We start from the raw sequence: 121,896 nt of genomic DNA, 5'->3' as shown, positions 1-121,896 counted from the left end.
TTTATAAAAATTAACATTCTAGTACTTTAAAAAAATAACCAAATCCCTAGTCCCCAAAAGCCTAACCAAGACTTCATTATTTCCTCTCCCTTTCCAAAACACAGGCTAGAATTTTGCGACATGGCTAATGGCCACCACATGGTCACCAAATTAACACCTTATGCATTGTAAAGCATTTGGGGATTACTCAAGTATGAAAAGAATTTCATTAGTGATTAGACAGATGAGCAACAGCCTTAAGCCAGTGAAGTGAGTCTTACAATTCTACCTTAGTCCCAAGGAAGGGAAGGTTACCACTTAGCAATTCTCCAGTTGGCACAAATAATTTATCATCTCTGACAGGTAGAAGATATTATAAAAGAACATAATTTCTATGTCGACACTTTTTCCAAAATGATCTTCTAAATTCAACAAAGACTTTGAATTGCCATAGTTGTAATACAGTTAATCAAACTGCTTCGTCTCAACTGGGGGGAAAAAAAGCACAATAGAAAAACAAGCAGCATAACCTTTATTTGGAGATTACAACAGGTGAAGAGTGTCTCAAAGTTCTGAACTCTAAATTTTCCTCATGATAACGTTTTCTATCTAAGCAATTTATTGATATGTGCTTTAAAAATACACATTAGGAACCCTGCAATTGGTATGTTCTATTTAATATTAGAAATATTTTTCATGGTCATACATTATTTAACTTTCTATAAGTAGAGGGAAAAATCATAAAGAACATACTTTATTTTTTAGCCTGGCAGAATAAATGTACTATATATATATTTTCCCAAACCAGTGCACTTAGAAGTTTCTAATTTATGCACTCCATTGTTTCAACCAAAAAGCTGTACATGTTCCAGTATCCACACTATAAGACAGTCCTACTAAAAATGCACACTCTTTTAAACCCTTTACTTTCCCTTAAATTTGCTTTATTGGGGGAGGGGGGAGAGATTATAGAAGTTGCAGTGCAGAACTATATTTAGAACAAAACATTATACCCTACATTAAAAAAAATAATTTTATCAAAACCAAATTTCAATCACAGTTATGCATGATTTTCAGTTTAATGGTACATGTTGAAATTGCACTTTGCAGATATCTTGATAACGTCCTTTTATAGCGCTCCCCATTTCAGCCTATGTTTTTTTCAGTAGACACAGGTTCTTCCAGAGTTTTCTTTTGGCTTCCCTTCCGTGAATATTTGTATTTGTCTACATAGGCTTTAACCAGATTTGCCACTTTAGTAGAATTTACTTCTCCACTCTTACTATGACAAACCTAAGAAAAAAGGGGGGTAAAACTTTTTTCATGCTTAAAGGGATTAAAGCAAAATAGAAAGCTTTGTGAAAAACAACCCCAAAAAGACCACCAGACTTATTTTCATATTTCACACCTCAAACAAACTTACTTAAAGGGTAAAAAAGCAGGTAAGAATTAATAGAGGCTAGCTTTTATTATTTTAATTAAATCTAAGTATTCCTTTATTAAAACAGAAGAGGTACAAAACGATATGCATGTAACTCCACTAAAGATATAACTTACTTTATCTACTGCTTTCCGTACAATCTCTTTATATTCTTCCTTGGTGATATCTTTATTTTGGTAAAATGGCTTAATGGCCAATTTTACCTCCTGTGCTGCTTTTTCTTGAATTTGCAATTTCTGGTGAGAAGAAAATGTATATTATTTGCCAATCACATACTTAAAAAAAAATTCTTTAAAAATATAAAATTGAAAATACTGTACATTTATATTACAAGGAACTCTTCAAATACTGTGACAAATACAATTTACTCACATAAACATTTCTAAAAATAATTATAAAATATTATCAGTAATTAATTAAGCATCAACACATCTAGATAGAACTCTTCAAATAATATTAAAATTTAAGACTATCCATAATAAATTCTCTTTACCACTCATACAATAGAAAGCTGATATTTTTTCATCTTTATGATATACAGAATTATGTAGGTTGCTCTCAACCTTGAACTTGCCTTGTCTGTCTTCGAGCTATCTGCGCTGGCTTCCACTGTAACACTTACTTTGCTTTCTGCCAATTTAACAGCAGCATTAGAGGCTTTGCTGTGACTTGATGATGAAGTATTACCAGAACTTGGTCCCTGAACTGTTCCCATATTTCCCGGGGCTGCTGTCGGAGCAGGTAAGACTGGTGTACTCATGTTACTACTTACATGAGAAGCACTAGGAATACCCTGTTTTAAAGAGTTATCATCAGTTAATAAATTACTTGTACTCAACAGTAAGTTTTTTAGTCACCTATTAGAAATAACATTGAAAAAACAAAGTGAATTAATGTACTTAAGAGAAATGCATATTTCAGGTCATTATCTAAACGGCTGTTTAAGGAAAACTGAATAACATTCTTATAGAGTCTTATTTAAATATGTCTAGATGACTTTTAAATTATGTATGTATATTGTAATGTTCTAACAGCAACACTAAAAACGAGGAGAACAGTATTTAAACAACATATCTTTCCTGAAAGGCTCTTTAGGAATATTAACTAAGGTAAGTACCTCAACTTTAAAGACTGAAGAAAATAAGGTAGTGAAGTCAAATGGCTTGCAGTGAGTTGATAGCAGGAAAAAGATATAAGATCCCAAATTCTAAAATCCCATTCCCCTGCTCTTACAACTACATCTTACTGTCAGGATTCTAGAATTTCTGAAAGGCAGACATAAAAGTATAAGCAACATAAAGTTTGCAAATTATTCAATTTTGTGTGTCTCACAGAAGCACTTCTTTCTTTTTAGCATGGTAAATTCATGAAAATGAAACAAATGGTAATGAATAGTGAACAGCTTTATCCAGCGTCTGTCAGAACAAGACAAGACAAGCTTCATCACAGTACTTAATCACTAGTTCCCACCACCACCACTACCTTGCCGCAAAAGTCCAATAAAATAGGGTAAAAACTTAAAGTCCCTGCCATCTGATTCTAGTTTGGCTCATAATTTGGTCTTAATCTGACAAAAAACCTGTTTGCATATAAGTAATAACATATATGCAGCTTGGATGTGATAATATGTATTTAGTTAATGTTCTTATGTGGGGGTTGGGGGGTTTGGAGAAGGATGGTAAAAAGAAATTACAAAGGCTTATCATAAATACAATCAAACAATTGTTTTTGGATGCCAAGAAGCCCTTTTCTGAACCTCGCACCCTAATAGTTTACAATGGCTACGTTCATTAAACTTGAGTTGCTAAACACGTACCTGCAACTGCTTTCCATCTGGTTGTGAAGCAATGTAGTTGACTTGTTGGGATGGTGGGGGAGGGGGTGGTGGTGGTGGCAGTCCCTGAGATACACTGGTAGGAGCAGCGACCTGCATAAGAGGCACTCCTGTGTGGAGATGCAAGGGTAGCTGAGGATGAATGTTAAATGGATTGCGTTGGATGTTCATCAAAGAAGCATGAACACCCACTGGATATGGGAAGATATTCATAGGCTGGTGTTGTGCATTCATTTGTTGCTGCATTACATTCATCTGTGGTTGCATCATATTTATAGGTAGCTGAGAACCATCAACTTGTTGGTTTGTTGGGTCTTTTAGGTTAGAATCTATCAAAAGAAAAAAAGGTTTGTGAAAAAAATCATATTACAAATCTCTTTAGAAGCAAAGAACAACTGGTTATAGTAAAATTAAATAGCACTTAATAGACTCAGTACACCAAAACCAATCTCTATTTAGTTTAATCCTGTCATTTCTAAATAACATGTAACTGCTTTTCTAACTAAAAGACGACATTCAACTAAAATTACTTTTGAGAATATGTTCACATAATAACATACATCAACATTAGCAAAGAAGTGGTAGCTTAAGAAACTTAGTGACTAGTTAAAAAATAATCATATAAAATTCAGTTCTCAATTACGAGTAAGGTTAAACAATTTTTTAAAAAAATCTTCAACAGCTTTTTTTCTTGCAATGTTCTTAACAAGAAAAACCAAGGAAAGATAAATCTCTATTATTAGAAGAGTGACTTATTTGTACAAGAACGATGGCCAAAAAAATTCAAGTGCACACATCTGAAATAATGAAACAGAAGATAAATCCTGCATAGGACCATCCCAAACTCTTCTGTTACAGCAAATAGTACATAAAATATTTATCTTTGGCATGGTTTAGAGCAGGAATAGGGCTAAAAAAAAAAATAATACTGACTTACATATACATGTGTATATATATTTATACAATGCAAAGTGACTTGTAAACAACTGGGTTTCAGTTCAACATAAAATTACAAGTTAGGATCATTTCAACTCATACAAATAAGATACTAAATTTATAACCTCTTCAAATAAAAGAGCATCAATAAACAAAGAATAGGTTACCCTGTTCAGTTGTTTCCTCTTCTTGTCTCATCCATCCAGACTGGGGACCTGAAGAATTCCTCCCTCGTCGTGAATAATAGTTTTGCACATCTGCTGGCAGAGTCTTTCTCACAGCCCAACTAGATGCAGATGTCCACCCAGATCTATCTGCTGGTGTATCAAATGAGAACTCTTGCTCACTTTTCCGCTTATATGGTTGCTGTTCCACAAATTTGAAAGACTCATTCCCTGAACTATTTGAATTCCCTGAGAGGGGTTTTCGGTTTTGCCACCTGTTTTCATTCTGATCTGTATAGGCAAAACTACCTTTGTAAGTGCCTCTGCCACGATTACCTCTACCACGGTTAGACACCCAACCCGAACCAAAGTTTTTATTCCAAAAATTCCCTGAATTTTCATTTTTATTTTCTTCCCAGTGCGAATCTTTTACCTTTTCTGGATTTCTGGTCCTTGGATCAGGCCCAGAATTTATTTTTTCTGTTACCCAATTGGGACAGTCATTTCTATGTTTGTCAGAAGAATTTGGATCGTCAGCAACTGAACTGATATCACTTTTTTGTTTTCTTGTATTTTCATTCTGTTTCTCTGGGTCACTCTTTCTGTACCGATCATTTCCTCGTGGACATCTCCAACCATCACTTGTCCATCTTTCCTTCCACCGGGGAGAGTAACTATCTCTGTCATTTCTACCAAACGATGAACTCTTACTTTTTGTTCTAGATCTTGAGGGTGACCTAGAACGAGATCTAGACCTAGACCACCTTCTGGTTCTCCTTTCCCTATCTCTATCTCTCCTCTGCCCATCTCTATCACTTTCTCTTTCTCTGCTCCGGGACCTGGATTTTTCTCTTGGGGAGGAGTCTTTCAATCTTGACTGAGATCTTCTGTTCTCTCTAGAAGTATCTCTTCTCGGGGACAGTGATTCAGATCTTTTGCCGTCCCTAGTACTATCTCTTTTTGGAGACCGAGACTGAGATCGCCTCCTTTCCCTTGCAATATCTTTTTTTGGGGACTGAGAACGAGATTTTCTCCGTCCTCTGGCAGATTCCTTCTTAGGAGACGGTGATCGAGACCTCCTGCTTTCTTTTCCAGTTTCTCTTTTGGGAGATGGAGACTGAGATCGCTTCTTTTCTTGCACAGTGTCTTTGTTGGGAGACCATGTTGTAGATGGGGAATGAAATCTAGATCTTCGAGTACGAGGCTTTTTGGATTTATCTATTATATCTACTGGGCTTTCAGATGGTTGAGATATATTTTCAACCTTTTCATTTGCGGGATCAGAAGACAGCATATTATTTTCAGAACTGTGTGCCATAGAATTTTCATTCAATTGTTTAGAATCTGCACTTACAGATGCTTCAATTTCAGATTCATTTTGGTCACTGCAAAATGAATCACACTCCATAGGTATCATTTCATTATTGTCCTCACTAAAATGCTTCTGAATCTGTTCAATGTGTGTGTTAGGCAACTCTGTAGATCTGGGATCCAGAGATTCAGTCTTTCCTTCTAAAGATTTGTCCAACTTGGTGGTATGAGGACGATTATTTTTTAATAAATTATTTTCAGAGTCTTGAATACTACTGAAATTTTCATTCTCTGAAGTATCACACGCTGCAATTATTTCTGCATCTTCAGTTTCAACACGCCCAAACAATTGACTCTCTGAGCTCTCAATAGATATTTTGTCCATTGTTTGTATAATTTCACCCTTAGAAGATTCTACCTTGGGACTCTCTACATGCTCTTCTGTTTTTACTGTAGAATCTTTATGATCAGTAATTTCTACTCTGAGACTCTCTCTCATTTTTTCTTCATTAACCACTGACACTGCATTCTCAGGTAACTCACCAATGGGACTAGAAACAGGTTGGTGTACTTCCATTTCAGATGCTGAACATGTAAGAAAATCATTTGGAGGATGATCTGTACATATATCTGCCTTTACCTCTGATTCTGAAGGTCCAAGTATCTGGTCTTGATTTTCCAATGGATCACCTATTTTTTCAAAAATATTTCTAGAAATATCACATTCTAAACAGATAACTTTAGCCTCTATACTTGTATTCTCAAGTTTTTGAATTTCCTTCTCCTGTCCGACTAGCACAGGAGTATCTTGAGTACAAGACTCAGAATAAGAAAATTCTACTCTTTCCTCTATATCATGATTCTCAGTATGTTCCTCCCTTTCTTCTATTTGCTGATTGCCACTTTTTGAGCAATTAGCAGACTGGTTTTCTACATCTGTTTCCACAGTGCAAGTGTTACTACATGCTATATCTGATTGGTGCTCTTTCTCTAAAACAGGTGGTGTGTCAGATTCTGCTGTTTCTTCATCTACTGAATCACTGGAAGATGATTTTTCTGGGGGAGGGACAGAGCTCCGAAGTTTCTTTTTCAGTAAAGGTGGTTTTCTTCCTCTTCTTACAGACTTCCGTTTTGGAGGCTGTTTTGTTTGCTTTTGTGACTCAGCTGAAGAGGAAACACTCACTTTTGGATTATTGTTACCCGGGGCATCAAACCCAGAATTATTTGATACCAGGGATCTCTGGGACTGACTGACTGTTTCAGCTCTCGTGTTACGTGTAGATCTCCTTGTAGGAGTTGTTGCTGCAGGTTTTCGTCTTGATCCTCTAGTATTTGATGTACCAGAAGTTTGCTGCTTTTCTTCTCCTTCTTGGGTATGTGCTAATGCATATTCCTTGCAAGAAGTACCTAATAATGTTTTTTAAAAGGTAAAAAAAAAAAAAATGTGTTTCAAGAAATAATAGTATTTTGGCTTTAGCTAATTTTAGCATAGAGTTGGTAATAGAGTGAAACAAAATACTTATGAATCAAATTATAAATAAATGCATGGCTATTAATGTCTGAGTAATATGAGTGCTCATCAGCTTTTTAAAATGATACTGAAAATAAGTTATGAATGGATTTGGATCCATGTAGGTAATCTTACAGGGAAAAGAAGGAAAATATGTTTGGTCTGGTAACTGGTATGTGTTTCATGAACTGGTGTTATCTAGGCAAAAGAAAAGAAAAACTGTCAAGCTATCCACAAATAGATAAAGATTCAAACTATTTGTTCATAGTTAATTAACAGATTGTACTTAAGATCTATGGTTTGGACACTAAAGCCCTAAACTGAAAGGAGACTTCTAATCAGTTCCTCAAAGCCTTTACGTTATAATTTCTTGAACTTGTAAAATAAATTTTTTATACTTGGAATGATTTTTTAAATTTATTTTTTTAATTGACAGATAAAATTGTATTGACCATGTACAACATGGTATTTTTAAATATCTATATACATTGTGAATGACAAATCTAGCTAATTAACATATGCATTACCTCACATAGTTATTTTCAGAGAACACTATACATCCACTTTCTTAACATTTTTCAAGAATGTATCATTAAATATAGTCACCATGTTGTACAGTAGATCTCTTGAACTTATTCCTTCTATCTAACCAAAATTTTATATCCTTTAACCAACATCTCCCCAAACTTCCCCTTGCCCAGCCTCTGGTAACCCCCATTCTACTCTCTAGTTCTATGATACCAACTTTGGAAGATTCCACATGAGTGCAATCATGCAGTATTTGTCTTTCTGTGCCTAGCTTATTTCACTTAGCTTAATGTCCTCCAGGTTCATCCATGTTGTCACAAACGACAGGAGTTCCTTCTATTTTTGTGGCTGAATAGTATTCTGTTAGGTTTATGTACTCCAGTTGGAATGATTTTAAAGTCAAGTCACTGTCCAAACATTTACAGAAATATCTAGAAGTTACTATACCTTACTATACAGCTTTTCTAAGTCATCAACACTCATCTTTATGAAACTGGAAGAAGCTAATAATAATTTAAGAAAAGAGAAAAACATTTCACAAACTTTACCAAAATTTTCTAAAGATATGGTACTTGTTGGAAAAATAGTTCTCGGCAACACAGAAGAAATTAGAGGAAGAACTTCTGTTTCAATATTCCAGGGTATAAAACCAATTCTGAAAATTCAAAACAAAGACATTTTAGTTTAAATGATTTAAAAAATTATACCAGCAATTTGAAATTATTAATTCTCCAAATCAAGTCAGTAATATTAAAATACAATGCTTAATACAATACTTTCTTGGCCCAAATAACTAAAAATGTAAATTCAAAATTACTCATTGTCCAAAGACAACTAACTGCCTGCAAAGAAAAAACCCTTTAAAAGCATGTTTATCTGGTAAATTAATGGCAGAGACAGATGAACACAACTTAATACAAACAAATGTTTCTCTTTTAAATAATTTAACATAATATTGTCAAGAATTTCTTTTAGCTTTTATTCTTTTCTTCACTACTCTAAAAAAAGTCAACTTTGAGGTACAAGTCAATATATAAAAAAGCACAGATTTTAAATTTACAGTTTGCTGACTTTTAACCAATGTACCTATATCTGTGTAACCACCACCCCAATCAAGAAACAACATTTCCACCTCCCTAGAAAGCTCCCTCATGCTCCTTTGCACCCTTCTCCCTCCTTTCCAGGCAACCAGTCAACTGCTTCTATCACTATGTTATATTCTAAAATTCTTCTGAGGATGATGGCTCTTCAAAGTTCCCATTGTCCCTTGGACCTGTTAAGACCCCCCAAACTTTCTGCATTCAAACCCAATCCACTTCCCATCTTCATTCTCTTATTCATCTTTGTTCAATTTAGGTGCTCTACAAAAGATTATCTAATTCAGTATAAGATGAGATTCCGGAGAAAGAGAAGCTTAAAAAACAATGTACAACTTGTATGTGTACAAAAATATGTACTTTTAGGGAAGGATTTCATAGTATACATATCTGAACATTCTAATTTTACTTCTATTTATGTTCCATTGTCATTCCTAGAGGGTAAAAGCCCTATACGGAACTATACGAGTATTAGAGTGACATATAAAATAAAGTCACAATATTTTATAGGAATGCATATAAAACTCAGGCAGGAACCTTGATATTTATGTAGGAGCTTGATTTAAGTTTGTATTATGTAACTAGCACTACGTTAATAGCTTCATGACTTGTAAATTAAGAAAGAAAGGACTAGATTATAGAAAGCCGTTAATGCCAGGGTGGAGCAGACACCTGAAAAAGATACTTACAGGGGACATTTTTGAGAAGGGGAATATGATAAAAGCAGTTTTTCAGCAGACAGGAGGGAAGAGTAGAAAAAGAATGACATGTTTCAATGCTATTAATAATAATGAATCTTACCATTGAGGTGCTCTTCCTTTTAAATGAATCTAGCATACAAATATCTATACTTATTAAACAGATAAAGATTCTTTACTGTCCAACGGGTCCTTTAAATAGCAATCTTCATTATGCATTTGAACATCAACGTTTAATTTGCACAACACTTCCTTAGGAAGATAACTACTGAATAAGGGTACCCCTCTATTTAGGTATTAATGATATATTGTGCTCATGCTAGCATGTAAACAGTAGTAAAAAAAATTTTTTACCTTCCAATTCCAGGTAATGTATCAGGAAACCATGACAATTCCAATTCCTGTCTCTTCTGCCTAATCAATGCACTGATTTCATTGACTTCTATAAATTCTGTACTAAAAGATAAATTTTAGATCTTCAACAGAATCCAGAAAATTTAAGTTCAGAGTAACAACTGAGTTATATCAAGCATAACCATAGTTTTTGTACCTAGTATTATGAATCATACTTACAAGAATAAGAACTTTTTTCAATTTAAACACTTTCAAAATAAATTCATTCCTAAAATAAGTAAAATTTTCATTATTACAAATCAAAATTATATTTGAGTCCTAAAAATAATATCGAATTTCTATCCTAAGTGACAGAATTTTTAAAAAATAAGTCAATTTAGACTAATATCGTCATTATCGATAGAAAGAAATTCTAGGGACAAAAGAACTTCCTGTTTGAAACTAAGCACAAAAAGGAAGAAAATAAAGGAGGGTATGGCTACTGCAACCAAAAGTGGGTATACTTTGGCTTTTCAAAAGGCTACTCAGACGTTATTGTCTTCTTTGGTACTTTGCCAAGTTCTGAAATTAAATCACAATATTTTATTCTGTTGTTGGTTCAACTAATGCGATATGATTTTAAAACCCCAATTTAATCTTCAGATTTCACAAATATCTACATACTAGTCACTATGGATTCAAAGATGACTAGATCTGCTCTAAGTGTTCTGCTTTATTAGGTACTTCTCCCACAATTTAATAAGTAGCCTACTTCACTATCATATAAAAAGCTTTATAGGACAACTTAACTTACTCATGAAACAAAGCCCACTGGCATAAGCAGTCATTGTGTAATAGAAAAGCTCACAAAATAACTGGTTTTCTCTTTGCCAGACCTAGTTTATTTTCCAAAAGAAACAAAAACAAAAATCCAGGTGTGCCTTTCATAATTTTTTTGAGACCAGAGCTTAAGATTTCTACCAAGTTAATTATAATGATTAAAACATCAAGTATAAACAGTATAAATTAAAAGTAGAAAAGACTAACCAGTAAGCTCTATAGGTAAAAGAAGATTCTCCAGTGTGACTACTAGAAGAAAACATATTGGAGAAAAAACTTCTGAAGCACTGACTTGTACACTGATTTGATCTTTGAGGCTAGAAAAGTAAAAAGTAGTTAGTAAAACAGCCAACAAAAACACCTCTGTAACAGGTACATAATAGTTATATTAAAATATTTTTATATACTTGAAGCACTAGAGTTATGTACTAAATAACCCAAACAAATTATTATTTAAGAAGAAGATTTTTCTTTATTTCAACAGACCTTATTTATCTTTATTGCTGCATTTTTCTTTCCTCCCATTTCACCGTATGGAGAGTTTCCTGTAAAGACACAAAAAGACTTGTCTTAATTCTTATTTAAAAAGGCTGTAAATCAGTATTAATAACAGCATATCGAAAAGAGAAAGTTAAAATATGTAGAAAAGTTACATTTCAAATAATAGTACTTGCATTTATACAATTTTCCCAAATGCTAATTTCACTGTTAAGCCACAGATACAAGAAAAATACAAAAGGCCACAACAGAGCAAACTGGTAAAGTATGTAAAACTGCTGTGATGAGAGCATATGAGTATTAAAATTCTAGTCAATATTTTCTGCCACTCTATGCAAATGTAAACTATCTTGTAACAAAAGATATACATATAAGCAGTCAAGCTGTTTAATATCAATAATGCACTTAATATTTCTTTTCCAGCTATTATATAAAACAGGGAATGTTAACTCATCTCAAGTGGGAGTTGGTAACTGGGGTCATTAGCCCTTGTTAACTCTAAACTACCATGTAACCACTGGCACCCACTTCAAGTTAAGTACTCTCCTTCCTCAAACATCGGTAATTAGAGGGAACAGTAGAAGTGTTGACGGAAACAGCTCTCTGTTGTAGCAGTGCTGTTGGCTGCACTGCTTATGACTTGGTTTTTTTGGTTTTATCTAACCATTAATCTGGCTAACTCTACAAAAAAAAGTATCAATCTCCATCTGGAGATTAATTTCTATGAGTACTTCCAGATGAAATAAAATAAAGGATAGAAAGATAGGATAACCACAAAAATTGTGTGAACATCGTTATAGATTACTGCTCTTAGTTTTTCTTTACCATTAACCTTCTGGTATTAGTCATCTGTACCTATCTATACATTTATGGTCTGCAATAAACTGCTGCTGGTACTCTTCGGAACGCTAGAAAAATCTACAATGCAAATGACAACTATGTTTTATTCTTCAGCCTTGCTTGCCTCATAAAGGGCCTATTGACTTTGTTCAAAATAAATCACATTAACTGGAAAGCCTGTTTCCTGCTAAATAAGATCGTAAGTACTTTGGTTTTCTTCTGTTCGTCCAGTTGGTAGCAGCCTACTTTTGTGCTATTATCCATCCTTCACACACGTCCCACACAGAACTGTTATAACAAATTTAATTTTGATGTTGGGGGCAGAGGAGCTGGCTGAGTTTTGGGAAGTTACTGTCTTACTCTGTGATGTATATTTAAAAGATGATGCACTGATTTTAAAAATTGCTTAAGAAGCCAGGAGTAAAACTCTGTGGTAGGTACCCAGCTACATTCTTAGAAATAACCACCATTTTCCTTTCCTAGACAGAATTGCTGTGCTGTAGCTAGCTACACAGTGTCTTTTATGTCCTCAAAGTGCTGAGTTGTTTTGATTCAGGTTTCATTCACTCAATATTTAGTTAAGTATATGTACTGTTTACATAGCATTCTTTCACTTGGAAGCTTATCTCAGAAAGCTATTATTAGACAAAATGCTCTCTATGGAAAGAACTGAAAAATCTAGCCCAAAAGCTATTTCACATTTCTCAGTAATTCTCAGGTAATTGCTGAGAGGCTCCAATGACAATCTCTAAAGTATTCAATACTGGTGAATTTGTCACAATTGTGATTTTCTAGAGATCACTTCACAAATCCACCCTACTAACCTGCCTTTGGACAGCAGTTATATATCTTCTCATTTAATTTTTATCAGAGTAATGCATGTACATACCTTAAGAAGTCAAACAGCACTTCTAAGCTTATAAAGCAAACTACAGAAATACCCACTCCTGATTTCTGCTTCCCAAAAGTACTATCAAATCCTTTGGCTCTTTCTTCTAATACTTACCTCTTTATTTCTAAATAACATCCTCATATATTACTCTACCTTGATTTATTGGGTTTCAGATATTATCTTATTTTTTTTTTAAACTATGGAAGATATTTTCCTCTTTATACCATTGCCCTACCTATCCTCTTTGCTGCCTTCACTCTGTCTATATTGTTCTTTTTGCTATATCGACATTTGATATAGTAGTATTATATTACTCTAATTATATAAACATTAATCACAGCTGAACCACATATTGAGTTATGATTTGGTCCTTCTTTCTGAGACTTCTCAGCTTATCTTCCACTCCTGTTGAATTTTTAAATTTCTGCTGTAATACTTTTTAAAACTTTCCTTTTAAAAATTGTTTTTTCTCATATCATTGATGAAATATCCCTTCTTTGCCCTCTAAGGGAATTAATATTTTTAAAGTTGTTCCATATTTCCCAGCACTGGGTCCGTTTCATGGGGTTCCTTTGTCTTTGTTTTGATCTCTCTTATGATCTCCCTCAAATACCTGGTGACCCTTCTTTGTTTATGGGACACAAACACTGATAGAAAATGGTATGGATGGGTGGTCAGAGTCTTTCAGCTAATGGGTTTCATCATAAGGTGATCGAGTAGAGATCTGATATTTCACTGGGAGACTCCCAGATGTCATTATCTCCAAATCTTTTCTTTTGGGCAAGTCAGTATTTCAGAAGATCATTCTTATCTTCTGCTTTGGGGAATATAATAAGCCAGATTGCCAGTGCTTTGGGAAATGATCATGGGTAGAGGACTAGAGGCCTCACCATTTGACTTACTTTCACTCTCTTTACCCTGTTGTTTCCTCTACCTTCATTTGTGCTACAGTTTAATCTTGCTAGAGTTTAGCCCCCGCACTATGTAGAGAAAACCTCCAGTCTTTGAATGGCTAGTCCCCTTCCTCTACCCTGTTCAGCCACGAATCTTCACGATAAACTGGTCATCTAAAAATTTGTAACTAATTCTGTTTTTTTGGCACCACCCCATATCTCTGCCTTTAGAGATAATGGAGGCCTCCAAATTCGAGACTTTCTAAGGTTCTATAGTATATGAACTGACTTGATTCTTAACTCTACCCTCCCCATGAAAGGTTTAGCTTTCAGCTAAGACAGTTTTACATTCCCCTTGTATAATCAATCACTTTCTAGTTTCTATTTGTGCACACCTTATGTGAAGTTCCCTAGCCCCCTCCAGTTCTCCTGTTTTTGTGGCTTAAAATTTTTCTTTTCTTTTCATTCCTTTATTTTCATTCTAGTAGGGTCTTGGGAGGGATCAGAGAATTAAACCAGAGCTCAATATGCTATGCTTAACTGGAGGCTTGTCTTATTTGTCTTAATTCAGCATATCCCAAAACATGTTTCATGAAACACTAATCCCAAAAGACATTTCATGAAAACATTATATTGTATAATATAAACCAGTATATTAAAGGCTCTAAGCTTACAGCTCAGTACTTGGCAGGCACCCAACTGAAGTTTGATTAATTGATTCCAGAGTTAATAAAGACATAATTAAATGGATCTACAATGTACTTAAAGAAGCACTACATTAAGAGCTGCCTGAAACAAGAATACCTTTTGTAAACTACATCAATTATAAATTATTATCCCAAACCAAAGTTTAATGCTCATTTAAGAAACAAAGTATATAAAAAAGGTTAAAAATAAAAAAGTATGATAACTCAGTTATCCAGTATGACTAAAGGATGAAAGTAACATTTCTTTAACAAACATGTCAGTAGGTTTGCTGTCTAACCTTTCATAATACCTTCGGTGAGGCAAGAGCCTCTTCATTATATGAAGAAATTGAACAGTTTATGTAATTTTACTAGAGTTAAAGGTGTTTTAATGAAAAAACAAAAAACAAACAAAAAAACAATATAAAACCCAAGTGGCTTGATTTCTAATAAAATTGTCTATTAGGCCTGCTGGAGTTTTAGCTAATGTTATACTATACTTATAGACTATACTAATAATTTCTAATCCAGATATAAGAATTTCACAATTTCATAAGTTCTCTTTATTAGTTCTCTTTATTACAGTATGACCTAAATATAAATAACTTTAGGTAGGAAGTCACACACCTATGTTTAAAGAACAATCCCATCCCACTTTAAAAACAGATAAAGATGTACTCAGTTTACACAATCTCCCACTAACTCTCCTTTCACCTTAACTTTGTCTTTTAGTTCTTTGCTCAGAGTCATCAAATACCAACATTTAAGGGTCCAAGGTTGCTTCTCTGCTGCAATGATAGGTTCATTACTGCCCCCTAAACTTTGAGATAATTCCAAGTAACTTTTACAGATTCTCTTAGACTTCTAATGAGGCAGTTTGTTAATAATTACTATCTAAGAAACTTCTGAGAAACATGAAAATTAAAGGTTAAATCTCTTAAAGTTTCTGCTCTTATAGCTATGATTTATAAACTTTGACCTGGGGGGGAGGGGTGGGGAAGAGGAAAGAATGATGTCTATCACATTTCTGAAAGATAAGGCAAAATAATCATGGTTAACTGATCTATTAAGTAAGGAGCAGACATTATGCTATCAAAATAATAGCGAGCTGATTTTACATCAAGCATTATATTCTCAGCTCAAAAGTGCATCCAAACAAGAGCCATCAGAATAAAGCAATAATTTAAGTTATAAAGGTTGCAGACAAACATAAAGTGAGAGGTTTAAGGTAGGTAACATTAACAATATTATGCTTTAATATTATTCTGTAGTGGAAAGAGGCAATGGAGTCAGAACACTGGATCAAATTTTGGCTGCTCCAATTATTAGCAATGTGATCTTGGGTAAGGTACTTAGCCTTTTAAATTTGTTTTAAAGTTTGTAATTATGTACAATTTTGAACATTCCATAAAGTCCAAAAAATGTCACTGACAGAGCAGATTTAACTAATGTTAACATCTAGCTATTTTTGCTTTTACATCACTTACATTACACATACAACTAAAGCCCATTATCCTCTTCCCCTCCTTTATCTTCCAATTTCCTTCCTTCAATAGAGAAAACCACTTTCCTGAAATTGGTGGAATCATTTCCATACATGTTTTTCTTTTCTTTTTTTTTTAAGTTTTATTTATTTATTTATTTTAAATTTTATTTTGTCGATATACATTGTGGCTGATTATTGTTGCCCCTTACCAAAACCTCCCTCCCTCCTCCCTCCCCCCCCCCGCCACCAATGTCCCCTCTGTTTGCTTGTTGTATCAGCTTCAAGTAATTGTGGTTGTTATATCTTCTTCTCCCCCCAGCCCGGTTTTGTGTGTGTGTGTGTGTGAATTTATATATTAATTTTTAGCTCCCACCAATAAGTGAGAACATGTGGTATTTCTCTTTCTGTGCCTGACTTGTTTCACTTAATATAATTCTCTCAAGGTCCATCCATGTTGTTGCAAATGGCAGTATTTCATTCGTTTTTATGGCTGAGTAGTATTCCATTGTGTAGATGTACCACATTTTCCGTATCCACTCATCTGATGATGGACATTTGGGCTGGTTCCAACTCTTAGCTATTGTAAAGAGTGCTGCAATGAACATTGGGGAACAGCTATACCTTCGACTTGATGATTTCCATTCCCTGGGAATATATCCATACATGTTTTTCTAAATAACTTTAGCTTTCTCAGTTTTCTGTTTATTACATCTAGGTACAGATTAGTTAACCTATTATCAGGTAGCTGTGGCCAAGGACCACATTGTATGATACTCTCGAAAATGCTATATAGAAAATATAACCACTACCCCCAAGAAACTTAAAATCTTACCAGGAAAAAAAACCACAAAATTAAGATAGTATACTATATTTCACTAAAATTAACTATAAGACCTAGAATTATTTTATGTACCACTATGGGAGGAGGAAATGGCCAATTAAATTTTGGTTTTTTTCTTTTTTGTTTTTGGCAGCTGGCTGGTATGGGGATCAGGCCGATTAAATTTTCACAGTACTTTTTTAAATTATAGGAAATTTCAAACAAATACAAAGTAGAGAGGACATAAAAATAAAAACCCATATACCCATATCCCAACCTCCATAATTGTTAATTCACAACCAATTTTAATTTATCTATTACCTTCTCAAGATCATTTTGAAGCAAATCCTGGACATCATATCATGGATACATATTTCAATATATAACTCTAAAACATAAGTGCTCTTTGCGGAAAACGTATCCTTAATACCATTATCACAGGTAAAACAAAAGAAACCCAAACTGATTGAATGTTTCTTAGTCTCTTTTAATCTACAGGTTCTCCTCCCCTACTTTTTAAACTCTTTAGAATTTCTTGACTGAAGAAATTAGGTCATTTGCCTTGTGGTCTGAATTTTGCTGATTGCATTTCCTTGTCATTTAACATGCATTTCTATTTCTGCTCCTGTATATCCTGTAGATCACCAGTTAGCTCTCTCAATCAGGTGCAGGTTTGATTGAGGGATAGGGAACACACTACTGCATATCCGGTGTTATTTACTTCCAACAGGAAGTGTTTAATGTCTGGTTGTCTGTCTCTCCTTTTGTGATGCTAATAGTCATTGCAAATCACTGTCTAGATCCATTAATTCATTAGTTTACAAAATACCAATATTCAAATTCTTTAATTCCTTTTTTATTTGCTGAAATACATCCAAAAATATTCCCTTTATCACCTGTTCAATTATCCTATAGTTTACTTAGGAAAGGCAAGATAGATGCTTGGATATTTTTATTTACCCGTTTTCAAAATGAATCTTACCGGCTCCTCCAAAGGAGACCAATTAGTTTATTTTTATTTATTTATTTATAAAGTATCATGGTGAACCTACAGATTTAAATATATTTGACAGGTTTCAATAACTGTAGTTATTATTATCCTTCTTGATGCTCAAACTGCCCCACTTTTGGTTAGAAAGAGCTCAATTAAGCTTATTCCTGAGTTTTTTTGTAATAATCCTAGCAGTCTTTTATAGTTTCCTTGTTTTCTGTTAGAAAAAATGTTCTAGACATATCTTATTTAATTACTACCTCAAATCTGGAATCAGCCATTTTTTTCAAGGAATACTGGTTCTTTTATTGGGAAATAGTACAGGTTGAGCATCCTAAATCTGCAAATCCAAAATCCATTATGCTCCCAAATCCAACAAAACTTTTTGAGTGCTGGCATGACACTCAAGGGAAATGATCATTGGAGCATTCTGGATTTTAGGATGCTCAAACGGTTAAAGTAACTGCAAATGCTTCCAAATCCAAAAATATCTGAAATCCAAAATACTTCAGGCCCCAAATATTTCAGATAAGGGATACTCAACTTATATTGAGAGAACACAATCTGGACACCAGGGATAGGTCACAGTGGTTTCTATCACTTAGAAGGTTTATTTTATAATTGTTGTAAAAGCTATTTTAGACACTGTCGTGGGTTGAATAGTGTCCCCACTCCCCAAATTCATGAGCCTAGAACCTCAGAATATGGCCTAATTTGGAAATAAGGTTTTTACAAACTGATTAATATAAAGATCGATATGAGATCATACTGGATTAGAGTGGACCCTAAATCCAGTAAGTGTCCTTATTAAGAGACAGAAAACGATACACAACGAAACATAGAGAAGAAGGCCAAGTGAAGATTGAGACAGAGATCAGAGTGATGCAGCTACAAATCAAGAAATGCCAAGGATAGCCAGGTGTCACCAGAAGTTAGGAAGAAAACAGAACGGGCTCTTCCCTAAAGCCTTCAGAAGGAAGCATGGGCTTGCCAGCACCTTGCATTCAGACATCTAGCCCCCAGAACAGTGAGAGAATAAATTTCCATTGTTTCAAGCCACCACATTTGTGGTCATTTGTTATATCAGCTCTAGGAAATTAATAGAGACCTAGACATAGTTTATTTCCATTTTAAAATCAAATCATAAAGAGTATGATATATAATGGTTAAGGTATTCCTAAAACTTCTTTATGTGTAGAATCCAAGTATTTCAAATTAATTTTCAATTCCTGAGTTTATCAATGTTTTTTCACACAATATCATACTCTACACTATCATGAACTAAGTGTTTTCTTCAGAAAATCCATAAAAGAACTAACTATGGTGGTGGAATCACACCAGTTTTGCAATTAATTATGTAGAATTTGCCAACTTTTGACTCTCTGGGGAACATTTGCACACATCTGATTAACTTCTCCAAACACCTCCACTCTCAATTGCAGACCTAGGGGGTAAGAGAACACCAGAATTATCTAGGGATTTTCTTCCAAGCTTCTACTATCCATTCTCCAAATTTAATGACAGTACTTTGTATGTTCATACATTTGCAGGCAGTGACAACTATGCTACCGCTTGGTCAAGAGTGCTCATACAGGACAAATAAGACCAAATCTCATTTCAGAGATGTTCAAATGTAAAAAAATAGGATCCTCAGTACTGATCAAATAAGGAACATGTTAAATAAATCATAAAGACAAAAATGCAACATAACCTCAGAAATGAGTTAGCTTATTACCTCCACTTTTGAAAACTTTAGAAACTTTCTAACAGGTCATTTGGCTTCCCATCCTTTTGGAATACCTTTCTCAGGTTAATTTTCCTAAAATGGTTTTAGCCAAGAACAAATAAACATATATCAACAGAAACTCATCACCACTAAAATAACCTGAAGATGAACAAATCTTATTTGTATACAACATGCAAACATCCACATTTCTTCAGAGCATGTCTACTTGGTTGTAGATACTTTACATATCCAAAAAAGAATCCCCCCCATCTTTATTAAGATATAACTGACAAACAAAAATTACATACATTTAAGGCACACTACTTAATGTTTTGATATACATTACACACAGTGAAATAATCACCACAATCAAATCGAACTATATTAACCTTCTGGCAGAAACAGGTTTTTTTTTAAAGAATTAAAATTATAATTTTAAATTAGTCATCCATACTTAAATTGGCCTAGGATGTCCACAAAAACCTGTTTTTCACATTCTAAATAGTAAAACAAAATCTCAAATCAGAATGAATCACAGATTCTTATAAATGGGCTTCACTATAATGAAGCACTATGGATTTAAGATTTGCCTATGTTACACTCTCTAAAAATAAGCCCAGGTAGGAGATATATACTTAAAGAAAACTACTGTGGTCTTAAAACCACAATTAACATAGTGAGAGTGGGTCAAATTATCTAGAGAAAATCTGTAACATTACTTAATCTTACTCAATAGCAAATTTTATATCAGATTCTAGAGCTGTCAAGCAAAGGCTATCCATAAAAAAGAATGGTAATCTACAGCAATGACATAGGAAAACAAAGACTGTTTTCATATCTAAAGTTCTTTAACAAAAGAAAAACGTGGGGGAGAAAAGGGGGTGGGGGAGGAATGGGTAAAGTGCCATGAAAATTGATTATATTGTATAATGAAGAGTATACTAATTATCCTGATTTGAACATCACATATTGCACACAGGTATTGATATTCAATGTTATACCTTATAGATATATACAATCAACTATGTTCTAATAAAAAATAAGTAAATTAAAAAATAAAAAATGCTTTTTAAATCACTAAAGTCCAGAGAGCAAAACAAACAGCTTTGTTTTTTGTGTGTGGTATAAAAATATGTACTTCTTTATTAACACACTAAATAACAGTATCTAGTGGCAGGGCTAATAACTTCAGTAATTCTGAAGTAGAGCTGAGCAAAATCAATATTCCAGTTGTAATGAGATATGAAAAACCAGTGATTTTATTAGTTATAATGGGTAAGTGTAGTCAATAATGTGTGTTTTTTTTGGCCTCCAAGCATAATAGAAGAAAATGCTAAATTTCGATTAATGAAAATAAGTATATTCTTTCCCATCCAAGTTCACAGACCCCGTGAATTGTATCCACTGGTTCCTCGGGAGTCCATGAAGGCCAAGTTTAGATCCCCAGGATGGAGAAAGAGAACTTGGACTGTTAGATCTGTATACTGTGTAACAAATAACTTTAAAGGCAATTTTACTTTATTAGTAAATTTCAAAGGCAGAACATTTGTTGATCTGTAAATCTAACCTGAGAGATCACGTTAATTCCAGTCAATAAACAAAACAAACAAAAAACAACTGAATTCATAATGTATAAAAAATAGTTATTTAGTTTTAAAAACAATGAATTCATAAATTCTTTCATAACTCATTAATTCATTGGTACTATCTATAAATAAAAATTCACTGTAATCAAGGCTGAAAAATAAATACCCACTTCCTTGCTTAGAAACAGCTTATAATAAAGTGTTCTTTGGAACAATAAACTGCCTGGACCCCAAGGAGTAGTCACAAAGGATGGTGCCATTTTGTTTAGGCCCTGCTGCAAAGCCTTCCTGTGTCAAAGAATCACGCACCAAACAAGAAGAAAAGACAGAAATACTTAACTACTCACACAGATAAATATGTTAGAGGTGCTTTATTTCCAAAGTTTCAAATTAGAAAGTGTGGCTAGAGGCCAAACCAAAACTGCCTCTGGGAACTGTGAATTAGTTTCTTGCTGTCACGGAATTCCCTTGCTATTGCTTACACTTACTGGCCTACAAGATATTTTATCTCATCTCCCCTAAAGACTTCTGCACTAATGAGTAGAATAAGACCACAATGTAGGTTGCTAAACATCAAGTAACTGAGAAACACTTTTTTCTCCCAACACACACACACCCCTCCCTCCAAACTGAGCAATAAGAAAAGAAGGGCAGGGAATAATAGTATGACTACATGAAAGCAAAATTTATGTAGGACTTAACACAATGTACAGAGCTCCCAACTTAACTGTTTTCCAAACCAAAATGTTACTAATGAGAACTCTGGCACAACCATTAAATTAAAAAACAAATAAAGGTAGAATACACAAGCAAAAAGTCACTTACTGTGTATCATCTTCAAGTCATAAAATTTTGCACTTAATAGATCTTCTCTTATGATGACTTTTTTTCTGTGAAGAGGTAAAAAAGAATTGCCCATCAAAATGAAATCTATTAACTACCCCTGAAAGTCTAGTAAACGATTTAAGTAATATTCTCACAAACTCCTACAAGATATTACAATGTCAAGCTAGATTTTAATATATAATGAGTTGTATAATCTCAGTCTTTAAACCATAATCTTGTCTTCCTTCCTTCCTTTCTCACTACCCTTCTTTCCTTCTTCCTCCCTTCCTTCCTTTTTCTATTTATTATGAAAAACTTCAGATCTGGAGAAGAGGATGCAGAGCAGTGTGCTGAGCCCCCCCATCCCACCACCCAGCTTCAAACTTGTCACCTCATGGTCAGCATGGTTTTGTGCAGAGGCCTGGACCTCTAGCCTAGCAAAAATTTCAACCACAGTCATGTCAGTATGTATTTCCAAAGTGTCAGGATTCTTTCTCCTCTCCCCATAACATCTTATTTGGAACAATTCAACCCTACAGAGAAGTTGGGCTGGTTAGCTCAGCTGGTTAGAGCGCAGCCTTGTAACATCAAGATCACTGGTTCAGATCCCTGAATCAGCCACCCACCCCCAAAAAGTTGAAAGATTAGTGCAGTGAATGACATGAGCTGTTCACGTGGACTGCTGCAGTGGCAATCTCTCCCCCCACCCTCCCTCCCTTTGTCTCTCTCTGTCTCTATCTCTCTTTGTGTCTCTGACTCTGTCTTTCTGTGTCTTTCACTCTCTCATCTCTCTCCATATACATGCATCCATATGTGTATCTATTTAAATTTTTACTGAAATAAAGTCATGACACCCCTAAATACCTAAGCATGCAAATCCTAAGAATAAAGACATTTTCCTTTATTTAAAAAACAACAGCAGCAGCAAAAAACAATCTTATTGGCTGATCATAACTGGCTAGCTACTGGGCCATGTAGAAAACAGGTAAGCAGATAATACTTTTTTTTAAAAAGCTAACAGAAAATTCTAGCAAAGACAGCGTGACTAGTTGTCTGTCCTCACTCAGTTGCCATTCTCCACTCCAATGACTTAAATGGAGGTTCACTACCAAGAAACAAAATACCACTGATTGCGATCCCTTACTTGGAACTAGTAGAAAGTATAATAAAGAGGGATGTTGGGGTTTTACTGCTTTAGAAGGGAAAGGCAAAACTGAATGGATCTTGTCTGCATGATGGAAAGACCAGACATATGCAGTAAACAAAATATTGAATGATAGAAATGCTAAAAACATCCAAAAAACTTGAAAAAAGTATACCGTAAATATTTAACAGCTGACAGATTTTCCACCTTGGGAGAAATCATTAAGGGTATGACTTGGTGGGCAAAAGCTAATTATTATTTTGTACCTGTTATTTCCTTACACCACCCCGCTAGGACAAATCTCTGAGAAAAAGCAGTCAAACGTGGACTACCTTAGCTATGTTAGCCTCAAATAAAAACAAGCCTTACAGGCCATTCAACAATGACCACTGCACCCACAGCAAGAGTCAAGAGAATTGACTGATTTTGAAGGAGCATAAAAATACACATCCATGACATTGTCACAACCAATAACAGGGGTTGTATCAAGAATGAACCTACAAAAAGGCATTTTTTAAAAAACTGAATCATAATTGATTATACATATTTTGAGGATTCAATGTTGACATATGTTGATCAAATCAATATTACTAGTATGTATATTGTTACAAATTGTACTTATTCTTTATGCCCCTTGTCCAATATCTCCCTATCCCCCTGCCCCCCCACCACCACTGATAACCCTAGATTTCTTCTTTCCCTCTGAAAGAATAATGGTTATTCTGTTGATTTGTTGCCTTAGATGATCCGTCCAATGCTGAAAGGTGTGTTCAGGTCCCCCAGTATTATCGTAGAGCAGATGCTTCTTCTGTCACTCTGGAATGAGCTTTGTGGAGAGAGACATCCTATTCTTTTCTTTGGTCTCTGCTGGTGACTCTCCTTGTGTCAATGCACCCCAGTGGCTGGCAGACCATCTGCGTGGTGGTTGTGACATCTAGCCACTTTTGCGGCAGCCATGGTTACTGTGGTGGGCCACCCACACGGAGGTGATGTTTTTGGCATGCTCCTTGGTGCTGGCAGTGTACCTGGTTGTGGGCAGGGGGTCTGGTACCCGGATCCATGCCCCAGGCCCCATGCTCCAGGCCCCCAGGTGGGTCCCGGAGGTACTGGTGGTGTGCCTGGGCTGGAACTAATTTTTTATCCTTTGCTTACTTCTAAAACGAGAGAAATTCCAGTGGGAACTAGTACTTGAGCTCTGTGGCTGAGCTAAATTGCTGCTTTGCTGCTGTTTCTCTAGGGAAGACATTTTGTGCAGCTCACGATTTAATGGTTGACCTTATAGGTACTTCCAGCTCTCCAGAGATTTGGTACACCTGGGTTATGTAGAAACTCTGATCTGGTCCTGAGTCTTTTCATCAAACTGCACCCCATGCAATTCTGCATTCCCAACCAGTCTCCTCTGAGTGGTCCTGCACTGACTGCGCGGCGGACTGGCTGTCCTTGCTGTGTCCCAGTGTTCTCCTGGTGGGCCCGTCTCCCCCATCGCAGTGCTCCAGACACTTCCCATGGGACAGGCCCTGTACTGGTCCCTTGCGATGACTCACCAGCCTCTGAATGGCTCCTCTTTTTCAGCTGTTCTGGCTCCTCGCTCCTGCATGGGTCCACAGGAACCCTATTAGTGGTCTTGCTGTCCTGGGGGCCACCAAGGCCCTCTTCTCCTCTGCCACCTCCAAGCAACTCCATCCAAAGGGCACAGCTGCAGCTTCTGCCGTCTCCTGCTCCATGCTCTCAGCAGTTCTAGCCTTAAAGTGGCTGCAGAACAAAATTCTCCAAGCAGGTTTTTCTTTCATTGTGGCTTCTCCCCCTTCATTAACTCCATAGGTCTCTCCTCCTCCTCCCTTAAGCTCCAGCGGCCCCAGCTTGGCTATTGTTACATTTTTACAGTTGTAAATTGGTTGATTTGTGTGAGAGAGTGAAGCTAGGGACCATCTATTCCGCCATCTTGACTGGAACTCCAAAACTTATTTCTTAACTATGCCTGGGAAAAATGTGCTACTATCTACTATGCAAACATAAATACAAAAAACAAAGCTAATTCAGAAATAAGTTATAAAATTTGCTCTAATGCAGTTATTAACTCTGGGGCTTATAGGTAGGCTCTCGGAATGGATATCCCACGAGTACCTTAAAATCATATACAAAGTTTTGTATCTGTTAACATGTACTTTTCTGGCAGAAGGGACCTGTAGCCTTCTTTGCATTTTCTAAGTCTAAAACTACCCATAAGTTAAGATCTAAGGAGCATAGTGTTACGAATTAGTGAGAGGTTCAATAAATCTCAGTGACTATTGTCAACTGTTTTAGTAAGTAAATAAATTTACTCTCCTTTTTTTCTTTTTTTGGCAGCTGGTTGGTACAGGGATCTGAACTCTTGTTCTTGGTGTTACAACACTGCGCTCTAACCAACTGGGCTAACTGGCTAGCTGAACTTTACTCCCTTAGGAAATTAGTATTCTGATAAGATGTAAGGAATTATAGATTTAACTTCAAATTTGACAATATGCTGACAGAAAAATACAACTTTTGGACAGCTCTAAATACATTTCAGATCAAAACAGGCTTAAGTTTTAAATGTATTAGAACAAGTTATTTTAAGCATTAATTAAAAATTTAATTTCCACTATAGCACTCATATTCAATTTAGTTAAAGAAATATGTTAAATAGCTATTAAACTCAAGTACTAAGCACTGTATTTCTAGGCAGTTATGTTAAAATAGGACAATGGTTTTAACAAAGCAATTAAGAAAAAATTCAAGTATGTTTAAAAAAAATTTAAAACATAAACACTTGTTATAGTAAGTAGCACAAGGAAGCAAAATGTGAAAGGTAATAAGTAGTTTCAGTCTCATGAAGAACATTGTGCTATATCATTAGTTACTTTTTGTCCAGTACTATTAAAAGAGTGGTCTGAGCACTGGAACTTATCCATTAACTTTTACTGGTTTGTGACAAGTATAAAAATGAGAGTAAACACTCAGAAGTTTCAATAGAAATTTTATACCACTGCAACATTTTTATTTTACAAAAGTTTTAGTCTAAAACACATTAGAAAAAACATTAAAAACAGAAGAAACAAAAACAATGAAAAAACTAATTTTTCACCAAAGATAGAGCTTAAATTATATTCTCATATTTCAGCTGGTCCTTCCTTAAATTATCAAGTGTGTGCTTTCAAAGAAGTAATTAAATACATTTAAAACACCACTTCATTTTTTAAACAAAGAATACTCCTTGTACTAGTTAACTTCTGGTTCTACTCATTTAGATTCCACTTTTAAAGTTAATCACTAACCTTATACAGCTTTTAGAATTTTCATGACAGGAGAGCTGTTCCTTAAAAGAGCTTTCATGTTTCTTGTCTTTTATTTCTCTCAATTGTCTTTTTACTTGAACCTATGAGAAAAGCAAAATCATCTCTTTAGAGCAATAATCCAACATCACAAATTCTCCCCTGATGTGATAAAAAAAAAAAAAATTATAGAAGCAGAATTGTCTGAATAAGTATAGTCCAAATACATATATGCTTATTCATTCAAGTGTGCTAAACCATAAGCTTAGTAAGTGTGCTAAGCTCTTAGGAAACAAAATAGTGAGACAGGCATATAAATAGATTAAGTGCTCACAAAGAGATTGAGCACAGATTTGTGTACACACATATAACTGAGAAATTAACTGTATCAGAGGATGTCAGAGAAGACGTTAATAAGCAGACAGATAATTTGTAAATTGGTCTTGAAGAATGAGTGGAAATTTGTCAAAGGAAAAAATATTCTAGATGGCAGAAAGAACACAGAGTAATAAGAAACAGAGAGAAGCCAACGTAGATAGGAAAGAAAAGAATAACAAGACATGAAGTTGATGAAATGTGTTTGGACCAGATTGTAAACGTCCTTAAATAAGAAAATAACTCTATAGGTATCAGAGTGTAAGTGGGGTTTTTCATGCAAGTGAATGAGATAATCAAATTTGTGCTGTAGGAAGATAACTTTGTTTTTTTGTTTGTTTTTGTGGCTGGCCAGTACAGGCATCTGAACCCTTGACCCTGGTGTTATTTACCAAGGAAGATAATTTGACAGTGCTTTGAAGAATGAATCAGCTAAGAGGAGACTATAAAAACCGGGAAACCAGAACAAAAGCTCTTACAATAGTCTAGTAGTGTAGTGTAGAACTACACTGTCCAAGATGATAGTCACTAGCCAATGTGGCTACTGACTGCTTGGAATGTGGCTTGTCAGCACTGAGATGTGCTTTAAGCATAATATATACAGCATTTCAAAACAGTACAATTTTTTTAAAAAATGTAAAATCTCTAAGTAATAATTCTTTTAAATCATTACATGTTGAAATAATATTAGATATGTTTAATTAAATCAAATATTTAATATATATCTTTAAAAGAGTAAAAAGAAATAGGTGAAGTAGATTTTAATGTGCCTGCTAAAAATTTTAAATTATATAGTGGCTTATATCATACCATTGGACATCACTGGTCTAGATAATAGCATGAGTGCCTACAAAGAGGCAATAGTAGAGGAATGAAGAAGGAAAAATTTAAGACACTGAGCAGAATAAGCAAAAACGAGGAGAGAAAAATGGAAAACTCCCAAATGTTTCTGATCTAGATGGCTGGGGTTGTGATTCTATTAACAACTAGGGCTGGGAAAAGGGCAGGGAATGAGATGAATTTGGGATTTGCTAATATTTAGATTTCTTTGACATTCTAAATGGAGATGTGCAACAAATGGTTGGAAATAAGGTATGGTTCTCAGGAAAGAGATCTGGGCTAATGACCAAATTTCAGAAGCCATCCAAATATAAGTAGTGCTTAAAGCTAACAAAGTAACTGAGAAGACTTAGGGAGAAAGTATACCCGGAGAATTGAAGATCCCTTGAGCAGGCCCAATGATTAAGAAAAGGAAGGTAAAGAGATGACAAAGAAGACTGTAAAAGACAGGTAAAACAAATACACACATACATACATACATGTGAGTATACTTCAAAAAGTTTATGATTAGGATCCCCATACCTGTCAGCCACCAAAAAAAAAAGAAGTTCGTGGAAAACAGAATTAAAAGATAATACAAATCTTTCCATGAACTTTTTGAAGACCCTGCATACATACCCATAAGAGAAGAATAGCCTAGAAGCCAAAGGAAGTAGTTGAGGGTAGTCAACAGCATTACATGCAGAAAACAGATCACGGAATTTGGAAGTAAGATTACGCTAGATCTTAGCAAGGACAGCTTTAGTAAAATAAGATGATAAAGGTAAATAAATGCTTAATGCGAGTTGAAAAGTGGGTAAGAATTGAGAAAATGGAGATATCTCATTCAAGAAATTCAGCAGTAAAGGGAAAAAGATAATAAAGTGAAGATTCAAAAGAAATTAAGGCTGAAGGAAGACATTAGAAGAATGTGGAAGATATCTCATAAGAAATAAATTTCAAGTTAAATAAAATTAGATTATCACTGTACAAAACTTTTAAGTAAAATACAAACTCTATTAAATATACATACATTTTTATTCCAAGCAACAGAACAAAATGTCACAGAAAATATCTTCAGAAGCTAGTTCATGCTAATTAATCTTTAGAAACATAATTAGATAGATGTCTAAAAAAATAGAGAACATGTCTTTCCAAGAAGCCACATTTTAATTTCTATTGTTATACTTACATGTTATATCTTTTCTCTAAGATATATACTAATTTGCATAGATGGCATAGAGATACACAATTACAAAGAGCAAATCATTTTTTATATTCCATTTTCTTTGAATTGTTTGCACCTTACATGAAGACTCATCTGGTAAAACATATCAAAACAAATTATAAACACCTACGCTGAGAATGACTAATGCTTAAATAGTTGTACATTGCTTCCATCCCCTTTCCTACTTACAGGTGGTAACCAAGCTGTCATAGAGTAATAGTGCTACCTAGAAACAGTGTTTCTCCCATTAATGGCATCACATGTATAGATAGATAGATAGATATAGATATATAGATAGATAGATAGATAGAGAGATAGAGAGAGAGAGAGAGAGAGATAGATAGATAGATAGATAGATAGATAGATAGATAGATAGATAGATAGATAATATTCAAAATTCAAAATTTCAGTATCTTTGTAGAAAGGTCTGAGCTAGTCATGCTCAATTACATGTTAAACCTAAAGTTGATCATTTTCAAATACACACAAACTGGAAATCTATCAAAGCAAAACAGCCTCAATTAACTTTACATAGTTCATGCTGCAAAATAAAATTTGAGACTTACCTTAACACAACCTTCCAATGCACTGAATTTAAACACTGCCTGAAAAGGTTTTCGGTCAATAGGACATGAAGCCAGTGTCTGAAAAAATGATTAACAAATTGTATGTTTACAAATATTTCCTTAGAAAGGCCAAAATTAAACCATATTAAATACACTTATTAGCCTTCCATCATAACAGGAATAAAAAAATATTTTTTCTTCTTTCAAAGGTGAAGCAAATAAAATACTCTCAGCCTGTATCATGCCACAAAGCAACAAATACCTTAAATTTGTATCATTATTCAAACATTTACTGAACACCTACTGTATGTTAGATTATGTATCTCTGTACATAATACAGAGATAAGATCTCTGTTATTAAGATCCCATTAAGACGTGCTGCCCAGTTGAGAACTACTGGTATAATGAAAGATAAGCTGGGCTGAAATCAGCAGCTCTGTGATGTAAAGCTGGCTGTTAATGCTAAATTCAGGCAACTCTAAGGAATGGCTTGGCTAGGTCCCTTACAGATTTTAATATTGTATGACAATATTTTCACCCCAAATTAATTATTTTGAATAGGCAATTGTGCCAGCATTAAAAATATTTAAAAGATATGAAGAAAATAAAGTATTCGTCCACCTGTCCCCTCAAGCCACATAGATGACCTCTCCAGAGGTAGTTTCTTTTATATCCTTTCGCATGTATTGTATTCATGTACATTTGCATATATTCAATGACATATATGTGTATCTTTTTATTATATACTATAGTTAATTCATATGCTGAAGTGATTTCTGTTTTTTTCCTCTTAGTTATATATCTCAGATTGATTCATATTAATAATTTGGACCTGCCCTATTTTTAACAGCATGGTATGTCATAATAGTTTTAGTTTATATTTCCTTTTATATGAGTAAGGTTGAGTATATTTTCATATTTTTAAGGGATTATTCAATGTTCCCTTTCTTTAAACTGTCTATTCATGCTCTTTGCCTAACTTTTTAAAATTAGGTTGCTAGTCTTTTTCTAACAGAATTATAGGTAAACTTTATTTTTTAAGAAAATTGGTCCTTCAATCACTGATTATAAATCAATGTTATTTATTTTGACGTATATTTCCTGTCCTTTCAAAATTCATACACATCAACTACGATTAAGAGTTTTGCTGGTAATACGAAACTCTTAAACCACCAAAAGGTGATATAATTAATACCCAAGACAGGATTTTTAACAATTTAATAGCAATAGTCTAGAAGACCAAAGATACTAATGAAATCTAGATAAATTATATTATTCCTTAGTGAAAAAATGTGATCTTTGCCTTTCTGGGCTTTATTACACATCAAGATATACTTATAAAAGTACAGGTAGAACAGACTGTTTCAAAGAACTCAACATCATAACTATCTGTGTGATTACTGTTTATCCCATTAGCATTACTGTATGAAACTTTTTAGGTTAGAGATTATATTAATACTACATTTATAATTTAAATGAATATTTAAAAGTAAAATCTTTCAAGTGCTTCCTATTTTACCAAAGTTTCAAAATGTATTTTTATTCCTAAAGGTAAATTTAGATAAACAGTCATAAAAACATTAAACAGTAATAAAAGCAAAGTTGTTTCCTTCAATGTTTTTTTAAAAAACTACTAGGACATGTGCAGAGGCTCTGGACTTACTGTCTACTTTCATATCACGTCTTCTGCATAAACTTGAGCAATTTACATAGCCTGTCTGTGCTTCAGTTACCTCATTTATGAGAATGGGAATAACAGACCTTACCTCTAAGGTTTTTATGGGAATTAACTGAACAGTTTTTAGAAGAATGTGTTGCATATATTAAATATTATGTAAGGTCTTATAAATATCAACTGTCTCAACTACACTAACAAAAAAACTTGGTTAATTAATAAAAAGACAATTTGCAATATGATATATATACACATGTGAGAGACATGAGTTCTTAATAATTTTTAATTGGAATTCATAAACTTCATGACACATATGGAAATTAAAGTATTTTATTATTCTAGCTATTTCAATTTGTGAAACTAAGATCCAAAGAAAGCCACCGTGTTCAAGAAATTTACTCTATGTCAGATGCATCAAATCTTTCAAAGATTTGAAAGTAAACATTCTCATTTTTTTCTGTATTAAATTTCCTCTGTTGACATCAGGTAAATGACATTCTTTCCTTTACAGTTTCTAATATTGCACAGTTTTAACCTGAGCCATTACATTTTGATCTGTTTCAAATAATGGGGTTCTGAGCAAGACTTTCATTCTTTTTTTCCTTAACCACAATTGCCTTGGATTTGTCTAAAGTTTCACTTGAAGAAAAGGTTCCACTGTTATTACAAAAACAAAAAGAAACAAACAGAAAAAAAAGAAACCAAGTTATCTTCCCCAGTTAAGGAAAACACAGGTCAGAAAACAAGCCACCTGTGGTAGCAAAATATCTTTACTATGGCTAAGAAACAATGCTATTATCTATTTCTGACCTTAAAAGACAGGTTAGAAAAGCATTTCAAAGGGGATACAAAAAAGGAATTCAGTTATCCTGAGTTATCTCCATAACATACTTCAAGTGACTAAAAATTCAATGAAAAAGAAATCAAAACAGATTTTAAAAAATCAGATGCATCTTTAATTTTTTTTGTTAATGTATACTGTAAGAAAATTATAAGGCTACTTTAACACACACCAAAGTTCATTAATAAGTACCAAAGAATCAAATTACATATAATGTGGTGATCATATAGCTTTAATACAAAAATTTTTGCAAGGGCCAGCCCCGTGGCTCCCTCAGGAGAGTGTGGCACTGGTAGCGCCAAGGCCGCAGGTTCGGATCCTATATAGGGATGGCTGGTACACTCACTGGCTGAGCGTGGTGCAGACAACACCATGCCGAGGATTGTGATCCCCTTACTGGTCAAAGAAAAATTTTTGCAAATAGGCTTAAAAAAAAATGGGTTGGATTAGCCTAATTTTAAGTCATTCCCAAGGAGACCTCACCCATATACTGAGCAGATATCCATCCAGAAAAATCTCAGAAGATATTTTAACTTTAGTTTTCAAAGTAGAGTTTATTTCACTAGAATAACTGATTAAATTTCTAAGTTGTGAGGTATTAAAAGGTCACACTTAAAACTAATATTGAAACATTTTAACTAGTATAGTTATTCTGTTTAAAATAAGTGATTTTAGTTTTGAAGAAAATTATCTCAAATTTTCTATTTCTTTATATACAAAACCCCCTTCAATTATTCACCTGTTTAAATTAATGGCTTTCATTTAAATAATTTTTAAAGTATCTAATTTAACTAGTTTCATAATTAAAGTAGTCTAAGATAATTTGACTTTACAGTACAGCTACACACTGCTTTACACTGTAACGTGTATTAAAACAGAGAGCATACATTTTACTGTGAATGTCCTGTACTAAGGTTATGTCAGTTAAGGAAGAAATTTTGATAGAAAAAATAATCTTCCTAATGATTTCAGTAAAACATACCCTAGTATTTTGAAGCGTTGTAAATTCCCAGTTCAGACAAACCCATATTTAAATGTAAGAACAGGAAACCTTCCTTATTTGGGAATTCAGGATTCTTGATTTCTAATATTTCTTGCTTCCTGCTGCTGATCTATCCTCAATCACATAGGCTGCCTACAGATAGCCCCTCCTAGAGAGAGAGAAGCAAGTGTTAAAGATAAGTGCTTAAACACTGAATCTCAGTACCTATGCTTATAGAAAGGTTTGCCTGTTCGTGGGAATCTCTAGAAGACCTATCTCTCCTACTAACAAATAGAACACATCATATAAAATTGCAATTCAAAATCAATTAAAGATTTAGGAATGAATACCATTAGAGACTGATGCTTATTGGAAAGCTATTCACCAGGACCTATCCTTTCTTGTTGATGGTTCCAGGACTCCTAACCTAGACCTCCAAAGTATGTGCTCACCTGCAGTCAGCCTACATGTTCCCTATTACACTTAACCAGTTCTTTCAAAACAGTCCTTGTCAATCCTTATTAGTGAAACTGTGGTTCTTTACACCAGCTTTCAGAAATGTATTCCTAAAGGACAAATGGTTGTCAGTGATAAAATTAACACCAAGTAAGAATGCATTTCATGTAACTATTCAAAGGAAACCTTTTCACGTTCTCCAAGATACATTATAAAGTTGGGTAGAATCACATTTAATCTTAATTTCTTCTGACATTTAATAATTAAGACTTTCTTTTTCTAGTATAAATACAAAAAACCCAGTAAACTACCTGTATAAATCTATTTACGTATTCTGACAGTTAAAACTAGGCTACACAGAAACAAATGCTAATTTATCCAACTGATAAGAGTATTAAATAAAAGTCTTTACCTATATGCTTTAGGTAATGACTGCTCACAATGTAAAAACATTCTTTGCTCTACCAAAGGATTTCCCAAAGGAATAATTAACAGGGTGAAAACAGCAGTGGATCTGGAAAAATTAGCCACAAGTTCATGTTCTAGAGGAGTCAAAATCAGCAATCTCTGTAACCCACTTTAAGGATGAACATAGACAGCCCTGATCACCTACTGCACAGGTGCAATAATTAAATGAAATTATCTGATAATACAGTCATCCTTTGGTATCCATGGGGGATTGGATCCAGGACCCCCTGCGGATACCAAAATCCACAGATGCTCAAGTCCTTGATATAAAATGGTGTACTATTTGCATATAACCTATGCTCATCCTCCCGTATACTTTAAATCACCTCTAGATTACCTACAATACCTAATATGATATAAATGCTATATAAATAGTGGTTATACCATATTGTTTAGGAAATAATGACAAGAAAAAAAAAAGCCTGTATATGTTCAGACACAAGTCTTTTTTCAACTATTTTCCATCCCTGATTGGTTGAATTCACAGATGCAGAATCCATGGATATAGAAGGCCAACTGTACTTTACAAATTATAAAGGACTATTTTAAAGCTATTCACCAGGACCACAGATAGGTTTAAATTATAGTTATTAAATTACAGTTCACAGAGAACCACATAACACAGAGGTTTGGGTTAGTTCAGAAATTTTTTTTAAATTTAAGTTTGAAGAAAGACTGATTGAAAAAAACCAAACAATAAAGTTCTGCTGAATTATTATATTACTGAAAAGTAATATAATCACCAGAATGATGTGTAAATTTCCACTTATTGCATAAAGGAGCACGTGTATATAAAACACATCAGTAGTCAAGACATAAGTCAACTAGTCATATCTTTTTTGTTATGTATTAATTTAAAAATATACTCCTCACCTTTCTGCACTGAACGTTGCTTACTTCTTCAAGAACTGTATGTCACCTTGGTAAGACTCTTTATTTCTAGTCTCAGAAGAGAAAGCATGCCCTTGCCAACTGTCCAATTTCTATTTCATTAACCTCACTTTTTCAAACTAAAGCTTGTCAGCATTTGACACAAAATGGAGGACTGAAATAAATAAGTTGAGGAAGGTAAGTTTGCTTAGAGTGGGAAAGCTAATCACATTTTTAAAAGTAAGACTTAAAAGATAAGGAGAATATTTTATATTACTTAAAAGATATGGGAAGAAAACCCAGTAGATAACAAGAACATCCTAATCATAAATTTTGCATCAACCTTTGAACAAAGCAAGAACTCTTAAATGCTTTAAACATGTAATGTTTCAAGTCCTCAAACTTTAACCTGTTAAGGGCTGAAATTTTAACCACTTCTTGTCAACTGCATAATCATGAATTCTATTCTCCTAACCAGTGTGTATATGTGGAGGCAGGTATCTTGTCTGTAGGGATCATAATTCTGATAAGTTGTCACTACTACAGTCCATGTGTCAGACTTCTCTAGCTTTCACCTTTTAATTGTCTATTTTAAATGTGCAAACTGAGATAGTCAGGGTTAAATTTATGTAAGGTAAAAACTCTCAGTAAGTGTAGACTGGGATTTTGCTCACAGTATGGATAAAATAAGTAACTTTTCTAACTGAATAGCCGATAAACTTTAGTATTCTGGCTTTGTACATATTTCACCAGTTCAAAGGCTGTCTTTTACTTATTTTCAGACTCTTAGCTCTAACAGTGATTGTTTAAATTAACAAAAATTTCAACCTTCCTTAATTGTCAATTATTGTCTTTATCAATATTCTATTTCTATATCATTTTTATTTTATAAACCAAAAGGCTTACCGTCTATGAATTCCCTGAAGCTAAACAGTCATAGCAGACATGCTTAATTTCAATCTGTTCTAGTGTCCCTAAGGGCAGGCAATTAGGCTACGGGCCATGAAGACCACCACAGGTTCCATTACCCTGAATTGCTCCTTAAGCCCTAAGTAAAGCGAATTCTATGACATATCTAGAGATTACAAAAGTTCAGTTACTCAATCACTTTAAAGTACTTACACAGCTTTTGTTTAACCACAGAACCAAAATTTCAGATCTTGAAGAGACTGAAACTAACTCTGATTTTGGATATAGATATGTTTAAAGGCATGAAAATTTTCAGGAAAGTGTATCCAAAATAAATATACTAGACTACAATATACTTTAACTCTTCTAAATACTGGTTTCTTACAAAGCAGAATTTTTTCAATACCTAAAATATTAAGGTGAGAGTAAATAAATGACTCCTCCATTTCTGGTGCTAATATCCATTCTGAATCATATTTCAGTGAACCTTGAGTACCAACCTCAGAAAGCACAGCTAAATTTCTGAAAGACACAGAAATCTAAAAAGATTATCCTGAATACATTTGTGCTCTTTTCTTACTATATAGATTTCCAACTACTGTAAATCTCACTTTGATTTCTACTCTCCTACTAGAGTGAAGATTAGTAAAATTTTAAACTATGGATCAATTTTTAAAAATTATTTTAATTTCAGGTTATCCCTTGAATATTTGGAAACAAATTACTAGAGCTTAGAATCCTTGCCTAGTATATCAAATAAACATTAACATAGTGAATTAAATGAAATTAAATCAAAGAAAGTATAAGAAAAGCCTTAGTGTAGTGCATGGCCCATTAGGAGACTCTGAATACATACACTTATTCCTAATTCTGAATTCTGAAGTAAATTGCATGCCTCTTTTTTAAACAGAAGGAGGCTGAGGAAAATGAGAGATCTTAACTAATGATGATGAAAAAACAAAACACTGGTAAATATAAAATCTGATTTTATTTGTCAAAGCACTTGTGTACTTTAAAACACATCTAATTTTTATTACAGCAATAAAAGATTCAAACTGAAAATTTAGCTTAAAGCCTAAGTGATTTTGTTAAGCAGCATTCACTTATAATTTATAATGAGCAATTTATTAGTAGGATTGTCTTCTTGTTACTGCTCAACTTAATGGTTTATTTAATTGATGCCTGCTATCCCCATTAGAAATAATGAAATTATTCAGAATGTTCTGTTTATTCTCTCCTTTAAAAGTTTATTACTTTTATTTAAACAATACCACCACCACTCCTCTATGCCCCTCATGGCATCACAATATATGATAGTAGTACAGCAGATAAGAACTTTCTTTTGAAAAGCAATTTGGCTTCAACAAAGTGTATATATCCAAGAGAATAACAAAAAAGAAGGAAAATATTACATGAAAGAAAGGTGTTGACTGCAACACTATGTATGTATATTATTAAGTATTTTCAACTTAAAAATATTGAGTAAGAGTTACAGATATAGATAAGTTTACCACTGTCTAGTAGAATTGAACATGTGCATAGTCTACAACCTAGCAATTCCACTTCTAGATACATACCCTAGAGAAATATGGAATGTGTACATCTTGGTAAAACTTATGGTTGTGTGAAGTTGGAGTGGTAAGGAAGGATGAAGAACCATGTCTACTTTATACATTCTAATTTTCTTAGAGAAAAATATATATATTCAGATTATGCTGTTGAAGTTTACAATTCTGATGTCACTGAATGCAATTTTATGAAAAGCACTGAATTGAAACCTTCCACCTATCCAGCAATATTGCTTCTCTACCGCAAGCAAAATCCCTTTTCAAAAAATTGTAATCACAAAGCAAACTAATATGCACTATAATTGGGCAGCAGAGAAAAATATGCATTCTTATTTCATTAATCAATGCTCCTGCAAACACATAAAGAGATTTACCGATCATATTAACTAAGCAGAACTCAAAATACTTTCCCCCAAAATATATTTTCACCTATCCTTAGTCCTTTCTTATCAAAGACTACTTTAGATCTTAATCTAAAGTAAAACAATTTCTACACATACTATTATGAATTCAACTGGTATAACAAATTGTTTCTTCCCTCCTCTCAGAACTTAGCCATAGAGTCATCATATGTTCCCCTTTCTGCACTAGTAGTGAAAATAGAAGTAAAACACAGAACTTTAAAAACCCCAATTATGTAATATGCAATTAATTCCAATGTGCTCAGGGACATCAAAAAATTTGAATGCAAGTAATGTTAAAAATATTTTTGAGATTTATCTCCTTTACTAATTTTTACACACTGACAAAATACTCAGAAAACAGCATGATTAATGTAAAGAACAATGAATTTTTATTTAACAATTCACAACAATGGGGATTACAAGAATTAATATTTACTTCAAAGTATTTGGCCCAAATTAAAAGTCCAAAATGTCTTGTTTCATAATCACTTACTATCTATGAAGAACCTCAGTAATATCTGTAACTCAGACTCTGAAATTAGTTCATACTAAATTAAAAAGTAGAATTAGAAAATTCAGTTCTAAATTCACTTCTGCCCCTTAAGCCAAGAGATCTTGGCCAAGTTATAAATTGCAGTACATAATATCCAAGTTTCCTCATCTGTAAAATGGAAGGATACTATTTCATCTGCTCTGGTTATTCAACAAGGCTGATATAAAGAAGAAATCAAATAACCTATGCAAAAATTCTGTGAAAAATATAAAACAAAAAGCAGACGGAAGGTGTTATTAGTAGTAAACAAATATCCTAAGAGGGTAAAGTACACTGAAGATAAATTACTGCATTTCTAGCAGAAAAAAATAATTTGATCAATTCTTCTGTAAGGTTAATTTTTTTTAAAAAAGTTATGCATTTAAAATGTTTTAATTATGAAAGAATAAAAAGCTGAATAATTAGAAGAAAATATACTGACAGACTCTGAGTAAGACAAGGAAATTTGTCCAAAGTAGAGGGAAAATACATTACTGTGAAATAATTTGTGAAAGGCAGTATCAACTCTTTAGGTAGAATAATATCATGGTAAGGAATTAAAATACAGTAATGTATCAAATGTGGTTAATAGTTATTATCAGACTTACCTCTGCCCATTTAAGAATACAGGTCATACAGAAGACATGATTACAGCTTTCTGGAAAACCAACTTCCTTCTCTAATAGGCAATTAAGACATATTGGACACCTGTCAGCTTCATTATACAAAAGACCAGTGGTAGCAGCATTATCTCCATTTTCTTCACCTATAAAGTAAAACAGCCATGTGTGCTTTTAAGTTCTCCAAATCAAATGACTTATGTTTCTTGAAGTATGATGGACTAGACACTCTACTAGACACTAGGCCCTTCTATTACAAAGCAATTAGATCTTAGATAAATTGTAACAAACATACCCCTTGAGCCCAATATCTCCAATGTTTACTTTCTTGTATTTTTAAGTGAGGGAATAAAAGGAACTTTTCATTAATTTAATTTTACAATAAGTAATATTCATATGATTCAAAAATTTAAAGGTTAAAAAAAGTCTATACTGACAAGTCTCCCATTCAAATGTATCCCCATCCATCCAGTTGCACCTAATTCAACAAGTAACAACTGTTTAGTTTCTTCCGTGTTCTTCCAAAGATTTTTATAATGCACAGAAAAACAAATCCTCATACATAATCTTCCATATTTCCTTCTTCACCCAAATGCTAGATCACTATACACACTAGTCTGCTTTTGTTTTTTAACCTATTGATGAACATTCACTTGTTTTCAACCTTCAGCTATAGCAAACAATGCTGCAAGAAAAAATTTTATTTTATATTTTAAAAATATATCTACAGGGTAAACTCTTAATACTGGAAGTACTAGATCATCATGTATGTACATTTAAAATGCGAATAGATACTACCAGATTATCCTCCTTAAGATCCATACTAATTTAAACTGCCACCAGCAATGCAACCAACTCATACAAAAGTATGTATTGCTGGCTCATAAGAAAATAAAAGAAATTCTAAGATTCAACATAATAATAAAACAAAAATAAAGAAATGGTGAGCTAAAATGTGAACAGTAAACAGCAAACAAACAGAAAAGCTGGGATTGTCCTGGCCACAAATGTCCACACTAATATTCTCATCACTCCTAGTACAGGAACTGATCCTGAAAAGACTCCAGTATTAAATATAGACTCTCAAATGGTGCTAAAGTGGTCCCAACACAGGCCCAGAAAGAAGCAAATACAAATCCTCTAGAGGAAAATCCCTGTATTAGGCCCTCAGGATTCCATAGATTAAATTTATCAAATATGAGCTGATAATCAAACATTACCAGACCTAAGAAAATAAGCCACCTGAGTAAGAATCAGCAGAAATAAATTTAGAAACCCACTGACTTCAAGTACCAGAATTTTCAAATACCTCATAGAATGATTAAACACCAGATTAGACCCAAAAGAAAAGAATACTTGTGAACTGGAATACAAATTTGAGGAAATTACCTAGAATCTAGGAGACACAAAAGATGTAATCTCTGAAAAAGAGGCTAAGAAATGAGATCAGAGCAAGGTCTGACATACTAATGTGGAAGAGAATAAAGGAGAGGCACTAAAGAGGTAATGGCTGGGAAAGAATTAAAAACACAAACAAAAGAAAAAGAAAATGAAGCATGCTAAACAGTAGAAATGAAAGTAATCCATGCCTAGAAACAATGGAGCAAAACTGTACATCATCAAAGATGAAATCATGATCTTAAAAGCAGAAAATTGGAGAAGACAGATCATCGACAAGGACAACTATATTAAGAAGAGATTTCTAGACAGCAAGAAAAAAAGAAAAAGAAAACGGTTAAATATCTTCAAAGTGTTAAGAGGAAAAAAACCCCAAAAACATAGCAATCCAGAATTACATACCCAGAAAAACTAACTTTAAATAGTTTTGACGAGGATAAAATAGATACTTAGAGTTTACCAGCAACAGACACTAAAGAAACTTAAGATTTCTTTTTCAGGAAGAAGAAAAGGAATAAAGAGGAAAGAAACCCAAGCAAACACTGTCTGTATAAAATATCATCTAATCTGTGGTGTTCGAAAAGAAAAGAACCAAAATAATGGATAACTATAACCTATAAATCGAGAGTAGGAAGAGCAGAGTTAAAGTGTTCTAAGGTTCTTCCGTTGACAGTGAAATTAACTTAACTTTAGAAACAGAGGAAAATATCAATGTCATTTATTTATTTTTTTTAAAGTCAACAATAAGAACAGAAACAGTAATTCCTAAACCAGTAGAGAGCAAAAGTTTGGAAGAAAATGAAAAGTAAACAATTGGCTAAACCAAAAACCTTGATCAATTGAAAATAATACATATGAGGAGGGAAAAAAAAGTGTACACTTCTTATTAGGCAGCTTATTTCAGAATTTAACAACAAAAATAAGTATAAACAAAAAACTCCTTGTGCATTTTGAAGTATATACAAATGAACAATTTGGAAACACTAAGTTTTGCTTTCAATACATGAGCTTCATAAAAATGAAAAGTTACCTTCCATATCTTCATACTCCTGATCTTCCACATTTAGAGTATATAGAGTTTTCTTCTTCATTTCTCCTTGGAAAAGGGTTTCCTATAGAATGAATTATAATAGAGAATCTTATGTTTGCTTTCTCCCAACAGTATCAGTTAAAAAACAACTCTGAACTGTAATAAATTATTTTACACAAAAGAACAAAGTACAAGCCGAGCCAAGCCAACCAGTTTGTGGATAATTCAGTACTCTTTCATACAGTTAACTTTTGAACAATGCAGGGGTTAGTGGCGCCAACCACCACACACTGGACATTCTGCTTTAACTTTTGATCCTCGCCTACTGCTGACCTTACCAATGACATAAACAGTCAATTAACATAGTTTCTGTATGTCCTATGCATTATGTACTATATTCTTACAATAAAGAAAATGTTATTAAGAAAATTGTTAAGACAGAGAAAATACATTTAAAAAACATTTAAATACATTGAATAACATCTGCATATAAATATATCAGCACAGTTCCAACCTGTGTTGTTCAAGGGTCAACTGTATTCCTTGCCATCAAAAAGCACACAGTCTTACTGAATGGAAAAGCTTTATATAGCTATTAAGCAACAAACGCTAAATGATAAAGTTGTTGGCACAGACATAAATACAACTGAAGGTTAGGGAAAAGAGATCAATTTGGAATGGAGTTTTCAGGAAAGGTGATAGGTAATGTGTGTTGAGGAACTTAAGGCATTCAAGATGCAATATAGTATGGAGGAATAAAATAGCATTTAGCTAAGCCAGTCTAACAAGTACAAGAAAAGTGAGTGCGTAGATGGGTGGGGTGGGTGGAGATGGAAGAATACGTGTTGGGGCATGTAAGCTAGGAACTTCATCTCAAAGATCAGTGAGGGGTAAAAAAAAGAAGCAGACCAATGCAAATCAAGTAGGGCTAGATTACAGATGGATTTCCAGTGTTTGAGAACCTTAGATTCAATCATATGGACCCCTCTGATGAAGACATAGAAGATAAAAGTGCTGTGATTTTTGCCCCCCGCCCAAGACTGATATGCCAGCAAAGTATAAAATGGATTATAGTACGGTGAGATTGGAAGCAGAGAGATTTGCATAGCCGGAGTAACTGGCTATGAAGTGAGTTTGAAAAGCAAGAAATTAAGGAGCAGAAGAATTTCTGAGATTTGTTGAGCAAATACAGAGAAGAAATGAAAGAATACTCTGGCCTAAAGAAGCAGAGAAATGAGGCAAAAATGAGAAATGCAGGAAAGGAAGTTAATTTGATAGTCAAAGAGAAGAAATTTATGAGGCAAAATTATTTTTTCAATCAACTCTTAATATTTCTTCTTGAATCATGCAAGACACATGATTACAATGAACTGTCCAAACACATTTTAGAATATCTAGGCACAAGAAATCCCAGATTTCATCAGTTGTGATTTTGCCATATGTATCTGACATAATTTTTCGATTAGTTTCTAAAATAATTTACACTTGGTAGCTTCTACATTAAAGGTATGAGTTATTCCATTAGGGAATAAAAACTCCCTATTTAGTTAAATAAGGACAAATGCAGAGTTCCACACTTTGTTTCAAAAACCAACTCCAAAAGCAACAGATAAGAAACAGTAGCACATATGATTTACAGGTTGTAGTGGATTAAAAGCCCAAAATGAGGCAGCATTAGTTACTAAAAATTTTTTAAAAATCAATCAATATGCCTTAACAGAAGTAGAATGTCAAAACAAGAGGAAAACTTCACACTCAGCCTATATTTGCAACATTTGTTTTAGTTCTGGTGTTACTCTTTAGGGACAAACAACATAATGATAAATGTCCAGAAAAGATGACTAAAATGTTGACAGACCTGGAAACCATATCACATGCAAAAAGTAAAATAGTAAGAACGATTTAGTCTGGAAGAACAGAAAGCTTAAGGAGAATGTGGGCAGTTATCAAATGGGATAGACTGTTCTGAAAGGAGGTAGAATAATGAAAGTATTTACACAATGACCTTTTGTGGGTTTTTTTTTTTTTTTTTAACTCAAGGATTTATTGAATGCTACAGGAATACTAATAGGCAATTCTCGAGTAGAGCGTTGAACCAGACAGACAGAAGTCCCTGCCTTTACATTCTAGTGGGGGAGACAAAATACATAAAATAGGTCAGTAAAATATCTAATGTTAGATGTTGAGAAGTACTATGGAAAAAAATTTACAACAATATGGTTAAAAAGGAGTGAGAAAATGGGAAAGCTGTAATTTCATAGAGTGGTTAGGGACAGCCTCTCTTTGCTAAAGTGACATTTAAACTGGCAACCAGAAAGAAGCAAGGAAAAGTAACACGGATATCCAGTGCTTCTAGGCTAAGCATCCAAGCAGAGAGATCAGCAAATATGAAAATCTTAAGACGGAGGAGCATGTCTGATATGTCCAAGGAACAACAAAGAGGTGAACGTGGTTACAAAAGAGAAAAGAGAGGAAAAGTAGTAGATGAGGACAGAGAGGTAATAGAAGATAAAATCATGCAGCACCTTCTAGGCTGGTAAACAGACTGGTTTCTTCTCTTAGTGAGATGGGCCACTAGGGGCTTTTGAGCAGAGGAAGAGGCAAGGGAAAAAGTAGAGGCCAGCAAGAGGACTACTGCAATAATCCAGGGGGGAGATGACAGTGGCTTGTAAAAGAGGAAAGGTGATGAAAAATGCTCACATGTTTAAAAATACAGCCATCAGGATTTGCTGGTAGACTAAATGTGGAGTATTTGTTAGACAGCAAGAGTCAGAATAATTCCAAAGTATTCTGACCTGAATATTTGACCTAATGGAGTTGCTTAGACAGATAATTACTACAAAAAAAGTTCAGATAGTCATAGGTTACTCTCCTTGCTATTCATGCAGAAGGGCAGCATCAATATCACCTAGGAACTTGTTACAAATGCAGGATATCTCAGGCACCACTCCATACCTAGTGAATCAGAATCTGCATTTTATGAAGATCTGTACATAACTGATTAAATTTTTTTTTTTTTTTACATGTTAAGATGCTGTTGTGGAGCAGTTGGGGGGAGGGGGAAAAAGGAGGGAGATAGGGTGGAAGGGGGTGTGTGGTTGAGGCCTGAGGCACCCCCTCATTCTGGCAGGGGAACCTGGGGCACTTCTGGTAGTGGTTTGGTCGTAGGTGGGCTGGATGCAGACGTTGTGAAGGCATGGCTGAGGCCTGCGGCCTCTCACTGCCCTGGCTTGGGAGCCCAGGGTGCTTCCAGTGGCAGCTCAGTGGTCATCACTGGACGGGATGCAGACTTCAGGGGGTCATGACTGAGGCCCTCGGCCTCCTACCGCCCTGGCTTGGGAGCCTGGGGTGTTTCCAGCAGCTGCTTGGTGGTTGTCATTGGGCTGGATGCAAATGTTGGGGGGAGGGGCATGGCTAAGGCCCTTGGCCCTCCACCTCCCAGGCTTGGGAGCCCAGGGGGCTTCTGGTCCTTCTACATTTTATAGGCATTCTTTGCTGGTGTTAGACCTTTACTAGTTAATATCAGAAATTTGTCTCTGATCTCTGGGTTTTTTTTTTTTTTTTTTTCTTTCACACTTGTTGAGCTAAATTGCTGCTTTGCTGCTTATTCTCTGGGGAAGGCCTTTTGTGCAGCTCAGGTCTTCATTGTTGACCCTGTAAGCACTTCCAGGTCTTGTGAGGTCTGGAATACCTGGGTTGTGTGGAAACTCTAGTCTGGGCCTGAGTCTTTTCAGCAGACTGCACCCCCTGCAGTTCTATATTCCCAACCAGTCTACTCTAAGTGGGCCTGTGCTGACCTGAGGGCAGATCAGCTATCCATGCTGTGCCCCAATGTTCCCCCTCGTGGGCCCATCTCTCCCAACCCCTGCACTCCAAACACTTCTGATGGGATAAGACATGCCGGTCCCTAGCGATTAATCACCAGTCTCTGAGTGGCTCCTCTTTTCAGTTGTATATGGCCCCTCGCTCCCATGTATGGCCCCTCACTCCTATGTTTCACTAACAGGAAACCTGTTAGTGGTCTTGCTGGCCTGGGGGCCACCAAGGCCCTCTTCTCCCCTGCAACTTCACACAAAGGGCATAGAAGCAGCTTTGGCCAGCTCTTGTTCTGTGTGCTCACTGGGGCTTGAAATAGTTGGAGTGGTGCTTTCTCTCATCGTGGCTTTTCCGGTCTTCATGAAGTCTGTATGTCTCCCTTCCTATTCCCCTTAACTCTAGCAGCCCTGCCGTCATTGCATTTTAATAGTTATAAATTGGTTGACTATGTGAGAGGGTGACACTGGGTACCATCTATTCTGCACCTTGATCAGAAGTCTGTCATGAAACCAGTCCTGGCCCATGTCACACTCCATCATGAAGTGCACCCCATCATAAAGCAGCTGGTAGAGGCAATACTCCAGCACTGAGGCCATCTCCGCCTGGCTTTGGAGCATTCTGCGACGGGCCAGCAACATGGTGTCAAGAGGGGTGGGAGACAGCAGCACGCATCCTCTCTGGACAAGGGCTCACTCTCCTTCCCCTCCAGCCACCTGCCGGGTCACGCAGCACTAGCTGCTAGCAGTGCTTCAGGACAGCCTTCTCCACTGCTCTCCCCACGGGCACTGGGGAGTACTGGAGACTGTGGGTTGGGCCTAGTCTGGCCACCACCCAGCAAACAGGCAAATGGCATTGTCATGGGCCGGCAGGAGATAGCTATGAGCTAACCAAACAGAAATGAGATGAACTGGTTGCCAGGTTCAAGAAAAACAGCCCTAAAAGTCACCAGAAGGAGCCTGGTGATGGTAGTAGGCAATTCAGAGTAGTCAATAAAGTTTATTCAAAACAAGGAGGAGGGTGAGGTGAAGAGGGGAGGAGAAATATGGGGCAGACAGCAACTATATCGAGAGAGGTGGTGCCACCACAGGGAGGCAAGCTTACTGCCATCTTGCGGGGGCCAGGTACACCAAGATCTGTACGTAATTCTTTAATTTAACATTAAAGCCTAAGAAGCAGTGCTCCAGACAACTTCTCTACATAGTTGATTTTAGAGTCATACTGTGCTTCTATATGATCCATAATTGTGTATATGTTATTTGGGGAAATTCACACCATACTATTGTTGTGGAACAAACTCGGCAAGAAAGGATCCAGACACTCAGAAGGTCGGAGAGTCAGAAAGTTTATTATGTGCGGGACCCAGGTGAACTTTCATTCTAAAATCCTGGGACCCTGAACATGAGTTTGACAGGGTTTTTATAGGCTATAAGTTTAGGTTTAAACTTATATCTTAGACAAACGGCTGTTGATTTTAGTTCTTTCCCACCCATGTGACTTAGGCAAACAGGCAAAATTAGAAAGGCTAGCAAGGCGCTAGCAAGATTACAGAAGCAGAAATGCCTGCAAGCAGTTGATTATTATTAGCAAAGCTGAGTTCTGCGGGGCCCTGGGAGATAAGCACATTTAGTCACAGAGGCATTTTACAAATTAGTCAGAATTTAATTTTGAATTTTCTCTATAGTATCTTGCCCATTATTCTAAATATCTGAAAATAAAAAAGGATTTAAGTTGAAGTTAATCCAATGTGATAAAATGTCAATTTGACAATTAACCCAATATTTTAAAAACCTAAGAAAATTTCAGAAGATATAATATACTATCCTTTTATATAGCTCTATATTTCCTTAAGAATACTGTTTATATTTTATATAAATTATAATTTATAATATTCTAGAACAAATACTGCCTCCTATTTTAAGACTCATAAAATAAGGTACACATGTAACACTTTATCACTGAGAAATTAAGAGATATCAATCAAGTTACAGACTGCCCTTCCTTATGTTAAAAATCTGCTTAATAAACTGGTTAAGCATTCCAAATTTTTAGAAGTTACACAGCTGCTTCCTTATATTTCCCTATATTTATCATATAAGATGCCATTAAAATTTGATACTTGGAATGACAAAAAGCACTGATCCTAGTCAGTTTTTAGGAACTCAAAACTCTTTTTCCCACGGAAACCCTGGAATACATGGAAGGAAGAGTCCTAGGCCAGCCGTTACAGTGCATTCAAATAATAACAGTAGTGTATCAAGACATTTCAATTCTTTAGGACACTGCTGCCCAATAGGGAATTATTCTATCAAGCACATGAAATGTGGTTAGTGTAAGAAGCCAAATTTTCAATTTTACTGAAGTTTTAATTAATTTAAATTTAAATAGCCCGCACAGCTATGGAAAACATTGTTCCAAGTTATATTTGGGATGCTGAGATTGTATGTTTTACAGTAACAGTTGCTGAGACACCTCAAGCATCAAAGAATCAGAGAAGGAACCAGAGGTTCCTAATAATATAAACTAAGCTTTTTAGCCTAGTCTGGTTCAGTTTCAAATTGCTACCCTTCTTTCCTTCTCTCCACCTTTTTTTTTTCCATCCAAAGTCTATTTCTCTCCATTTGATACAAAATAGAACTCCTTTCCTTTCCAGTTCACTTCAAAACTCCCTCTCCTTGCTTCCTCTTACTGTCTTGCAAGCAAACCCATGGTATCTAAAGATATACACATCCTGGTTAATACTGCATACTTTAGAGTACAAAAGGCCTAGAGTCAAATCTCAACTCCACCACCATGCAATAAATGACTACTATCATGATCATTATTGTTACTGCTAGAAAGAACAGAGAAATAGGGAAGGGTAATAACATTGTTGCTTGACCATTTTCTAGACTAAAGCGAAAGACAAAGGCAGAAAACGCAAACAAAGCACTGAAAAAGATAAATCAACATTTCTGAATAACAACTAAATTGATTAAGTCTCCTACTAATATTTTGTCCAAAAAGTAGAAACAAGACTCTTTGGGTACAAATAAAGAAGAGGGAAATATAAATGGCCATGAGGAAATTAACAAAGCACAATGAAACTGCTAAATACTAAGTATGTTTGTATGGCTAAGGTCCTCAGAGAATCCACAGTAATTCCAGCAACCTCTCTCAGGCAGTCTACTCCTCTTTAACCTTTATCTCCAATCTTCTATCCAAGACAAACGGTCCCCAAATTCAACCTTCTATCCAACAAAATTTGATTTTAAAAAGAGGGGGCATTCAGTAAGGCACTCTGAGTGGTATACTTCAATGATTAATGACTTGGGCACTAGAGTCAGGCAAATCTGTGCTTATGTACTTATTATCTCTACTATTAATACAGGATCTTCCACCCCAATCCCAGACCAAGCTTTCTGGCCAGAGAACAGAAAATAGGGTCCCAGGGGTCTAGAAAATACCATAGACACAACAGAGAGGAAAGAGCTTGAGAAAGTAACAGTAAGCTGTTTATGAACTCCTAGCTCAACACTGAACTGCACATACAAGGGTACTTCAAAAAGTTCATGGAAACATAGAATTAAAAGATAATACGAATCTTTTCATGAACTTTTTGAAGATGACACATAGAGCAGCATACCTACCACACACTCTGAAAACTAAAATATGAAACTAAACCCCCATATAGGTCATGGACTGGCTGCTAGGTAGTGCACACACACAAAAAATCCAAAAAGTACTGTAAAAGTTTTGAAAACAAAACTGAGATTAAAACTACAATCTACAGAAAGCTGGTTGGAACTTGTGACCTGAACCCAACTCAATCAACTGCCTGTCAAAACAAAAATATCAACAATCTCCATAGCAGTTTTTTGATTAAGTAGATAACTGGAATAGCCCTAGAACTATTTAAAGAAATTGGATTCGTAGTTAAAAACTTTCCAAAAAAGAAATCTCCAAGCCCAGATAATTTCCCTGGTGAATTCTACTAAATATTTAAAGAAGAAAAAATACCAAACCAACACAATTGCTTCCAGAAAATGGAAGAGGAGCACCTGCCAACTCATTTTGAGTCCAGCATCACCTTGATACCAAAATGAGACAAAACAGTACAAGAAAAGAACAAATTTATATACCGCTCTTCATCAAACTAACCAAACTATGGTAAGTTCAACCATACAACCATACAATGGTATACTATTCAGCAATAAAAAGGAATGAACTAGTATTTCATTCTAAAACTTGTATAAATCTTAAAGGGATTATACTCAGTGAAAGAAGTTAGTTTCAAAAGGCAACATACTATATACAACTGCATTTACATGACATTTTTGAAAGGTCAAAACTAACTTGTCAGCAATCACCTGGGTTGGGAGAAAGTGCAACTACAAAGATAGCACAAGGGAGTTTTGGGGGGTAATGGAACATTATGAATACTTGATACAAACTTATACATGTATCAAAATCCAGAGAACTATAAACCCAAAAGGTGTCAACTTTACCGTACAGTAACAATAAAATTTAAAATTAAAGAAAAAAACACTAACATGAAAGGACAATTATAAACTAGAATATAAATTGTTAACATTTTCAACAGAAGTACTTTTTTTCCTAACAACTTTATGGTCTCAGTCTTTTCAATGGTTCTATCACCAGTACATAGAGGCCACTCAAATTATATTGCCATAGGTGAGCTTGAGAGGAATTGTTTGAATTTTCTCTCTCTCGTTTCTGCATTTCTATAGCACTGAAAGGTGTGAGATAGAACACATTATCTATATAACCTGTGGAGATAAAGACATTAAAAATAACAGGCACAATTTAACCACCTCTCTAAACTCTAAGGCAGAGTTGTAAAAACAGCACAGTTCCAATACCCCACTGATCGTATGACCTGGTCAGTTTTCATTGTGTGGGTGAAGATATCCACTAAAGCTGACTCCCAATCAAGGTTACCCTCTTATGCAACAGTTATCCACTCTATGAGAAAAATATATTTATGACCCAGTACTTAAAAAAAGAAAAATGAGTGCCTTCTATGGATCCGGATCATTTACCATAAGTTTGGTAAAGAAATCATAATATATGACATGATTCCACTATTTCTTTATAGAACAGCAGCATGTTATATGTCCTCCAATAATTTCAATATAATTATGCAATTCTTCTCTAATAGCACCACCCATTTAAGGTATGGAGGAGGGAATAGAAAGTTGATAATGCAATCTTCATTTATCCTTGAGATTCTCATCCTCATTTATTAAAGTATAATGACATAATTGTTTAAATGGTAAAGTCAAACCTAAAGCTTTTACATTTTTTGGTTTTTTCCATCAGCAATTCCTCAACACCTTGAAGGGAAGACTTATATGTGTGAAAAGTAGACTTTTCATTTAGAAGATTAAGCCTTATGCATATTAGAAACAAAAGCAAAAGAATAGTAAAATGTTACAGCCTCATTCACAACCAAACCTCTCAAGAAGTCTACAGGAGCATTTGGGATCAACAGCACTGTCCCCTCACATCTGAGAAGCAGAACAGCAAAGGAAGAAAGACTTCCTGGATGGTGTATGGAAGTAGAGGAAGACCTGGTAACTTTTTAATCCTTTTCTTCTAACCAAGCCAAACAGGAAAACTGTCAACTGTATATTTTTTTAATTAATTAATTAATTAATTCATTTATTTATTTATTCCACATTCTAAAATGTTGTTCTGGAGTATTTGGGGTGGGGGTGTGAAATAGGGTGGGAGGAGGAAGATGGAGGGGGATGTGATCAAGGCCTGTGGCACCCCCCTCATTCTGGCAGGAGAGACCAGGAGACTTCCAGCAGTGGTTTGGTCAATGCTGGGCTTGATACAGATGACAGGGGGGTGTAGCTGAAGCCTTTGGCCCCCCACCACCCCAGCTCAAAAACCCAGGGCATTTTTGGTGATGTCTTGGTGGTCATCACTGGGCTGGGTGTGGATGTTGGGATGGTGTGGCTGAGGCCCTCAGCCCCCCGCTGCCCCAGCTCAGGAGCCTGGGGCACTTCCAGCGGTGCCCTGGTGGTTGTCGCTGGTCTGGATGTGGTCATGGGGGGAGCATGGCTGAGGCTTGGGAGCCCAGGGGACTTCTGGTCCTTCTAGGTTTTATACGTATTCTTCGGTGGTATTAAACCTTTACTAGTTAATATCAAACTTTGTCTCCGGTCTGTGGGGATTTTGTTTTTCCTTTCAGTTCTGTGTTGGATTATTCGCTGTTCCCACCACTTAAACTCTGCACTGGAACTCATTTGTTGTCCTTTGCTTACTTCTAAAATGGGGGAACTTCCTGTGGGGACCAGCACTTGAACCCTGTGGTTGAACTAAAGTGCTGCTTTGCTGCCGATCCTCTGGGGAAGGCTTTTTGTGCAGCTCAAGTTTTAATTGTTGACCTTGTAAGCACTTGCGGGTCTTGTGAGGGTCCGGTACACCTGGGTTGTGTGGAAACTCTGGTCTGGGCCTGAGTCCCTACAGCAAACTGTACCCCCTGCAGTTCTATACTCCTGACTACTCTGAGTGGGCCTGTGCTGACTGGAGAGCCGATCAGCTGTCCACGCTGTGCCCCAATGTTCCCCTGGTGGGCCCATCTCCCCAACCTCCCAAACTCCAAACACTTCCCATGGGATAGGCCATGTGCCGGTCACTTGCGATGACTCACTGGCCTCTGAGTGACTCCTCACTCCTGTGTGGGTCCGTGGGAACCCTGTTAGTGGTCTTGCTGGCCTGGGGGCCACTAAGGCCCTCTCCTCCCCTGCTGCCTCCAAGCAACTCCATCCGAAGGGCACAGGTGCAGCTTTTGCCAGCTCTTGCTCCATGTGCTCACCAGCTCCAGCTCTGAAGCAGCTGGGTCTTGAAATGGTGGGACCAATCCTGTCTTTCTCTCATTGTGGCTTTTCCTGCCTTCATGAAGTCCATAGGTTCCCTCCTCCTCTTCCCCTGAGCTCTAGCAGCCCCAAGCTTGGCTGTTGTTGCTTTTTAATAGTTGTAAATTTGTTGACTTGCAGGAGAGAGTGACACTGGGGACCATCTACTCTGCCATCCTGACTGGAAATTCTATAACTTTAATTTAATCTTTAGTCTACCATGCAAAGACTTCTGAGCTGAAATGGCAATACCTATCCATCCACCCATCTCCCAAAAAAGATGGGAAAATTATGTAGGGCACAGAAAACACTTGTGAATAAATGAATCTATCTTTGTTTGTCCTGCTATAACAAAACACCTGAGACTGGGTAATTTATAAATAACAGACATTTATTTCTCACAGTTCGAGAGAGTGGGAAGTCGAAGATCAAGGGGCTGGCAGATTTGGCATCTGGTGAGGGGGCAGTTCCTTCTTCCACAGCGGTGCTTTGCTGTTGTATCATCACGGGAGGGAAGGGACAGAAGTTTTTGCCCTAGTTTCCTCCAGCCCTTTTAGAAGACACTAATTCCATCAAGGAGCACAGAGAACTCATGGCCTAATCACCTCCTAAAGACCCCACCTCTTTAATACTGTTGCATTGGGGATTTAGCTTCAACATGAATTGTGGAAGGGACACAAACGTTCAAACCATAGTAAAACCCTAGGAATTAAAGGAGGGGAATTAGTGAAAATAAATGACCACACACAAATGCTTGTTTCACAGGAATGGGAATGGATTTCATCTACAGTAGGAAAAATGGGACAATGTCAAAATCATGGCTTCTGAAATTTTACTGTTCTGTGTAAGCAAGATTTTTAAAAAATTTACATTATAGAGTTTCAACTCCATAAATTAGCCTTTTGCACAAATACTAAATGTTACTCTTTGACCAGTTCCTTGAGAAATGGTCAATTTCTTCATACAAATCCTTTACAAATTGGTACAAGTTGCTATAGTAAAACTACTATTTTGCATCCTCTCTTTACTCTAGCTATTCCCATTATTTGAATTTCTTAAACACAAATTCCTCCTAGGTAGTTATATCAGATAAAGATAAACACAATTTTATTATGTTACACACAGACACACATTAATGTGTCCTCCAATGAATATCTCACACCTAATTTACAGAAGCATTTCATATTCATAATTCTACTCCCATTTCACATTCATATCCTACTCCATAAACCTAATCCTACTGTATTAGAATGTTACTATTACCATTTTAACCCAGATGTAAGTTATATTACATATTATGCAAACAAACAAACAAAATACCCAAAAAAAACCACACTTTGACATTAACATCAGACATAGCTAGATATTGTGATTCTTTTCTGAATGTAATCATACTACAAATGATACAAGTACCTATGACTTGGACTTTTGGGTAAGCTTTTCATATTATTTTTAGCTACTGCTTTCTAACAAGTCATAGATTATCCCATTTAATTCTTATAGTATCTTCTGAAGGAAGTATCTCCACTTTACATACAATAAAATAAATTAATTAACTTGCCCAAGGTCACAAAAGCCTTGGTAAAAGGTAAGTAGAAGGATTGGAACCCACTGGCCCTTTGCCAGGAAATAATACAAATATTAATCCAAGTTACAAAATGAAAAGTATTCAAACAACAAGAAGTGGTAACACTCTTAATGATTCAAATGAATGCAAAACTGTTAAGTTGGTACTTGTCCTATTTATCACTGTATTACCAGGAACAAGCAGCATGCCTTCAAATGAATGTCCAATAAACAACAGCCTCAAATGAATTATTTACATACAAGGGTCTTCAAAAAGTTCATAGAAAGATTCATATTATCCTCTAATTCTATTTTCCCATGAACTTTGTGAAGTATTCTTATATACATTTAACCACCACAGCATGTATATTTTTGCCAGGCATAGTTCTAAATTGCTATGATCCTGACAGATTAACTTCATTTTACAGTGATACTGTCATTACCCTCATTTTATAGTAGAAACACACCTAGCAAGTGGTGGAGCTGGGACTAAAATCTAGGCAATCTGGTTCCACTGTGCTCTTGACAAGATATGACACTACACTGCCTCTCTAACATGGACATGAAGACCTCTATAAGTATTATAAGTCATCCAACAACTCCCCTGAACACCACCTCCTTATGGTATTTAAGTAACATTTACCTAAGTCTAGTGGTAATGGCAGCTAACTCCACGTCTATGCTCCATTCCCTAAATTAGCTTTATTTAATAGCGATTTTCAAGCCCTTGTAGTACAAAGAACCTGGAAGTAGAATAACTGGATCAAGACAGTCCTGCTCCACCATCTTCCAATATACCACCAGTATTCCCACTCCCCAAAACACACTAAAGGAAAAACTGATATTGGTAAAACACCAGTTGTGAAAGTCTTAGATTTAAAAAAGAGGGGGGGGGGGTCCAGTCATTTATAAGTTAACAAAATAAAGAAATACTGTCAAATAATGTATACTAATATTCAATTTTTAGAAGAAAACAACTCAGACCATGATAATGCTTTTAGAGATCAAGTAATATTGGGATTCTCTCCTAAATGTAATCTTATTACAAATGCTACAAATTGCTAACTACCTTTTCAAGTGAAATTTCTAACTGGTCAGTCTTCTGCTATGTATGCCATGACTCAGCTAGTCTTCACTAATAGCGATATGATGTGAACACTTAGAGAAAAGTCTTAGGAACCCATGCAAAAGAAATAACCCTGATATTAAACCAAGTTCCTTAAAGTTTTATCAAAACAATCCCTAAACAAACCAGCACCTTAAAACCCTGAAATTCCTGCCCGACCTCCCCCCAACACCATTATCCCATTTTCTGACAGATAAATGGTATCACCTATCCTCAGTGAACGTGTTCTCTTTTTAAATCTCATTTCCCCCAGTTATTCTAGTTACAAACTCTGGGCTGTGCATGGGCTACTAGTCTGAAAATTTGGGGTATGTTCCCCCTAGTACATTGATTTTCAAATGTCTCAAGTTTTATAAATGTTTAATTCAAGTTTTATTTTCAGATATACTTTAGGATAACAAGATGAAGTAGGCCCACTACAGCCTATCTCAAAAATATGGACAAAATACTAAAAGCAACTTACCTAAGTACTCTGAAAAGTAAATAAAAGCAGGTGGAATGTGGGAGTAAAAATGTACAGAATTGAACTGTACTAAGTTTTCCTGTTCTATTTTTCATCTTTTTTGTGTGTGTCTTTGTCCTGAGGATAGCTATGTGGTAGCAGTGGCATAGGTGGCTAAGAGCCTGAAAGAAACCCCATTTTTTTCTGGGAGTTTCAAGCCAACTGAATCAAGAAAAGGGGACCCTGCAGGCAGGAAAGTGGGGTGAAAATCCTGGAAAGAGTCTGATCAAGGGTATTCCCTAATTCTCTAAATCAACCTACACAAGACCTAGCTGAGCTATGTAAGCATTCGGCAAACATAGGACAGACCCAGTGCAGCACAGCAAAGGCTTTTCGAAGGCTTTGAAAACTGAACTGAGGCTGGAACTCTCACTTCCAAAAGGCAAGACAAAATTTACAGTCTGAACCTAATGGGGCTGGCTGACTGCTAAAACAAAACAAGATGACAGTCTCCAGAGAATTATCATAGGACCCAGAGTCTAATACAACACAGCATTGTCCAGGATACAGTCCAAAATTACTTGACATACAAAGAACCAGGAAATGTGACCAATTCTCAAAGGAAAAAATAATCAATAACTGCCAACCCCAAGATAACCCATATACTGGAATTTTCAAGGACTTTAAACAGCTATTATAACTATACTCACTCCATGGACAAAAACAAAACTCTTCTGAAATAAATAAAAAGATAGAAGTTCCCAGCAGAGAAATTAGTAACTATAAAAAAAGAAGAAAAAAATTTGGAACTAAAAAATACAATATCTGAAATAAGGGCTCAATAACAGGACAGAAATGCAAAGAAATGAGACAGTGAATATGATGCTGAATCAACAGAAATGATCAAATCTGAAGAACAGAGAAATAAAAGACTGGGAAGAAACAAAAAGAGGGTCTTGTGGACACTGAAAATTCTATTTATATCATTTCAGTTCCAGAAGGAGAGAAAAAAAATGGTAGAGAAAAAAATTTTTTGAAGAAATAATGTCCAAAACCTCCCAAACTTGGAGAAAGGCACACATTTAGAAATTCACAAAACTCGGAGAACACCAAATAGGATAGATGCAAATATAAAACATGGCCAGATGAATCACGGCCAACAATGGAAAGTCAAAGACAAAGGAAAAAAATCTTTAAAGTGGATAGAGAAACATGACATACTGGAGAATTTATTGATTCAATTACTGCAAATTTCTCATCAGAAACAATGGAGTCCAGAAGACAGTGGTATAGCTTTAAATGCCACAAGAAAAGAACTGTTAACCCAGGATCTATGACTCAAGAAGAAATTCATCAAAAATGAAAGTTTAAACACTTTTTCAGCCAAGAAAAACTAGATTTTAGCACCAGAAGACCTAGTTTAAAAGATATGCTAAAGGAAGTTCATCAGGATGAACAGAAATGCTACCAGAGATAATTTGGAATTTCATTAATAAAGAACAAGATAAATAGTAAATAGCTGATTATAAAAGACTATTTTTTCCTAAGTTTTTAAAAATACGTATGACTGGGCTGAGCCCGTGGCGCACTCGGTAGCGTGCTGCGCTAGCAGAGCAGCGACGCTCCCGCCGCGGGTTCGGATCCTATATAGGAATGACCGGTGCACTCCCTGGCTGAGCGCCGGTCACGAAAGAAAAAAAAAAAAAAAAAATACGTATGACTACCGAAAGCAAAAATTACATAATTGGTGAGGTTTTTATATGAATACATGTGACAACTATTCATTCCATAATGGTCACTGGGAAAATTGTAGGGCTGCTACATTTACTTTAAGAGATAAAATGTTACCTCTAAGTAGACTATAAACATTTAGGTATATATATTGTAATCCCTAGAGCAGCGCTGTCTAATTTCCATTATAATGCAAACCACATATGTAATTTTAAATTTTCTAAAAGCCACATTAAAAGAGATAAACAGATTAAATCAATTTAGTAAAATTTATTAACTCAATATGTCCAAAATATTATCATTTCAACATTAATCAATAAAAAAATTAATAAATGAGATATTTTACATTCTTTTTGTGAAATCTGGTGTGTATTTTACACTTACAGCACATATCAATTCAAACTAGCCACATTTCTAGTGCTCAAAAGTCACATAATGTAGCTACTGGCTACTCAACTGGACTGGGAAGCCCTAATGCAACCACTAAAATATAATACAAAGAAATGAGTCCAAAGCCAATAGATAAATTTAAAGCAGACTACTAAGATATACACATAATCCTAAAAAAAAGCAGGAAATAGGGAACAGAGGAGCATATATTAATAATTATATTAAATGTAAATAATCTTGACGCACCAATTAAAAGATTGAATCGAACTGGATTTTTTTTAAAAAGACTGAATTATATGCCTGTGTACATGAAACTCACCTTAAATATAAAGACATAGCTAGGTTAAAAGTATGGAAAAAGATTTGCCACACAAACAATGATCAAAGAAACTTGGAGTAGCTATCTATGTTAATATAAAATGTATTTTAAACTTCTTTTAAGGGCTTAATTGGATTTACTTCCCCTCCATTCAGTTTTAATTTCACCTACTTTGGCAGCAGTTTTGAAACAATAAAACATTTTGTTTCTTGCAGCTCCCTCATATTACTCATGCTGATGTCTAAGTAACTGGACACACAATAGTTCCTAAGGAAATATGGCCTATTGCACTAAAGCTGTCCTATCTGAAGACTTTTCTTAAAAGATTTTCAGATGAATGATAGCTTACAAATTTTCTTGAAGTTATCAATATTTATTCCCCATTAGAACAGTAGTTTACAAAAACTGGCCTTCTTGATAGGCCATCTGGGCATACAAAATAATGTTACAAGCATATTTACATTAAAAGATCATATATCATCTGTAAGCTGTTTCAGTGATCCCAGAGAATTTTCAAAGCAGAGTTGCCTTGGCTGTTCTCTTTAATATTTATATTTCTATTTTTGTTTACTTGCTCAGGATACTGAGCCTGGCAACAGAATATAAAGACAGATTAAGATACTATACCCCTTCCAGACAGAAAGGGTAGAGTTGGAGAAATAAGATACAGAAGATGAACAAGATAGCATATGCTAAGCACCAAATGTGAGATACAGGCAAGGATTTCCCAAGAAATTCAGAAAAGAGTGAACTGCTGACTGAGAGAGAAAAAAAGAGAGAGGAAAAAAAAAAAAGTACAGAGAGGTAATACAAAAGGGTTTTAAGGAATTTTTCAGGATTAATTTAGTCAGAAAGAATTCATTTAGGAAAGCAACAGGAGGTAAGGGCAAAGACATAATTATGGGCCAGAATGTAAAGGGACTTAAAAGGACTTTCATCCAAGCTAGAACTTAAATTGTTTTGTAAAAAGCAGAGAATCACTAAGGAAAAGTCTACTTCTCTCCAATTTATCTATTTTGAAAGTGGTTTCTGAGATGTTTAAATGCGGGTTTTGAAGTTAATGCAGCAGCAGAAAGGGGGTTAAAGAAAGGAAAGTATGGAAAATTAGTTAGGAGAAAATGGAAAGAACACTGGATATCAATAAAGAAGGCCTAATTAGTACTAACCTCCCCAAGGGCATGGACCACGTTTCACCCACAGCCCTCACAGACAAATACATATCAACAAACCTGGAGCACAGGATTGTGGGTAGAGAGATAGCCTACTTTATATCAGGCAATGAACTAAATACTCTGGCATACCTTTCTACATTTAATCCTCAAAATACCACACCATGGTACATTAAAAAAAAATTAAAACACCATCAACACTGAACACCAGAACATTGCATTAAAAAGGCTTGAAAATCACCTCACTAACCAGAACTAACTTAAGTGGGGTATGGAAATAGAGATGGAGTTAGCTGCCATTACCACTGGACCTAGGTAAACGCTGCCTAAAAACTAAAATAGGCGAGGAACCTGAGATGCTTATTAAGTCACCTATAAAAGGTGACAATCAGTAAATGGAACAACTGGAACTCAAAGCCAGGTGTCTCATAAACCTACATAGAAAAAACTCCTGAAAACCTGAAGTAATTTTTACCTTACTGTCAAAATTATGATAAAAAGACACCCCTAAGAATACATTTGAGAATTCTAGAGTGAAAGAGAAAATAAGGAAGAAGTTTAGTCTTATCTGTAACAAAGATGTGGGAGTCTCGAGAGGGTTTAAATAAAGTTGAGAGCATATGTGATCACTGTTTTCACAAAAATTTCTTATGTAATAAACTTTTACGAAAAGGAATAAATATAGTCTTTAAAAGAATATGTCTGTATGCTGCTGTCCTGACTGGAGGTTTTAGAACCCAAGACAGTGAGCAAGCCATGTTAGGGTCAGTGAGAGAGCCCAGAGTAAGGTACTGGAGCATAATCAGAATGGTAAGATCCTCAGTATAAGGTATCTGAAAAGTGTGGAGTGAGGGCTACATCCCAGCACAGTACCTACAGCCTGAATAAAAAAGTTACGCAAAGTGGGAGAGGGAGCAGCAATGACAATGGGAAATTGGCTACATACAGGGGATTGATCAAATAAGTAAATATAGTAAGGATAATGGGAGCCAGGTTTCTCCTTATAAGAGAAGGAAGTTACAAATTTGGAAAGGGAGAAAACTAGAACAAACCCTGTGGATTGAAACTGGAGAAACTGGTACAAATTTATGGTTTTCTATACAAAGGTACTTTTAAAAGTTTGTGGAAAAATAGAATTGAAAGATAATACAAATCTCTTCATGAACTTTTTGAAGTACCCTCATATACAGAATAGAAATAAAAATAAATATAGCACCCAAATCTTGGTTTCTAAATACCTCTCTTCACTAAAAGAAACTACCCTTTGGAGGAATGGTTGATTCCACAGCTGTGGCAAGGAAAGTAAAAGGTGAGCTTGGAACATATTCTTGCACCAAAAAGTAAAGAAGCATTCAGAGCAAGTCAAAAGAAAGAATCTAACTTGAAGGGTTTTCAATGGCCAAAGCAGGGACAATTTGAGAATAAATAATTAGCAAGTTTGTTAAGAAATGGGCTAGTTTTACAGTCTCAAAATACCTCCCCACAAAATACATATTAATTACTAAGGGAGAAAAAAATAACTTTACAGTGAAGAAGCCTAGAAGACATCACCTTAAGTAATCAAAGCACATATCACCAGTAATGAATGGGACAAACAGAAACTGTATGCCATCTGATAGGATGCAATGAGAACACATCATTACTGTCAAAAAACAATCTGAATCTCACCACAGGGAAACATCAAGCAAACCCAAACTGAGAGACATTTTTACAACATAACCAACCTGTAGTCCTTAAAAAAGTATCAAAGTCATGAAAATCAAGATAAGACAGAGATTGCTGTAGGTTAAAGGAGCCTAAAAAGACATTATAATTAAATGCAACACGGAATTCTGAACTGTATCCTTTTGTTATGGCAGAAATTAGTGTGGAAACTGGCAAAACCTGAATGAGGTCTGAGGTTGGATGTAATATAGCAAGGTTAATTTCCTAATTTTTATGGTTATATTGTAGTTATATAACAGGAAGTCCCTATTCTTGTACTTGCTTAGGGTGATGAGACTGCATCTACAACTTAATCTCAAATGGTTCAAGGGGGAAAAGTTCTTTGTACCACACTTGGAACTTTTCTGAAAGTTTGAGATTGTTTTATAAAAAAAAAAAAATTACCCAGGGAATTCATTTACAGCACCTAATACTAGCAGATAAGCACAGCAGTAGTCCTTTCAAATGAATGTTATTTTCACCTCTTCTTTTTATAAGATTTTGCTTTATTATTTGAGATCTTCAACGACCTTTGATCTATATCTGCACTGTCCAATACGGTAACCACTATTCAGTTCCTCAGTTGCACTGGCCAAATTTCAAGTGTTCAATAGCCACTTGTCACTATCAGCTACTGTACTGGGCAGTGCAGATAACAGAACGTTTCCATCACTGCAGAAATGTCTACTGGACTGCACTGATCTGGAGGTTGGGAGGGCAACTGATATAATGAATAAGTAAAGGCCAAAGAGTCAGATGGACCCAGGTCCACACTTAGCAAGTACTCTGACACTTAAAAAGTCATTTAACTTCTCTATAGCCTCGGACTCATTTCTGTAAAATGGACTAATATATTCAATCTTACAATGCTACTGAAACGATCAAATGAAAATTTCTGGGTAATGTCTGCAAAAGAGGCTGACACAGTAAATACTTGATAAACATTAGCTCTCTTTTGTAATGTGGGTGGGATAATTTCTTAAACTTTGATCTCAGTACTTTTAGATCTAGTTAAGCAATTACAGAAGCTTAACTAAATCTAAAAAACTTACTGGACTGCTTACTCAAAAGGCCAATGAGCTCCATATTGTCATGCCCAACGAAACATTTTTTAGTTCTTACCTTATTCAACTCTCATTAACACTTTGACCCTACTGACAACTCTCCCCCTGAAACACTCTCTTCCTTTGGTTTCTGTAACACCACACTCACCTCCTACTATTCTGACTTTCACAGTATTCTCTGGGAGTTCACATTCTCCCAGCAAACTTTTTTTCAAATGTTTTTTTTTCAAGTTATATTCCCTCCCCTAGGCAATTTCACTCATATGTATCGTTTTAATTACCTATACTCCAATATGGCTGACTCCAATTTTCTATTTCCAGCCCATACCCCTCCTGTGAATTTTAGAACCACATATTTAATTGCCAACAGAAATTTCCACCTGAAAGCTCCCCAGTACTTCAAAACCAGTGTCAAAACCAAAAGAACTTTGGTCCTTATTTGGTACCACCATCAACCCAGCTGTATACTCAAGAGTCATCTTTGAAATTTCTCTCTCCTTACCTTCACTCAGCTGAGGCCTGTTGATCTCAAATCCCATCCTCTTAGCCCATCTCCACAATTCTCTTCCTGATTCAAGCTATCCTCATCTCTCCCAGACTACTGCAAAAGCCTCCTAACTAATCTTCCCAGATCCACTCTTGCTGTCTCTTCTCCCTTTCAATACCACAATCTTAGTTCTGCTTCTGGAAGCATCAAAAATAAGTCTTATTAGGCTTCTAAATTACAACATTTTTAACAATATAGTTTTACCACTCTTGTCTTGAGAAAATATGGTCCACATGCAAGGATATAAGTACTTAGCAGTTTACACAAGAGACAGACATGCACAAAGTTTCAAATCACAATTACTATTTTTATGTTTATGGCTGAAATGTTAATCAATTAATTATTTACTAAGTACCTACATGTCAGGCATTGTTCAGGTGCCTAGGGACAAAACAGTGACCAAAACTGACAAACCCTGTTCTCATATAAGTTGCATTAAAGAAGAAATACAATAAACTTAAGTTGGTAAATTATAACGTATGCTGGAAAGTGATAAATCTGGTGTACAAAGGGATAAAAAATGTGGGGGGAGGGGCTGTTGTTATTAAAGTAGTTAAAGACCACAGAAGCACGGTAGAAATCTGACTGGAAAAGGGTGAGGATAAGTCAGAGATGAAGAGACTCAGAGAAGTCACTGAGAACTTTTTGGACCAGGGTCAGTACAATGAATTTTACTACTACTGAAAAGGGGAAACCATTTATGAAGAGAAGTGAAATGATCTGACATATTTTATCAGGATAACTCTGGCTGGTGAGTGTTAAAGACTGTAGGTCAACAAAGATCACAGTGACTTTTTAGGAAGTTATTTTGTAAGGGAGAGATGATGGTGGTGTTTTTACATTTCATATTAAAATTCTAAGTGCCTAAGTACTACAAAATCATAAAGCCATAACTCTAAAAAAAATTTTAAAATACAGTGCAAAGATGAGTGTCGGAACAACAATAGAATAATATTGCATATTTTAAGTCTCTTCTCAGAGATACTAACAGTTATCACTACTCAGATGCAAGACAAGGTGCAAGGCTATTCTTGGGGACAGAGGATATAACTAAGAATTTGAGTTTTAAGTTTATTTTACTGGGCATGGTAAGTCAAAATCCAATTTACATCATTAAAAGACAAGAGCAGATGATGGCAGAGCTTGCTAAAGGGATGTTACAATGAAAATTACTGTAATTTTCTATGTATCTATGGCTGACTTTTTATTACTTTTAAGTCTGCCACCCTCTTTAAGATTTGACAACTACCTTGCACTGATGTACCTGAAAAGTTCAGTATTAAATTGATTGTAGTATAAAACTGCACTCTTACTAAAAAGATGCTATTGATAAATCAACAGCATCATGTAACTTCACTAATTCATCCTATCTCTGCTGATTAACAGCACACGTTTTCAAGAAAACTGCCTAAGCCCTGGTTAGTGCCCAAAGGATGACAGGGAAGCTAAGTAACTCCTGAAGTTTCAATCTTAACCCACGGGCCCCATTCCCATATGATGATATTACAGGAAAAACAGTCTCCTTAAAATTTTGTTCGCGACACTTGTTTTCAGGTAGCTATTTAGGAACAACTTTACATTTTCGTCTACAGTTTTCTTCCCCCTTGACATACTGAAGAACGTCCTTACAACATGAGTATACTTACAGTAGCGAAACATTCAAATTTTACCCCACCAAAACCTTAAAGTATACTCAAATTCTCAGGCAAAAAGTCACTACCTGAATGTGCAACAGAATGATTGTTAATATACTTGCAAGCACCAAAAGATATTACAGCTCAAGAGCAGCTACAATAAGAATTGCTAATTTTTAAAAAACTCATATTGCCTTAATGCGATATGAATAAATTCAGATTATCTTTAATAGGATGATATAAAACAAAAGAAATCCAAAGACAGTTTCAAAATTTTATTTCTCCTGCCCAATCAATCAGTTATAACGACAATTAAAACAAAGTCCCATAAACTTCTTCCTGCAGCTTCAAACCAATGGCAAAACAGTGAGATGATTAAGCCAACTACCAAAGAAGCAGAAAAAGAAAGCAACGGTACGGAAAGAGACCTGATTACATATCAACACTTTAATACAATTACCAACAAAATACAAAAACCAATAGTTATTCAAGAATTTAATGCCTTCAAGATTCTGCTGCTGAGGTAACCACTTATACGCATGAATTAACTTTTCTTTTAAAATGAGAAGATAATGCATTTATTATTATGCTTTCCCCAAAATTCAGAAAAATTCCCAAATTGGGGTTAATTTAACATCAGCATCTACTAACCAAAGCATTATATTAGAAACTTTCTCATCAGTTTTGCTTATGTATCTTAGTTCACTGGTTGTATGATATCAGTCAAAATGTAATCTAAAATGAAAAACGCTCAGCTCCTAGACACTGCATGTAACACGGTACAGAAATATATCGGGGGTGTTTTAAAATTCAACATTTGAATCTGTGAATATTTTAATCATGTACTCTAAATCCGGCCTGTGCTTTTAAAACAATTTTCAAAATACGTGTTAAGTAGCAAGACCGCGTGCCATCTGTAAGAGATCTCTCTAATGGCTCCAAATTCCTGGGTCTGACCAGGGGCGACTGATTAGTGTCAGTTTAGATCTCCTTGCCCTTTTAGTTGTCAGCCCAGGTGGTGGCGAGTTTAAAAAATAGTTTGAAGTTCAGGCGTTGGGGTAAAAAGGCTGATGCTTACAAGCGCCGGCTCTTCCCGATTCGAGCACTGGAGAGGTCACACTAGTAAAGTTTGGTTTCACAAGCGGGCTTGGACGCTAGTGACAAAAGCAAAGTCTCCCAAGTCAAGCAGACCCGGGGGTCGGAAGCGCCCGGAAGCCCAGCAGGACACGTTTCCACTGCAGGGAGGGGGGGTGTCTGTGGTGGTTCTGGCGTGGAGCCCCTTCTCGGGCCGCCTCCCCCACCCCCCGTAGGACCCCACACCCGGGGGGGGGGGGAACAGGCTTCTCCGGCTAAGGCGGCGGGAGGCGCGTAGGCCACAAGGAGGAAATGGGACGGGGTGCCAACAGTGAAGCGGCGGCGGCCGGAGCGGGGCCTCCCTCTCGGGGAAGCGAGAAGGAAGGGGGGCCCTCCCGTCTGCTGCTTCCCCCCGCCTCGAGAGGCAGCTTCAACTTTCCTCCAAGCGCAGGACGCCGCCTGGGCCGCGCGACATTCCGAAACTTTGTCCGCCCTCCCGTCGCCCCGGGCCCGATCCTCCGCTCTGCGCCGGCCCCTCACTCCCTCCCCACCCCGACAGCTGCCCAAGCCCATCGACCCCTGGGGTCGGCCCGTGTTTACCTCAGGCCGAGGTCGAAGCGCTTGCTCTGGCGACGCGACGGCCCCACCGCAGGTCCCTAGGTCCCCCTCACTCCACCGCCAAGTTCCCCAACATGGACTCCTTCGTCCGCTTTGAGGTGTTCCGGGGGGGCCGGGGCACCGGCTCTGCTGGCCGGGTCGGGAGGCGGTGGCGAAGCAAGGAGCGGACCCGGGCTGCGCTGCTCCGCGCGGCTTGCGCCACCGCTGCTCCCCCTCCCCCTCCTTGTCTGGCCTCCTCCCTCCCCTCCCCGCGCGTCTCCTCTCCCTCCCTCTCTCCGCTCTGCTCAGCCGCGCCGCCACAGGTCGGCGCGCTACGGTGACGACGGCGGCGACCGGACCTGCCACACTCTGCCTACTCGCTTGCTCAGGCCCTGCGTGCACGTCCGCAGAGCTCAACGGGACCGCAAGGGGGCGCTGGCAAACCACCATTTGCGACGGAGGAGCGTGGTGGGCGGAGTCACGTCTTGCGGCCTGTGAGCGGGAGGAAGGGCAGCTGCGAGTGGCGGGGGCTTCTGGGAAACATCCTTCCCGCCCCGTCCTCCGCCCACGCTGCGGGCTGTGCGCATGCGCCGCCTGTGGACATTGGTGTGGTTTCTTTCGCCGCCTTACTGGCTACGTTGCGGAGTACAATAAAAGAATGTTTTGGGGGACTGGACGTGAGAGCGTTTGCGCGGCATGTGCTCTCTTATCTTTATGGTAATCTGATACTGAAAAGGGTGTACGTATGTTTGGCGGTGGGTTGAGTGTACACCCGGCTGCGTGGCCCGCCGTACCTCCTGCGGGGAGGGTGAAGTGTCAGCAACTTGTGAGCCCGCTTCTTCCTGCCCTTCTGCGGGGCATCGAGTGTAGGGGATATTCCCATGTCTTAGTCCCGATATCCAAAAATAAAACTTGGTCGTTATTAACTTTAAAGACCCTCACTTTGTGGATGGTGACGTGATAATTCGTTCAGTAATTGGCGCGAGTCTGCGATATAAATCGTGTGTGCCACTGTCGGCTCCTTCCCCGGAGGGTCCTGATATCTGTTGTTTCACCTCAGAATTATCTTTACAGACTTTTTCAACGTCACTGACTCCTTAATTTCAGTCTCTCTTCTGGCTAATTTCAGCAAGCTCCTGACGGCTCCTCCGCCCCTCTTCTACCAGGTTGTCTTACCAGTCCCTTGGCCCACGCCATTGTCCTGCTTACAGCTCCCGCCGATGAAGCTCTGCTCCTGGGCCACCCTGCAGACTTGGCTTACCCCGGTTTCAGTCGCATCCAGTCCCGCCGCTCGCACCTGTCCTGTCGTCTGTCCCCTTCCCGCGTGCGCTGCTCTCTCCCGGACATGCTGACCCCTGCCCAGTATGTTTCCTCCCCACTTTCCCGAGTCCCTGCCGGCTGATCACTTCTCTGCCGCCTTCCCGCATTCGCCCAGACTAGGCTTGTTAGCGTGTGCCTTGCTCCTTGCACTGGCACCTTCATTCTATGCATTATGTTGGGTCTGCCCAATGTCAGTCTCACACTATGAGGATTGTCAATTGTCTTGTCAGTTTGTCTTGTCAATTTCCTAACAGCGCCTGGCACTTAGAAGGGACTAGGTAAATAATTGCTAAAGGAATACATGAACGGCAGCCTTGTCTGTTTCAAAGTCTTTGGAGTTTTACAATGTATCATGTTTGCTGTGAGGTTTGGAGGATATTTGAGGGAACAATGATCTAGAGGAGTTAAAAAACTTTCTTCTGATGTAAGAATAAAGTTCTTCCGGAGGGCCCTTCCCTGTCACTATCAGAGCAAATAGTACATTATAAAGAACGTTATAAAGGATGATGGTTAAGAGAAAATTAGTGCAAATCAGTGTTGAAAGAATTATATTGATATGACCAGATCAAAAAACACTGTTACTATGAGCCATCCAACAGAATAAATGTGTAGCTTTGTTATGTATACAAACAACCTCTATTATCATCTGAGAGAATCATACTTGTAGGAGTGTACCTCTTGATGGAGACTTCTGGTGGCAACATTCTTCTGTGTGTGTTTTATATAAAAAATCTTTTTTGTTTTTGGGAAAATGTTCTTTCTCAAAATTTAATTAAAGTCCAAATGATAACATTTGCCAAATAGAAAACTATAATTTTTAAGTTGGTAATAACAGTATAGTTTCAGCAAAACTAAACAAAACCAAATCTTTTGATGTATTTACTCCCTGCCAGATAATTAATTTTTCCCTGTTTTACAGTTGGCCTCCTAGGTATTATGTGAGCATGTTTTAAGGGAAAATGCTCTTAATGCTCATGTGCTGGTGGTTTCTACTTTCATGCGCAAATAGAAGGGATGGTGGTTTGTAATAGGCCATCTCTTGCCTCCCCAGGGAAAAGACCATGTATATTTCTGTATGTACAGCATCCTCCTCATTATGTTTGCATAATGAATATTTCTTATTTTTCTCTGTTTTTTCAGTATTTTTTATTCACAATATAATAAAGAAGTACAGAGTTTTAAATAAAAGATTAGCTATAAAATGGAGAAGTAAAGTTAATATACCAACTGTCATTGTCAGCATTTTAGATTTGATTATAACCATAAAAAACCCAAAAGATATGCATCATAAAACAGCCTTCAACTGAATGCCCAATTGGTGTGTTGCACTTTACCAAGCCCTTAAAATATCAATCCTGTCACATAGCAACAGAAACCCATAGTGGCATCTTAAAGAATGAAGAGTAATCAGTGTCTTGATCTTAATGGAGCTTTATCAGAAATAACTGCTATTATTAATTTAACTATTATAAATAGGATATAAAATAAAATTCAAATTAAGAGAAGAGGGCTAGTGGGTTAGCTCAGTTAGTTAGAGCATGGAGCTGATAACACCAGGGTCCAGGGTTTGATCCCTGTACAAGTCAGTTGCCCCCCACCCCCCAAAAAAGTGTGAGAGAGGAAATCATGGTATAAAGACACTGGATTAAGTGAAAACATGTTTCAAACACTGACTCTGTCACTTAAGACCTTTGCAGTTTTAAACAAATTGCCTTTTTTTTTGGTCCTCAATTTCCATGTCTATAACAGAGGAAGTGTTTATTTTCATAATCTCTGTGGCACTTTTATGGCAGTAAAAGTGTGTGAATTCAAAGGGTGTACAGTTTAAGGCTTATGAAAGCAAAACATGACCAAATGTACAATATTCATGTGAGGAATGAAAAATAGATAAGGAGAAGTTAGTTTACAGGAATAAAAAAAAGCCAATGGTTTATTTCTGTTTTCACAACTGTGAAGCGTTTTTTTTTGTTTGTTTTTTTTTTTTTTTTCTGTCTTTTTCGTGACCGGCACTCAGCCAGTAAGTGCACCGGCCATTCCTATATAGGATCAGGACCCACGGCGGGAGCGTCGCCGCGGTCCCAGCGCCGCACTCTCCCAAGTGCACCACGGGCTTGGCCCTACTGTGAAGCGTTTTAATCGGGATAATACTACCCAGTTTTCTTTGTGGAATTAAATTTTTTTTTTTTTTTTTTTTTAAAGATGACCGGTAAGGGGATCTTAACCCTTGACTTGGTGTTGTCAGCACCACGCTCACCCAGTGAGCAAACCGGCCATCCCTATATGGGATCCGAACCCGTGGCCTTGGTTTTATCAGCACCGCACTCTCCCGAGTGAGCCACAGGCCGGCCCATTGTGGAATTAAATTTATTTCAGCAACAATGAATTGGATGTCTACTATCTGGGAGATGCTTAAATGAACAGTATCTCAGAGATAGTTTAATGGTTTCAAACAAGTATAAAAATAATCAAAGGAAGGATATAAATGGCACAAAAAGAATAGAAACAAAGTCTGGGGAGGGAGATAGTATCAAAGGAAGAAGAGAATTCAAAGGAGAGTATGATGGTTAATTTTAGGCATCAACTTGTCTGGATTGAAGAATACCTAGAGAACTGGCAAAGCATTATTTTAGGTGTGTTCGTGAGGGAGATTCCAGAGGAAATTGGCCTGTGAGTCTGAGTGGATTAAGTGGGGAAGATTCACCTTTAATGAGGATGGACACCATCCAGTTGGTTGGGAGCCAGAATAGAACAAAAACAGAGGAAAGGTGAATTGTTCTCTCTCTTCTGGAGCTGGGATACATTCTTCTTCTCCCGCCTTTGGACATCAGAACTGCAGGCTTTCTGGCGTTTGGACTCTAGGACTTACACCAGCTGCCCCCCTCCCACCTCCCTGGGGTTTTCAAGCCTAGGACTTGGACTGAGCCGTATTACCTGCATCCCAGGGTCTCCAGCTTGCAGATGGTCTGTGGTGGGATTTCTAAGCCTCCATAATCATGTGATCCAATTCCTCTAATAAATCCCCTCTCATATATACATACATAAATATATATATGTATGTATATATGTATCCTGTTGGTTCTGTCTGGAGAATGCTAACCAATACAGAGATCAAGGACAATTTCATAAAAGAGCTGGCAATCTGAAGAAAATACATACAGGTAGTATTCCAAATACTCCAGTACACTTTCAGGTTGGGATTCCATTTCCCACAGCACCTCTTCCACATTTTTACCACTCCGCACAAATTTCAACCTCATGATCACTCCTGCTGAGCCCCTCAACTCTGAACCCAGCAGAAGGTCTTACCACAATCTTTAGAGGAGTTAACCTCCTCAACTTCTTTCCCTAAACCTACAAAGTCTGTCTATCTATATCCATGCACACTTGTTTTCCTCTATCACAGAGGAAGAACTTTTGTTTAAGGCTTAGCTTTCTACTTGTACTGTAGATCCGTTTTTTTTCCAGACTTTGGGATTTATAGATCATTAGCATTTCTAACAATTTGGGAACTAATAAAGGGCTGCTAGCTTTCTAATCTTGATAAATAACAGCATATATTTGTAAAACCCTCTCATCTCTTGTCACCATGATTTCTCAAAAGAAATGCATTTTCAACACCAAAAAACTAAATTTTATGAAGAACTACTCTGTTTATTTGCATTTTCCCTGTGTAGCAGTGAAGCCATGACAACCCTTGCACATTGGGATTCTGCTCTGAAACAGATTGGCTCTGTCCCCTCCAAGGATTAGTCTGTCTTCAATATTTTCAATGCCTCCTTTAATGGAGACTAAGTTACCTTTCTTCACTTCAGATCTAAAAATAGTTTAAATGCTAAGGCTACTTCTTCATTTCAGTTTCTAGTCAATCTTTTTTTAACAGGCAATAAGCATTCATTTTATCAGTTTAAACAACACAGAAGTATATAAAGAAAAAGTTTTCTTCTACCCATCCCAGACCTAGCTAAAACCAATGTGAAAAAATTGATGCTTCTTTCAATATTTTCTTCAATGTTTTTAGAAACACATATAGAGGTTTTTGATTTTTATTTTTACAAATAATCACACTATACATATTTTTCTGCAACTTTCTTTTTCTTACTCAGCAGTTTATTATAGATATTCATTTACCTAGCTCATTCTTTTCACTAGTTGAATAATATTATATAGTATCAATGTACCGTAATATTTGAAACCATTTTTCTATTGCTAGGTGATGCAGGTTTGTCCATATTTTGTGCCATTATAAACAATGCTGAAATAAATATCCTTACACATGTATCTTTTTAAAATTATGCAGTTTTTTCTACAGAATTGATTTCTAAAAGCAAGATTGTTGAGACAAAAGATATGCTTATTTTTCATTTTAATAGCTACTGCCTTTGGAAGTTATGTATTGCTTTTTCCACTCAGCATCCATTTCTCCTTTTTCTGGTAACAGCACTTCAGTTTTCTTTAAATCAATGAGTCCCCTTCCTCTCCTAATCTGTAGTTTACCAATGGTATTAAGACCTCCACTGGCTTCTACACTGGGCTTTGACTCAGGACTAGCTAATGAGAACATAGTATACTACTAGTTATAATGTTCTGTAGTTCAGGGATGGGCACATGACTCAATTCAAGCCAACCAGAAGTAGATCAAGGACTCTTGTTCTCTGCTGGACTTGTTACTATAAATATGTAGGCTGTCTTCATGAAGAGATGTCCTTATCAAGAATGACTTCCACTCAGAGGAAGACCACTCAGACATGAAAAGAGACTAGGTTCTAATGACAGCATTTAGTTAGGCTCGATTGGCTATGTCTAGACTTTCAGTTATGTGACTCAGTAAATAACCCATTTTGTTTGTTTGAGTTGGGTTTTCTGTTACTTGTGACCAAAGGTGTCATGACTAATATATTGCCAGATTACCTCTAGAATTATTGGAGTTCACACTCCAATCTAAATGTGGAAGAATGCCTATTTCTCTACATCCTTGCCAGGACTAAAGTATGCAGCTTAAATTTGTATCAATCTGATAAGCATTAAATGCTATCTCACTGTTGTTTTAATTAACATTTTCCTGACTACTGATGGGGTTCAATTCTTTTCATGTATTTTTGGACTATTCATAGCCTTTGCATGTTTTTATATTGTGTTGTTTTTGTTTTTATTTTCTGATCTTTTCATATGATCTTTTCTATATTAGAGCTGTTAACTCTTGGTGTTCCATATGTGGGTACTATTTTTTTTTTCATAACCATCTTTTGACTTTGCTCATAGTGGCTTTTGTCATAAGAAGGTTAATTTTTATATTATCAAATCTGTCCATTCACTCTTAAACTCACTGCAATTTTACTTATGTCACCATCACTCCATTTAAACTGCTCCTGGAAGAAGTCACCAGTGACCTTATACTTGTCAAATACAATGAACTCTTTACGGTCCTCAACAAGCAGTTACCTTGTTCTGAATGCCTACTGTATACAAGGCTCTGTGCTAGGCACTGGTGTATGAAAATAAACAAGACGTTTTCCTTGCCTTTAAAGAATTTACGGTTTAGTGCAACGATCCAGAAACATAATTTCAATATGTAATTGATACTGATGTTGGGTTTGTGTTATGGGCTGAATTGTGACTCCACAAAATTAATGTGTTGAAGTCCTAACATCAGTACCTCAGAGTGTAACCATATTTGGAGATAAGGTCTTTAAAGAGGTGACTAAGGTAAAACGAACTCTTTAGGGTAGGTCCTAATCCAAGAGGGCTGGTGTCCTCATAGTAAGAGGGGATAAGGACACAGACGTGTGCACACAGAGGGAAGAGCATGTGAAGACAGAGGGAGAAGATGGCCATCTACAAGCCAACTGGAGAGGCCTCAGAAGACCCTGCTGACACCTTGATCTTGGACTTCTAGCCTTCAGAACTGTGAGAAAATAAATTTCTGTTTTTTAAGTCTCCCAGTCTGTGGTACTTCATTACGGGCAGCCCTAGAAAACAAATACAGTTTGCCTCCACAACATTCCTTCCATCCTTCCCCCTTAGTACCATCCGTGTGATTGTGGAGGGCAAGAATTAAAACACACCACCAATCCCAGGAATAAAGCCTGATTGTTTTAAACTATTCAAAGTAATCCTATACCTCTAGCCACAGTGGGTGGTTTAGGAAACCCAGACATTCTTTTGGCCAATTTGTGTCAATAAAACCTAAAGAGCTGGTGACTCTAAGAAAGAGTTTTCCTTGTTCTTCAGACAAAGCTACTCTAACCTTGCTCTCTTTCTGTTTGGATGATGAGGGGTGAGAATATAAACCCTGGAATTACTGCAGCTACTCTGAACAAATCTAGCTTTGGAATAATGCCTTCTTAGTGAAAAGCAGAGCAGAGAGATGAAGCAAAACTGGGTTGTTGACATCATTAAGTCACTGAATCAAATAAATTCTGATATCTGCCTACTTATGTGAGCCAATAAATCCCCTTCATTGTTTAAGCAAATTTTTTGTTTGTTTGTTTGTTGGTGGCTGGTTGGTGTGGAGATCTGAACCCTTGATCTTGGTGTTACCAGCACCATGCTCTAACCAAGTACGCTAACCTGTTAGTCCTGAGCAATTTTGATTTTTTAAAAACTTGCAATACTAAGGGTCTTAGCAGTTATAGGATACACAGGGAAGGGAACCTACCACAGGTTGAGTTCCCTGGGAAACACACTTTGAGATGAATATTAGGGTACAGAAATTCCACGGGAGAGTGCTCTTAGGATCTACTTGTAGAGAGAATAAAGGAAGCAGAGGAAGAAGTTGAACTACAATGAAGTCCAACAGAGGTTTTGACCATTCCTTATGGGGAGCTCTGAAGACTTTATGTCACCTCATTGACCAATCATTTTGGCTGCACCCAGAAAGGTGAGATGGGCTTCTTCAGCAAAGAGTAAGTACTGGTGAAGGACTCAGGTAAAACTGTCAGCCTCCCAACACTTTCAGTAACTGGTGAAATAACTGCTTTAGTCCTGGATTCGGGGAAATCTGCAGTGCACCATGGTATACACTATTGTCTACTCCTTTGCATATAAGATGTTCTAGGACCAGCTCTTCCAAAATTCTGTTGGACCGAGAGGAAATTGTCAAAACTTACAAGAAGAAGTTTGGTGAGATTAACTACAGCCCCTGATGCTGCATCTTGGAGCCATAATTGAAGCTGATCGTCTTCCTCTGCCATCCATTCTACATTCCCCTGACTCTCTGCTGGTCTAGGTAGGTGCTATTGTCTGAAAATTCATGAACCCCCAAATTCGTATGTTGAAACCTAATCACCAATATGACAGTATTAGGGTGTGGGGCAGTTGGGAAGTGATTAGATCATAAGGGCAGAGCCCTCATGAATGGGATTAGTGCCCATATAAAGGACACCAATGAATTGCCTTGTCTCTCCCACCATATGAGAACACAGGAACAAGGCACCAAGAAGTAGGCCCTCACAAGACATGAAGCTGCCCACACTTGATTTTGGACTTCCCAGCCTCTAGAATTGTGAGAAATAAACTTCTGTTGTTTATAAGCTACCCAGCTTATGGTATTTTGTTATAGCAGCCCAAATGGACTAAGAAGCTTACCTGGTGGAATAACCCAGACCCTCTTCACTTAGGGGGTCTGAGTTTTTCTAATGTCGTGGCTGCTATATTTGTCCATGTACCATCTAAATGGGGCAAGCAGGGACTGGCCGGTTAGCTCAGTTGGTTAGAGTGCAGTAATATAACACCAAGGTCAAGGGTTCAGATCTCCCTACCAGCCAGCCACCAAAAAAAAAAAAAAAAAAATGTAAATTAGGAAAGCAAAAACCAAGAGTCACCCAAATGGGTCACCTGAATGTCAGACATATTCTTTCCTGTCCCTATTGTATAACAGCTGCCCTTCTGAAGATCAGTGTCAATCACACTTGCTAGGAGGAGGATTTCTCTTCTTGCCTGCCGGTTTCTTAGAATGAGGACACTGAAGTGATCAGGTAGCAGCTGAGGTTTAATGGGATTCTTCCTGTATCCCCTAGTGGAAGCATTTTCTCTCTGATAGCCAAAACTTCTACCTTCTGGGGAAAGATGGTACCAATTCCCCCAAGTGAATCCTTGGGAATCATAGTATACCAGAAACTTCTACTTTCATTTTTGAGCCCCTGGACCCATGTATTCTCCCTACTGGGGGCCAGTACCATAAAGTGAATGTCAATATAGGGTGTTCACTGAATCCGGTAGGACGGTGCCTCCTCACGATGTATCTTTGCACCTCAGTGAATCTTTGTCATCCCAATGCTCTGTCAGTCTATCAGTTTCTAGATGGTATAGTATATGATAGGGTCAGTGGATCCCATGGTCATATAACCACAACTGCACCAACTCCCAGGACAGGGGATCAAACACTTTAAGCTCTTAGTGGTACTAGCTGAGACCCTTTAGGCAGGAGAGCCAACTTGGAATACATTTAAATTCCAGTCAAGATAAACTGATGCTACTTCCAGGATGAAATGGGTCCTATGTAGACAACTAGCCACCAAGTAGTTGGTAGGTCTGCTAAAGGATGGTGCCATATTGGGGTTCAAGCACTGGTCTCTGTTACTGGCAACTTAGACATTTGACAGTGGCAGTAGCTATATCAGCCTTGTTAATTGGGAGCCCATTCTATTGGGCCCATGTTCAACCTTCATTCCTGCCTAGATGGCTACTCATATCATGTGCCTGTAGGGCCAATGCTAGTGTAGCCAATGGCAGAATGATGTCAACTGGCCAAGTCATTGTTCCTTGTGGTTATTTAGTGCCTCTTCTTTAATGGATGCCTTTCTGTTGGGCATTCACATGTGAAACACAGATCTTCACGTTTCATGTTCAGTTTTATAGGTTTATGCACATGTCTCTTTCCCAGAACTTTTTATCCCCTATCTTTTTCCTTCCAGACCCTGACCAAACAGGTAAGCTTTTTGCCAGTGCCCAAAGTTCTTGTGTAATATTCCTTAGAACCACTCATTCTTCCACACAAAGTAAATGACCAGGTGAATGAGCCAAAGCTCTGCCCTCTTAGATGTCTTCTCCTCACTGATGTCTTTCAGAGTCACTCCTAAATGACTGCCTGAGGCACTTGAACATTGGGACTGTCGCCTTTGGGTCCCCCACATCCTAGGGCAGCAATGGAAGAGGGTGTATCAGGCCAAGTGTGAAAATCAAGCTCTTTATTGGGGTCAGACTAAGAGTCCATGGGTCTTGAAAACCTCTGTGTATTTGTCAATTTTCTTCTCCACATTCTTCTCAGCCTCCTTCCACAGCCTATAAACTGCTCCTCCTCCCCTTGACTTCCTTCTTCTCAGCCTCTTTCCACAGCCTATAAACTGCTCCTCCTCCCCTTGACTTCCTCTTTACCTTTCCTTCTTCCTCACAGTGGATTTTGATCTTCTTCCTCTTCTCCTCCAGAATGACTGACACTGTTTGGTATGTCCAAATATCCTTATGAGCCAGGCACCCCAGGTAGGCAAATGTTCACGTGGGCTTCAGACCCACCAGCTACTTTTGGGTGTGTGCCCACAGAGGGCACAGGATCCCATCAAGTACCTTGAGGTGGTCCAGGGCAGCAGAGTCTCCCTTGATCTTGAGGGGTAGTATGTCTTGCATGGTTTTGCCAAAAGATGCACTTAGGGACTTAGTGGTGTTCATGGTTTTGCAGAAGAAGGCTATGTACTGCAACTTGTTTTTGTAGGTGATAAAAATTTTGATGCCCTTGCAACACATGACCCCTCCTTCCTGGCAACCCAGGAGATGGTCTCGGTTATCCCATCACCAGAAGCTGTCCCTCTGCCATCTTTGACAGTCACCTGTGAAATGCCAGGAACTACTTTATAAAAGGTATTTAAATTTCCACTGCAGGTGGCAGACCTTGCTTCAGAATCCTAGGGGTCTGTGTTGTGATTCTCCCATTGGGGCTTGCCATAAACTTTTATTTTTACAAAAGTAAGAAAATTCAAATATAGAAATGCATAGGTAAAAAAGCAAAAACGCTTCCAAATCTCATCATTAGACAATTTCTGTTAACTCATCAACATCCTACTGAGCATCCTTTTAGACCTTTTTCTACATATTTACATAAATAGAACTACCTATGTAACTGATGTTTTGCAACCTGCTTTTTGATTCAGTAATGTGTCAGTGAATCTAGATATACATCATTTCTTTAACTATATCATAAATTAACTGGTTTTCTTTAGATAAGGAGTTCTTAACTGGGTGGTACTGCCCTCTAGAGTATGTTTTGTGTCTAGAATATTTACATGATAAAATGATATTTTGTTATGAATTACTTACCTTTTATTCTTCTTTCATATTACAGTTATGTATATTTTGTTGTAGGTATCTATGACTTTCATTTCAGGACTGTGAAGGAGGAGTTACAAAGTAATAATACTATAAAAAGGGGACTGAGTCAGCTAGGGTTGAGAAGTGCTGCTTGTAGATGGGCATAGACTATTCTCAATTTTCAATATTACTACAAACGTGCTGATGAACATCTTTTCACATTCGTCCTTCGGACTGGGCTTGCTAGGTCAAATGGTATACATGTTTAAAAATTTGACAATTGCACCAATTTACTCATACACCAGGGCAGGACAGTTCCAGTTTTCTCATATACTCACCAACAATAATGTAACTCTGAGGCATATAGAGGTCACTCTTCACTTAAGAGCTGGATGAGATTTTCTTAAAATTCGTATTCTGTATCTTGGGATAAATCTAGAGTCCTTCCCATGATTTTGAAAGTTCCAGGAACTTTATTGCTAGTCACTTCTGGGTTTAATTTCCCACTTTGACTGATTTTGCTTTCCTTTTTTTTTTTTTTAATAACAGCTATATTGAGATATACTTTACACACTACACAATTCACCCATTCAATGTCTACAATTCAATGGTTTTTAGTGTATTCACAGTTATGCAACCATTACCATAATCAATTTGAGAACATTTCTGTCATCATTCCCCAAAACCCATCAGCACTTGTTCTCCATTTTCTCCCAACCCCCCAGCCCTGGGCAACCACCGATCTACTTTATGGATAAATTTGACTATTCTGGACATTTGGTTTTTGTCACTGGTTTCTTTCACTTAGCCTAATATTTTCAAGATTCATCTTGTAGCATGTAGCTGTACTTTGCCTTTTTATTATTAAATAATATTCTGTTGTATGCATATATTACATTTTATTTATTCATTCATCAATTGATAGATATTTGGGTTGTATTCACTTTTTTGCTATTTTGGATAATGCCGTTATGAACATTCATGTTCAAGTTTTTGTGTGGGCATATGTTTTATTTCTTGTGTATAATTCCTAGAAGTGGAATTGCTGGGTCCTACGGTAACTCTATGCCTAACCTTTTTGAGGAACTGCCAAACTGCTTTTCCAAAGGAGCTGCACCATTTGACATTCTTGCCTGCAGTGCATGAGTGTTCCAATTTCTCTCTGTCCTTAACAACACTTGTAATTACCTGTGCTTTTAATTATAGCAACTTGAGTGGGAATTGGTACGTCATTGTGGTTTTAATTTGCCTTTCACTGGTAGCTAATGATGTTGAGCATTTATTGGTCATTTGTATATCTTCTTTGGAAAAAATGTCTACTTTAGATCATTTGTCTATTTTTATTTTTATTTATTTTATTTTTAAAAATTTTTTTGGTGTCTGGCTGGTACAGAGATCAAACCCTGGTCTGCCTATTTTTAATTGGGCTATTTCTCTTTTTATTATTGAGTTATAATACATTCTTAATGTATTCTAGATATCAGATATTAGATATATGCTTTGCAAATATTTTCTCCCATTCTAAGCATTGTCTTCACTTTCTTAATGGTGCGCTTTGAAGTACAAATGTTTTTATTTTGATGATGCCCCGTTTATTCTTTTCTTTTATTGCTTGTGCTTTGGTGTCATATCTAAGAAACTCTTGCTTAATCCAAGGTCACAAAGATTTATGCCTTTGTTTTCTTCCAAGATTTTAATAGTTTTAGCTAATACATTTTGGTCTTTGATCCATTAATTTTTGCATATGTATACATATAAATTTTGTATATATGCAACTTTAATCTTTTGTATGTGAATATCCAATTGTCCCAACATCATTTGCTGAAAAGATTTGCTGAAAAGAATTGTCATGGCACCCTTGTAGAAAATCAATTGACCATAAATGTGAGAGTTTATTTCTAAACTCTCAATTCTATCCAATTGATCTTGTATGTCTATCCTTATGCCAGTACCTTATCATCTTGACTACTATAGATTTATAATAAGTTTTGAAATTGGGAAGTGAGAGTCCTTCAACTTCGTTCTTTTTCAAGACAGTATTAAGTCTTCCAGTCCAGCACATGGGATGCCTTTCCATTTGTTTAGGTCTTTTAAAATTTTTTTTTCTACAATGTTTTGTAGTTTTCAGAGTACAGTTTTTGTAGTTTTTTTGGTTTAATTTATTCCTCACTATTTCATTTTTTTTTAATGCTATTGCAAATGAAATCATTCTCTTACATTCATTTTCAGATTGTTTATTGGAGGTGTATAGAAATATAATTGATTTTTTATATTGATCTTCTATCTTGCACCTTGCTGAACTCATTTATTAGTTCTGATTATTATTTAGTGGGTTCCTTAGGATTTTCTGTATACAAGATCATGTCATCTACAAAAAGATGACATTTACTTCTTCCTTTCCAATTTGGGTGCCTTTCATTTCGTTTTCTTGTCTAATTGCCCTTACTAGAACTTGCAATACAATTTTGAGTAAAAGTGGTGAGAGCAGACATACTTATCTTTTTCTTGATCTTATGGAAAGCATTCACTCTTTCATCAAGTATAATGTTTGCTGTGGCTTCTTATAAATGTCTTCAGTGACTTGAAGTTATTCCCTTCTATTCTTAGTTCGTTGAATGTTTTCATCCTGAAGGGGTGTTGGATTTTGTCAAATGTTTTTTGTGCATGTATTGATACAATCATGTCATTTTGGTTCTTTTTTCTAATGATATGATGTATTACATTAATTGATTTTTCTGATATTAACAACCTTGCATTTCTGGGATAAATTTCACTTGGTCATAGTGTATAATCCTTTTTAAGTGTTGCTGGATTTCATTTGCTAGTTCTCCTCTGTATTTTGCAATAGATTCTTTATCAATGTCCAGGTGTTAGACCAAATGTGGGGCATGGATACTTCTTGATTGTTCTCCAGTTATCACTATAGTGGTCATGTCTCATTCATTCTGGTACATGGAATCTAACTCTTTATGAGTCTTGGCAGGTGGCAAAGTCCATTTGTTACTGTAAGAAGGAAAACAATCCACTTTTGCAAACTCCCTTAGTGCTAGGGAAGAGGCAAATAACCAATCAGACAAACTTTAGTTGGTACTTATTTTGTGAGTGAATGACACAAAAAGTATGTGCTCTTGCTCTCTCTCAATCTCTCTCTCTCTCTCTCCCCTCCTTCCCTCACCCACTTCCTTCCCCCCCCCCCACATAGTGATAAGTGTTTTCTTGCCAGAATCAGGCTTGAGGCATGACTTAAGGTGTTTTTTCTAGCCGCTTAGTCTCAAACCTAGTTCTCCAGTCCTACTAGTAATTTGCTAAGCTGCCCAGTATCCTTTTCATAAGTCCCTTTTTGCTTAACTCAGAGTCCACTTTTATTAACAGCAACAGGTAGCCTTAGATAAAGCATTCACACGAGGCATTGCTGTTAGTTGACTTATGCTAGTAATTTAGGAGATGATGTCAGAGATTACATCAAAGAACCATACAGAATATAATTTAAAATTGAATATTTGACTTTCCTTTGGCCATCTAACATTAACTTTGACCATTTTCTCCCAACACAGCCTCCAGCCTTCCACAAGGTGCTTTACTCCACTCTCTTTATTTTTTCTTCTCCTGGCCCTATCTCCAAATTCCTGATCATTTCTTAAGTAGAGGAGCTTATCTAACTCTGTTTTCTTCTGGCTTTTCCAAATAAAGGAGTTATCAAGATCTTTTCACAAATAAAAGCATCTCTTTTCCTAAAACAATCTGGTCACATTTTTTTCATCCCACCACATTGGAATTCCATATTGCTATGTTGTAACCAATCTGACAGGTAAAGAAAGACATCACATTTACATAAACTTGAATTTGTTGGCTTATTATTATTATTATTATTTTCATGGCTGGCCTATTATTTTTTTGAGTTGGAGAATAACAGTTCTTCTTTTGTGCATTGCCTACAATTTTACCTATTTTTTCCTATTGAAATATTTGTCTTTTTGTAGATTCTTTAAAGTTCTTCATATACAGGGAATATTAGTACATGGGCATACATGTTGCAAACAGGTTGTTATTTGACATTTGGCATTGTTTATGATGAAGTTTTGTTTGTTGTACAAACAACAAAAAAATTTTGGTTTCATTTCTTAGGAAATAAAGTTTTCAAGCTTTTTCTTTATGACTTCCAGATTTTGTGTTATCCTTATAAAAGCTGCCCCACTGCTTCTGGCACCAAAATCTTATAAATGTTTATCTGTCTTTTTTTTTCCACTTGTAATTCATTAAAAATTAGAAAACTGATGTCCAGATTGATAATATGACTTGCCTGAGGTCATTCAACTAATTAAAATAAATAGTTCACAGAAGAGATGGTGGTCCAACTGAAAGCAGTCATAATAAGTGATACTTTGTTTAATTTAAGAAGTTTTTTTAATGGTAAGTGAGGTTTTTCACCCTTTAAAAATTCTGGCTATTTTCTGGAAGCTCTTTTAGGAAATAAAAGGATATACTTTCTTAAATACCGATAACTCAAAGGTACAGTGGGATTTATTAGATAAGTGTGTATGCATAGTTGAGAAATTTCTTTATTAAAATATATGGGGAAATTTGCACCAGTTTAATAAACCAGCCACATCCCTTAAGTCTTATTACCTTAGAGCTACATGATAGTAGTCAGAACCAACATAAGACAGTATTCTAAAGAGCTACTATATCCTTTCTTAAAATGGTATTTGGCATGTAAAAATACACTCTTTTCAGCCGACAGCAATATCTTTGCCAGTTTCATAAATTATTATTATTATTATTTGCTATTCATTAGAATAGCAAATTAGAAATTCTTACATCTTGTTATATTTAACAAGTGTATTTGCATACCTCTCAAGCCAGCAGAATAATATTAGCATTTGATCTATTAAATATACACCTGCATGTCTTATGAATTCAGTATATGATTTCATGATTTAAGCTTTCTATTATAGATTCATTTTTTAAATACTTTAACAAAATTCTGTGAGATGAAGTCATTCCCAGAAAGATCTATTAGTATACAGACAAACAATAATTGATTATTCTCCAAATTAAATATTTTCTTAGATGGCTTTAGTTTCAAACTCATTTAGTTTTGATGTTTTCTATAACAATAAAGAACTTTTAAATACAGTTTTTGATGAAGCTCTAAAATGCAAGAAATATCTTCAGAACCTGCCTCTTTAGAATACACCTGCATTTTTCAATAAATGTACAGTGAATTATGTTCTTAATTTTAATAATTATGATGAACATTAAACAACAATAAAGCAAGTCTGGAATATAGAGCAGGAAAAAGTCAACAATCACCATCCCACTAATACAATAATTCTCTTCATTTATGCATATTTTATACATATAATGCACATTGCACATAGTACAATTCAAGTGTTCATACATTTTGTATTTTTATTTTTCTGTTAATATTGTGTCCAAAAACTTTTGGTATTATCATTTGAATGGTATGAATTGAATTACCACAATATTCCTATGAGGATGTTTCACAGTTTAACTATTTGTTCTTCTTTCCAGCTACTAGAATATTTCAATTATTTCTTTGTTGTTTATATCTAACATACTTTAAAAAGGATTGAGGCTGTATAAAAACAAAACAAAGATTATTAAAATAGAAATAAACAAAACTTTGTAAAAGGTTTAATAAGCATGCTAAAAATTAATGTTAATTTAATAGTTCTAAGCTTAATTCCAGAATACACTTTCATATAGCTATGTCTATGATAAGACAACCGAGGTACAAAAATGTGAATTTACAGGTACATAAATGGGTGTCTACAAATATTTGAAGGTGAGCATTTGTTTACAGAAATATTTACTTGAAGCTCCTTTAAAAATGAAGCTTCTTTTATTTAATAAAGTCTTCGTCAGATTTTGTGTTTGAGTAATACATGTCTCATAAAATGAATTGGGAAGTGTTCTCTTATTCTCTAATTTCTGAAGATTTGTGTAATATTGGTATTATTTCTTCCTTAAGCATTTGATAGAATTCACCAATGAATTCATATAGGCCTAGAGTTTTCTTTGAAGGAAGGTTTTAGATAATTGATATATTTTCTGTTTGTATTGTTTCAAATTTGGTAAGTTGGATTTCTCAAGGAATCTGTTCATTGAATCTAAGTTGTCAAAATTGTTGATATAGTACTGTTAAAAATATTTTCTTATTTTCATCTGATATCTGCATTAAGCACCCCCATTTTATGTCTGATTTTAGTAAGTTGGCTCTCTCTATTGCTTGATCAGTTCAGCTAAAAGTTTATGAACTTAGATGATCTTTTCAAAGAACCAGCTTTTGCCTATTGTATTAGTCCGTTTTGTGTTGCTATAACAGAATTACCTGAGACTGGGTAATTTATAAAGAAGAGAGGTTTATTTGGCTTATGATTCTGGGACAACTGCATCTGGCACGGGCCTCAGGCTGCTTCTACTCATGGCGGAAAGTGGCAGGGAGCCGGTGGGTACAAGCGCCAAAGTCCTAAAAACAAGAAGCTCTCGTGGGAACTAATAGAGCGAGAACTCACTCATTACTCCCTCCTCCCCCAGGGAGAGCATTAATCCATTCATAAGGGATCCGCCCCCATGACTCAGTTTCCAACACTGCTGCATTGGGGATCAAATTTCCACATGAGTTTTGGAGGGGACAACACATCCAAACTCCATCACCTATGTTAATTTTCTTTATTTTTTGTTTTCTATTTTGTTGATTTCTGCCCTATCATTATTGTTTCCTTTTTTTACTTTAACTTAAGTTTAATTTGCTCTTTTTTTTACTTCTTAAGATGAAATGATCTTAGACTACTTTTCTAATATAAGCATTAAATTGATAAACCTAACTCTGCACTGGTTTAGCTGCATCCCTCAAATTTTGATATGTTGTGTTTTCATTTTTTTCAGTTGTGAATATTTTCTAAATTCTTTTGTAATTTCCCTTGTGACCCATGGATTATATATAAGTGTGTTATTTAATTTCTAAATAGTTGGGGTTTTCTTCAATTATTGATTTCCAATTTAATTTCACTGTGTTCCGAGTACATACTTTGTATGGTGTCAGTCATTTTGAATGTATTAAGACTTGTTTTATGATCAAATGTGTTGGTCTATCTTGATAAAAAGTACCATGTACACTTGAAAAGAATGTATTCTGTGGTTGTTGACTCTATAGATATCAATTAGGTCAAGATGGTTGATAGTGTTATTCTGACCATATTCTTTACTGATTTTGGACTAGTATTTCTATAAATTGATGAGACAGGGTATTGATATCTCTAAATATATCTATGGAATTGTCTTACCTTTCTTAATTCTGTTTATTTTACTTCATGATTTTAAAGCTTGTTATTAGGTGGGTACACAATTATGATTGTTCTATCTTCATGTGAACTGGCCCTCTTATCAGTATGAAATGTTCTTTTTTTTTGTCTCAGTTTGAAACTATTATATATATTAATACAGACAATCTAAAATTTTATGCTTACAATTTTCATGGCTATCATTTTTTGTCCATTTACTTTCAATTCATCTGTATATTTATATTTAAAGTGCCTATTGTAAGTAGCATGTAGTTAAGTCTTTCTATTAAAAAATCTTATTCTAACTATCTTTGATTTTTAATAGGATTTTTTAGTCCATATAAACATTTAATACAATTCTTGATATAGTTGGACTTAGGTCTACTATTTTATTATTTATTTACCATTTGTCCTCTCTATTTTTGGTTCCTCTCTTCTTCCATCCTTGCCTTGTTTATGATTATTTGAATATTTTTTAGAATTATACCTTATTTTATCTAGTATCTTTTTAGTTACCTTTTTATTTATCTTTTAGTCATTATTCTAGGTATTACATCATATACCTTTAATTTTTCACAGTGTGCCTTGAGTTCATATTGTATTATTTCACATAAAATGTAGAAACCTTGCAATTGTACAGGTCCATTTTCCTACTCCCTATGATTTATTTATGTCATACTAGTCATATGCATTATATCCACATATATTAAAAACTCCACAATTTTTGCCTTAAAGTATCCCATGTATTTTAAAGAAATTAAGAGGAAAATTGCCCTTTATATTTATCCAGATATGTACCCTTTCTAATGATCTTCATTCCTTACTAAAGATCCAAGATTACCTCTGGTATCATTTTCTTTCAGCCTAAAAAACTTCCTTTAGCATTTCTTGTAATGCAAATCTGCTGGTGATAAATACTCTTAATTATCTATTTACATCTTTATTATGTATTCATTCATAGAGAATATAATCACTGGGTATAGAATTCTGGATTGACAGGTTTTTTCTTTAAGTGCTTTGACTGTGTTGTTCAGATACCTTCTGGCTTTCATTGTTTCTGATGAGAAGTCAGCCGTTAATCATATCATCACCCCCTCTATGTTACAGTCATTTCATTTTTCTCCTGCTGCTTTCAAGCTTTCTTTTTATATTTGGATTTCAACAGTTTGACTACAATGTGCCTTGCCATTGTTTTCTTCACATTTATCCTGATTGGAATTTCCTGAGTTTCTTGTATTTGTATATTTACGTTCTACACCAAATTGAGGACTTTTTTTTTTTTTTTTTTTTTTGTGACCGGTAAGGGGATTGCAACCGTTGGCTTGGTGTCAGTCATACCGCACTCAGCCAGTGAGTGCACCAGCCATCCCTATATAGGATCTGAACCCGCAGCAGGAGTGCCGCTGCGAGTGAGCCACAGGGTCGGCCCAAATTGAGGACATTTTTAACCATTATTTTTTAAACATTTTTTTGCCTTATCCTCTTTTCATTTTTCATCTGTGACTTCACTTTCATAAATCTTGTATCTTTTGGTATTGCCACACAGATTCCTGAGTATCTGTTTACTTTCTTTCATTCCCCCCAGCTTCTTTTTTTTCTTTTGGTGGCTGGCCAGTGCTCATTTTCTTTTTCTTTTAATCTTTCATTCTGGGTTACTAATTTTTTCCTTTATTATCATTTTTCTGCTGTTAATGCCATCCAGTGAATTTTTAATTTCAGATACTGTGTTTTTCAGATCAAGAATTTTCATTTAGTTTTTTTCCATAATTTATATTTCTTCTCTGAGTCTTTGTATTTTTAATTTATTGCAGTGTATTTTCTTAAATTTACCTCATCAAGTATGGGTCTACTAGATGATTTAAGTACTTGTGTGCTAACATCCTAACATCAATTCCAACATCTGAGTTATCTTTAGTTTGGTGTCCATTCATTGTCTTTTCTCTGGAGAATGATTACCTTTTCCTGGTTCCTGTTATGTCATATGATTCTGGATTGCATCTTGAATATTGTGAGGATTTTGGATTCTGTTGTAATCTCCAAAGAGATTTTTTGTTTGTTTGTTTGAGAATGCAATTAACTCATTGGATTGCAACAGCAAACTGTCTTTTGGGTAATAGATCAAATCTCAGTTCAGTTCTTTTATTCTTACCTGTGCTATTTATAGTGTGCTTATGGTTTCAGGGTTAGCTAGAGACTTGGTTATGTTTAAAATACAAAATTTAGGGCTTCCTTTCTGGTTCTTTCTTTTCTAGTATTCCACCCTCACTTTCTAATAACTCTGGTTGCCCCAAACTCTGTCTTTTGATTCTTCAGGTCAGAAAGGCAACAGATTATTGGGGTCCTACACAGTGCCACAATGATAGCCTGACCTCGGGCTAACCCATCCTCCACCCAAAAACGTGAAAAGCCTCGTCCTGCTTCCTTCTCTCAAATTTTCAGTTCTCCTTCAGAAACTGCCTGCTATTTTTCTCTTACTCTCCAGAATTTTCATGTAATTGTATTTTGTGCAAAAATTATAGTTGTTACTTATAGAAAAGTTGGTGTTTTAGGAGCTAACTTGGCCATCTAGGTAATTATAAAATATTTTTCTTTTGAAAAGATGTTTAAAAATTTTTTACAAGTGCTCTCTGCACCCTGCAAAAGAATATAGATATTTGTAGGGCTGGCTGGTTAGCTCATTTGGTTAGAGAATAGCCTTATAAATAAATAAATATAGATCTCTGTAAAGAAAAAAAATCCTTCTTTTCCCCTCTCCATATTTATGCCCGCCCACTGGAAGTATCTATTTTTAATAATATAGTCTATCGCCCTTCTTACCAGTTCCAGGCTCACACCAATTATATTTAATTATAAAGGATTTTGCTTTTTAAAAAGTAAAATCAAATTACTCCCTTTGCTGTGCAAATTTCTTTTCTTAATGTGACATGGACAAATTTCTAGGTTAACACATATATAAAGGATCTCCAAACAGTTCATGGAAAATGCGTATTATGAAAAAAAATGCGTGGAGTTCAAAAAAATTTTTGCACCAAAATAAACTTGTACAAACTTGTTATAACATGTCTGGACAGGATGTAGTTTGAGGCCCTTATAAGGATAAAATATCAGTTTGAAAAGTGTCCCTAACAGAGCAACATGAACTCTGCTAGAATTGAAGCAAAAACAAATATCAAATATATGGTAAAGCTTGGGTGGAAGAATGGTGAAATAATTGATGCTTTACAAAAAGTGTATGGGGACAATGTCCCCAAAGAAATGAGCAGTTTAAAAGCCATAACTCATTTTAAGAAGGAATGAGACAATGTTGAAGGTGATGCCCACAGCAGCAGACCATCCACATCTATTTGTCATGAAAAAAATTAACCTTGTTCATACCCTAATTGAAGAGGACTGATGATTAATAGCAGAAACAATAGCCAACACCACAGACATCTCAATTCATTTAACTGACACAATTCTGACTGGGAAATTAAAGTTGAGCAAACTTTATGCTTGGTGAATGCCAAAACTGTTTCACCCTTATTAGCTACAGAGAAGAGCAGAGGTTTTAATGGAAATTTAAAACAAGTGTGTTCAAGATCCTGATTTCTTGGAAGAATTAGAAAGGAGATGAAAGACGGTTTTACCAATGCAATCCTTAAGACAACGAACAATCAAAACAAAGGGATGGAAATGGTTCAGTTAAAGCAAAAGTGAACCAGTAAAGAGCAAAGGTCATAGCAACAGTTTTTTGGGGATGCTCAGGCATTTTGCTTACTGACTTTCTGGAAGGATAAAAAATGATCACATCTGCTTATTATGACAGTATTTTGAGAAAGTTAGCCAAAAGCTTTAGTAGAAAAACACCCAGGAAAGCTTCACCAGGTAATCCTTCTCCACCCCAACAATGCTCCTGTTGATTCCTTTAATCAAACAAGGGCAATTTTGTGAGAGTTTAGATGAGAAATCATTAGACATCACTTTAAAGTTCTGATTTGTCTCCTCTGACTTCTTTTCGTTTCCTGATTTTACACCTGATCTTAGCCAAAAGGCCGAGAAGCGATTGTTTCCTGATTTTAAAAAATCTTTAAAGGATACCCATTTTTCTTCAGCGAATAATGTAAAAAAGACTGCATTGACATGGTTAAACTCCCAGGACCTGCAGTTTTTTAGGGTAAATCATTATTTACAAAAGTGTCTTAAACTTGATGAAACGTACGTTGAGAAATCAAGTTTATATTTTTTATTTTTATCTTTTAATTCCATTTTCCACAAACTTTTTGAGGTCCTCTCATACATCTAGACAAAATTTTTTTAATAGACCTTAGTTTTAGAGCAGTTTTAGGTTCAGAGCAAAATTGAATAGAAGATACAGAGATTTCCCACATATTACCTTCCTCCACACATGTTATTAACATCCTCCACCAGACTAGTATATTTATTGCAATTGATGAACCTACATTGATACATCATTATCACCCAGTGTTCATAGTTAATACTATGTTCACTCTTGGTATTGTACATTCTATGGGTTTTGACAAATGTATAATGACATATATCCACCATTACAGTATCAAAAAGAATAGTTTCACTGCCCTAAAAATTCCCTGAACTCTACTTATTCATCATTCCCTCCCTCCAACCATGATCTTCTTACTGCCTCCATAGTTTTGCCTTTTCTAGATTGTCATATAGTTGGAGTCAAACAGTAAATAGACTTTTCAGACTGGCTTCTTTCATGCAGTTACATGCATTTATGTTTCTTCCATGTGTTTTCATGGCTTGATAGCTCATTTCTTTTTAAACACTGAATAATATTCTATTGTCTAGATGTACCACAGTTTATTTATTTACTCAGCTACTGAAGGACATCTTGGTTACTTCCAAGTTTTGACAGTTATGAATAAAGCTGTTATAAACATCCATGTGCAGGTTTTGTGTGGTTATAAATTTCCAACATCTTTGAATAAATACCAAGAAGCACGGTTGCCAGATCGTATGGTAAAAGCAAGTTTAATTTTGTAAGAAACCACTAAACTGTCTTCTAATGTGCTGTACCACTTATCATTCTCAACAACAGTGGGTGAGAGTTCTTGTTGCTCCACGTCATTGCCAGCATTTGGTGGTGTGAGTGTTCTGGGTTTTGGCTATTCTAACAGTAGTAGTGTCTTAGTCCAGTGATAGTGTTATAGCAGAATACTTGAAACTAGGTAATTTATAAAGGAGAGAAATGTATTTCTCACAGTTCTGGAGGTTAGGAAGTGCAAGATCAAAGTGCTGGCAGGTTTGGTGTCTTGTGAGGGCTGCTCTCTGCTTCCAAGGTGGCATCTTGCTACTGCATCCTTCAGAGGGGAGGAACACTGTATCCTCACATGGAAGGAGGCACAAAGGCAAAAAAGGATGAACTCTTTCTATGAAGCCACTTTATGATGGGATAGCCCTCATGTCCCAATACTGTTGCATTGTGGATGAAGTTTCCAACACATGAATTTTGGGGGACACCTTCAAACCATAGCAAGTGGTATCTCACTGTTGTTTTAATTTGCATTTCCCTGATGACAATGATGTTAAGCATCTTCTCATATCCTCTTTTACCATCTATATATCTTCTATGGTGAGGTATCTGTTAAGGCCATTGGCCCATTTTTCAAATTGAGTTTGTTTTCTTATTGTTGAGTTTTAAGAGGTTTTTTTTTTTTTTTTGCATATTTTGGAAAAAGTCCTTTATCAGATACGGCTTTTGCAAATATTTTTTCTTAGTCACTGGCTCGTCTTTTTGTTCTCTTGACAGTGTCTTTCACAGAGGAGAAATTTTTAATTTTAATGAAGCTCAGCTTATCAATTCTATCTTTCATTCGTTATATGCCTTTGGTGTAAAAAGTCATCATCAAATCCTAGGTCATCTAGATATTCTATATCTTCTAGTAGTTTTATAGTTTAGTGTTTTACATTTACTTCTCTAATTCATTTTGAATTAATTTTTGTGAAGGTCTAAGTTCTGTGTCCAAATTTATGTTTTTTGCCTGCAGATGTACAATAGTTTCAGCATCATATGTTGAAAAAATAATTTTTTCTCCATTTGTCAAAGGAGCCTTTGCTCATTTGTCAAAGATCAGTTGAGTATATTCATGTGGGCGTATTTCTGGGCTATCTATTCTGCTCCGTTGATTCATTTGTCTGTTCTTTCCTCAATGCCATATTGTTAGATATTGTAACTTTATAATTAGTCTTGAAATTGGGTAGCATCTGTCCTCCAACTTTGTTATTCTCTTTCCGTGTTGTGTTGGCTATTCTCGGTATTTTGCCTCTTCATATAAACTGTAGAGTCAGTTTTTCAATGTTCATAAAATAACTTCCTGAGATTTTGATTTGGATTGCTTGAATCTATAGATCAAGTGGGAACAACTGACATCATAACAGTATTGAATCTATCTACTCATGAACATGGAATATCTCTTCACTTACTGACTTATTCTTTTGATTTCTTTCTTTCTTATGAAAATTTTATTACCTTCAAGGCTTTTTCTAATTTCTATTTTGATTTCTTCTTGGACCCATTGGTTGGTCAAAAGTGTGATTTTGTTGTTGCTGTTGTTTTTGTTTTTGTTTTTGGTGGCTGGCTGGTACATAAGGTAAAGAACCTCATTTATTTATTTTGTTAATTTATAAAGAACAGAGATTTACTTGGCTTACAATTCTGGGACAGCTGCATCTGGTGCAGGCTTCAGGCTGCTTGGACTCATGGCAGAAAACGGCAGGCAGCCAGTGGGTAAAAGCAGATCATATGGCAAGAGGAAGAAAGAGAGAGGGAAAGAACCTCTTGTAAAGTCATATCTACTCAGCTGACAAGAGGATAAAGTACAATTCATGTTGATTTACATATAGTGTCAAAAGGGGTAAAGAAAGCCGATATTTATTATTCACAAGTCAAAGTATGCCTCTTCAAAATTAATTTTATGTTAATTTGTATGAAGAAAGGACTTATCCTAATTTTTTTAAGGAAATTGAATAATGACTTACTCCATCCCAGAACACATTTTAAGAGAAAATTCAGTCCTAATTTAGAGATCACCAATCTTGACACGGATTCTTTCAAATTAAAACATTCAAGGAAATTTTAATAGAATCAAATGGAAAAAGTTTCCTCATTATAGAACCCAAAAGAAAGAGTTCCTGTTTTTAGATGGGGACACAACGTTAGATGACTGACCATATAATGCTATATTGCCACTCTGTTCCCTGAGGAATATATTGTATAGATGGTTTCCCTTAAGTAAATGTCAAGTTATTTCAAGTAGTATTCCCCCTGATTATTTTAGTATCATAATGTTTTAGTTCATACATTTAACATTTCCTGAAAATTCTGAAACAGTCATCAAGAGAAGACATTTAAAATTTATATTACTCAAGGGAAGAAATGAGCATTAAATTTCTTTTTAAATGGTGATTAAAAAAAACTCTCTGAGCTTTCTTGCTTATTTGAAAATTGATCATTCTGAGTCCCTTGACTAATCTGTAAGCAGGAATATTAATTCTGTAGCAGCATTGAATTGTCCCTGAAGCCGAAGAGGTTTTTATAGTCCTTTAAAAGAATCTACTGTCATGATGATGTCTCAGATTTACTCACATTTTCCAGAGATCAAGAATCAGTGTAGGGCACTTATTCATCTTAGCAAAAAATTTATTTTAAAATTTCTCCATTGGCAAAAGTAGTGTGGAATGTGAAAGACTCTCTCTTATGTGGTCTTTGTCACAGACATTACTTTTAGATAAAAATAACAAATTTTAGTTATCCTACTTTTAAACTATAGGCTTAGTTGGAAATCTTTGTGTATTAATTGTAGCGCAGTTGGATCTCTGTTATGATCAAGGTGTGATAAGTGGTTTTGGTAATAGTAACAATTTTGGTAATAGTAAATTCACAAATTCAAACATTGATCTAACTAAACGTTTTGGGTGACAATCATATATGAAATGTAGAGATCCAGAATGGTAGTGATATTAACTACACATTTTCCACAGTTGTTTAGAGTGGCAATCTCATTAATTTTCTTCCCTTCCTCATGTCTTTTTGACAAATTTTCCTATTGTTTTTTATGTTTGACTATCGAGGAGCCATTGGTACTTTATTCCTCTTTCTCAAACATATGTACCTGATATTATATAGTTTGAAGTTCATTAAGTGCTGTAGTTTGAATGTCCCCTCCAAAACTCATGTTGAAATTCAATTACCATTGTGATGTTATTTGGAGATGGGACCATTAAAAAGTGATTAGGCTATGAGGGCTCCACCCTTATGAATGGATTAATGTCATTATCTTGGGAGTGGGTTGTTATAAAAGTGAGTTTGATCCTGTTGCTCACTTGCTCTCTCACGTACATACTCTCTAGCCCTTCTGCCTTCCTCCATGGGTTAACACAACAAGAAGGCCCTTACCAGATGCTGGACCCTTGATATTAGACTTCCTAGCCTTCAAAACTGTGAGAAATAGTTTTTTTCTTTATAAAATACCCAGTCTGTGGCATTCTGTTATAGCAACATAAAACAGACTAAGACGTTATGCTTGGCAATTGTTCTATTAAGGTGTGTTTGAAAGAGATAATGCCAGAGATATAGATCTGGATCTAAAATAGCCAAAAAAAAACTGAAAAAGCAAACACAATGAGAAGACTCACACTACCCTATTTCATGACTCACTCTAAAGCTACAGTAATCAAGCAGCATGGTATGGTGAAAGAATAGATACACAGATCAATGGAGCAGAATAAAGAACCCAGAAATAGACTGACACAAATATGGTCAACTGATCTTTTACAAGAATGCGAAGTCCATTCAATGGAGAAAGAAGTCTTTTCAACAAATAGTGCTGTAATAACTGGGCATTTATATACAAAAATAAAAAATAAGCATAGACACAGACTTCATGCATTACAAAAGTTAACTCAAAATGGATCATAGACCTAAAAAATGCAAAACATATAGAAGAAAACATATCAGAAAATCTACATGATTTAGGGTTTAGTGATGAGGTTTGGGGTACAACACCAAAAGCATGATCCACAAAAGAAAAAATTAATAAATTGGACTTTATTAAAATTAAAAACCTTTGCTCTGCAAAAGACACTGTTAATAAAATGAAAAGCAAGTCCCTTACTCAGAGAAAATATATGCAGATCACATATCAGATAAAGAACTTATATCTGAAATACACAAAAATACTCTCAAAACTCAACAATAAGAAAACAAATACCCCAGTTTAATAATAAACAAGAAAGAGATATCAGCTAAAATGGCCATCCAAAAGTTCATTCTTCCACAAAAGCTATAAATAAGATGGCACACTATCAAATTAACTTTTGGGGGATTCTGGAATCTAATCCAAAGCTTACAAAGAAGCAACACTTAATAAAGAAAAGAACAGTTTAATTTTGGTAATAGAGATTTGAGGCATTTTTACGTATTGTGGTACCATCTTCCACTCTGCAGCACAGTAGTGACCTCGAAGACGACAGCCCTCATTCCTGGAATATGTTACTAGTACCTGAGAGAGCAATATGGGCTTTATTCTCAAGGAGTGTGGCTGTTAGTTTTGACCTGTAAGCTTCCCAAAGACCAGCTCATGGGCTCATCTTTATTTTGCCTAACTTAAAATGCAAATGTATTAGCTGCCACTACTTAGAGCAAGGAATAATAGTTGGTGAAGGTAAAAGAGGAACCAAAAAGCCCGGAAGGAAAGGGTGGGAAGAGATGCTGTGGGGAATAAGGGATTTGAAAAATTCCTGCCTATTCTGGAGAATCTAGAAGGCCATATGTTGAACAGTGCTGGACACATGTTCAGAAAAGACCTAAGAAGGCCCTAAGCCTTTGCATCTGTCTGACTTATAGGCTCTACACAAGCCTGAGGCTAAGGTAGAGTTATAAACTGCCTGGCAAAGTGTTAAAGGTGTGCCCAACCCACACAGACAGTGTCTGAAAAGACAGAGAGTTTTGTTGTTGTTCCAGGTGTTTAGAGAATCTCTGTCAAATGACTAGCTTACAGAGACTTTGGTGGCTACACCTAACAAAGAATACAGACTAGAATATTGAGAAAAAATTACCAAATGAACAAACAAATGACAGCTACAACAAGCATCAACAACAAACCTGGGGAAGGGGGAAGAAAATAGCATTGCCATGTTATACTCATAGCATTCAAAATGCTCAGTTTTTGACAAAACATTATAAGGCATGCAAAGAAACAATGAAGTATGGTTCATATACAGGAAGAAAAAATTAATAGAAATTGTACTCAAGGATTTTCAGGCATTAGACTTACTGGACTTTCATTCAACTATTTTAAGTATGCTCAAGGAGCTTAAAGACACAATGTATAGTGAACTAAAGGAAATTGTGAGAACAGTGTCTCAGCAGAGAATATCAATTAAGAGTAAGAAATTGTAACAAGGTATCAAATAGGAATCTGAGTTGAAAAGTACAATAACGGAAATGAAATATTAACTAAAAGTTTCAACAGCAGATTTGAGCAGGCCAAAGAAAGAATCCCTGAACTAGAAGATAGGTCCATTTTTATTATCCAGTATAATTAGCTGAAAGAAAAAGAATAAAGAAAAAATGAACAGAGCCTAAGATGCCTGTGAGTCACCATCAAGCATCTAGGGTCAAGGAGGAGATAAGACCATGAGAAGAAGTAATATACAAGTTTTGCTGGGCAGTGCTTAGGTAGGGCTCCATGAGAGGAGTCCCTTCCAACAAGAAACCTTTGAGAAACAGCATTGTGAGGCCACCGCTCAGAAGGGGATTAAGACAAGCATTCTCCCAGAGGAGAACAGGAAATAAGAGAGGGGCCTTACATGTGTAGATGATGTTGCTGTGCAGCAACATGGGAGTCTCTAGGTCAGAGAGCAGATCCAAAGGGTAGAAGTGGGTTTGGAGTCTTTTCTAGTTACAGGACTTGTCTTACCTATGATTAACAGATTTTGGAAGTGGTTTCATGGGATGTGTAAAGTAGATAGGCTGTAAATGGCTAAAAATATATTTATTTGGGCTACATTCAAAATAGGAGTCCATTTGCACATAGTCTATGCTCAAATGTGTGAGAATGTGAGTTTGGCACCAGTAAGATTGAGACTAATGGTCCTAGCCTGCTATGAACAACTAAACCACATTGGAGCCATTTTAGGCCAAAATAGAAGGGCTATCTCTGGCTCTTTTATATAACATATGACAACATATACATAATAGAGTCCCAGGAGAGAAGAGAGAGAAAGAGGCAGAAAGAATACTTGGAGAAATATTGTCCAATAGTGATGAAAGACATGAACATACACATCCAAATAACTCAACAAACTCTAAGCAGGATAAACTCAAAGCAGTGTACACCAAGACACATAATGATCAAATTGTCAAAAGACAAAGGCAAAGAGAGAATCTTGAAAGCAGCTAAAAGGAGACTCACCAGGTACAAGCAATTCTTACAGTTTTGGAGGCTGAGAAGTCCAAGGTGGAGAGGGAAGATCTGGTGAGGGCCTTCTTCTTGGTGGGGTCTCTCTACAGAGTCCTGTGGTGATGCAGGTTATCACATGGTGAGGGCTGAGAAGAGCACATCCACATGATTTTTTTCTCTCCTTATAAAGCCACCAGTCTACTCTCAGATAACTCATTAAATCATTAACCCATCAATCCATGAACAGATTAATCCTCTCATGAAGGCATAGTTCTCATAATCCAATCACCACTTAGAAGGCTCCACCTCTCAAATATCATAGTCAGAATTTCCACCCCCTTAACACTGTTTTAATGAGAATCAAGCTGCCACACAAGCTTTGGAGGGGACAAACATTCAGACCATAGTGCTATTCTTCAAAGATGAGGGAGAAATTAAGATGTCCCTAAATAAATTCTGCAAGTGCTAGTAGACCTATTCTACAGGAAATGCTAGGGAGTTCTTTAGCCTCAGATTCACATGAATAAATAAAGGCAGCCTTAATGTATATTTTGTTTGTAACTTCTCTTTTTTTCTACACAATTTAAAAGACAAATGCATAAAACACAATTATAAATATATGTTAATGGGCACGTAATATGTAAAGATGTAACTATGACAATGACAACATAAAAGGGATGTGATATATAGAGACTAAATTTTTATATACTGTTGAAACTAAGTTGGTATGAATTTGAACCTGGTTGTTATAAATAATGTTGTTAATTGTAATTGCCAGGCAACCAATAAGAAAATAACTAAAAAAAATAGTAAAAAAAAAAAACAACAACACAAAAAACCCAAGAAGGGAATCAAATTGGTACACTAGAAAATATCTGAGACACACAAAAGGCAGTAATGAAGGAATGGAGGAACAGGACATATAGGGCACATAGAAAACAAATAACAAAATGGAAATGTACTCCTCCCTCATCAGAAATTACATTAATGTTATTGTATTAAAATCTCCATTTAAAAGGTAGAGACTGATAGAATGAATTTTTATTTATGTATTTTAATTTAGTTTTATTTTTTGGTGGCTGGCCTGAATGGGGATCCAAACCTCTGACCCTGCTGTTATAAGGCTGCACTCTAACCAACTGAGCTAACTGTCCAGGCACAAACTTTAAAAATAATCCAACTCTATGCTGTTTATAAGTGACTCTTTGGACCTGAAAACACAAATAGGTTGAAAGTGAAAGAATGGAAAAAAATATGCTATGCAAACAGCAACCAAAAAAGAGCAGAATGGCTGTACTAATATCAGACCAAATAGACTAAGTAAAAAATTGTTAAAAGAGACAAAGAACATTTTATGTTGATAAAATGGTCAATCCATTAAGAATATGTAACAATTATAAACATACATGTACCTAATAACAGAGCCCCCAAATATATGAAGCAAACCCAGACAGAATTGAAGGGAGAAATAGTTCACCAATAATAGCTGGAGATTTCAAGACTCCACTTTTGATAATGTTCAGAACAACTAGATAAAAGACCAGGAAGCAAATAGAGGAGTTAAACAACACTGTAGAACAATTAGACCTCGCAGACGTATGTAGAACACTCCACCCAACAACAAAAGAATATGCACTTTTATCAAGTGTACATTAGGTATTTTATAGGACTGATAACTTGTTGTGTGAAAAAAAAATACTCAATAAATTCCAAGTGATAGAAATCATAAAAAGTATATTCTCCCACCACAATAGAATAAAACTAGAAGTCAATAACAGATGGAACTCTGGTTATTCACAAATATGTGGAAATTAAACAACATACTCTTAAACAACAAATTGTCCAAGATAGAAATACAAAGTATCTTCTCCCACCACAATGGAATAAAACTAGAAGTCAATAACACATGGAATTCTGGATAATTCACAAATATGTAGAAATTAAACAACATACTCTTAAACAACAAATTGTACAAGAATAAATCACAAAAGAAATAATAAAATATCTTGAAACATATGAAAATGAATAAAACAACATACTCAAACTTATGGGATCCTGTGAAAGCAGTGCTAGGAGGGAAATTTATATGTATAAACAATTACATCAAAAAAAGAGGGAAGATTTCAAATCAATGTAGCCTTTCACCTTAAGGAATTATAATAATAAGAGCAAACTAAACCCAAAGCAAGCAAAGGAAGGAAATAATAAAGTTTAGAGTAGAGATAAACAAAACAGAGAAGAGAAAAACAATAGAGAGCATCAACAAAATCAAAAGTTGATTCTTTAAAAGATCAAAAAAACTGGCAAACCTTAGCTAGAATAACCACACAAAAAAAGAGAAGACTCAGATTACTAAAATCAGAAATGAAAGTAGGGAGATTATAAGAAAATACTATGAATAATTTTATGTCAACCAATTAGATAACCTAGATGACATGGACAGATTCCTAGAAACACCCAAACTACCAAAACTGACTGTAAAAAGATAGCATACCTGAATAGACTTTAAACAAGTGAAGACTTTAATTCACCAACTAAAAATTCCGACAAAAAAAGCCCAGGTCCTGATTACTTTGTTGGTAAATTCTATCAAATGTTTAAAGAAGCATTAATACCAATCCTTCTCAAACTCTTCCAAACAATATAAGAGGAGGGAGAACACTCTCTAACTCATTCTATAAGGCCAGTATTACCCTGATATGAGAACCAGATAATGACATCACAAGAAACTAAAACTATTGATCAATACCATTTATGAATATAGATGCAAAAATCCTCAAAAAAATTTAGGGAACAGAATCCAGCAGCATATTAAAAAGATTATACATCATGACCAAGTGAGATTTTTTTTCCCCTTGAATGCAAGGGTGATTCAAATACACAAAACAATCAGTATAATATCCCATACTAAGAGAATGAAGGAAAAAAATCACATGATTATCTCAATTGATGCAGAAAAAGCATTTGACAAATTCCAATACCCTTTCATAAAAACACTCAATAAATAGAAATAGAAGGAAACTTCCTCAGCCTGATACGGGCATCTATGAAAAACCCTCAGCTAACATCTGAATGGTGAATGACTTAATGATGAATGACCGAAAGCTTTTCCCCTAAGATCGTGATTAAGACAAGGATGCCTGCTTTTATCACGTTGTACTAGAAATTCTAGCTGGAGCAATTAGGTAAGAAAAATAAATAAATGGTATCTATATCGGAAAGGGAATAGTAAACTATCTCTATTTGCAGGTGACATGATAATATGAAAATCCATGATCTCCTAAAGAATACACAAAAATACTATAGAATACAAGATCAATACATAAAAATAAATTTTATTTTTATATACTAGCAGTGACCAATCTGAAATTGCAATTAAGAAAACAGTTCCATTTACAATAGCATTAAAAAGAATAATATAAACTGGAATAAACTTAACTGAAGAGGTGCAACTTGTATATTGAGAACTATAAAACATTATTGAAAGAAATTATGGTAGACCTGAATAAACGGAAAGTCATCCATGTACTGGATTGAAAGACTTCAAATTATTAAAATTGCAACACTCACCCAAGGTAATCTAGAGATTTAACATAATCTGTATCATATCTCCAACTGCATTTTTTGCAAAAATGAGCAAACTCATCCTAAAATTCATATGAAATTGCAAGGAACCCTGATTAGCCAAACAATCTTGAAAAAATAAAACAAATAGAGGACTCACACTTTCCAATTTCAAAATTTAGCATAAAGCTATAGTAACCAAAATACTGTAGTACTGGCATAAGGATAGACATAGGGATCAAAGGAATAGAATTATGAATCCTGAAATAAACCCGTACAACTATAGTCAATTGATTTTTGGCAATGGTGCCAAGACCATTCAGTAGGGAGAGAACAATCTTTTCAACAAATGATGCTTGGACAACTGGATATCCACATGCAAAAAAAGTGAAGGTAAACCCTCAAACAATGTACAAAAATGAACTCAAAATGGATCTAATATCTAAATGTAATAGCTAAAGTAAAAAAGGTGTTTGACCATCACATATTGTACACAACTACTGATAGTCAACTTTATGCCCCACAAATATGTATAATCAATTATCCTTAAATTAAAAAAATTTTTAAAAATTAAAAACTTTTGTGCATTAAAGGACACTATTAGGTAAGAAGATAACTCAGACAACAGAAGAAAATATTTGCAAATCATATATCTGATAAGGGTCTAGTATACAAAAGATATAAAGAAATTTTAGAACTCAATAACAAAAAGACAAACATCCCCATTAATAAGTGAGCAAAGGACTTGAATAGACATTTCTCCAAATAAGATATGTAAATGCCCATTATGCACATAAAAAGATGCTTAATAGCATTAGTTATTAGAGAAATACATATCAAAACCATGATGACATGCCAATTTATACCCCGTAGGATGGCTATATGAAACAAAAACAAAAACAGAAAATAACAAGTGTGGTCAAGGGGCTAGAGAAATTGCAACCCTCATACATTCCTGATGGGAGTGTACACTGGTGCTGTCACCATGGAAAACAGTTTGGCAGTTCTTCAAAAAGGTAAACATAGAATTACTATATGACTCAGCAGCTCTACTCTTAGGTATATACCCAAAAGAATTGAAGACACACGTTCACACAAAGACTTGTACACAAATATTCATAGCAGCATTATTCATATTAAATAAAAGTGTCACTTGGTTAGAGAGTGGTGCTGAAAACATCAAGGTCAAGGGTTTGGATTCCTGTACTTGCCCTCTACCAAAACAACAACAAAAAACAAATAAGCAAACAAACAAAATAATAGCCCGTAAATAGAAACAACCCAAATGTCCATCAACTGATAAATGGATAAACAAATTGTGGTATATCATACAATGTAATATTATTCAGCCATTAAAAAAATGAATTATTGATACATGCTATGACACGGACAAACCTTCAAAACATTGTGCTAAGAGGAATAAATCAGACACATATTGTATAATTCCACTGTATTAAATATCCAGAATAGAGACAAAAAATAGATTAGTGGTTGCCAGGGGACGAGGGGAGCACAGACTGGGGAGTAACTGCTTAATAAGTATGGTATTTTGGGGGAGAGTGATGAAAATATTCTGGAATTAGACATTGGTGCACAACATTGAAAATGTACTAAAAGCCACTGAATTCTACGCTTTAAAATGCTTAAAATACTAAATTTTATCTCAATTAAAAAAATCAGCAAAATGTTTGAATAGATACCTCACCAAAGAAGATATATAGATGGCCAATCAATACATTAAAAAAAAGCTCAGCATCATTTGTCATTGCAAATTAAAATGAAAATGAGATACCACTACACACTTACTAGAATGGCTAAAATAAAAAAAAAATGACAATACTAATTGCTGGCGAGGATGCAGACAGCAGGAACGCTCATTCATTGCTGATGGGATTACATCACTGATGGGTTACAGCCACTTTGAATGAAAGTTTGGCAGTTTCTTACAAAGCTAGACATAGTCTTACCCTAAGATTCTGCAATTGTATTCTTAGGTATTTACTCAACTGATTTGAAAACTTATGTTTACACAAAAACCCACAAATATTTATAGCAGGTCTATTCATAATTGTCAAAAACTGGAAGTAATCAATATGTCCTTCAATAGATGAATGCATAAACATACTTTGGACATCCATGCAGTGGAATACTCTTCAGTCATAAAAAGGAATGCACTATCAACCACTAAAAACCATGGGTGAATCTTAAATGCATACTGCTAAGAAAAAAAGGCTAGTCTGAAAAGGCTACCTATGAGGGTACTTCAGAAAGTTCGTGGAAAAATAGAATTAAAAGATAATATGAACTTTTCGAAGACCTCTCATAGTGTATAATTCCATTTATTTGACATTCTGGAAAAGGGAAACCTATGGAGATGGTAAACAGATCTGTGGTTGCCAAAAGTTTTGGAGCAAGGAAGATTGAAACACATGGTTTATTTTTTATTTTATTTTTTATGATGGTGACAATTATGTATGGAACCATAATAGTGAATACGTCACATTACATATTCATTAAAACCCATTGAACTTTAAAGAACAGAGAATGAAACTTAGTGTAGCAATTTAGAAGAATCATTTGGGTGGTTGGGGTGGGGAATCCCGAGATGGAATGCAGTCTATGAGAAACGAATAAACCGTTTTTCAGGAACTGGGGAAGGAGGAGGTACTGACTTAATTAACTTTGGAATGAGTGGAGAATAAGATTAAAGGCAAAGGAACTGTACCTATGCAATGTACTCCAGTTGGTAGAGTTGTTTCTGGTGGCGGTATGAGTTAACATTTCTGAAATCACTATAAATGTATACTGGAATTAAGTAAATAAATGGTGAACCTTGGGAGTCATCTTCCTGACTGTTGGAGTGAGACTTGCAGACAGCAGGAAAGCAAAGGCTAGAATAATTCACATGGTCAAGGATCAGACTTAGAGACATCTGCATGAACTGGTATTTAGCTTAATATACATACATATAAGGGCACTTCAAAAAGTTTGTGAAAAAGTAGAATTAAAAGATAATATAAATCTTTCCACGAACTTCTTGAAGATCCCTTGTATCAGTCCATTTGTGTTGCTATAACAGAATACCTTAGACTCGGTAATTTATAAAGAAAAGAGGTTTATTTGGCTCACAGTTCTGGGGCAACTGCATCTAGTGCAGGCTTCAGGGTGCTTCTACTCATGATGGAAAGCAGTGGGTAGCCAGCAGGTACAAGGAGATCACATGGTGAGAGAGAAGCAAGAGGGAGAGAGGGAGGGAAGTACCAGGCTCCTTTTAACCACCAGCTCTCTTGGGAACTAATAGAGCAAGAACTTACTCGCTACCCTCCGCCCACCCAAGGAGAGCATTAATCTATTCGTGGGGAATCAACCTCCATGACCCAAACACCTCCCAACACTGCCACATTGGGGATCAGATTTCAATATGAACTTTGGAGGGACAACATATCCAAACTATGTAACCCCTCATATGGATACATATGGAAATATTTATAAATACATATGTATATATAAGCAGGTTAGTACACACACGTATTTCCTTCTCTGTCAGCTGAGAGGGCCTAGAAGCAATGATACCCAGTAGCAATTAGCACATCCAGAACCTAGATCTTGGTTTCTAATACTATTCTCCAATAAAAGGGATCAGGGTTCCTTGGAGAAATGGCTGATTCTAGAGCTGGGGCAGCAAGTATATGAGATGATCCTGTAGCATCTTGTAGTGCTAGAAGATAAGGAAGTGCTTAAAGAAATAAAAATTTCATCTATGGGGTATGTCAAAGAAACACCGGGGCCAACTGAAAGAGCTCCCAATGACCCCAACTGGAACACTGTGAACAACAAAATAAATAATATAGTATGGGATTGTAACCCAGAGTATAAAATAACTGTCTATGAGACCTTACTGATATAAAGAAATAAATAAGTAAATGAGGGAGAATAAAGAAGTAAATGAGGGATAATAAATAAGTAAACAAAGGAGAATATACAAATTTCTTGTGCAGAAGCATTGCAAATAATTAACGTAGATTCTCTACTGTGAAGGAGGTGGGGCATAACCTTCCACCCCTTAAGTGTGAGCTGTGCATAGTGACTTCCTTCCAAAGAGTACAGTGTGAAACATTCTATACAAAATACCTGACCAGTACTCCTCAAAACTGGGGAGGTCAATTAAAAAAAGGAAAATCTGAGAAATTTTAGAGGAGCCTGAATGTAGTATGGTATCCTGGAACAAAAGAGGGACATTAGTTAAAAACTAAGGAAATTGGGATAAAGTATGGATTTTAGTTAATAATAATGTGTCAATATTGGTTTATTACTTGTGACAAATGTACCATACAAATGTAAGATGTTAATAAAAGGGGAAACTGGGGGTGTGGGGGTGGGAGTTACATGGTAACTCTGTAGTATTTATGCAACTGTTCTGTAAGTCTAAACTCTTCTAAAATAAAAAGTTTATTTATAAAACGAGACGTAGAACTTACTTATCTCATAAGGATACATTCATGGGTAATGTGGGCAGATGAGATCTTCCGTCTCTCTCTTTGTGGACCTCGGCACGTGTAGCTCGTGTGAGCAGTGGAGAGCTCTGGGTTTAGAGCCCTGCCCTCAGCAGTTGTGGTAGACTTTGTCATTAATAACTCTTGCCAGACACAAACAGGAAACAGCTGTGACCATAGACATGCACACGAAGGTGTTCCCATGACTCGTAGGTACATCTGGCGAACTCTGCTCTTGTTCCTCTGTAGTCATATCTCACAGCGCTCTTCCCCTGATCACACCACTGTAGCCACAGTGGATTTCTTTTAGTTCCTCATAGATGCCATACCCCCCCTCATCTCTGGGTTTTTCCCTCTCTCTCTTATTCCTTCCCTTTGCTTTCCTCTCATCTTCCCCCACCTTCTCCCTCCCTCTTCTTTCTCTTTCCCCTCTTTCACTTCTTCCTGTGGCCTGCCTTTCTTTCTGTTACTCCCATTTGTTGAATAATATAGAAGAGGTTGTGGGAATGGAATAGGGTAAGATGGAGAAGGAGGAGCTGGAGCAGACCTTCTGCCTCCCTAAGTAGAACTGCTAAATGTAGTAAATAAAATATACGACACTCAGCTAAATTTGCATTTCAGAAAAATAATGAATAATTTCTTAGTATAAGTACATCCCAGATATTGCACATTGTATTTTTTCTGGCAAATGTACTCCTAGGCTTGTTTGTTCTAGCACCCTCTCTGATCTTTCCCCTGGGGGCCCATTTCACCTCAGTTTCTGGCTTTCAAGATTTTGATGGGCTTTACAGCAAAGGCTCCTAGGACCTTCCCCCTTCATTCCACTGCACTTTAGTGGAGAATATAAGCTAGGTGGCTCAGACTTAGGGATTAGAAATAATATGTTCTCTCTCCTACTACCGTTCTATGTTGTCAAATTGGGTCTCTACCTTCTGTTCTAATGGATGACCTAAACTGGTAGATTTTATTTATCATCTTATCATTTTATCATCATCAGTTCCATCCCTGTGCAAAGTGCACAGACAGAGGCTCCTTGGCTCTGCTCTGCAGCTCAAAGGGGTGGCACCTGTGTGTATGGACACCTTAGCTCTCTTGTCTAAGCTTCTTTCCTCTGCACTGCCCAGCAGCCACCCCATGCCCACCCTTTAGGCATAAAGGAACAAAGCCCAAGGAAGAGGGAGTGGGTAGGAGAAGCTAGGTCTGCTCTCAGCAGGATAGACGAGGGAAGAGGCACGTGCAGGCTTTAGAAGATACCTGGTTTAAGGGAAGGGAATTCTGGAGTCTCAGGTACCCTGCGGGTAGTCTTGGGTGGGAAAGTATAGTGGTCATGGACTCTGGGTGAGCACATATCCTTGTCAGTGGACTCCAGAGCCAGAGTAAATCTAAAACTGAGGACAGATTTCTGGTTGCAGTGCAGAGCTACCTTTCAGAACAGCAGTGCTGCTTTTTTGGGAAATTCGCAACATGCTTGGCATTTTAGAAGACATAAATAAGCTTTTGGCTTTTTCCTTCTGTGCATCCAGATCCCCTAGTCTCTTACCTGCGTATGTGCCAGACACATTCCTTTCTCTCTGGGTACTAGAGCTGATACGCTACTGGCAAAGCCAGCTTTTCCCATCCATTGTTGCCTCCTCAGTGACATAAGTCCAGCAACTTTTCTCTCTCCCTCTCCTGCACTGATAATTTTTCGTTCTCTACTATATCTTTCTCAAGAGGGCACAAACATGCTATTATTTCTACAATCTTAAAAACAAACAACCAAACCAAATCAAACAAACGAACTCTCTCTGGACCCCACCTCCTCCTCCAGCTACTGTCCCATTTCTTTCCTTCCCTTTTCAGCAAACGCTACAAAAAGGATGCCTTGACTGTCACCAGTTTCTCTTCTCTCATTTCTTCTCAAATCAGACTTTTGTCTTCACCATGTCGCTAAAGCTGTCCCTATCAAGGTCATAAATGGCCTCCATGTTGCTAAGTCCAATAGTTAGTTCTCAGTCCTCATTTTTTGTAAACTATCAGCAGGATTTGACATGGCTAAGACCCCTTTTTCATTGAAATAATTTCTTGACTAAGTGTCTCCAGCCCAAGAAGTCCCAGACCCCAGAATTACAGACCCCAGAAATCCAGATGTCTACTTGGATGTATGATAAACTTTACAAACTTAATATATCTAAATTCAACTCCCATTCTTCTCCACTCTACCTTCTGCCCACACCTGCTCCTCCTGTGGTCTTCTCCTTCTGAAAGCAATACTATACTTCTATTTACTCAGCCTTAAAGCCTCAGAGTCAGCCTTGACTTCTTTCTTTCTCACATTCGCCACATCCAGTCCATCAGGAATTCCTGCCAGGTCTACCTTCTAGATAAAGCTGGAATTCAACCATTTCTCACCTCCTTCCTTGCAGTCTCATCCTGGCTCAAGCCGCCATATCTCACATAGGATTATTATCATAACGTCCTAACAGGTCTCTCTGCCTTCACTTTTGTTCCCCTTTCAGCCTAGTCTCAACACAGCAGTCAGAGTGACTCTATTAAGTCAAAAGTCAGATCGTGTTACTTCTTTGTTCAAAGCCCTGCGACGGCTCCCTATTTTCTCTCAAAGTGAAAAAGCCAAAGCCCTTACAAAGGCTCTACACCAACTCTCACCCCAATTTCCCTTCTGACCTTATCATGAACTACTCTCCTTGTTTCTTACGAGGGTTCATCCACATCCAAACAGCCTCCCTGCTGTTTCTTAAATATTTCAGGCATAAACCTTTTCAGGTCCTTTATACTTGCCTGGAATGCTTTCCTTCAGATATTTACAGATCTCTACCCAGACTGAAATAAATGCTTGAGTTTTTTCCCTTTATTGAACAGTTTTCAGAATAATGAACTGGTGCCCTAGAAACCTCCAGAAATGTCAAATGAATGTTTTTTAAAATAAAAGAATTAAAATGAATTCTTGATATTAAATATATTCTATGTTTCAAGTTATGATAGTTGTTTTTTTTTTTTTTTTTTTTGGTGGCTGGCTGGTATGAAGATTCAAACCCTTCGCCTTGGTGTTAATGACACCACGCTCTAACTAACTGAGCTAACCAGCCAGCCCAAGGCAGTCATTATTGTTTCCAATGCTGAGGTTGTCTCATCTTTGGCCAGTAGGAGCCCTCTCAAAGGCAATATGAAGTCATTTTGACATGACCTAGTAGTGTCTGATAGCTTTTTTGTGTTTCTGATTTGAAATGTGAATTAAAACCTATTTGCTATCTCTGTGCTAAAATAGACTATGAAATCAGATATATCTGGATTTAATGCCAGGATTAAGTTACAATCTGTGAAACTCTGGGCAAGTACTTAACTTCTTTGAGTTCAGGGTTCTAATTTAAAGTGATAATGGTAATACTTATTTAGTGGAGTTCTTTGAAAATTAAATGAGATGCAGTATACAGCGCACGTGGCGTATAGTAGACACTTAATAAATTATAGTGCCTATTATTAAAAATAGAGACAAAACCCTGCTATCATGTAGCAAGTTGCTTCATCATTACACTCTCGAAGATGAGGTGGTAAGAGGAGAGAAGCTAATAATAATTTACATTTATTGTATGCTTATTATGTGCAAAATACCAAGCTAAGCATTATTGCTTTACTTCAGTTACTCCTTTAAACAATTCTATAAGGCAGGTATTAATATATATTATATATGTACATGTGACATGTAAATACAATTTAATATATTATAATATTATTCATATATTATAGATTATGAGTCTGTAGCTTAGAGAGGTTAACTCACTTAAGTGAACTAGGAAGTGGCAGAATTCAGAATAAAATCCTCTGACCCCAAAGTTTGAATACTTAATCCTTCTGCTGTTACTAATTTCTTCTATTTAGATGTGTTGTATTGTTCTGAAGTAATAGTCTGGATTAAATGATCTTCTAAGTACTCCCAAATTTCCATGGATTATCTTGGCACTTATCATTTACTTACTTTATCTGGCTGCTTTTCTCAAAGTCAGCACTGTATGTTAAGCCACAGCCACCAACTGGAACCAGAACCCAAGAACTACACTGACAGCTTCTTGTGAGGAAGGAGAATCAATGTGAATAATTTAATGCTGGGAGAGGCAAGGACAGAGAGAACAAGAAAAGTAGGCCAGCGTTCTCTCTATTTTTACTTTTTATTCATATATCTTTCCTATTCTTAAATCTCTCTCCCTCTTTACCTCCTTCGGTGTGGTATTTCTGTATACACATTTAAAGTATTTGTTTTTATGTTAAGAACACCCCCTGAAAATAATTATTTTAAAAGTCATTTGGAGTCTTTCACATCTGATGTAGTTTAGGTGTTCTGAAAGTCTTAAACTGCTCTTGGCCATTGCTACTAGTATAGCATTAGATATGCTACGGGCATCGTTGGCTTTTTATGGTTAAAAATCTCAAAAAGTCTTCCTATCTTAGAGACTCTTAGATATAATATCATTTAAAAAAATATTTTAAGGGAGTAAGTTCTATAGTAGGAAGCTGATGAACTAAGAGTAATGTAAGAAATTTGAGAGTGATAAGAGAAAATTAAACATATAGAAAAATCTTTGGGACTTATCCCCAAATTTATGCTATGTAACTATTTTACAACGATGAATTGACATTTTTAAAAATTTCATCTATGTCTGTTACAAAGATCTATGCTGCTGTTAAATCATTCTTGGAGAAAAATTTCTCCATCCTGAAATGGAAATATAAAAGATGAAAATCAACTGTACTTTCCACTGAAGTTCACTTTACTGAAGTGTTAAACTCAGAGTTTGATTTGGATCTTATAATTGCTAATACATTTCTAAACTGAGGATGAGTTCTGAGTAGCAGAAATACTACTATTTGTCAACTTCAAGTAATATGATAAAGTTATTTTCATTTTGATTAATTTCAGTTATTCCTTTTCTTGAAGTAAACATATTTGCTCATAGAACTTTTCAAAGCTGAAATAATAGCTTATTTCTGATATAATTTTATAGGACCAATTGTGTAGCCCTATTTTCTTTGGTAAATTATGATGATCTCATCTCCCTAATAACTCTGCTTATACCAGTTAATTTCAATCCAATGGAAAGGTATGGAAAGGAGCCCAGGGGTGTCTAGGCAGGAGCATTATTACTTTGACAAGATCTGGAAGACACTTATCAAACTGGAGAGTTTCCCAGCCATTTCTACCTATGATCCTACACAATGATGCCCGTCAGTCTCAAACTACTTATCTCATGTGTCCATCCCTTTACTCTATGTCCATAATCTGTCAGGTGTGAAGTTGTATTTTTGAAGACGCTAGTGGAAAGCCAAAGTAAATCTACCTGCAGAATTATCTGGTTAAGAATGATGCCAGCTGGCAAAATCACGTTTCCCTCAGAAATGTTCTGAGGTCTCGTGGACACAGGTTCTTAATGTCTCACGGCTACCTTCTACTTAAGGCCTCGGTCCCTTGTCTCTGCCTCTTTGCTCACTGTCTGTGGCCCTCTGCTGTTATTCCTAGCATGCACCAGTTCTTCCTCTTCCTGGACACTCCTTACCTCATACCCTCGACTGTTACTCCTCCCCATTGTCTCTACCTCAGAATTCTCCTCTCATGGAGTTCTTCCTGCACACTGATGCCTTGTTAAGTCTCTAGAATGTACTGCTTTGATCCTGGCCAACTTTGAAGGCTCTCCATGGAGAACCGAATTAAATCCAAAATCTTCGGTCAGGGCCTTCACAATGTCTGCTCACTCCCTGTGAGGCTCCAGTACAAGTTCTTTACTCCATCCATTCGGGTCCCTGAAGTCTGTGAAAAGCTAGAAGGTGTGGGTCTTTTAGGAGAGCAATCAGCAAACTTTTTCCATAAAGGGCTGAACAGTAAATATTTTCAGCTTTGTGGGTCATCAGGCCTCTGTTGCAGCTACTCAGCTCCGCCGCTGTGATACTAAAGCAGCTGTAGACAACATACAAACAAATATGTGGCTGTGTACCAATAAAACCTTATTTATGAACATGAAAGTTTTAATTTCATATAATCTTCATGTGCCATGAACTTTTATTATTCTTTTGACTTTTTTTCAATCACTTAAAATTCTAAAAAGCATTGGTAGCTCGTGGGCCATATAAAACAGGTGGCAGGGAAGATTTAACCCACAGGCCACACTTTGCCAATCCCTGTTCCAGGAGATCTCTGGCCATGGGCTTTTATCAAGCAAGGCTGAGGACCGCAGGGTGCTCAGAGCTCAAGAGCAGCCCCACCTCTCCCCATGGTGGTATTCTTTGTCACCCATTGTCAGTGGTCATCCATATTGGTGTAGCCTCATGTCATGTGAGATGCAGACCTACCCAGCATCTCTGAGTCTCTAATTACCTGCTTAGAAGAAGGTGCCCCCACTAACTACCCTTCCTGGAGAAGGTGGAATACCAGTCTATGTGGCTGGAGCACTGGGCAAGGGTCAGAGTGGGTTTTTGGAGGGAAGGCAAGTCTAAACTGCAGGTGCTGCATATTACTTCCTCCTCTCACTCAGCCCCACTGGAGTCCTGCTAGGAATTAAAACCTCATGACTAAACAGTTCCTTTTCAGCATTTAGGTGGGATGCTTGACTTAGGGGTAGAGGTCGCTGACAGATTTTCTGGCAGTCTTTAGATAGTGTAGGTGGGCATATCCCTAGGGGTAGACACTGAACATGCAGCTTAATGCTGTTAAGAAGCCTGAGAGGCTTTCTGGCTGTCTACTGCCAAAGAGAGGCGCTGCTCACCTTCTGCTTCCCCCCAGTTGCGAGACCCAGAAAACAGCCCTCTATGTCTGTCTTATCTGAAAACCAGATGTGAGCCCTTCTAAAAGAGGAAGTTTGGAGTGTCTCCAAGCTGACAGTGAATTTCTTCAGGAGAAGTGCTAGCAGGAGGAGGACAGCATTGGAAGTGACGGTAAGAGAGTGTGCTGAGTTCTCCCTTTTAATTCCAATCCTTGCTCCTTCAGTTGCATTCTTACCAGTAAAAGGTGATGCCTTTGAGAACAGCCAGAAGGCAAGGGTATAGAACCCAGGGCTGATATTGCTTGCCTATCTGTAGCCACTAGAGGGTACCAGAGCCTGAGCTTGGTAATAAACTCCCCACCTTTACGAATCCTACATTGAAGTCATTAAATAAGCAACAAGAAGTGCTGGGAAGTAAAATAAAGAATTAGAATTGGGGTAGAGGTGTAGGGGTTTGGATAGAGGGCAGTCAAGATCATGTTCAGATGAGAGCAGGTTGGGAATAAAGGGAAGGTAAAAAATGCTCCTACCAAGCACGCGGTGGGACAAGGACAGGAGCTGAGGCTTAGCCCCAGGGGTCTTACCTACTATGCTCTCTGCCCCTCCCAATGGTAACCACTCCAATTTGCTTTTAGAAATTACTTAAGGCAAAGAGAAAGTATGTGGAGTGTAGAAAAAGATAGTCATTTGCTCAGGGGCCGATTAAGAAAACAATATTATATAATTGGCCTGATAGCCTAGAAACCTAGAAACTAGCATAGGTTGTAAAAGATTAATAACAACCTATAATTAAAATCCAAGAAAATTTAAAACAAAATGGGTGGGAGGGAGAATTGGTTGAGTGCAGAGGGCAATAAAATCTTGTTATGGTTCTTACATTGTTTAGGAAATATCGATTGTGATTAATGATAGACATTGTTTTAAAATAGAATATTAAAATAATAAGGGAAACCATTAAAAAGAGAAATAAACTGTACAATTTTCAAACTAGTTGAGAAAAAAACGAACAAAGAAAACTCAAACTCAATGAATTCATCCAATACAAAAAAAAGGGGGGGGTATGGGGAGAAGAAATAACTAGAAAGCATGGAAAGTAGAAAAGACAAAATAAAATGGCAGGAATAAATTTAATATCACAATGAATGAGTTAAATGTACCTTATTAAAATACAGACACTTATGTATTAGTTTAAAAATGTCAATCAATGTTTTATAAGGGACACATCTAAAACAAGATGACACAGGGATGTTATAAATAAAAGGATGGGAAAAACTAAACCAGCAAATACTAACAAAAAGAAAGCATGAATAGCTACACAGGCACACCTCATTTTATTGTGCTTTGCTTTACCACAATTCCCAGATATGTGTTTTTTACAAATTGAAGGTCTATGGCGACCCTGCATCTAGCCAGTCTATAGGCACCATTTTTCCAACAGCATGTACTCACTTTGTGCCTCTGTGTCACATTTTGGTAATTCTTGCAATATTTCAAACTTTTAAATTATTATTATATCTGTTATGGTGGTCTGTGATCAGTGATCTTTGATGTTACTATTACAATTGTTTTGGGGTGCCAAGAACTGCACCCATGTAAGACAGTGAACTTAATTGATAAATGTGTGTGTTCTGACTACTACACCAATTGGCCGTTCCCCTATCTCTCTTCCTCCCTTGGACCTCTCTATCCCCTGAGACAAAACAATATTGAAATTAGGCCAGTTAATAACCAATGGCCTCTAAGTGTTAAAGAGAAAGGAAGAGTCACATATCTTTCACTTTAGATCAAAAGCTACAAGTGATGAAGCTTAGTGAGGAAGGTGTGTTGAAAGCCACAAGATTGGCCAAAAGCTAGGCCTCTTGCACCAGTTAGCCAAGTCGTGAATGCAAAAGAAAAGTTCTTGAAGGAAATTAAGAGTGCTACTCCAGTGAACATATGAATGATAAGAAAGCAAAACAGTCATATTGCTGATATGGAGAAGTTTGAGTGGTCTGGATAGAAGATCAAACCAGACACAACATTCCCTTAAGCCAAAGCCTAATCCAGAGCAAGGCCCTAACTCTTCAGTTCTGTGAAGGCTGAGAGAGGTGAGGAAGCTGCAGAAGCAAAGTTTGAAGCTAGCAGAGGTTGGGTCACGAGGGTTAAGGAAAGAAGCCACCTCCATAACATAAAAGTCAAGGTGAAGCAGCAAATGCTGATGTAGAAGCTACAGCAAGTTATTCAGATCTAGCTAAGGTCATTGATGACAGTGTCTACACTGAACAACAGATTTTCAATGTAGACAAAACTCTTTCTATTGGAAGAAGATACCATCTAGGACTTTCATAACTAGAGAGGAGAAGTCAATGCCTGGCTTCCAAGCTTCAAAGAACAGGATGACTCTCTTGTCAGGGACTAATGCAGTTAGATTTTAAACTGAAGCCAGTACTCATTTATCAATACAAAAATCCTAGAGCCCGTAAGAATTATGCTAAATCTCCTCTGCCTGTGCTCTATAAAGGGAACAACAAAGCCTGCATGACAGCACATCTGTTTACAGCATGGTTTACTGAATATTTTAAGCCCACTGTTGAGACCTACTGCTCAGAAAAAAAGATTTGTTTCAAAATATTACTGCTCATTGACAATGCACCGAGTCACCCAAGAGCTCTGATGGAGCAATACCAGGAGATTAATGTTGTTTTCATAACTGCTAACACAACATCCATTTTGCAACCTATGGATCAAGGAGTAATTCAACTTTCAAGTCTTATTATTTAAGAAATACATTTCTTAAGGTTGTAGGTGCCATAGACAGCGATTCCTCTGATGGATCTTGGTGAAGTAAATTGAAAACCTTCTGGAAAGGACTCACCGTTCTAGATGTCATGAAGAACATTTGTGATTCATGGGAGGAGGTCAAAATATCAACATTAACAGGAGTTTGGAAGAAGTTGATTCCAACACTGATGCGTTGTTAGTTGTTAGCCGTTGTCAGATGATTTTTAGCATTTTTTAACAATGAAGTATTTTTTATTTAAGGTATGTATAAGTCTGTGGGGTTTTTTTGCTTGTTTTTTGTTTTTTAGATATAATGCTATTGAACACATGACACATTGCAATATAGTGTAAACATAACTTTTTGTTTTGTTTTGGTTTTATTGAATCATACTTGATTATACATATTTTTGGGGTTCAACATTGACGTGTGTTGAGCAAATCAATATTATTAGCATGTATATTATTACAAACTGTACTTATGCTTTATGCCCCTTATTCAATCTGTCCCCATCCCCCTTTCCCTCCCCCCTCCTACTCTGATAACCCTAGATTTCTTCTCTCCTTCTGAAAGAGTAAGGGTTACTCTGTTGATTTGCTGCCTAGATGATCTGTCCAGTGCTGAGAGAGGTATATTCAGGTCCTCCACTATTATCATAGAGCAAATGCTTCTTCTATCACTCTGGAAGGGGCTTTGTGGAGAAAGACATCTCCTTTTCTTTGGTCTCTGCTGGTGACTCTCCTTGTGTCAATGCACTAAAGTGGCTGGTGGGCCATCTGCACGGTGGTTGTGGCATCTAGCCACTTTTGTGGCAGCCCTGGCTATTGTGGTGGTTGTGGGGGGCCACTCACATGGAAGTAGTGTTTTTGGCATGTTCCTTGCCTGGTTGCAGGAGGAGGGATTGGTCACTGGCTCAATGCCTCAGGACCCCAGGCAGGCCCCCTGGCAATGGTGGTGTGCCTGGTTGCAGGGGGAGGGGTCAGTCCCTGGCTCCATCTGTTTTTATATTCTAAGATGTTGCTGTAGAGCAGTTGGGTGGAAGGCGCAGAGAGGAAGGGGGAAGGAAATGGGCTGGGAGAAAGAGGAAGGAGGGCAGTATGGTTGAGGCCTGTGGCACCTCTGTCATTCCTGTAGGGGAGACCAGGGGACTTCCAGTGGTGGCTTGGTCATTGCTGAGCTGGTCGCAGATGTCGGGGATGTGTGGCTGAAGCCCTCAGTCCTCCACTGTCCTGGCTCAGGAGCCCAGGGTGCTTCTTGTGGCAGCTCAGTGGTCGTCACTGAGCTGGTTGTTGGTGCTGGGGAGGTGTGGCCGAGGCCTAAGGACCCAGGCCCCCACTGCCCTGCTTGGGAGCTCAGGGTGCTTCATGTGGCAGCTTGGTGGTCATTGCTGGGTTGGGTGTGGGTGTCAGGGGGGTGTGGCTCAGGCCCTCGGCCCCCCATCGTCCCTATTCAGGAGCCCAGGGTGCTTTCTTTGGCATCTTGGTGGTCATCGCTGGGCTGGTTATGGGAGTGAGAGGACATGGCTAAGGCCCCCAGCCCTCCCTGCTCCCTGGCATGGTGGCCCAGGGAGCTTTCAGCCCTTCTAGATTTTATAGGTGTTCTTTGGTGAAGTGAGATCTTTACTAGTTAATATCAAACTTTATCTCTGGTTTGTGGGTATTTTGTTTTTTTCTTTTAGTTTGGTGTTGGATTATTTGCTGTTCCCACCACTTAAACTCTGCACTGGAACTAATTTGCTGTCCTTTGCATATTTCTAAAATGGGGGAACTTCCTGTGGGGACAAGCACTTGAGCTCTGTGGTTGAGCTAAATTGCTGCTTTGCTGCTGATTCCTTGGGGAAGGCTTTTCGTGCAGCTCAGTTTTTAATGGTTGACTTTGTAGATACTTCCGTGTCTCGTGAGGTCCAGTACACCTGGGTTGTGTAGAAACTCTGGTCTGGGCCTGAGTCTTTTTAGCAAACTGCACCCCATGCAATTCTATATTCCTGACCAATCTACACAGAGCGGTCCTGTGCTGACTGGAGGGCAGATCAGCTGTCCTTGCTGTGCCCCAGTGTTCCCCTGGTGGGCCTGTCTCCCCCACTGCCTATGCTCCAAACACTTCTTATGGGATGGGCTGTGTGCTTGTTCCCTGTGATGACTCACCTGCCTCTGAGTGGCTCCTTTTTTCTGTTGTTTGGCTCCTCATTCCTATGTGGGTCCACAGAACTCTGTTAGCAGTCTTGCTGTTATGAGGGCCACCAGGACCTTCTTCTCCCTTGCAGCCTTCAAGCAACTTCACAGGGAGGGCACAGCTGCGGCTTTTGCCAGCTCCTACTCCATGTGCTCACTAGGGCTAGGCTTGAAGTGGTTGGGGTTCGAAATGGCGGGAGTGATTCTTTCTTTCTCTCATTGCGGCTTCTCCTGCCTTTATGAAGTCCATAGGTCTCTTCTCTTCTTCCCCTGAGCTCTAGCAGCCCCAGCTTGGATGTTGTTGCTTTTTTATAGTTGTAAATTGGTTGATTTGTGGGAGAGAGTGATGCTGGGGACCATGTATTCCACCATCTTGACTGGAAGCTAAACATAACTTTTATATGCAAAGGGAAACCAAAATTTTGTGTGACTTGCTTTATTGTTATATTCGCTTTACTGCAGTGGTCTGGAACCAAACCCGCAATATCTCTGAGGTATGCCTGTATAGATGTAAAAGCATGTTGAACTGGCTTCTGTGTCTCATATTTGGTTGCAGTCCCAAATGCTAAATACAATGCAACGGGTACCCAAATACACCATTGCTATGGTTTGAGTGTTTCTGCCTTGCTAAACTCATGTTGAAATTTAATTGTTATTGTAACAGTATGAAAAGGTTGGACCTTTAAGAGGTGATTAGGCCTTGAGGGCTCTACCCTCATGAATAGATTAATGTGGTTATCATGGGAGTGGGTTCGTAATAAAATGATGAGTGCAGCCCCTTTCTCTCTCTTTCTCTCTCACCCTCTCTCTGCCCTTCCACCATGGGATGACACAGCAAGAAGGCTCTCAACAGATGCTGGCCCCCTTGATCTCAGACTTCCCAGCCTTCAGGACTGTGAGGCAATAGATTTTGTTTATTATAAATTACCTAGTCTTGGGCTGGCCTGTGGCTCACTCGGGAGAGTGCGGTGCTGATAAATTACCTAGTCTATGGTGTTCTATTACAGCAGCACAAAACAGATCAAGACACCTGCATAAAGCAAGCTATCAGACTCTCCAAGCAGGATATGCTAAGAAATGGCAAGACTGTTTCTGTAGCTTTTAAAAGAGTAGAGAAGTGAAAGGCGCACTTTGTAGAGAGTTGTTGGGATGCTGTGTGCTTTTTCCATTGCCATGGGGAAAGGTGAGAGTGTGATTCCCCTTCACCTCTTGCCAAGTGAGGAAGGCTTCATTTAGAGAGTTTGATTTGTGTCCCTGGAATTAGGAGAGCATATGGGTTGTACCAGCTGTGGCAAGACTGGCTTGAAAAATCAGAGGAGAGGCAAGGCTACTTAGTGAGTGAGACATAGTTGTTGATGGCACATGACAGCTGGGGTAGTGCATATGTTTCCTGTGCACCAAAAATGAACCACATGGGGTGGGGAGCTGGCCTGAAGTCTAGAAAAGGAATCTGCCCTCAAAGCATTGCCAAGAGGGATGATGGTACCCAGCTCAATGGTAATATACTGGAGCCCAGGGCTGAGGGAAGAGTGAGTTGTCTATCCCCAGACAGACAACTAATATCTGGGTATCATCAGTGAGATGTTTCCACTGGGGATATCTGAGAAACCCACAAAATTGCTCCTCAAGAGAAAGAGTCACCTTGGATCATTCAGATCATAATAACACCAGTAGATGATACCATGTCCCTTTCCTCCAGACCCAACCCTGAAGGAAGGAGGTGAGCAGAGGAGAGGAGAGTTGACCAGATCCCTCTGCCGCATTGCAGACTTCCGTGACTGGAGCACACTGAAGCCTGCAGCATGGAGAAACTGAGTACAATGGAATTTGGAGTTCTCATTATCACACTGGATTGGGTCTTTAAATGTCAAAACAAAAGGGCAACTTATAAGTTATATAAGAGTGACCTGAAAAACTATGAGACTTAGACAAGAGTTCATCCAAGGATAGGAAATATACTGTTTGACGGAGTAAGTTTACTAAGGAGTGGTGGAATATAATAAATTTATTTATAGTTGTATCCTATTAAGCTTAGCTCAATCAATATGGTTGTTGCATTAAAATCAGATGAGTTTTGAATCATGGTGAAAAGTATTAAATCAAACCAGGGGGATATTTTATACTGATGAAGCGAAGACCTCTATACCAATGTTACTCTTTCCTTTATCCCTCCCTGTTGTCTTTCCATCGGTCCACTTAGGAGATTTTCCTTTCTTTTTCCTCCTTGAGTTTTTGATTTGCCTCATACTCCACATTCTATAACATGACATGGATTCCAGCTCTCCTCTTCTGTCCCCTGTGGTCAGAGGTCCCTTTATCCACAAAATTAAAGTGTGACTTCATCAATTCCTTGCTATGTGACCTCGAGGAAATTACCCATCCTCATTTCATTTCAACTGATCATGTGTTAAGTGCAGATAAAAATTTCTACCTTGAAGATTAAATAAAATAATGCTTGTAAATAACTTAGCATACACAGCACATAACAGTAATTGGTAATTATCAGTGAAGCAAGGTTATTGATAAGAGAACTCTACCTAGCCATTTCATCTACTTTTAAGAGCAGAAAATGAGACTTCTCTGTGGTATGTTCCAATCTAGCATACATAAAAGTTCAGGATATGTTGTCTGATGGTAGTGATTATACTGATAATGAAATGATAACAATAGCAGTAATGATTATGACAATAGGATACCCCAGAATTGTAACAACCAAAAGCAAGTGGCCCAAGAAAAATACCAGTGTGGGTAGTGTGGCCTAGTAGATCATTGCTAGGAATTCAGAGTAGGAGGCAGATTATGTTGAGATACTGTAACTGGAGACGCGGGTGGCTCAAGTCCAGCATAAATCCCATGCAGCCTCCAGAACAAAACCAAACACACAAATAGTGGTGGATGTTCGTCAGAGAATATTTGATAAATATCCTCTGTGTGTAACATTCAGATAGATACTGATCACATTCAGTGTTTTCAGTTGTTCCTATACACAGAATAGTGTGCCATCATATTTAAATATGAAGAAAAGCAATAAATCTGTTTAATCTAACCTCAGCACCATCACATAATGTCAGAAACATTAAAAGGAAATGCAAATATCTAAAGGCTAAGGGAATTGTAATTTGGAGTAAGCAATGGGTTCTATAAAACAAATTGCTTCTGACAAAACCAATTGCAGTTTTGATAGAATTATGAAATCACTGTTTTATGGGATGGCAGTTATCTTTGAACATTATCAAATCATTTGCCAATTCCTCATGCAATTTTAAATAATTCCGATTAGACTTCAACATGAGCAATCACAAAATGAAACGATTCAATGAAAACTAGCTGAGGGTCTATAGATACAGAGGTTATCGTAATAACAATATGTGAAGCTCCAAATAGGGCTTGAGTGGATTGCTTTCCATGTTTAATATCTTGATTAATAGAGTGGATGATGGGGTAGCAGTATAAAATTTTGCATTAGATCCTTTTCAGGACAGTCTGAATACAGAGAAAAAAAGGACAATGGGAATAGAAACCCAGAGAAGTTAAAAATTGTAACAAGAAATAAAAAGCTGATCTTTAGGTTGTAATATTCAATGTAAATTATGTAGTATAAAGTATTCTGATTCATAGGGATTTTTAAGAATATCTGGTGATGCCTAAGGAGCAATTGGATAATGGGAGGTAGAATATTTGAAATAAATTCATGATAACAGTTTCTCTTTGCATTCTAACCCTCTCATCAAAAAAGAGTTCAATTAGATGTCCGTATACTCTGTAAAACAGGGAAAACTAGGACCTAGGAGTTGAAATATTAACTGAATGATAATAGGGTTATAATTTGTAAATAATGGCTGTGTATAAGTTCATTGAGAAAATTGGACTTAACTTTCTGAAAGGCTAGGCTTTCTTCCTATTTATTTATATTAATAGCAATTTAAAAACTAAATATGAGAGATAGTGGATTGAAATTGAGTGCAGGAACATTTGGGGGGGGGAATATTAGGAAAATAAAGTACAATAAATGCAGGGTCTAGATGGTTAAACAGCCCTCTGAGATATCTAGTTCTATAAACTTTAGATATATATCATTACAGATAAAGTTGAGAAAATGTACTTGTAACTTAGAAATGGAATAAATGTGTGCTAATAGATCAATATCACTCATCAAAATTGTCATTGATTACATTAGAATTTTTGAGCTGGAAAAGACCTTAGAGATCTGCCTTTTATAGATAAGCAAACTGAAACTCAGAGTGATTCAGTAACCCATTCAGAATGACACAGGCATTCTGCAGCAGGGCCTGTCTTCTGCTCCAGTGCTCATTCCACTCTGCCACAAGCGGCCACTGGGTAAATGATGATATAAATGCTATGGCTCTCCTCGTTAAAAATCTGGTTGAGAGCTTAGATACTCTGCAGCCAAGCTACTGGGTTCAAATTATGGCTCTAGTATTTTCTAGTATGCTAATCTTAACCTCTCTCTCTGTTTCCTAATCTGTAAAATGGAGATAATAATGGCATTTGCTTTACAGTGTTGTTGAAAGGGTTAAATTAGTTAATATGTATAAATTGCCTAGAACTGTTACCGGCACATGGTAAATATTGAATAAACACTATTACTATATCTGTGATTAGTAGTCTAGATTTCATGCTGCTAAATTTAATATAAAATATCATAGACGTTTTTGAGAAGCTTTCCTGGAATTTATGAAACAAGGAAGAATTTACTTCCCAATAAATAAATAACAACTGTGTCATTTTATATGTTCTGAATATGATAAGGAGTCTCTACTCTTACAAGTTTTTTCCTGTGTTATTTTAGTTGGGAGAAGATCATAAAGAGATATCCCTAAAGTTATTTATGAGAAGCTTTTTATATTTTCTTTGTAGTTTTAATGAAATACCTGTGAAGGTAGTCTATAATCATCATTGCCCAAGTCAGGTGCATTCTAAGGTCAGTTTTTAGAACCAAATGGAGGATTGGAAATATATACATACATGTATATGAAGGCACTTCAAAAAGCTAGTGGAAAAATAGATTTAAAAGATAATAGAAATCTTTCCATAAACTTTTTGAAGGCCCTGTGTGTGTGTGTGTGTACATGAGTATACAAGGGTCTTCAAAAAGTTCGTGGAAAGTGCATGCAATGAAAAAAATGCATGTACTTCCAAGTTTGTTTGCATCAAAATAAACTCATGCTAGTTATAACATGTCTGGACAGGATCTAATTTGAGGCACTAAGAAGGATAAGACATCCTTCAAAAGAGCCCCTACCAGAGCAACATGAATTCTGCTAAAGTTGAAGCAACAACAAACATCAAATTTATGGTAAAGCTTTGGTAGAAGAATGGTGAAATCATTGATGATCTACAAAAAGTTTATAGGGACAATGTCCCCAAAGAAATCAGCAGCTTACAAATCCACAACTCATTTTAAGAAGGAACAGGACAATGTTGAAGATGATGCTCACAGCAGCAGACCGTCAGACCAACTTGCTAGGAAAAAATTAATCTTGTTCATGCCCTAATTGAAGGACAATTAACAGCAGAAACAATAGCTGACGCCATAGACATCTCAACTGGTTCAGCTTACACAATTCTGACTAAAAGATTACAGTTGAGCAAACTTTCTGTTTGCTGGGTGCCAAAACTGTTGCACCCAGGTCAGCTGCAGACAAGAGCAGAGAGCTTTTAATGAAAATTTTAAGCAAGTGGGAGCACGATCCTGAAGTATTCTTCAAAGAATTGTAACAGGAGGTGAAACATGGCTTTACCAGAACAACCCTGAAGAAACCCTACTGCTGCTGGAGGCTGCTGCTGCTAGGGCCTCCTGGACCCTCGGCAAGGCCACTGCCACTGCTGGACCTGTAAGCTACCGGACCTGTAAGCTGCTACCGCTGAGGAAGCTGAGGACTGACCTCGTGTCATGTGCCAACAGCTCCTGGAATCTTTCCCAATTACCTAGTATGGACCTGCGTGTGAAGGGTCTGAGGACCCAGCCTGGTGTGTGAGTGGTCTGGTGACCTAGTCTGTACAATGGATTTGAAGGGTCTGAGCTCTAGCTCTGACAATATAAATGGAAACTTAGGATAACTAAAATAATAACTAAAATAATGAAACATTTTGGCTTTAGTTATGATTTGCCTTACTTTACACTCTGCAATTTCTCCAGGGGTATGCTGGATCCAGCTTGTATCACATGCAGAGAATGGATTGTGAACATCTGTTCTCAACTCCAAGTTCTGTCAGACAACATTAATAACTTGAAATTTGTCATTGTGGGAGTATTTACACCATGGCAATCAGCAGATGATACAAATAATATAAATCAGGCCCCTACCCACCACCAAGCTAGTTGTTAAGCCTTTACCAGCACACTGCTACCCCTCTCACTTTTTCCCTCCCATATTATTTTGAAGCAAATCCCAGAAATAATATCATTTCATTTGTAAATATTTCAGTATGTAGCCCCAAAATAAAAGAGCTCTTTTTATTTAAACACAATCATAGTACCATTTAAAAATCAACAGTAATTATTTAATATCAGATGACCAGTGATCAAATTTCCAGTTCTCTCTCTCTTTTTCTGTCTCTTTGAATTAGAATACATATCAGATCCTTTCAGTGTTACTGGTTGATATGTTTCTTAACTCTCTTTTAATCTATAGGTTTCACCTCTGTTTTAGTCTGTTT

At 36.6% G+C, this 121,896-nt stretch overlaps 1 protein-coding gene across 1 annotated transcript; it reads right to left on the bottom strand.

The window, feature by feature from the left end:
• Positions 1-494: 494 nt before the first annotated feature.
• On the bottom strand, positions 495-65,377 carry SCAF11 (SR-related CTD associated factor 11). The gene is made up of 15 exons (XM_063075022.1): positions 65,138-65,377; positions 41,090-41,171; positions 38,650-38,807; positions 29,337-29,414; positions 26,352-26,452; positions 21,915-21,979; positions 11,158-11,216; positions 10,879-10,988; positions 9,853-9,954; positions 8,252-8,358; positions 4,358-7,072; positions 3,237-3,583; positions 1,995-2,213; positions 1,537-1,656; positions 495-1,272 (listed from the first exon to the last, which is right to left on the bottom strand). The coding sequence occupies exons 2-15, from the start codon at positions 41,148-41,150 to the stop codon at positions 1,126-1,128; spliced, it is 4,389 nt and encodes a 1,462-aa protein (XP_062931092.1). The 5' UTR covers positions 41,151-41,171; positions 65,138-65,377; the 3' UTR covers positions 495-1,125.
• Positions 65,378-121,896: the final 56,519 nt, after the last annotated feature.

This window comes from Cynocephalus volans, chromosome 12, assembly GCF_027409185.1.
Source record: "Cynocephalus volans isolate mCynVol1 chromosome 12, mCynVol1.pri, whole genome shotgun sequence".
NCBI classification, from domain to species: Eukaryota; Metazoa; Chordata; class Mammalia; order Dermoptera; family Cynocephalidae; genus Cynocephalus; species Cynocephalus volans.
This window is presented reverse-complemented; position numbering and strand designations above follow the sequence as displayed.

Excerpts from the sequence above, each read along its gene's own strand:
- SCAF11 (XM_063075022.1), bottom strand. The coding sequence starts at position 41,150 with ATGAAGAAGAAAACTCTATATACTCTAAATGTGGAAGATCAGGAGTAT. Across the intron at positions 38,808-41,089 it reads GGAGTATGAAGATATGGAAG|GTGAAGAAAATGGAGATAAT; the intron begins GTAACTTTTCAT and ends TTTACTTTATAG. Across the intron at positions 1,273-1,536 it reads TACGGAAAGCAGTAGATAAA|GTTTGTCATAGTAAGAGTGG; the intron begins GTAAGTTATATC and ends CTTTTTTCTTAG.